This window comes from Melopsittacus undulatus, chromosome 3 (assembly GCF_012275295.1).
Source record: "Melopsittacus undulatus isolate bMelUnd1 chromosome 3, bMelUnd1.mat.Z, whole genome shotgun sequence".
Lineage (NCBI taxonomy): Eukaryota > Metazoa > Chordata > Aves > Psittaciformes > Psittaculidae > Melopsittacus > Melopsittacus undulatus.
This window is the reverse complement of record NC_047529.1, coordinates 43,439,650-43,583,828: the sequence shown is the minus strand read 5'-3', so window position 1 is coordinate 43,583,828 and position 144,179 is coordinate 43,439,650. Positions and strand designations below refer to the sequence as shown.

Sequence of the window (144,179 nt, the reverse complement as noted above, 5' to 3'; positions counted from 1 at the left end):
AGAAGTTCCTTGAGGAAAAGCAGGAGAGAGGAGAAGACCAGAGCTGGGCAGTGGACAAGCTAAAACAGCAGCAGAAGCCCTGTGAGTTTGTGGCATCAGAAGAAAAGACACTTCCAGGGAACCTAGAAGGGACTGGGTAGTTTATTGCAAAGCAGGAAGCTCACAGAAGTTTGAAGCAAGCCTTGGTAAAGCACAGGGAGGCAGGGGATAATTGCTTATGTGCTCTTCACTTTAATCCACCTTACTCTGAGTTTCTTGATTTAAGACATTCAGTGGCTTTGTTTCTAACACAATTTGCTCTGAGACATGTAAAACTCACTGGTTTCACTCTATAGGCACTGTGCAGGTAAATTTACATCCTCCTTTCAGTCAAACTACGATCCTGTCTCAAGTACTCCCTCAAAAATGTGAGAGACAAGTTCAGACTGCTCCTCGTTTTGTGAGGCTTCAGACCCAGTTTTCTGACATCCCTAGTGAGCACTGTCACCATTACACTGTCAGGCTGGGAGTGTTATTTACTTTTCTTATTCAAACTTCTCCAAGTGGCATAAGATTAATTCAATAACCATGGGCCGAATGATATAATTAATTGAGGGTCACTGAATAAGAACTTATGTTTCGATTCCTGTACTGACCTGTACTTACGCATTCAATTTATATTAACCAACAAATACAACACAGAATATTTTTTTCCTAACCACAACTGTCCCTGCACTAGCCCCTGCTTTCAGCTGCATGCTGCAATCAGTAAGGTTGCCGAGTTATGATTTATTGCTCTGGCCTAAAGCTTGAACTGTGTTTGGGAAAAAGCAGCACCTCCAAACAGTGAAGATTTTGGAGGGCACATGATAATTACTAGGGCTCAATTCAGATGTGCACTTGACTATGCATCTAATTTTAAGTATATGAGTAGTCTCGTGTAGCTGACTTTAAATGAAATGTAATTTGATGACTTGTAAATAATCTGTTTTTAATTTCTATTTGCTTATTCTGAAATTACTTTGGGAAGAAAACAAGAGGTGCCTCAACTCTGGTAAAGGTGGGAGCTATGAAGTGATCTGATATCATTTTGTCAGAGATGGATGTTTTCAGTTACTACATTTCATACAGCCCACTAGTGCACCCAGGGAACGTTCAATAAACCTAAATAGACAAATAAGGAATTCATTATATATAAAAAAGAAAAAATGCACTTAATTTTGTCCTGTGCGTACTCTACCTTACTTTAGCACAGAAACTATTTAATTGATTTTTCAATTCGCCTACACCTATTGTGAGTCCAAATGAATATTTCCCTTCATGCTGTAAAGACCAAAGAGAAGCAAATTAAAAACTGTCGACACAGACACATTTATTTTGCCTTATTTTGCCTCCTGGAGTAGGATTCTCCTTTTCTCTCTGCAGTAACTCAAGACACTTACCCAGATGAGTGGTCTTACCTCCATCCTTCTCTGGGGGTCTGCACTGAATATGGCCAAACAAACCCTTCCAGGTATTTAGACATCTTGAATACCTTTGAAATGTGAAAACTCAAGGCCTCTTTTCAGAGCACACCACTTTGTGATCCTTCTTCTTCATGTGAAGCAGCAAGCACTATGATCAGGTCACAAATCAAACAGACCCTGTGTCCTTCAGGATACGGATCATAGATTTTCACAAAGATGTGAAGAACGGGACAGTTAATTGTGACCTACAGCACTGCATACAAAATTCCCAAGGTGTATATATATATAAGGAGGTATAATACCTAGAGGGATAACACACACTAGAGAGGAGATAAATATGCATGGTTTACTGAGCATCTGGCACTGGCAATGAGTCTTGGGGCTCATTCTCACCAGTCTTCAGCCACAGTCAGCTTCCACCTACAAATTACCCAGTGGTGCAACAGTCACTGTTCCATTTTCTGCCTTGGCAGGAGATGAAGTCTTCATAGGAGCTCATGCCCCCTTTCCAGGTGGGGCTAGTGAGAACACCCACCACAATCTGAAGCAGCACCTGCTGCTCCAACTCCTCTTCCATTGTGTCTCTGAAGGAGTTAGCTTGGGATCTCTTCAAGTAAATGTCCTAGACAGCAAAAAGGCTGCACATCTATGGCTGCAAATTGATTTACTCTCAAACGCTAAGCCTTGTATCATTTTGTGAGTGCTATCTGTCTGTCTTCTTTTTCACTTATCTCCCTCAGATTAATAGTCCTTTTGTCTATCACTAGATATTTTTAGAAATGCTCTCACCTATGTCCACGTTTTTCTGTTGAACCTGAAGATGAAAGAGAGTTAATGCAGAGATGGAGAAAGTCATTTGCCCCACCAAATGACAACATGAGTCTGGAGGCAACTGAAAGAAATATCACCTCTTTTGCATATGATAGAAGATTCAAATTGTCTTCCTGTAGGATTACATAAAGCCAGTTGGATAGATTTATTTCAGAAGTCAGAAGAAGAAAACCTTTATAGATACATAGAAATGATGGATGAAGCTGCAAGCACTCTCTCATGGCATTACTCCATTGTTTGGCTAAAAAAAATGCTTTTGACGAAAGCAGAACTACAGTCTGCAAGCAACTGTCTTCATGGGTGACCAACTGTAACCAGAAATATATTGACCAGATTAAGAATCTGGATAAATAGACTGTGGTCATACTCTCATGAAATATGGGGCTGTTGCAAAACTGCCTCCATGTCTTTCAGTCAAAACCTTATTTTGATAATGAGGTCCTACTCAGATCGTTAGCAGTTCATAATCTGGCTTTGCTATGTACAAGTTGCAAAGTTCCTGTTTATATTGCACATGTTACCAAGAAAAAAAAAACCACTAATATCAAATGTACACTTCCTTTCCTGTAAGCATAACCAGATCAGACCAAATGCTTTTATGAAGTATTAAGGGAAAGAAAGCCATTTAGTTGCCTCTTCTGTTTGCCATTCTGCAGATAGCTGCTGTAAGTTGGTAGAAGGCCTGTCTGGAATGAGACAGTGACAAATCAAAGGTGCCAGTGTCTGCTCGAAGAAGCTCATGAAATTGCAATACACCCTTTACTAGACAGATGGGTCCCTCCATGCAGTTCTTCATGCGCAGGCTGCTCCCTGCATCCTTACATCTCCAGATTTCACAGAAACGCAACAGCATTTTTTATGCCATTTCAAAGAGTCATTTCTATATGCTGTAAAGACTCTTATACTTAATGTACATGAGAGTTTGATTTTGCATCAGGGACCTTGACTTCTCATTCCTTAAAACAGAACTTCTAAATATCAGAAGCACTGTTTTATTATAATAAGCATAAGCTCTTTCATTATCCATATGCTGTTGCATATGTTAGTATTTCCCCTTTCCTCTCTCAGCTTTAGTGTGTCCCAATCCAATTAGTCCATGCTCAATTTGTTTATATTTTAGAGTACCAGGAAGACCTGATTAGAAGCCAATATTCTAGTGTCATATGTTAAAATGTTATTTTTTGTTGCTTAAAAAGTCCAAATAAAAATCGATTTTACACTCCACTTTGGAGTCTCCATTTCTGTCTGTGTCACCCAAGTGATAAATTACTCACCTTTATTTTATGGAGTTTCTTGTAATGTAATTACATAAAAATCTCAAATTGTATTTATAAGTGATAGAGTGATTGAGATTTTAAATATCTCACATGCTGGTGGTAATCTTTTCATGAATATGTTATTGCTTTAGTAATTCTATCTGAAAGAGCAGTATTCACAGATTTTAAAAAGTAACTATATAGCTGCTCTCTCTCCTGACTCCTATCTCCAGATGCACAGGAACAGTTTTGATTCCAGAGCATGCTCTGCATTTAGATAATACTGGAGTGTAAGATAATAATAAAGTGCAAGCTCTGGCTGAAGCGTAATTCCAGTTCTTCTCCAGTTCTGGCAGGCACACAATTTCCATACACAAAATTAATGACCATAGGAGACATAAAGGAAATTCTGGTACACACTGTTACACTGCTATTACACACAACTCTTGATCTACAATTCATTTTTCAGAAAGTTAAATTTAGGTGCCTGCCTTGCAGTATAGTAGATGGCAGCCTGTCCACATGTTAGCCCATCCTGCAATGTTAGGGTTTCTGCATGCTGTATGTGACCATCACTATCTTAGCCATTCAGCATTGTCTTTCCCAGATTCTAGGATAAAGTCAGCTTTGCAGGAAAGGACCTGGGGTGCCTGATGGACACCAAGTTCAACAGCAGTGTGTCCTTGCTGCAAAGGCTAATGGTATCCTGGGCTGCATTAGGAGGAGTGCTGCCAGAAGGTCAAGGGAGGTGATTCTTCCCTCTGCTTAGCACATGTGAGGCCACATCTAGAGTGCTGGGTCCAGTTTTGGGCTGCCCAGTGTGAGAGAGACATGGACATAGTGGAGAGAGTCCAACAAAGGGACACTAAGAGGATTAAGGAACTGGAGCATCTCTCCTATGAGGAAGGACTGAAAGAGCTGAGACTAATCATCCTAGAGAAGACTCAGGAGGGATCTCATCAATGCATGAGTTCCTGGAAAGAGGGTCCAAAGAGATTAGGAGCAGGTTTTTTTCAGTGGTGTCCAGTGTGGCAATGGACACAAACTGAAACACAGGAAATGCCACCTGAACATAGAATCATAGAATCACAGAATATTTTGTGTTGGAAAGGATCTTAAGACCATCTAGTTCCAACCCCCCTGCCATGGGAAGGGACACCTTCCACTACACCTTCCATCCAACCTGCCTTTGAACATTGCCAAGGATGGGGCAGCCACAGCTCCCTGGGGCAGCCACAGCTTCCTTGGGCAGCCTGTGCCAGTGGAGGAGAAGGGAACACTTTTTCACTGTGAGGTGTCCAAGCACTAGAGCAGGTTGCCCAGGGAGGTTGGAGATACTCAGAAGCCATCTGGACACACTGTTGGGCAACAGTGTCTAGGTGACACCTGCTTGAGCAGGAGGCTGAACCATATGACCTCCAGAGTTGCCTTCCAACCAAACTTGCATTTCTATGAATGCAGCAGCGCTTTTAGGCATCCAAGAACCATAATATTCTGGAGGCTGTTAATGGTGTGAATCCAGCATATCTGATTGGCATTGGTTGTTCACTTTGCACTTGGTCCATACTCCCAATCTTTAGGTCTTTTACCACTTTCACAATGAGGCTGTTGACCAGACTTCAGATTGCGATTTAACTTAATCAAAGAGAAAATATTATGATAGTGTCAGATGGCTTTAATGTAATTTTGTTACCTCACAAAGACTAAGCTAGATTCTACTGCTGTGAGCTCTAAAGTCACACAAGGAATGCCCTGTCAATTAATGATCACCCCCTGATGTTTTGTCCCTTATTTTCCCAACATTTTTATATCAGAGTTTCCCTCGCTGGGCCAGTACTGCTGCCTTCTCCTTGAGTGCCTCTGTTCTTCATACAGCTTCTCTCAAAGACACAAAGACCTTCACAAAATGTACCCAGATAAACATCTTCACTATCATTTGATCTACCTTTGATTTGGATGGCACACAGACCTGTCCTTAAACCAGAGATTGCTGTTTTAGCTGCCTTCTCCCTGTTGGCATGTCAAACTTCTCTGAAGTGTGGTAGAGTGATTACACGCTTCCAACTTCATCCAGAGACGTATAAGAGATCTAACCCATCATGTAGCAAAGTCTGGCAAACTGCACATACTAGATCAGTTTGTGTTTGCAGTGCTGAATTTTTCTATTACTGTGGAAATGTAATACTGACTTAAAGTTTTTCCTCACCTCCTGTTTTCTGCCTTGATTTATGGATTAGAAGGAAAAAAATAACACAAATATGTTCTGACAGATACCTTTGCTCACAGATTTTATAATTCAGAATGCTATCATGCAAGCAATTGGGTTCCTAGAAAACTTTATGATGAAATAGAGAGACAATTCTTTTAGAGACATAGGGTGCATTTCTGCTCTAGTGACAGTGATGTCAATCAGATCTGCAAATCTCCTTTCAGCTGATAGAATAGGAATGGTTAAAACCAGTGAAAGAGTGTGTCCTGGGTTCAGCAGTAGCAGTCATTTTTCTCCTTAGTAGCTGGTGCAATGCTGTGTTTTTGACTTTCAGCCTGGGAACAGCGCTGATAACACTGATATTCTTAGTTGTTGCTCAGTAATATTTACTCTGACCAAGGACTGTGTGAGTCTCATGCTCTGTCAGGGAGGAGGGGAAGCCAGGAGGAAGCAGACAGGACACCTGACCTAAACTAACCAAAGAGGTATTCCATACCACAGCACATCATACTCACTATATAAACTGGGAGCAGTTACCTGGAAGGGTTAGATCACTGCTTGGTCTCTGGGTATCAGTGGGTGGGTGGTGTGTGGTTGTATGCTCTTCCTTTCTTATTTCCCTTATCATTATTATTATTGGTGATAGCCGTAGTGGTTTGTGTTATACCTTAGTTACTGGGCTGCTTGTATCTCAACCTGTGGGAGTTACATTCTTTAGATTCTCCTCCCCATCCCTCCGGGAGTGGAGGAAGGAAGGACGGGGGGAGTGGGAGGGAGACTGCATGGCTGACTGGGTTTAAACCACAACAGAGTGAAAGCCCAGTAATTATACCAGATTAATTTTAGGGTGACTATTTCACTCTGCTACACTGAATATTGCAATCAACACAGGAAAAAACAGCACTTTCTTATCATTAGAGGTCTCCAACAGTTGATCAGGTAAGAGATAATAGACAATAGATAAACAATAGTAAGAGTTTTTGAGGTGATACAGTTGCAACAGCCTTTTGGATGAGACCCCCAGGGCAGTTTTTATTCCCTCCCAAGCTCAGATACTGTCGTGTACCAATGGGCTGAACTGCCCCATGGCACCCTGGCTGGGCTGCACCCAGGCACGGGTTTGGCTGGCCCCATGGCTTGGTCCCCACTGAGGGTTTGGCTCTGACCTCACTGCTTTCCCAGCCCTGCTCACTGCAACACCACCCACACCCCTCAGAAACTCACCCATGGGTCCACTCAGTGTCCTGACAAGTCTTCCCATTTTTAGGCTCTTTAGCTCCACTTCTGTTAAGATCTAAATAACAAAAATAGTCAGTTTTACAACCTGCACTTCTCTTATTTATCAAGGCTCTGAAAGATTGATACATTTTATACACTGATTGATACTTTTTATACACTGAGAAATCTTTGCTGGGATGATTACAGAAAAGTCAATTACTTGTTTTGGGGTATGTGTAGCTATCAAATACATAATCAATTGCTCATCCTCTTTTCAACCATCCTTTCTTGTTGGAAAATCACATTAATTCTGCTGATGCATTTTGGGATGACCATATCTGTCTGATAAATGTTGCAGAAGATGTACAGTGCCTCCAAGATGTCATATGTCCAGGGAGGTGTAAGGTCAGCAAGAGTCTTGGCATTAATGCCAGTACTACCAGCTCTTGATTCCACACAGACTTTCCTCTTACTTCCCCATCCTCACATTTTCATCACAAGTGGAGCTGAATTCACCCCTGGAGAACTAATTTACTCTTTGTCATGCAAGAAGCTCACAAAGATTACACAGATCAACACTGGCCACAAAGTAACCTGGCTTACAGGAGAGGAAAATCCAGTATTATTGCTAATGGCCAAGGGCTGCTCATCTCATTATTTTAAATGTAATTCAAAGTAAGGAAAGTTGATAACAGAATATGGTCTTTCATTTCACCAATGTTTCTAAGCAAGCCTTTCCTAGTGCTTTCTTACTGGAGAGGTTTTTTCGTCAACAAGCTTCGTTCTTAAAATATGGTGGTTTTGTTGTTCCAGAACATTTTGCAAACAGATTTCATTCTCTCGAGTTCTTAATTTAGGATATTTGCTACTCACTTTTCATCCAGAGCCCACTATAATTTCTTCTTCATGACCAGAATAGAAATTCAGCCTGTCAGCCAACTTCCTATAAAGTAAACATATGTGCTACTTATTTCTTCATCTTCTTCTGCTTCCCTTTCATATTTTCTTATTTCATTTTCAGTGGCTTTCCCCCCTACCTCTCTTTTTAAGTGCCTGTTTCGCTGTTTTCTTTCTCCTGGCCCCTTTTCCATTCCATCCTCCCCCACTCTCTCAGCCAGCATTTTCTTGAGTCTCACACAAGTTTGCAAATTTTTTTCTACAGGTTTTAAGAGTTTTCCAAACGTTGTATGAGACTGTTTTCAGAGGAGAGAGGGTTTCCCAAGTCAAGCGCCTTTTCTCTAGAGCCTGCCAAAACAGTAGAGTCACTAAGAAAATCCAGAAAGTATCAGTTTATAGTTTCAGACCCAGTAGTGCTGCATCCAAATCTTCTTTTAAAGAATGTAATAAAAACTTTATCAGCAGCTGAAATCTGAGGATATGCATTTATTTGTTGCCTATAGCCAGCTAAATGTGTTTAGTACATGAAATTCTCCTAGTAGGAAGAGCTCACTTGAACATGTTACTAAGAAAAATACTTTGTCAGTTTTCTGAAAGCCACTGGGTTGTTGATGTGAGTTTGTCAGAGCAGAGGTCCTGCTGAGAACCTCAGAAAACCCCAGTATAGTATTAATGGTTCTGTTGAACAGTCCTTTCTATCCATCCAGCTAATGTATCTGAAGTCAATAATGAGTAACACTGCATGCGTTGCAAGCAATAATTTATTAAAGCATATATGTCATGGGAAAAGCAAGCAGTGATCAGCTTTACTTTCTGATCAATTAACAGCACTCAGACAAGCAGAACTCAGATTATTTTGAAACCCCAAATGAACTGATCTGGTTATTAGGAAGTCTGTGGTGCTATTTCATGCAAGCAGCTGTTCATTTTATCATATTTACTTTTACAAATGACTGTTATCATCCTGCAACCTTAGCTTTATGGCTCTTTGGAAGCTACCCAAGGTTTGATTTTTAAGGACTCTGTGCAGTTTAATATACTTCAAGACAGAATATTGAAAATTTTGAATTAATTGGAATTGCAGTAGGAAATGTTTTAACAGCTATTTGCAAGTAATAAAAACACGACCCAAGCTCTCACAGACGGTCCTTTCCCAGCCACGGGCTTTCAAATCAGGGAGTTTGGTCCAACATGGCAAGCAAACCTCGGTGATGAGGTAACCTCTGACAGCTGCTCCCATTTAAACAGCCTCAGATCCATATCTACAAATCGTCTGCAGAAACCAATCCCCAAGGCCAAACAACCTTTCATTGTGAATGTTTCCATTGCCTTCATGCTACATAATTTGTTTAACCCACAGTGCCTATGCTCCTCTTCTGGCTTTCCCTGAAACGTGAGTAATCCATCAGGCAACAATCATTGTGGATGACAGGACATAATACAGGATTCAATGTCCCAGAGGAATGGGAGCAGAGCTTTTGGGTGGGATGTGTTAGAAGTGGGAAGGATATAATGTATTTAAAAAGCCCCTCTGTGCTTTCTCCAGCAGTGCCTAAAAACCTGGGAAATGGGATGGTGCTGTGCAGCTGGACAGTGTCCTGCCCCAGTGAGCATCCAGCTGGAGATCGGGCAAGCCAGTGGACTACAGGGTGAGGCAAACACTACTTTCCTTCCAGGACTACTTCTCTCCCTCTTATTCTTACTTCTAGCTTTACTGTGATTGTATTTTAAGAACGCTAATTGGAAGGGAAGAAGAGAAATGAAAGGAAAGGGCAGGTGGAAAAGGATATGAAAAGCAATTCAAGTGAAGAGGGAAAGAAAAGAAGCAGGGCAGAGGGAAGAGACTGCTGAAAATCTATAGATTGCCTTCCATTTTGGTGAAATTTAACTTCCAGGCACTCCTGGATTCTTTCTTTCCTTTCCAACATGCACGTGGCTTTTCAAGATGGAGTGCTCAGCATTCACAGACTTTTTTCCCAGCTCTCTTCATTTGGCAACATATGCTGCAACTACTAATGCATGTAACCCAGAAAAAAATAATTCTGCTGCTGAAAAGTGTTTTTTAACTCTAATATACCATAGAAAGACCCAAACTTTGGGAAAAAAAACACACCACACAGTGTGTCCTCTGTCATCCCTTAGTTGCAGCATGTGGCAGGGCTTAGCCCGTGTCATTGGACATCAGCTCTGCCACAACGGATGCAATGATATCCCACTGAGAGCAGCAGCCTCTCCTCCCCTTCCCCATTACAGCTATATTCTAACGTCAGGAGCAGACTGCCGGGGACAGGCGAGGGGAGCTGTGTGCACACACAGGCCACTAACAATGTCTCCATGCCCATCCTCATCCATCTTGAGTTTAGCTAGAGGCAGTGGTAATGGCAGAAGGGATTTCACCTGGGCTCTCATCTAACAGCAAGGCACAAACCAATGCACTTGTTTTACTAGATATGCTTTTATCCTGAAAATAAAAAAAGCCATCATCTAGCTAGGCAGCTGAAGCGTGCTTGCTCACACCTACTCTGCTATAGATGAGGTTAATTCAATGTTATCTTTATTTTGTATGGGTGAAGAATTGGCTGCTGAAAAGACAAAAAACCTGCAGATCTGGTATTACCTTTTGCTGAAATGCTGGATGAAAATGCACTTTGTTGAAAGAGACAGAAAATATCTACCTGAGGGAAGAAGTTCGTCTGCCTGAGCATGGGAGAGAAATCCAGTCTTTAATATGGGTCTTTCCTAAATTATTTATTCCCATTTGGACAGTATAAGGTTTCCATAGACACTGGCTGGTTGTGATTTCTGAAACAGTGCTCTCTGCTCATTTCCAGTTTTCCTGCTTTTCCTTTGTACAAGGGGATTTAATCACAGACAGCTGTTGAACAAACCTGCTTCCACTTTTCGCATGCCCTGCTGCAAGACACTGCAGCTCTTCTGACCAACTTTGCTCCTGCATGTCACCTCCCCAGCCTCTGCCTGCACAGTACCATGCACTAACATTGCCATGTGCTCCTATGGGCAATCTTCTGATTTTCTTTCCCTTAACCTTTTTTATGCAATACAGAGTTATGCCAAGATCAAAACACACATAGCAGCCCACTCTTTTTTCTTATATACCTTATAATGATATATATCTCTAATGGAGACACAAGCTGCAGGCTACTTACAAAAAGCTGGGCAGCACATGTCTGAGATATAGATGTAAAACCTATTTTAATCCTTTTCTTTTCCAGTTAGAGAATTAGGAGCATAAAGGGTATTGGCAAGATGACCGTACTTGCCAGGATAAAAGGTTTTAAATTCTGAGTGATGTTTGTACACTGTAGCGTTACTGCTCCTTGGTCTTATTTTACTTCCTCAGCCATTTAGAGTTCTTGGTGGTTTGCAGACAGCTAGTAATTATTACTTCGGTTGTTAAATACCAGGAATATGCTTAGTGCCACCTGAGCCTCAGCCCTCCACGACAAAATCATCCTCTAAGGAGCAACACTATAAGGCTTTGCACTGCCGAGGCCACCAGGTCTGGGCTCACCCTGAGCCCAAGCCCTCACACCCAGCAGCTTCTCACTCTCCCTATATCTGGCTTGGGCTGAAGTTCAAGTCATGATTATTACAAAGTTCTACCTAAGTAAAGGATCTAGGAGAGGGGCGGGTGTCTTGGATAGCCGGCAGGACGAGGAGGGTTGGAGAAGACTCTGCACTGCTCTCCTCTGTACCCTGTGGATGTTCCATCTCCTTGTCACTTGCAGCCCATGCCAAACCTCAGTAGAAACCTGAGTTTCACACTGAGTGAATGAGATGAGAGCACAAGGGACAACCAAGCAGTGGCTCCAAAAAGGTTTGGTTTGTTTGTGTACAACCCTGAGGCAGCTTTGGCAACCCTGTTTGCTGGGTTAAGCCAGAAAAGTGCCTGGATAAAAAATATGGCTCCTAGTGTAATGGCTAGCAGACTTCCTGACCTAAGTAGCAAAATGCCAGCACAGACACAAATTACATTAACAATGAACACTGTGACAGAGGCCTCAGTTTTAAGACCTACATCTTGTTCTTACCATGCCAAAGCCACAAAATCCCATCATTCATTACAGCATAATTTAAAAGACTTTGATTTGCAACAGAGAAAACTCAAAGGGGTCTATATCATCTTGCAAAGGAAAATGGTTTGGGACAGGACAGTGTGAGAAATGAAATTCAACCTTGAAAAAACATCCTTGCAGATGTGTGTTATGTGTTGGTCATGTATGAAGAGCCAGTCTCACACAGTCCACATATTACTACCTCCTGCACCTCTAAATAGGTTAAAGGCCATTTTAAAGGTTGCACTGCCCTGAGTCTTTAATAAAAAGGAATTATCCTCCCAGGCTGCAAGGTCTCCAGACAAGCAATAATACACCTTCCTAGGAAACAAGGGCCATCACCCTACAGTGTTGCTGAAATGGCATTTTCCAGCCACACAAAAGGACCCCTGTGGGAGAGGCCTGGCCCCCAAAGCTATAATCTAGAAAATGCATTGTCCTTTCAGGGTCTGATAAAGAGATACAAGGACAGATTTGCACAGACAAATGCTGAGCAATGAGCTGAAGGGGAAAAGTTCAAGCATACATGCGCCTACTTTTTTGGGGAACTACCATCATCCCCTATTTCCACTTTCAGCTCATCCATCATTCACTCAGTATCCACTTTGCTACGTTCACATAATGCACTACTGTAATATCATGCAATTGGTAAAGTTTTGATCCTTGCTAGGAGAAAGTAATAAAAAAGAAAGTATTATTTTTCAGCAGCTTACTTGGGTTTGCTAATCATTTTTGCTAACAGGTTCTGTGGGTCTGGATCTCCTGTGCAGTCATTTATAATCATGGCTAGAAAGCAGGCTGAAAAAGGGAAAAGTCCTATAAATTAGCTGCTTCCCTGATCAGTCTCCGATTTGTATCAAAGGAGACATTTGCTGTTTCCAGTAATTCATTAATTCTCTATTGTTTTGCAGTGCATACAGCAAAATCTTTGTAAAATGTTTTACCATTAAATCCCTTGCTGCTATTGTGGCTCTGCCACTATTCAAAGGAGTTTTCAAGGTTCTAGCTCACATCTCTATGTACTGCTCCCTATAATGGCTGATACTATGGGAATCAAAGTCTCCATTATATCAGTAGATGGTACCTGTCACTTTGTAACATGCTTTTTATGGCAGGATATTTATTTTTCAAAGATGTATTCCTCCTGCTGTAATCCTACATATTTTTCCTTTACACTTGCAACATACCAGGCATTAAAGCAAAGGACAAAGCAGCTGAAAATAGGTGTCTTTCCACCCACCCATCCCATTTTTTTTCAGATAGTGAGAAATTAAAACACGGGGCTTTGTGGAGGAATTGCTGTCAGAGTCATTTGATAACTAGGATCCCAGTAGAAGCTTTTATAACAACATTAATAAAGATTCACTAGCACTAAGATCCCCACGTGCCGCATACCAATAATGCCAGTTAGAATTATTGCCTTCAGATAATAAATTGCACTTTTTTTAGGGGACAAAAATTATTCAAGCTGTCTCCCCTCCCCCACCTCCCCAGGAGTCAATAACTGTAGGGTTTGGGGTTTTTTTAAATGTTGCTTAGAATTAAAACCTTGCTGCACCTCTGCCAGCCTCGTGGCTGCACCTCCTGTGTCCCGCGGTGCAGCTAGTCACTTAGAAGAGGCAAAAAACACTCCTCCATACTTTGACATCTGCTTTCTTCTTTGCTAAATAGTGGGGCAGGCTTTGGTAGCCACCATCAGTGGCAGAGGCTGGGGCTGGAGGGGGGAGTGTCTCCCTCCATAGAGCCACAAGATGCCCCACGTATCTCTCCTGAACCTTAAAGATGGGCTGAAGAAAGGGTAAGTGGAGCACAGTGAGACCTGTTCATCACTGTGCTGCCAAGACACAAGAAGCGAAACATGAATTATGGCAATCTGAAGAATTATGGCAATCTGAATCTTTCTTGCATAGGAAAGGCCAGGCATGAGCGGCACACAGGTACACGTGTGTGATCACACTCTGATCATCACCTCCCTCCATCCTCCATAGCAGCTCCGAGCTGCTACAGTTAAATTATTGGGCCGAAGAACCTCTAGGGTTGTCAAAGGAGCTGACTGGGCTGAGGAGATCTGTCAGTGAGCAGGAGGAGTTTCCAGATCTGAATGTGACATTTAGCTCCAGGATAATTCCACAGAGCTTGTTCTGGGATGTGTGATATGCCAGGATACTTTGCACAGCACGTGCTCCACAGAAAGCACAGGTGCCACCTGCAGCATGGGGACACAGCAGAAGAAGAGGCTGATGCAGCATAGGAGGAGGAATGCTGGGTGCTTGTCTCAGAGGAAAAAAACCCCAGTAGCTGGGCTGTGAGTAAATGAGATTAAACCAATTTAGCTTCTCCAATTCCCACAGCAAGCAGAGCTCTGATAGAAGACCGCATGGCAGTTTTAAGCAATTATAACAGCCTGGACCTGGTGTTACAGACCAGCAGCCTTGACTCTTCTGGGATATAAGACTCCCTGTCTATTCCTAGCTTTAAGTGGTGCCAGTCAGAGGGATGTAAGACTGGAAAGGAACTCCCAAGCCTTTAATTACCAGTCACTTGCCACAGAAACTTCATTTTAATGGTGAACAGTTTTTACACCACCGCTATCCTATTCCACATCCCCACTACACTGATAATGAAAAACATTTTATGAAATCCTGCTAAATGTATTACCAGTTGTTTCTATGTAAATTATATTCTTTGGTTTAGATAGCTTTTCTTCTGCTTCTCCAGACTTTTTTTGTAACTGTGTGTTTTCAGGGAACAATTGCACCTCTTTTCAGCTTCACATAGACTACATGAGCCAAGCCCCTGCCTGTCTCTCCCACATCCATCCCACAGACAGTCCTCTACAGCAACTCTGCCTTTCCTGAATGGGAGCACCACCAGCGTGCACAATACTCCAGACAAGATCTCAGCACAGTCTTCTACAAAATTGCCTGAATGCTACTTTCACTCCACTGGAAACAAGTCATCAGGGATATCCTTAGCTTGGATTTGCCTTTCATGGTTGGATCACACTGATGACAATATTCATCCTGGCTGTCTCAGTGACCCAGTGCTTCTACCCATTTCCATTTCCAGCTGATAAAATCACAGTTTTTAGTGCAAAATCTCCACATTAGTCTTTAAATGATATTGTTCCCCATTCCTCTCTAATTTATTGCATTGTCTGCCTCTTTGGGATAGTAATTTTTTCTGCCTAACATCCTCATCTTCTACCACATTGATGGTGCCTCCCATCTTCATATCACCAGCAAATTTCAGAAGGACCCTCTTACTATTAGTTTTAAGGACCATTCATGAACCTCTACCCCAACTTAGTATTTCTATAGTACACATTTTTCCATGTTAGTTGATAATTTACTTAATTTGATAGTTCCTAATTTTTTTAGGAACAGTGTTAATATTTTATTCTATTCCTTTATTCTTGTCCTTAAGACTGACAATTGCTTTATATCTGAGGCTAATTTATATTTAGGTCAATACAGCAGTTCTTCAGCCTCTCATCTTTCCTCAGTACTAGCATTTCCTTCTCTGTACTGTCCATCTTCTCATTTTCTGTACTTCCATTACCTAGTGTCATATTGGGTTATATTTGATTTTCCCCTTTTTTTATATTTGATCTCCAGGCATGAAGGTTAAAGAAGTCTCTTTCATCCATCTCCCTTCAACCATCCCCCTTCTTATCATCATTTATGTCAGCTTTGAGCCAAGAGGAAGAGTGCCCCAGCAAACTGACAACTTTCTGTTTTTCCAGTGATACACAGAAACAACCGCTCAGCATATTTGTGTGAGTGAAGGACATGAATATGCACACAAGTGGTGCACTTTTGTTTTTTTCAATTCGGGGCATATATCCCAGGAAGACTCTTAAATATGTACTGTGTCCCTGTGTACCACTGTAAACATGACCACAATACAGTATTCCATTTGCCTATGGACTCTCAGTCCTGGAGAGGCTCTTATGTAACAGGGATGCAACAAGAAAGAAGCAGCATTTCAATGTACATGTATATTTATTTATAATATACATTTATAGTGTATACTTATAATGTACATTTTGGATTATAAATGCTGTACAATCCAAAAAAAGCCTTTGGATTTTGAAGGTAGAGGTAGAGACCCCTGCGAAATTCTGGGATTGCCCATCTGTCTGTTGTGGTGTTGGCCCAAGCTGCCAGCATCAGCTGAAATGGGAGTGAATGCCGGTGGCAAAGAGAAGGGAGCCAGTCTTGGGTGATGGCATCAAGTCCTCCACACCCAGATGTGCCCAGGACCAGGAGGTCCTGCCCAAACCTGGTGGGTAGAAGCAAAGTAGTCTTTTGACTTGCTGTAAGTATCATGCTGTCCAGTCACTGTGGCTATTGAGATAAGAGAAAGAATATGTGAAAAACATAAGTCCCTCATGCTGTGTTACAGACATCACTGCTGTTTGTTTGTATATACAGCCACAAGTACTCTTCAGCTGACAGATTTGATTTGTGGCCCTTAATATCTTCAAAGTAATGCTCTCACTAATTGTAGTCAAGCTATTGATTTTCATAGAAGCATTTTCCTACATATAAAACCATTGCTTTTAAGCCAATTAATCACGCATCACTGACTTAACTGCAATGGCGGTTTTAATGCAAATATTCAAGTAGTGCTTCATTTCAGGGTTTGTCAACAGCTATCATCTGAAGACAATTTCAAAGCCTTAAGAAACTGCTTCATATAGTTATTGGATGCTCACCAGTTCGTAGGACCCTGCCCCAGCTGCCTCATATATTTTATGCAAAACAAAATCTTCTAATTAAGTAGATGAAAGAAAAGAATTAACATACCACCTAGGGGACTGAACATACATGATTGTTAAGCATTATAAAAAAATGAAAAATGCATGCCCAGCTCAAAAAAGGGATTAAAAATTAGCTTACTGGGGGAGCAGCCCTTCATTACACTGCAACAGGGAAATGGAAGAGAGCTTAGGCAAACCTATTGCCACAACTGACACTGCAGAGATGTACTGGAAATAAGGTAGATTTCTGAAGCAGATGTGTACACTCCTTAAGTTCCGCAGTCCATTTTCATTTCCCTTTTGGGACACTACCATGGAGGTGCTCTCAAAGAGGCAAAGGGCCCGTGCATGGCTTGCCATGGATGCAGTGATCCTCCCCACCCAACAGGTAACAAGACCCTGCATCCCAACCCCAGTTCTGGCTGCTGCCATCCCCTTAGAAATGAAGCCCTCACTTTTTAGCCCAGGCCCAACAGAGGCACAGGACAAAGATGCATTCCCCTGACATTTCACAAAGGGTCTCAGCAGCCCTCATATCCTGCTCTGTGTCTAAGGACTTCTACTGCTTCAATGACTGCATCAATGGTACCAATTACACCATCATGCCAGCTTGCATCTTTCTCGCAGGCCATAAGCGTAGGCTATATGTCTGGGAAGCAGATGGATGATGGATAGAGACAGAGCATTGCTTGCATCCAACCACCCCAACCATAGGCGTAATTGTAAAAGTGAGAGCTGGCAACCACTTGGGGCCCCTGGGTTTAACATGACAGTTAAACCATCATTCTAGGTTTAGCATGAGAAACTTAATGACAGTAATGACAGAGATACTGTGGTTGGTCCATCCCATCTTCCCTTAACTCCATCTTTCTTTGCCTGCCTGCAGGAATATTTGTCTTCACCAGGACTTTCTTCAGCTTCTTCCAAAGCAAATGTAAGTCCACATTGAGAGAGTTGTTTATTCTTTAATGGATAATATTCACATTAGGGATATGCTCCTGCATGCAGTAACTCAGACTCAAACACAGTGAGAGAAGTAGCTCTCACTTCAGTATCAGCGGTATAGCCAGTACCAGAGAGTTAGTCCATGCTAGACTGGGCTCATAAGGTCTCAAGTCTGACAGTGGAGATCAAACAAATTTAAGCAGAAGAGGAGGACTAGAGTGTTCAATTCAGACCATGTGAGACTGACTTGATTTGTCTGTGTAGCCTTAAAGTAATTTTTGAAGAAAAACTAATTAGGCATGTGAAGATGGATGGAAGATTCATGCAAACATGCCTGTCATATGAGCCTACCTTCTTACTTGGAAGCTACAACTGATATTTTAAAATATTCTTATTATTCATTACTAAGACCGAAATCTCATTTATCTAGGCATCTGTGAAACATCTGCTACACTGCCACACAGTTAACAATTCTGTTTTGAGAAGAATAAGTACAAACCACACAGCATCAGTACGGATGCTTGAAAATAAAAAAAAAAATTAGTTATTTCATAAACAAAAATGTCGAGGAGATGGGCTGGAAAGGATGGTACAAGGTTGGAGGGAGTGATACAAGGCTGGAAGAAGATCATGAGCAATGTTTTTCATTGACTGGGTTTGGTTCAGTTTTAACAATATTAATAGTGCAAGAAGTGGATGAGTCATAACAAAATTTGCCAAGTACAGCACCCTGAGCATGGGTGAGCCTGGCTGTAACACAGGGAGAGATGGTTCTGAGGACAGGAGGAATGTCAGCAAGTACCATACATTACACACATGGCCATGTACTCCAGTAATAATAATAATAATAGTAATATGCACTTTAATCTGGGAGTTCCTCAGCTGTCAGCAAACACATAAAATAATGTGTGGATATACATGTTTGTGTGCACATGTCTACTTATGTAAATATATACACTTGTAGATACATGTAGATACACATGTGGGTATTCACAGATGTCTCCATGCCTTGCAGCCATGGCAAAGGCAAGTGAAATGCTGTGGTGACTCCAACAGAACATGGACTGTCTTGGGATCCCATACAGTTCTAGTCACTTACATACAAGAAAATTGAATTTCAACTAGACCAGACACAGGACAGAACTTTCAGGATAAGCAGAGCTGCTAGCTGCATGTAATAGAGAGTACTAGGACAGCTTGGTTTGCTTCACTGAGCAAGACCCTAAGGATTGATGAGGCTCCTCTATATCAGGGAGGTAAACTTCAAGAAGAGAAAAGCTATTTCAGATAAAATGCAGTAGTAACACAACAGAAAAATGGCACAAACCAGACAGGAAAAAAATGACACTGGAAATCAGAAGGTGGTTTCTGACCACTGGAGCCAGCAAAAGCCACAAAGTGAGTCCAAGGCTGTCTCAGATGGGATTTGTGACCCATTGTGCTGGGGATCAGAAGACGAAAAAATCCTTTGTGGACTTTTTCATGCAGGAATGTCACAGTCAGCCCAGTGCAGATAATTTCATGGTGAGACAGATATATCTTGTGATGCTTGGTTGAAGGGTGCTTCATTCTGTGATGGCACCAAGACCAGCTTCCAGTGAACCCAATTCCACTGAAAACACCTCATGCAGTTTTATAATCCATAGCACTTTAAAATACATTACAGGAAGAAATCCTTTGCTAGGGCTTTTAATAAAGCTTTTAAATGTGCTCTCTTTAGTTTTCTTGCTGCCTGTTTGAAATATATAAATAAATAATCAGTACATCAATTATTTCTATTTTACCATCAAAATGTGAAATATTTCTGGCAAGTAACTATGTTTATTAATTTCTATGTGATCTCAAAAAGAGAATTAGATGATTAATAACAGTTATACTTCTTTGTTAACAATTATATTGAAGAAAAGTCTAGAGGCCTCCACAGCAGATATTACACAAAAATTGTGGAGAGATAAAGAAAACACAAATAGCACTCTGCTGCAAGGGATGCCAGAGTCTTACTTACACGGTAAGAAATAATTAGGGTAGCTTACACAATTCTTTATCTGTGTGGATAGCAATATAACATCCTTGTTGTATTTGAGGCACACTGAGTCCATAAACTTGTGACTATGAGACATAAACACTGCGCACTTCTCTTCATTATTGTGCATAGCAGCTATCCTGAAACTGCAAGCTCATCTTTCAGATCACTCTTTTTTGACACCAAGAGGTGAGATACATTTGTGCAGGAATAACTAAGAAACCTCCATCACCACTGTGTCTAACCCTCTAAAACATTTTCCTTCTGTAGTGAATATGACTGACTTAATTCTATTAGCACTTAAGATTTATTATAATTCGTTACAAACCTAGAACTGTTTCAGCAGGATTGTTGAAGATACTCCAAGTTTACATCCAAGAATGAGAACAAAACCAGACACTATTTACAATAAAATATAATTAAATTAAGCCTATTTCCTTTATACAAGTTATCCATGAATGGATGAATGAATTTAAATGTCAGTGTTTTATCTTATTCAGATTTTTGCAGTAATTTCAGTAGACCTGTTTAGCTCAAGGAATTCTGACAAACAGTAGGTGACTGACCTCTTTCATGGGTTGACCAGACACCAAACAAAGGCACAGGAGAAAATGGAACCTTTTAAGTGCAGAAGGAGGGTTTACAAAGACTTTTTGTCAATAAAAGCCTAAACACTCCATCACACAACAATTTAACTCTTCTTATATGAACAAATGCTTTTTTATGTAAATATTCACAGAAAATCAATTATAAGTTTTTTTTACAAGAAATTAAATTCTTTTCACTTGAATGAATAATGACATATATTATTTTTTATAGATATACATTTATCTTTAGATGTGTGTGTTTGATATTCAGTATTTTCTCAGTGTAAGTAGAGATGCTTGACACAATTGAATCAGTTCTTCCTGAGAGGTAGCTTTTGGCTCCTTTACATCTAGTAAAAATGTTATGCTCTGAAGTGTTATTACAATTACAACACTGAAGACATGTCATGATAACAAAAGTTAAGATTTTTGTATATATTTATTAAATTCCGCTTATCTCTGTGAGTAGTAACATAGCCTCAGGTACAGCCAAAAATGTCTTCAATGTATTAATATTGATAGTATTATTTGTGTCTTAGAATTATGAATGCAGGGTGTTAAAAAACATCCCAAGTTTTAAGAAGTGATATGCTGCTTCAAAGATAATCCTCCAGGGATAAATCCCAAATGTTAGCTTTAAAAAGCTTCACAGAGTGCATAAACATAAAAGAAAGAGGGCTGCAGGGAGCAAGGTAAAGAACTTGCATTGCAGCTTTGCAAATACAACTTGTGTAAACTTTTGTGGATTTATTTGGACTTTGCATTTTGCAGCTTTCAAAGGGTGGAAGAAGTTGACATGAGGCTCAGTTCCGCCTGGTTCAGTCTGTGAAACTGTAAATGTGAGAGCTCCTGTAAGAAGCATCTCAAAAAGGATTGTTTTACAGTCTTACTTTGTCCTTTTTTCTTCCCCTAAAGGACAATTCGGTGCCATCTGAGTTGGAGAAAAGTAAACCCCTATGGCCATAAGGACCTTCTCATATCTGGAAATACTGCTACTGCTACTTATTTTTCCCTACATTTCTCTGTTTCACTCTTGTTCAAGCTTTGCCACAGAGCCACCAGAGAGAAGCACTGCAGCTGGCTAAATTTGGACCACTTAAAGCTTTGCAGGGTAAAAAAAGTAGAAAAAAGTGCTCCCAAGTTGCTGTCTCTTTTTCAGTGTCCTGCTCAGACACAAACAGCTGCAAACTAGGAGTCACAACATTATCACATACTACTATACACTGACAGCAGATGCTGAGTTCGGCTTCAGTGTAGCCCCAATGATGCTCCCACTGACTGCGCATGGTGCTTTGTCACCCCAGTACTGCCAAGAACACTCTCAGCTGCTTTTGGATGGTGACTGAGACCAAATGGCTGAAACCTCTATGAAATACATATAAAATAATTAAGTAATATCAAGCTGGAGAGGGACTGACACAGATGGGAAAGAGGAAGAATGTATTTCAGGAAATTGCACGGAAAAGGAAGGAGTCGTATAAAAGGAGAACATTGTCTTGAAAACACGGAGGGGAAATTAAGACACAGAAAAAAAGGGAAGAGGCACAGAAATAGGAGGTTGAGAACAAATGAGCAGATCTATAAATATAAAATAATATGATCCAGACAGGAAGAATTTCAGTACAGGGGGAAGAGAGAAACCACTGTAACAAACCCCCAGTTTTCTAGGAAGCTGCATTTAGAGAGGATCTTAAACTTCTAAAGCCTTACAGGCTCAGGGCTACAAAACCAACCACCAGTAAACTTGCACCTTTGCAGCTGTTTCACAAACTCTTCTAACAGAGCAAAGCAAAGAAATCATGTCTCTTTTGCTCTGGAGAGGTCACCTGGGATGACCCCAGTCTGGACCAGGACCAGACAGGTAGAGTTGCTCCAGCCCCCCTGCCAGCAGAGGCCTTCTTGTGCATGCAGTACACCAGGGAAATTAGGACTATCAGCTAACAAACCTTCAGCTCTCAGAAACAAAGGTAGAGCTGGCTGTGATCTTACCTAGCTAATACATAGACAGGCAGCAATGGAATAATGGGAACACATCGCCAACTGGAATACCCCACAGCCTCCTCACCTAAGTGGCTTTATGAGACACCCAAAACTGCCTCAGAGGGTGATTACCCAAAGGTGGCAGCTCTAACAAGGAAGATTACCATCCTGATTAAACAATAACCAGGGAATGGCAGAAAGACTGGGAGGAAATGCCTCAGAGCAGGAGGACGAGTGGTGACTGAACTGGGGCACTGTCAGGCATCACCCCACACCATCCCCAGCAGCTCCCTGGGGGCACAGGAGCAGCTGGCACCCAGCCAGGGACCCACAGCACTGGGGTGGCATGGGGGTACAGCTCTCCTCAGAATGCATGTTGGGCCATGTGGGGCACCTGCCCACAGTGGTGTCTTTAGTGTGATGGCAGCAGCAGCATGGGTGCAAGTACCATGAGAACACCCACATCTCCACAGGAGGGTCTCCACATGGGCATCCACCTGCGGACACACACAAAGCATTGGGTGTGTAATGCACACTGCCTGGGAGGGAGCATTTGAAATCTTGGGGATATAACAGCATGCTTAGAAATCTGTAGGCATTTATTAACATTTTGCAGATAAACCACAGCATCTAACCACAGCCTGGTACTGTGATTTAACTGTTGCTGATTTCAGTCCTGAACATGGAGCTCACTGCTTGCATGATAAATACATGCTGATAAAAAGATCAATAAATTGCTTTAATCCCAATTTGATTTCAACCGTGTGAGCTGGCCAGTTTTTCCTTACAGTAGGACTGCCCGTGACAGTGATATGAAGCCAGGACGGTGTTCTCCATTGTGACATCGAGACACTACCTTCCATGAGCAGTTTTAGCATCTAACCCACCTTCCAATGTCCTTCTGACGGTGATCACCAGAATGGAGCTATGTCCATGCTCTTCATCTCAAGGCCTCAGAGTAATTGTTTTGTAGCTCTAGTTTCAAAGAGACATTTTGTCTGTTTCCAGTTGCCTATAATGTTTGTGTGGCATTGGATTGTTTCAGATAAAAGTTTCAGTAGTGAGTAAATGCAGTTGTGGTTCTTAATGACAGCTGTGAGAGCCCCTGTCTTTGCTACTGTCATTGTGTTGCTGGACCATGACTGGAGAAACAACTGCAATTTGATCAGTTAGAGAAATGCAGTGAAATGCAGAGCAACACCAATGATGTGCATATTGAAAAGGTACCTAAAGCAGACCCGAGCCAACCTTCAATCTCTGCTGACTGCTGGACAGTTAAAACACAGATCCAAATCAGGGCATTCCAGATCATGAAATTCTAATTTTTGTACTAAAAAGTATGAAAGAACACTGGCCTGCTCCTATTAGGCAGCATTACACACTGCTGATGCTGACGTGCTTCTGGGTAAATGTCAACATAAGCTCTGCATTGTGGATATATTTCAATGACGTGCTTGAGCATATTACTCAGGGATTTCAGGACAAAGTCTACCAGAGAATTTCAGGTCTTAGAATGTTTCATTTCTGGGCAGGCTTCATAAAGAGGTAAGTCCTGCTGGACTGGATCAGCACATATCTGTCTGGGTGAACCATCACATATGATCTGTATGTACAAAAATAACCAGAAGACTGTATCTGGCTGAATGCCTTATGAATATTTCCACAGCATTAAAAAAAAAGAAGAGAAGGTTGTTTTACTGACTGAATTCAGACAGAGGGAAATTATGTATTTCTCAGGTCCACTAAGAATTGACTGGAAACCATTTCACATCCACTGAAAATGTGGTTCTATGTGGAAAAATAGTATGCCACATCTTCAATTCTGCTTCCCAATGCAACAGTGAATTTGTCCTAATTTGTTAACTACAAACAGGAAACAAACTCCCACATGTTCTGCAAATTGGGAGCTGCCCAACTGAGCAGTGACTCCAGATATCCTGAATATCCTGCTATGAATTGACTCGCTTTTCCAGGCCAGAGGTTCTCCTGGTGGCATTGCACAGTTTGGTGCTAGCTGACTTCAGCAGCTGGCTTACTATCCTATGGAAACAGCAGTCAGAAAATCAATAGTCCTTTGCTGATTTATAACTGATTTTCCACTGAGAAAAACACAGCGCTGGCCCCAGTGGGGCAGGCAGCGCAGGTCACACATGGCTGCAGCTCCGAAAAACTGAAAAATGCCCTCCCTCCCTCCCTCCCTTCCTTCCAATTCCTCCCTTCCTTCCAGTTCCTCCCTTCCATCTCCATTCAGCCAACTCCTTCCAGCTCCAGGCAGCCCAGGAAGCCTGCTCCGCGCTGCACCGGCCCGGCTCCACCGGTGGGCGCCAGGTGGCGCTGCAGCCCAGCCCTTGGCACCGCCCGCAGGGCTGCGGAGTAGCGACAGGAGCCTGTAGCTTGGGTCTGGTCAAGCTCTTGCTGATGTCTGCAGAGCAGGGAGGCAGGTGTCCCCCGGTTAGTGCCAGCTGATGTTCTGCTGAAAGAGAATCATTCTAATGCATGTGGTTCACGGCTTCACGACGGGCTCCACAGTTTGCTTGCAGTGGGGTTTTATTTAGGTTCCTATCTGTACAATCCCACTGTATGAGTGAGGAAGGGGCTCCCAGTAACTCCAGGGAAGCAGCAGGTCATCTCCCAGTCAGGCATCTGAGGAGGTTAAAGACAGAGCTCTGTGAAACCACAGTGGGTGCTCCCATGCCCAAACGTTGGACAGCTCTTCAGGTGGGTAACCCAATGGAGCTCCCACATTTCACGCATCTCTGTGAAGGGATTTCATGAGCACCACTTTTGGCAGAGCCTCCCCTGGCTAATGCAGCCGGGCACACGCACACCAAAGCCAACATGCGTGACGGCTCCTCACTTGGCCAGCCTCTGCCTTCACCCTCCTGTCCCACTACAGGGCAAAAGGCCAAGAGAACAGCCATGATGGACAGCCAGAGCAAATGGTTCACAGGGGTTAAAGCCGAGACTGTTAGACCACCTAATCCAACCTTTATTTAATACAAGCCCTTAAATTTACTCAGGATCTTCTCTCTTGAGCCTTCTGTATGTGCCTTGCTAAAGTCTGTCTGCCAGCAGGGTATCCACAGCAGATAACCAGAAATGGAGAGCTCATCACCTGCTTCTGCTGTATCAACACACTTTTTGGCTTCCCCATTTCAGACATGCTTCATTTCCCACTTGATTTTGTTCTGTTTTATCCACCTGCCTGTGGTTCTTATCATGCAGTTTCTCAGTAATTTAGAGTCTTTAGCACCCAGTTTTTTCTTCTCATGAAGGTATTTATAACTGCAACCAAGCCAGGCCAGGGTTTTTCTCATAACCCCATCATCAAGGCTTGTCCTTTGCTACAAGACAATCCCTCCAAGCCTTGCTTCAGCTGCATGAGGCTTTCTGCACTGCTTACAATTTTTCAGCAGATGACTGTGCTTGCCCTTACTTCTTACAGATGAACAGCATTTGTGTGCAACACATCAAATGGAAACATGCACCGCGATGTAAAATCAAAGGTCCTGATTCTCATTCACATTACAGACCTTTGGCTAACCGGCAAATGACATTTCATTTAGATCTAATGTACAGCTCCACTAAAATGTTGGTGTTGGAAAAGGGCCAGGCTGTAAATAAGGAGTTGACTCTCAATTATTTTTATTGAGTTAATACTAAACGACTGACCATACATTTAGGGTTACTGCACTTTTGCTTCTTTTATATTATTAGAAGCACACTCTGGCTGGCACTCATACGCTGAGTCAACTGTGCACGCATGCTACTATTTCATAGCGGAGTACGAAGATTTATTTACATCTTCTTTGATTTAGTGAGAGCAGAGGTTCAGCTCCTGAGAGGGATGCTGCTCCGTGTTAGAACAGAGATAGGAGACCTGACCGACTTCTCTCCACTCCTGCCTTGGCACTCCTTCAGTTGGATACACACGCCTGATTGATGTCATCATTAATAAAACAAGAATCAAGCCTGCTGCTTGTGCCTTAAATTTCCATTACCCCAGACCACCTCACTAAGACATCCCTGCTTCTGCATTCAGAAAGTTCCTTTGTTCCTTTTCAATACACTGTTAGTAACAGATAAATAGGGGGGCTGAAAGGCAATAAATACATCTGCATTTCTAAGCATGGCTGGTGCTTTCTTTCTTTAAAATTACTTGCATGTGGCATCTACTTGAGTCGTTAACTCCTCTTTTACAGAGACTGCCTCCATTATTTTTATGCTTTGTCCTTGATGTTTGCTTACACTGTCCCTGTTTTCCATGTCAGAGAGCACAAGGTGCTGTACCCCATTAAGGATGACTAATACATGGACAGAGAGGGGAAAAGAGAGAGATTAGACCAGAAAGAAATGCATACTAAAAACATCGCAGAGTACTTAACAGAAAAAGCCTGCTGCTCACATGAAAGCAATCTGGGAAAGGAGACTATTAGAAAGTGAATGCACATGACTGAGGTGGAAATACAATTAAACCACCAGAGTAAAATAACAGAAAATGTAGTAGTGAGGTTAATAATAAACTCCAGTCATGAAAGCACGATGTGTAGAAGGGAAATTACACTACCAGTCATCATCTCTTTATTAGAGAACTCATTAAACCCACAGCAGTACCACTTCTTCCAACGGAAAATTTGGATGGGCACGAGAAGAAACCAACTGGAAATAAGCAGCCACATCCAGGAGAGCGCCATGTGGGCAAAGAGGAGGAAAGATCCCACTGCAGATGCTAATGCAGTGTTTTCATTAATTGGTTTATGCACTTACTGTGCATGTGCATCACAAGCACAGCTTATTGCTCACTACTACTCCCCTGGCCTCCTTTTTTCTCATTCTGCCTCACCTACCTTGCAATTTAAAGCCCCATATTTCAATTTCATGACAGGACAATCTGTAGCAAAATCTTTGCTCCTCTCTGCTTCAGTCATCCTGGCTCATTATATTCTCGCTTCGCCAGAACTCAGCTCTCTTCTTCCTGCCTGTCCTTCCAGCTTCACACTGCACTCCCAAATCCCTTCCTCAAATTCCTTTTTCCCCTTCTCTCCTCCTGCCTCTAACCCTAACCCTAACCCTTTACTGAGAAGCAAACCCACTGCTCCATATGTAGCTGGGTAGTGATGTGTCAGGAGACTTGGATTTCAAAGACTGCAGAAATTATGAACCTTGTGGTGGGGAGGAAGGTGACCAGGGATGCAGATGCGTGTATGCGCGGCTGCCTGTGTAAGTCTTGTCAGTAAAAAGTACAATAACAGCAAAAGAAAGATCTTGATGAAAACAACACATTTATAAAAACATTTCGGGTTCAGTTTTTATTGAAAGTGAAAGCTCTGTCAATACAATTTGCTGAGACTCAGAGACCTTTAAATAATTAGAATAACTTCTCTGCATCTAATTTGAAAAGTGCAAGGGTTGCCAAAATAGATGGTGTTTCCTTGAATTCCTCTGTGGGTAAATTATAAGCACACACTCAAGTATGCATTCATACTGGGGCTTGTAATCCTTAGCTGTAATTCTCCAACTAGAAAATCTCAAGGTAAGGATACTGGTGCAAAATTTCACAATGAAAGAGGTTATATTTACATTGGATACGAGGAAGAAATTGCAGACAGTGGGGGTGGTGAGGCACTGGAACAGGTTGCCCAGCAAGGTTGTGGGATGCCCCATCCCTGGAGGTGTTCAAGGCCAGGTTGGATGGAGCTTTGAGCAACCTGGTCTAGTGGAAGGTGCCTCTGCCTGTGGCAGAGGGGTTGAACTACATGGTCTTTGAAGATGCCTTCCAACCCAGATCATTCCATGAATACCGGATGTGTAATACTTTCTCTCCAGTTGCTTCTCCTGTCCCAAGGAGGGAAAGAAAAGCTGAGTATAAGGATGTGGAAAACCAGCTGAAGCTGTGCCCATTCCTCATTGCTCACAGCCCCATCCCTGACCAGGCTGCCAAGAGATCATGGCCTTGCAGTTCCCACTAGTGCCCAGACCCAGCACAACAGGCTTGGAGGGGGTAAGAGGATCGGGAAGAGTCAAGGGAAAAGTCAAGGAGAAATATTTATGAGAGCAGAACTGGCTAATGTCTTGTAAAATCTTTTTTTTCTGTATGAGGAATACTTCTGATGGAGGGGTGAGGATGAGCAGCAACTTCATTTCCAAGAGCTGCCTTTTGCTCCAGCTGTTTGCTGGACTTGCCAGTGGCAGGATTTGGGCTTGCTTGCTGTTTTCTCTTTTCATTTTTGCTATGTCTCCGTGCCCTAGGGGACTCTTGAAGAGCTGATTCCTTTTCCTCTGCCTTTCTTGCTGCTGCTATTTTCCTGCAGATTGTTCTCTCTGCCCCTGCAATGTGTTTTCACTTTGAGTTTCTAAGGTTTTCAAGGCTGCGATGGCCCCCAGTACAAGGTACCTGGAAGCAAATGAGCTTGTATGAAACAAATATGGACAAAAGGAAGTGTAATTAACACCTAAAGTTATCAACACCCAGCTCATAGCAGCACAGTAGGAAAGCCAGACTTTTAATCCTCATATCATCCCTGGGCTCTGCTATGGGGCTGACCTAAGTGAGCCTCCTCATAGAGTACATGGATGATATCAAACTGTGGACCATGGAAGTTGTGGTGCCACCAATGGACCCCCCTTCTCCTCTGACTCCTGTCCAGATCAGTCCCTTGAAAGGTTGGTCAGAGAGAAATGGGCCGAGATGGGAAGGGGCATGCTGTGAGAGGATGCCTCCTTCTAGACAGGCTGTGAACATGCAGGAACTGTCCAAAGAGATGCACTAGAACTATTGGTTCATAAACCAAGGGAGAAAACTGAAATACCTGGGGAAAGCAGACCCCATATCTTATTAAGTATCCTTGCTTATTGAATGCCTCACTTTTAGAAAGAGAGAAATGCAGGGTCAGCACTTCTGCAGACTGGGAAGGGAGGTCCAAGCAATACCTGCTGCTGTCCCAGGTAACATGCAATCCCTTCTTTCTCCCTCCCTAGCCCTGTGATTCCTACCCTCGCTGGATCCATCTGCTGGCATCACTTCAGTCAGTGTACTGAAATCACATGTTCTTTCTTCCCCACATTTCTGCCATGACTAGCATTTATCCTCACAGAGAGAACATGCTTCTGGAGGTGACAAATGTGGGCATAAGCCATCCCAGATTGGTTTGGGCTGAAGGTAGTTGCTGAGCTACTCGGTCAAGGAGAGGCCAGGGCAAAAGGAGCCTGGTGAGCACAGGAGTCTGCACACACGTTTGCGTCCTCAGTTTAAGTGTCTGCAGGCTGGTGCTGCAGCTGGAAAGAAAGGCTTGGGGGTGGTGTTGCGTCAAAAAATTAGGCTTAAGAGAATCAGAACGTCAGTAAGCTCTAGTCTTCACAGTGGATATTAAAAGGCAAAGAATCCTTGGTGTGCTTTTCAACTGACTGTCTGATGCTATATATCCTCTACATTTATTTTTTTCTCCAGTTAAGCTTAAGCTTGAGGAGAAACACTTGAAAACATGTAAATAAGAAGTGACAGAATGCAGACATTAAACATCTACCCCAGTAGTCTAAAAGAAAACTTTTAATAAAAGGGAAAATAATCCTCTGTCAGAAAATAAACCTTAGGAAAAAAACCCAAACAAGCAAAAGCTGAATATATGCTGAGAACTGGGAGAGTTGGAAGAGGGTTTTCCTTTGGGCTCCGAATGGGATCCAGGAATCATACTTGAAAAATAAAAAAATCCTCCAACCTCTTATTGAAATTGTGCAAGCATTTTTCAGCCCCTGAGTGCCCCCAGCTTCCCCCCCTGCAGTGGATGAGGTTCTCACTATATGGCCTTCTTCACTATGAAATTTAAATTACTTAACTAGAAATTGCTTTCCAAACAGTGGCTGGCACCTTGTATTTTAGTCAAAGTCACTGGAGATGTGTCCAGGTTTCCTGGAAATGCATTCAGAAAGACTTGTATTGATTTAGACTTTCATGCAGCTTTATTATTCCCAGCAAAATTCTCCAGGGGGTGAAGTTTGTTTTTTCAGACCATGCTCATGTCAAACAATCCTGTAGCACCAATCAGACAGGGCACTTGACAACAGTGATTTGGGGAAAACAGAGACATTTCATTTGATGGAAAATATGTAAGAAAACTCTGTTGTCCTGGATGTTTAATTTTATTTCCTTCTTCCTGGTTTCACCTCACCTGTAGACATTGCTTTGCTGTGAGGCTGAGATGAGTAACTGAGGTTGACGACTGTGGCACACAGTGAAGCTGTGAATTTTCTCAGCCCCAGCCTTGCAATGAACCTTGTGCAGGTGTAGAAGTTTATCTGCATTGCCAGATTAATGAATCTATAGAAGGTAAAGCCATGTGCAAGCTGATGCAGGGAGCTTGATAGTTACCTCTGCAGGGCCTTGATTGTTGGAGGAAAGAGCAGAGATCTGAGGAGCAGCAGGGGACAAAAGTCCTGCAGAGAAGGATGCTCTTTGCCAGCCTCTGCTGGAGTTGGAGGAGGAGAAACTGGGCTTGCTCAGGACCCATTTGCCTTTTTTTATAAGAGTAGTAGGACTGCACCTGATAAGGTGCAGATACATTTTAGATTGGGAGTTAATAAAATTCTATTGTCCCTTTGTGCTCTGTATTAAGCAAGAGTACTGAGTACAACTCAGTTTTGAATAGGCTTGATAATGAGACCTCGAGCAAACAAGGATGAGAAATTACAAAGGTAAAAGCTTCTCCTTGGGATGGCTTGGCAGAGCTCTGTGTCTGCCTGAGTGCTCTGAACCCAGTCATCGCCTCAGGATCACCAAATGACAAAGCAAGAGGCAACACAGCTGGACCCAGTGCTACAGAGGTGCCTGAAGAGCCCATCTTTGGCCAGGGCCCACTGAAATGTGGTGGGATGCAGACAAAGCCCTGCAAAATTTTGTTTCTGTGACTGGGGAATCATTACTCATTGGGGGAATGTAGATAAAGCAATTGGGTCTCCTGGGTTTCTGTGCTGGACCTTGAGCGAGTGCTGTTTATATTATTCAGGGCCATCACTTGGGTAATTTAATTCAACACAAACATTGTCAAACAGCTATTGTCAGAAAAGTGAGATCACCCCCCCACATACTTACTTTGCATAATCTTTATTTTTTTAAATCTAGGACACTGGATCACCTTTATTTGTTGTTTGTTCTTATTTAATATTTTTCATGTTCTTCATACCACTTTCATGTCTGCTTCTTTTTCTGTTGTTGTTTTCTCCCAGTTGCAACGTTAAGAAATCAGGCAAACAAGTTTTATTTCCAGAAAGCTATAAGCAGTTGAAGAAAAGGTTTTAATAATGAAAATCCCTGGTTTATTGCATTGCTTCCTAGAGCAGCAATATCTAGAAGGCATAAAAAGTGTGTAGCTCTCTATTGAGGAAAAAAGGTCTGTTTATCATCAAAAAAAAAGCCTGTTTATCATTGAAGGAAGTATCTTAGTTTTCTGTAAGAATTTAAAATCTTCTCATGGTTCCTTTAGTGTTCTACCTCTGTGCTACAGTCGCTTATGGTATCTGTTTGAAATCAGACTATGAATTTTTTGTGACTGGAGCTTCTTTGTGTGCAACCAGTGCTGTGAGACCTTCCTCCTGGTGCATTCCGTGCGATTATCCCTGCAAACACGGCTGAATGCCTTTATTTAGCCTGTAGTCATATGAATTACACAATAGGAATATTCTACTGAGAGCTTTGGACAAACAGTGGCTGATGTTCTGGCCCTGTTAAAGTCAGTGGCAAACCTATCACCATCAACCAAACAGCAAAAATTTCACTTAGAAATTCTAACAACTGTTAACATCTGACCTGTACTGAGGGTTTGTGTGTGAGTAAAAGAAGCACACCTAGGATCCCAAGTGATGTTTTGCACCTCTAATAGAAAAGAACTTTGGCATAAGGAGGAAGAGACATGTTTAACAAAAATTTCTGCATAAAAAACACATAGAAGCATAAATCTGGCATCAGTCACAGAAAGCTGTAAGAACAAGAGGAATCTGAGAAAATAAGGATGGTCTTTGCTCTCTTGATGCACCCAAGTACAGATATTAACTAGCTTTCAAAAGCATTCTTATCTTATGTTCTGCCTGGACAAACTTCGCTCATGCACGCTATAAATACAGGTAGAGTTGAAGGCAATGACTTATGAGGGGAGAAAGGACTAGCAAACCCAGCTCTTAAAATGATATATAATTTAACACTTAATACTTTAAGGGATATTGAGAAAGAGAAACGATTCAGGCTTCACAGTAAATAGTGATCTATAAAGGGTTGGTCTTCTCATAGAATGACTTTGGTGACTGTGACCCCATCTCTACATTTTAATCTAGCCAGCAGCTCTTGTAATAGCAAAGTTAATATATTTATCATATGGGACTCAGGGTGGAATTTTAAATCACTGCACTACACTTGGTCCTTGGGGGAATCACCACTGTAGGTGAGGTTTTTTGAAAAGTCGACCCAAATATGCATAGCATTTTAAAAGCGATACACGGAATTACAGAATCACAGGATCCCAAGGGCTGGAAAGGACCTCAAAAGGCTGACCTTCCCTGAAGTTCCCTTTTTCCGTTATTAGTCACAACAAAAGTTAACTTTGACCAGATATTTCATGCAGTTAATTTCAACCAGAGCACAGGAGCAGAGGACAGACTACCTAGACAGGCTAGCTGTACTCCTGGAGCTGGCACAGAGGAAATTTCTCCAGGAGTATTTTAGGACTTATCCTGAGCAATCTCTGAACTGCTGATGGCTGTTTGTGAAAACTGCAGGTGGGCAGGGAGTCCCAGAGGACTGCAAAAAGGTGAACAAAATCTATCTTCACAGCAAGACTAGGAAGAAATCTATGGGATGTACGATGATGGATGAATTTAACTTCAGTACTTGGAAATGCTCTCACTGAAAAGTCATTTAACAAGCAACAAAACAGACAATACAAATTATTTTGAAGAGCAAATCACATGACACTATTCGAACAAAATTCCTTAACATGGTTAGGAACCCAGAAAACCATGAGAAGCCACAGACAGAATGTATGCGACCATATCACAGCTTTTGTCAATCCCACACACTGTTCTCATAAGCAAGCTCAAGGAAAATGTCCCAGATAAAATTATGAGATGGATGTACAACTAATTGCAAACTACCATTTGAGTCTATCATTCAGTGGGTTTCTTAGATGACATGAGACAAAAGGCAGGGCCCTGTAGAAATTTGTCCTCATTGGTTTGGCTTTATTCTGCTGCAGAGAAGCACCCAGAAGATGACAGTGGATTGCAATTCAAAGGTCAAAATATAGTGCTGTTGCAAGACATTCAAAGGTCCTTCTGGGATGCATTAACAGGTATAAAATATAGGCAGTGGTTCTTTTACTCAGCTTGACACCAGTGACCCCAGCTGGAAAACCATCCATTTCTGGGGTAGGTATTTTTAGAAGAATGTAGCTCTATGAATCATGCAGCCCAGAGGTGAGCAACACAAATGGTAAGAAATGTGACTTCTTGGGAATGGCTGAAAGAACTGAGCCTGTCTTTTCTGGGAAGAAGACAAAGATGATGTGAATGTTCACATGTACAAAATATGTACTCTACCTTCAAAACCAGCAGGAAAAAAGTAGTATCAGTTGTTAAGAGGAAAAGTGATTTAGATTAGATATTTTCTTTTTAATTGAAAGGGCAACTGAACATTGGCTACTGCAGAGACTACCAGCATCCTCTATACTGAACATCTTTGAGAGCAGCTGAGGATGATCTAAGTCTGCTCCATTTTATCTCAAGGAAGGAGATAGACTAAATCAGGGCTGCTTGTTCTGCCTACCATTCATAGGTTGCTTGGACAATCTGTCCAGCCTGCTGCCAGCCAGGAGCCAGCATGACCAAGCTGAGCTGTTTGGGGGGGGGGGGGGGGGGGGGGGGAGGACGACTGACTGTGGCCAGCTCAAAGTTTCATAGAAAGATCTCTCATATGGTGGATGCATGTCAGCTTTCCCGATCAGAGAAGTACCAGAGCTATGCAGGGAGGTTGGTGGCTGGGAGAAGGTCATTGCCACTGCCGTTTGTCTGCTCAGAGCTCATTTTCTGCTCAAGTCTAAGGATTACCTTGAAAATGGAAGAGCCAAGTATAGGTTGTGTGAAATACAAGGGTAGCAATACTCCTGAATATGCAAGAAAAGATGACTGAGCAGCTGTTCCTGAACTCAAGACAATGATACTGAGATCCTGGGACATCTGGTGGTCCAGGAGCCTGGAGTTCAGTGGTCCACAGTGGGCCTACAGAATCATGATGCAGTTATTTCCCATAAGAGAAGTGCCAATAGATTTGGATGGTAGCCTGGGAAATACTCGGAACTTTGGCACTGATCCACTGGTTGAAAATGTGTGGAAATGATTAGATGAAATGACTTGTTGAGGTCATTTTCAAACTTAGACTGCAGAGATTTCTGTGATGTAGTGGAATAATTACAGTCCTTTTTGGAACAACAGCAGGACTAAAAATGGAATAACAAATAATAGATAAAAAATTATCTAGTTCCAGTATCCACTACTGAGAGAGCAAGTTCATGAGGCTTTTTTCTTTATGCTGTACATAATAGAATGACAGTGCAGATTTGGAAGAGCTGGAATTCTACAATAGCTCATCTTTAGTGAAAAACTTCTGGCAAATAGCTAGAAACTATGTTAAACTGGATTACCTAAGTATTACGAATTACAAATAGTGAAATTCCAGAGAAAGGCTGTGACAGGTACAACTGCTTGCCTTGTTTTTCCACAAAGGAAACACCAGAACACTGGCACATAGGGTTCGATGTGGGCATGTTTTTACTTAGTACTTGCTACTCCGTGCTTATCAGAGAAGTCTCTTAGCATACAAATGCCTGACAAAAGCCCATTCTCAGAAGGAAGTGGCTGATCCAGCTGACCTTATGCCCCAAGCACTATCTGAAGTTACAGCCCTACATGCAAGCCCCAGCAGAACACAGCAGGGGTGGCCCATCCCTAATGCTGGGTGGCACTTTCATCCAGCCCTAATGATTAAATTGTGATATATGCTACCAAGTCTCTGCATCCATCCCCCACTCTTAACAAGATAAGAAATCAAAATGTTTGAACATGGTGAATAGGAGTGTAAGCTGTTTACATAATCACTATTTACATTCTGTTAGAGGTGACAGAATCATCATGGAAAAAATTGCCACTGCTGATAAAGAGCATATCAGTAAACAGCAGATTAAGGAGGACACAGAGAGCCTTACAGCCCAATTATACGTAATTTGCCATGGACATGGTTTGAGAAAGAAATGCACACAATGACTTAGAGAAAATTGCTTAGCTTGGCCACATCCTTATTAACAAAACAACAGTGCCTGAGGGCAAATTGTCCTTGAAAAATAACTCCTGGGAATAATAGCGTGTCTTCATCCTTTGCCTTGTGATGAAGAGACTTTTCCTCCCATTCCCTACCCCCTCTGAGGTATGACGTTAGCCTGGGTCTCTACAATGTCTACCTGACCCACATGCTTGCCCACAGCTGATTAGACATGTCCCCTCATCTTTGGAGGTCCACGGTCTACACCACTAACCTCTCATAAGCCTTCAGCAGCTCATTTTGGGGGATCTATGCAGTGATTTCCTCCTTACATCCAGGTATAGAGCAAATCTGGGAGGCTGCAATACCTCTCCCATCCCTCGTTTGTCCAGCAAACGTCCTGCCCCAAGTCTTATTCCCACCTTTTCCTGCACTCATGCATCAACTGGAAGCACAAAGGCAAATCAAATTGCCAGAGGAGTGAGTGGATGAGCCTACCAGTGACCTAACAAAAGTGCTGTATTTTACCCTAGCTTTTTCTGTGAAAATATGCTTTTTGCTCCACCACACCTTCAGTAATGATCCTGCGGGGCACTTTCTTTGGTCATGTTTCAGAGTGGCAGTCAGCTTACAAGTGATCAAAATCAGAACTTATCAAGGAGGAGAACCTGTCATTCATTGTTTTCAGGTGATGAAAAAGGGGTTTTCTAATTTCAATAAACCAACATTAATATTAAGGACAGATTGTTGAAAGGAACAGCCTAAAAAAAACTGAAAAGTTCAGTGTCTTTTCTCATTACTTAATCTTTCCTGAAAAGATGAACTATGATCTATTGCCTATCAACCTTTAAAATTAATAGTAAAAGAACAGGCAACAATGGGAAAAGAATCTTTTAAGGAATATTTGGATGAGCTTGAATTGCTCAAATAATCATTCCTGTGACAAAATCTCAGAAATCACTGACAGTTTGTGAGTTTGTGAAGAACAGGGAAAATCAGAAAGGATGAGAACAATACTGAGAACAGCCATATTATCACCTTTTAGAAAGGAGGGAGTAGGATTATGTACAGAATTCCTCCTAAGGAACAGTACCATAGAAATGGACCTACAATAGATATTAATCTAATTGTTCCAAGTAGCAAATGGAAGGCATGGGTGATATGGGTGATATACACTGTCCTTCACATGGCACTGCAAAGATTTTGATTGGAGCAGTACTGCTTGTACTGGAGTCCACATTTTAAGAAACATCTGTATGTAATGAGAAGACTTTTATTTATTATGAATTCAAAAAAGAATTTCTAGGGAAAAAAATGCTTTCTGTAGAAAAGCAGAGATGAAGGAGTAGTATTGGTACTAGCTCTGCAAAAGGTTGCTATAAATGGGAGTCAGCTGCTCTCCATTTACACTGAGTAACCTGTGAACATACAATAAAAGTAAGGCTTATGTTAAATATCAGGAGAACTTCCTTTCTGTCAGGACAGTTAGGTATTACATCAGGAGATGGCTGGATTATTATCATGGGAGGTTTAGACATATGTCTCCTGGCTTGAGATCAGAGGCTGAACTACATGACCTTTAGTGCCTGGCATTTCTACAACTTGTTTCTTCCTAGCACATACCTTGGTTTTTAAAACAATTCAATTTGTGTCACATTCAAATTCCAGCTGCAAGCTTTTTGTTTTGCTGGCCATATGCTTTCGAGCACAGAGCAGTGTGCTCTGCTTGACAAGCTGGAAGGCTCCAGGGACATCCTGCTGAAACAACACAGAGAAGATATACTGGTTTGGTGAGCAAAGAGGGAAGGAGGAATATATCAGCTTGGCAGCTCAGTGGCAGTGTTACAAATACCACCAGAGCAGAGCCAGTTCCTCAGTGTCACTGATGCCAGCTAATCACGGGCTGAGTCTGCAAGCTCAGCACAGGGGTACTGCATAACATGTATGTTTATGGTACCATGACCACTGCTAGGGTTTAATGAGAAATTTGGTGTGGGAGTAGACACTGTGAACAGATGGAAAAGCAGCAGTAATCTGCAGACATATTGATGAAGCACGCAGGCCAACTGGGTGTTGACCAAGCCCAAGTGACCAAGTCCCTCTCTCTGATCTAGTCTATTTGAGAGAAAAAAAGAGGCTGAGTTTTAAGTCATAGTCCCAGCACATGAGTTTCTGATTGGTGTTGATATACTGTGACCCTTTTTCCACTGCCTGTCTTGTCCATAACAAGCATGTCATCTTCACTGCTTTGGAAGTACCACCATTCACAGCCTGCACCAGGATGCAGCAAACTCCTTCTTTTTGGTATTGGTTCTGTACAGGCAAGTCTGTCTCAAGGAGAAAATCGTGAGCTTAGGGAGGAGATGGTTTGAAAAGGTGTCTGCTCTTCCCTAGACACGATAAATCCTCAGCTGTTTTGAGGCAGTAAGCCCACACCTTCATATGTGCCTTTTCACATTGCTGTCCAGTGTCTCCAAAAATCTCATACAGTCAGTGTATACAACACATATGATAGTATATGGGAAATCAAAAACCCCAGTCCCAGCTAGGTTCCCAAACTCCCTGAAGGTCTGGGGAGGCAGGTATTGCTGTCTAGGTCTCTGAAGTGAACTGCCAGTCTCCAGCATCTCAGACAGTACAGTGCCATAAAGTCATGATCTCAGAGTTGCCATAACCCCCTTATCACCTCAGAGATGCACTCTGAACACAGTTTTCAGAGTACATCTTTATAAAAACCAAAGCAGTATCAGTTATTTCCATATAGCAAAGGCCAACCCAGAGTTAGATGTTGTGTTGTGAAACCAAGTCCCCAGCCTAGACCAAGAACCTTTCCTATCTGCTGATTCACAATGTGAGATGTCATCCAGCTACTTTGCAAGACTGTTTGCAGGCCTTTTCATATGATACCACTTACCATAGTGACTGCCATCTGTCTCAGTGTCACTGCTGCCAGCCCAGGTGGGGTTTTGAACAGAGAAGAAAACAGATTCACATAGGGCTGATTTAGTCTTCGGGAAGGGCAAAGTGTGCTTGCCAAGTAGTTTGGTAATGCTGGTTTAAATCTGTACCTGGTTATGCTGAAACAATTTATTCCATCAGCAAGGCCTTCTGTAGGTCTGAGACACAGGCGTGTGGGAAGTTCCTTTATGATTTCAAGGGAAACTGGAGCAGACCCTCTGGCTACTCAAGGACCAAAAAAAAAAAATTCATCAACTTGAGGCTCTTACAAAAAAATTGCAACATGGAGAAAGGAAACATTTTTTTTTTTTTTTTTTTAAGAGAAATAGCCCCAGGAAGTAACCTGGAGCTGTTTCTCTTAGGAGGGCATTTCAATAAATTGGTGTTTCAGACCTGAAGGAAAGCTTGTATGCCTGAACACTTGTCTGCTTGGGGGGTTTTTATTACTGTATCAAGTAGTTTACTAGAAGATACATCTCCTTACAAGCTTCCCTGACATATGCTAGGACACTGGTGCTACAACAACATTACCTCATTAATATAACATTACATTACAAACAAAACATGGAATAAAACATTCACCCCTCCTTGTATCAGGACCAAGGGTCAAGTAGCCTTTTACAACCATACAACTTTTAACTCTCATTTTTTCATACCCAGCGCCTGCTCAAAATATAAGCAAATTGACCAGGCACCAGGACTCAGGGAGAGCTCAGGGGCTTCTCGTACAAGTTATATAAATACAGTGGAGAGGTAGCCAAGCAGCATAAGAATGATCCTCTTCATATTATATGAAAAGATAGACTTAAAAGAAGATGAAAGGTGCAAAGGCTGAACCATAAGGCAAGTGCTCAAAAAGACCACTTTCAGGTTCAACAGGCAATCTTAATTGCAGTGCTACCAATCCTTGCCTGCCTGAGTCTGCATTTCTGCTGATATTCTTGTAACACAGGAGCTTAATGCATGTGCTTTTCTAGGCTGGAAAACAAATAAACACTTTCCCTTCTGTGTAACTATATTATCCCTGAACATTGTATCTGGAGATCACGTCTTTTACTCTGCCCCACCAGAGGGATACTGGGGCACACGTTTCAGAGGTGTTTGCTGGCAGGAGATGTTTGGTGACAGCGTTGATTTCCATCCCCTGAACACGTACTTTGCACATCTGTTTCCCACCTTCACCACCAAAGCCCATGGCACAGAGGGATAATTGAATCTTTTCGGCATTCAGGATTCAGCTCTGCATTACAAACTTACTTTGCCTTACATATAGTGCATTAAGTTTCAATTAAACCAATGTTTATTTCTGTGATCATTTCCACCAAGGTATGTGGAGCCCTGTTCACTTTGCATGTCCCCTTTGCACTGGGTCACACCATGTCACGCCTGCCCATGTCCTTGCATGGCATTTCCGAGCTGCAGGAGGCAAGTACGACACCTTGTTCTTACCAACTGCCTGTGACCACAAAGGTCCAAATGGGCATTTGCAGCTCTTCTTTCCAGGAATCTGCCGCTGGTTGCTATAGTGATAAACAATTTGGCTTATTAGGAAAAGGAACAAAGCACTAGGGAAAATTATTTCAAAATGGCCTATGTGCATACATAAACATGCAATCTTCTTCTTTGTCAGCTCGGGCAGCTGGTTGCTTGTTGATGGAACAGCACAGAGCCTGTGTACACTGTTTTAGCAAGCCTAGCCTGGTCTCCACTGCCTGTCTTTTCTGACACACAGTGTCCTATCTGTGAGTGTGGGATCCAGGGCCTTCACTTCTGAGTTGGATGGTTAAATTTCTTGGGGGCTTCCACAAGTGGACAGTGTAGGAAAATGTGTTCTCCTAGAAAAAACAGTAGGTGATCTAATGAGGCTGAAATAACTCTGAGGGAGCAGAAGAAGACAGAAGAAATTATGCTTTTGCCACATCCTGTGCTGGGGCTTCCTTTTATTTTCCCTTTCTTTGCCCCCTTACTGATGACAACATACCTCTATGCAGACACTGAGGGTGGGAATCCGTGCCTATCAGATGGCAGGATATTATTCTCTCTGTAGGACACCTGGCTTAATCATTGGTCTTTTGGGCCTTCACTAATGTGTAATAAACCTGTTCTCATTTAAATCCCTAGATACACTCCTCAGAGATCAGGCTTGTGCCCTTGAGTGCAGAGTAGAAAGTGGATGCTCTTTGACCCTCCTTTGAGGTGCAGTCCCAATGCTCTTTTCTGGGGGGCTAATCACACATTTTGATTGACTAAACAATGCCAAAAGGTGTGAAAGCAAACACTAGAAACTACACTGACATATTTCATTCAGACACGCAGGCTAGTGTTTTGTCTGTTACAATTTAAGTCACCTGTTATCTTGTCTTACCCATCACAGAATTAGGTGCCTTTTCATGCCAGAACTGATTGCCCACCTTCAGTTACTACCAGCCTCTGTTGTTGAAAGAAAACCACTAAAAAGCCCAAAGAAATTAACCTTCCCTGGGTTTAATATATTCAGTTCCAGCCATATGAAATAGGAACTATTTCTCTGCAGTGTTTTATCCACTACTTAAAAAATAATTGCACATTTTTATATGTTTATCCAACTGGTTTTGCTTCTGCTTCCCACAGGACTGTTACAGTTCTATCAGCTGCAGAAACTACAAACCCATGAATTTTCATAGCTTTATTTCAAATGTTATCTATAACTCAGGCTGTCTTCCCAATATCTGAAAAAGATCAGTCTGTAATGTTGCACCTAGCTTGAGCAAACCCTGATGTTCAGAAACCGAAGGGAAATTCAAACAGAGCAAGCAAAAGGCTTGGCCAGTTTGTCTCCCACTCTCCACCATGTCATGTCCAGTTGTGAGGCTGGGTAGGTAGGCTGGGTGGCATTAGCAGGGTCTAGGTGGAGCTATCTGATGGGTGGGTGACCTGAGCAGTGAGGGGAGAAACAGCAAAAAGAACTGAGTTGTTTTCAGGAAAGTGGAACAGTACATCTATGGCACAGCTACAGCAACTCTCCCCTCCTACAGATGTTGGAAGGACTGAAACCAATGAAGAAGAAAGAAACTGAGGCACACAATTGCTGATTAACATTACAATCCCTTCTGACTTTGTCCAGACAGAAGATTTAAGAGTCTGCAGTATGCTTCAGTTTGAAAAAAGCCTCCATGGGCCTGTGGAGAATATTCCCAGGAATGAGATTTCTTTTGTGTGTACATGCACACTGGTACACACACGCTGTCAAGCATTCTGCTGCCAGAGCCAGGCATGCTTTGCTGGTAAGAAGCACAAGGAACTGAAATAGAGGTGTTTTGTTTTGCTTTTTGTAAAGCAAATGAAAAACTGGGTACCAAGTCCCCACACATCTCTAACAAAAATCTTTGGAGAACAGAGGCAGCAATCAGCAATCCCATAATGGATAAGCCAAGACATAAACTATGGCAAACAAACAATTCTGGACCAGATGCTGAAGAGTAATGCCTGCCCACATGCTCTGATACAACCCAGAATATACACTGTACTGCATACTGTGTGTGAAACCATAGGAACAGCCTGAGTCACACAATGATTGGTACCATCCATCACAAGTTAGGAACTTGTCCTCTGTTTCAGAGTTGCACCTGAGGCCTCAAATAAAATGTGACAATTTCTATAATAACCAGGGCTAAGGTGTTTGGCAGAAAAAGCTATCTCTGTAGACAGTTTGTCCCCACAAATGGAGTTGTTATTTGACTGAGTTACTCCATTTTCCAAAGAAAGAACATTTTGCTTTGCTTATCAAGAAGCAACAGTTTAATAAATAGCATTTGGTTTGCATGTAGTGCCTTCATTATCTTTCACCTTTCCATCTGAGATCATCTGTACCTAAGGCTGACAGAAAATACCTCTGCATTATTTGGTATCACACGTGATATACAAACCCCGAGCCTCCTCTGTGGCAAGTGAAAAAATGTTACAGTGGCTCTGGGATAAATATATAGTTACTGTGATTTGTCATCAAATTTGTTGTCATTGTTCAGCCTGGAGAAGAGAGGGCTCTGTTGGGAGACCTTAGAGTAGCCTTCCAGTACCTAAAGGGGGCCTACAGGAATGCTGGAGAGGCGCTTTTTGCAAGGGCATGTACTGACAGGACAAGAGGGAATGGCTTTAAACTGAAAGAGGGGAGATTTATATTAGATATTAGGAAGAAATTCTTCATTGTGAGGGTGGTGAGACACTGGCACAGGTTGTCAAGGGAAGCTATGGATGCCCCATCCCTGGATGTTGTTCAAGACCAGGCTGGATGGAGCTTTGAGCAACCTGGTCTAGTGGAAGGTGTCCCTGCCCATGGCAGGGGGGTTGGAACTACATGATCTTTAATGTGCCTTCCAACCCAAACCATTGTGATTCTGTGATCAAACTGTCGAGAGTCTCCTATGTTAGACATTACAGGTCTTGTGTACAGTTAGAAACAGTAGCTGCTATGCTAGCAAGTGTGGAGAAAGTTACCAGCTTTCAGGAACACAATTAAAGAGATGAAAGAACACCAAATAGTGCATTGAGATACCTCCCTGCTACTGAGTGTTTGCACTCCTTCCTAAACTGCTGCAACGACAGTCAGCTGTGCCTCTTGCTGCCTTCATTAAGGTCTTATAGTCATAAACTATTAAGTATTCTCCCTGAGCTAAGCTCTGAATACAACACCCAAGTCCACTAGAGATAACAATTTTAGATGAAAAATATCAAAGATTTAAAAAAGCATTTTTCAGTATTATAGTATTTCTGGGTATAAAGAATGTCCACTAAACACATCCATTTGTAACCCTTAGTTTCTAGGTTCTGCCCAAAAAGGTTTTAGGGTCCTGACATGGTATCCTAGAGTACCTGGAAGTGACTAGCTGAGAATTGACTTTTCCAAATAACTACTGGCTTGCACACAAGAGTGAGCAACAACTTTGTGGTATGTTGCTTTAATGCGTATTTTCACATTATTTGAACAAATTATCTCTGTAAATAGGATTGTACTGTAAATGAGAAAACAGTGGTAAATTCAGTCACTGGAGAAAGACGGTGGTGAGATGATTGTCCTCTAGATAAACTGCATCAGCACAAACCAGGCAACAGTAATTTCATGTGTGAGATGTTTCTGATTTGGATATATTGAACTATTTATGCCCGCTGCATTGCTCCGTATTATTTCATTAATCATGTAACAACCCTTCCACTCCTTCAAGAAACATACTAACTCTAATTAGCTTTCTGCCACACAGATGTTCCTTCATCTGGATGTTCAGTTCCTGGTCCCGTGCCACCCTCACTTTGACATGGATTTCAGCTTACATTGCATCACTTCAGTGTCCTCTCTGTGTGTGAGCCCTCTGGGTTAATATGTCCTTTTGAATAACAAATAGATTGCAGATAGATACAGATGATAAACATACATAGTGTCCACATTATCTGCATTTGCTCCATCTCTGGCAGTGTTCAAGGCTAGGTTGGACAGAGCCTTGGGTGATATGGTTTAGTGTGAGGTGTCCCTGCCCATGGCAGGGGGTTGGAACTAGATGATCTTAAGGTTCTTTCCAACCCTAACTATTCTATGATTCTACATGCAAACGTGAAGGATGCATATAAACCAGAAACAAAAGCAGTAGTTTTAAGCCAAGAAGGCTGGTGTGAAGACGTGACCGATTTCTCTACCCCACGCTATTCCTACCAATAAATCAATTCATCAGCCATGAATCACTGTTTCTTATCTCAAACAGTGCACAAGTCGATGAGACCATGATTTGATTTAAGCGTAAACGTTTTAATCAGAAGATTACGGAGAAGTTGGTAATGTGTGAAGGCTGATCCTGTGCCTCTGTGGTTTTATGCAAAGTGAAGTTTTAAAAGCGTTTTTAAGCTGTGAGTATGTGTTTAGTTATGACAGCAGGGAGTGTTGAAAAATGCATCGGAAACTTCTCTGCTAAGGAAGGATTCGTCAGAGGTTGTAGATGGTGCATTTCACGTGTGTCGTGGCACCTGATGAATGGCTTTGCCTCAAAATACAGACTGGTGGATTATTATAAAATTCTCAGAATGGTTTTTAAGAAGGTGCTCGCAAGCCCACCTGATTTACAGGGAAGTAGCAGAACAGGAAAAGAAAGGGGTTGCGATTCAGGCGACCGCGGACGCGCAGGGCACCAGCTGGGGTCTCCTGTGCCTCCGTTGGGGGGAGCGGACGGGCGCGCGGCGCCGACTGACAGACACAGCGGAAAACCGAGGGGAACCGCACTAAGCGGCCGCTTATGTGCAACTTCTGCGGAGCTCAAAACCGCTTCTCCTTTAAAAGACCCGACACAAACATGAAGGGAGCGGCTGCGACGGGTAAGTACTTGGGCTCGTGCCCCTCCATCCCCAGCCCGGCCGGGCCCTCCCTGTCCGGCGGCCGCCGCTGCCCCGCAGAAAGCGTCCGGCCGCGGGCAAAGTTGGCTCCCGCCGCGGGGGGAAGGAGCCCGCGAAGCCGCCCCCCGAGGGCACCGATGGCAAAGCCCCGCGAGCAGCCTCTTCCCTCGGCCGGCGATGCCCGGGGCGGCAGCCGGAGAGGAGCAGGGCGGGGCTGGAGCCCCCCCGGCCCCCGCCCGCGGGAACCCTCCCTCTCTCCCTCCCGCCTTCCCCTCCCCGCCTCCGCGCACCGCCAGAGCCGCCCGGGGAAGCGGCGGAGAAGCAGCCTCTCCCCAGAGCCCCGCCGAGCCGCGACGGCGCTCCCGGCCCGGCCATGCTGAGGGCGGAGGAGGCGGCGGAGCAAGGGCAGCCGCTTACGGAATAGAGGAGCAGCGGGAGAGGGGCCGGGCACCTGCCCCACCGGGCTGCCGCAGGGCACCGCGGGGCTCCCCGACCTGCAGGAGGAAGCTCTTCCCGCTCCGCGGAGGAGCGCGGTCGGGCCGAGGGCAGCCCCGCCACCCTCCGCGGCCATGCGCTGAGCGCCGCCGCTCCCGTCCATGGGGCGGCGCTGAGGGACGGCTCGGCTCGGCGCGGGGGGCAGGATGAAGTCCCTGCTCTTCAGCCGCTTCCTCCTGCTGCTGCCCTGGGTGCTCATCGTCATCATCGTGCTGGACATCGACAGCAGCCGGGCGCCGCTGCCCGCCCGAGCCCCCCGGGGCGGCGCGGCCGGTAGCGGGGAGCCCCGTTCGGCTGCGGCGCGGCCCCCGCCGCAGCGGCGCCCCGAGGCGGCGCTCCCCACCATCTATGCCATCACGCCCACCTACAGCCGCCCGGTGCAGAAGGCCGAGCTCACCCGCCTGGCCAACACCTTCCGGCAGGTGGCGCGGCTGCACTGGATCCTGGTGGAGGACGCGGCAGCGCGCAGCGAGCTGGTGACCCGGTTCGTGGCGGGCGCCGGGCTGCCCTGCACGCACCTGCACGTCCCCACGCCGCGCCGCTACAAGCGGCCGGGGCTACCCCGCGCCACCGAGCAGCGCAACGCAGGCCTGGCCTGGCTGCGGCAGCGGCACCAGCATCTGCCGCCCCCCCAGCCCGGGGTGCTCTTCTTCGCCGACGACGACAACACCTACAGTCTGGAGCTGTTCCAGGAGGTGCGTGCGGGGCCGGGATGGGGGCGCGGGCGGCGGTACAGCGCCGGCCTCCCCTCGGGCACTCGCTGTTCCTGACCCTCGTCGCCCCGCCCGGTGCCCGAAGCCCGGGCATAGGAGAGCAGAGCCCGATTGCTCCGGTCACGGCAGCGTAGCCGGTGTGTGACCGCCCCTCCCCACCGAGACTTTAAGTTTCTTGTCCCTCTCTTCCACGCTCCTCCAAACTTTTACTGCCGCCTGTTCGTTTTCCTGCAGAGCGAGGCAAGTTTAGGGTTTATACAAGGGACCCTGTGCTTTTGTTAAAGACAGGAGGAAAAGCGTTCTCTGATGTTTACTGTCTTCAGGCTGCGTTCCTCTCCCTGCAGGGAAAACCCGCACTCGCTATCCTTCGCAGCTTTCTCTTGGCGCGAATGAATCAGTCCGGAGCCGGCTCCTTCACGCGGGGTTGCCTTTTTGAAACCTGACGCTTTTCAAAGCAGCAAATCGTCTGTGTAGTGGCCAAACACCCTTTCAGGAGCCTCTTTTGTGAAGGGACCCGTTTCTGTCTTTATTGCAGCTCCTTGGTGAAGGGCTTTGTTTCCTTTTCGGTGGGAATTGGCAAGTGGTCAGGGGAGAGGGTATCCAGCTTTCTTTCTGGGCTCCTCCTGGCAGGAAGGAGTGATGTGTAGTAAATTGGCGTAAAACAGCAGAAGAAAGATTGTGTACATCTTCCGTGACAGTTAGAAGAGAAAACTTGGCAGGAAAATGAGGAAGGGAAAGGGAAAAGTAAATGGGCAGCAGATAGGGAACGTACAAGACTTCAGACAAACTGTGGTCCTGGTCGTCTTCGGCTGGCAGATGGTAGTGCATTCCCCATCTTCTGCAGTTGGGAAGCATTGCGCTTTCTCACATGCTTCACAGTCAGTAGGTTGAAATGATCTCGATACGCAGGAAAGTGAAGCACGTGAAACTCCCGAGAGCAAGTTGCTGTAGCAATGCTTACATTTCATTTGCGTTTAGGTCTGTGATGCATCCCTCTCCATTTCCAGCATGGGGGCAGGCTGAAGGTCCCCTTTCAGCAGGGATGCTCTACTTATTTTGCCCATTTGGCATTCAGCATTGAAGCTGCTAATTTGCAGACCTTTGCCTGGAGGCTAAACCTTTGTTGTAATTGATTTTCTTAAAACGTCGTGGCTGTGCTTAGGGCATTATAATGCAGAGTAATTCGTGATGGGAGTGCCCACCTCTGTTGGGGATATAACACTAACCTGGGTCAATCTTAAGGAGTCTGTAAATTGATACCGAAAACAAACTTTGCACAATGAGTAGTGTAGGATGAAAGGGATTTTGAGATGTATCTCTTACTTTTTATTTTGGAGTTCTTTTTTGTACCAAGCTTAGGGGCAAGCTAAATAAACAGTATCGAGTAGATGTATCACTTGAATGACCCACAGCTACTGAAGGGGGTCCAGCCCGATTTATTCTCTTATCCTTTTATACTATTATTCTGATTGCTGTGAATGACGAAACAAAAAGGTACAAATCACCTCTCTGATCAGACAGGCAGTGCAGAAGAGCAAGAGAATAACTGCCTTAAGGGTTAACCTTGAAAATTGCAAGCACAACAAGCAGTCTGTGTTTCCTTTTGCTAACAAGAATGGAGACCTCCCGCTCCGCAGTCCTAAGGCTTCTCTTTCACCAGGCAGGGTTCAGCTGCTGGGGAAGAGGAGGCTATTTGGAGCCCTGCGTTCACAGCCAAACACGAGTGAGTTTTCCCTGTGAAGTGCGGTTGGAAAGCTCTGTTACAGGAGTGGGAAAGGAGTTTTTGCTTCAGTGATTACTGCAAGTTCCCATGGCCGTTTTCTGGGGTCAGTAACGGGCTGTGTGCAGGGTCTCTGGGACACGCTGGTAGTAACACGGGGAATGCTGTGTCGACCTGGCAAAGTGAACGGAAGTCCCTTGGTAGCTTTGCCAGTGGAATGTGTCTTTACGGCGAGTGGGAGACTGGAGAGAGCCGGTACTGTTGTTTTCAGTAGGGTCACTGCTTGAGGGCGGGGGTTTTATGTTTTTCTTGTGAAAAAAAAAAAAACCCTTCTGCCTTTATGGATTCTGGCTCGACAGCTCTGTAGTAAATCCCAGTCTCTCCTTCAGGAATTGATTGATTTATGAGGGTAAACTATGCTTGTCTTCTCCAAGCATGCAGAGATCAGCTTCTGAATGCATTGTGTGCAGATGAAATCTGGTAGTAATTCCTGTCATGAAAGTGGTGGTGGGGATACCTGAGAGGGAATTTTATTCAGTGTGCTACCCTGCCAGCAACAATTTCCAGACCTGCAGCCACATAATCTCAAAGGAGGTCTGGTAAACTCTAGTCTGCTCACCAGGGAGGATAGTGTAAATGCAGAGGGATGAGACAGGAGCTCTGAATTCTGGTGCTACCACCATCCTATGCTGGCTGGGTGACCTTCAGGATGTCACTGATGCAGCCCTGGGTACATGTGGGTCCCAAACTGCCCGCAGCAATGTCTGCTAACATCTGCCTGCAAGCAGTTATATACATTCGCTGGCTTACGAAGCAGTACTTCTGTCTTCTTCCTAATGACTTTCTTCTGAGGCAAAGCTGGTTTCAGTAACAGCAATCAGCTTAGGGGGGTGGGAACCAAGGCTGTTTAGGACTGTGGAACCAACATGAGAGAAACACTGGTGTTAGGATTGTGCTTCACTCAGAACTGCCCTCAGTGAAGGATCATGTTTAAAGCAGCTCCTTTGCTGTGGGTTTCCCCTGTGCCATGACAGAAGATGGAGCCTTTTAAACAAAACAAAATCAACAAAGGTTTTACTGACAGTTGAGGTGTATAAACCATAAGAGCATGATCAAAACCGAGCATGCTTTGACATGAAATGCCGTAAGAAACTCCTGAGAGCTTTTGGTGAGGGAATTCTAATCTCTGTCCAAAGTACTTCTGTCTACTTGAAGTACTAGAAGCACTACTTATAGTAGTGGGTACCATATATTTGATATGGAGTGAACTGGGCCCAACAGACCTGGGCAAAATGTGTTTGATGGAAATTAGGAAAAAAACACAATCCAAACAAACAAAACCCAAACCAACAGCTTACAGTAGTGTTTTGCTGGGAAATGTCACCGTCTGTAGTAAATCTGGAGCCCTCTGGTGCTGTTTATAATTGTCTTTTTTCCTAAGAAGTACAGTGGCATATGGGTGTATAGCTTAGTTTTTGACTGGCAAAACTGCATCCTCAAAGTCAGGTGAGCAGGGGCCGAGCAGGCTTAGTTGTCGTTTCTAGAACAGGGTGGAGAGCTTGGTTTGCCTTTGTATTCAGCATTGGATCTGCTGAACATTTTGTTAGGAAAGCCTCAGCTTCCCTGAAAAGGCTTCAGAGAAAGGACTGGTTTCTTCAGTGTTGTGAAATTCTTTAGAGTACCAAGTGGAGCTGCAGCAATGATGAAGTATTTCCAGGAATGGAGGTGTGGCCTTTAAAGTTATATATATATAAAGAGTATAGTGGTGGTTGGGTGATGTTTTGGGATGCCTGTCTAGGTTGTATCTGTAACATCTGCATGTAGTTTGCTCAAACACCTAAACTGAGATGTATGTGAAATGGAAATGCTCGTACCTAAAATATGATCTCCCTCACTGTCACCCAGCCCTTTGGTCACTGGTGTCTAGAATTTCCTAGCAAGATCCGCTGAGTGCCTGGAATGGGCAGGGATAGCGCATACCACTGTCTTGTCTGAGTGTGAACTGAGGATTTGCAGACTGGGTATCCTTAGAGAAACCTACACTATAAAGTATGATCTGAATACAGCCTTGCAGCGTAGAGTTCAAAGTAAATCACAGCATTAACTGTCATTTCTAAGATGGGGGAAAAAAAGCCAAAAAAGACCCAAATCAAAACCCACAAACTTTTATTTAATAGCTTAGCAGTTGGCCTTGCTGCCCTCTGAATTTGGGACCAGAATTCAATCTGCTGTAGCTGTTGCCTGCACAAGAATGCCTTGACTGTGACTGCAGAGTTGAAGTTGGAAAGGAGGTAGGAGAGAGCTCAACCCCTTCTCCTGAATTTGAGGAGGTTTTTGCAGGTAACTCAGAATTCATGGGGCCACAGAGAAGGTGAGAATGTGATCAGGGAAGAGGATAGTCAGCTGGATTGCTTTTTCCAGGAGTATCTTAAACATCAAATTAAACAAAATTCCCTGGTATTTTGAATGTATGCTGTTGCTTATGTGGTGGCCTAAATTGCCCAGGTAGGATCAACTTCAAATCAGCCAGATGGGAACAAAGATTCATGAACAACAGAGCAAAAATAGGAAGCAATTTGTCTCAGCTAATGGACGTGACCTTCTCACTGAAGGCTAGGGCTGTCTGACTCTGGTAATTTTCATGGTGGCCCCCATAGAGCAGAGAACAGTTTCTGTGAGTGATTCAGACTGAAAACATTTTCTTATGCCCTTGCCCTTTACTCTCCCAAAAGGTGTGTGTGGAGGTAGCAGGTACTCTAAAGGCACGTAACAGTTTGTAGCCTGAAAAGATAAATCCTCGTAAACAAAAATAGAACAGAAATGCTTGCAGGCATTGCGTGTCTCCTGGGCTTTGGTTCTCCTGTGATCATCTTCATTAAACATTTTGAGACCAACTCACCAAAGACACTACAGAAGAGGTGAATACTCACTATTTATTCTAGCTTTGACTGGGGAAGGATTAGTCCTCCTTCAGTAACTTTTACTTAACTGTCCTAATCTTTATACACTGCATTAAGCTAAATTCTGTGTATTTTTAATGGGTATATTTATGCAAAGGATTTAAAAGTAGCATAAGTGAATCTGCTTCTCTTTGAAAACCTGGAGATCTTTTGTGTCTCTTGGAGCTTGTTGGAAAAGTCAGATTTTTGCTGTAGTCTTAAAATAGCATTCAGTAGTCTAGACAGAACTCAATATTAGCTGGCAGTCATTAGTTATTTTCTTCATAATAAAGGCTCTAAATATGAGTTAGCAGTGCCTCAAATACCTTTCTAGTGTATAAATGATTTAAGGAGACATGACAGGTTTTAAATGTGCACTGACATTCTCCTTGCACGTAGACATGTAATACCTATGCAGAAGAGTCTGGATTAGAAAAGACTGGTAAAAAATGAAATAGCTTAAAAATGAGAGGAAACAGTGACAGAATAAGCTATTTGAAAGGGATTTACCCAAGTGAGGGACTCTGGGTGACAGTACCAAGCACTGTCAGTTTTTGCACTTTGGCAGCAGTCTTTTTTACCTGTGAAACTGATGCTATGAAATTAACTGTGAATGGTCAGCAGCTCTTCAGAGGTACAGTGAACATAACCTAGTAGAGGAGCAGAAAGGGGGATGCAGAAAAGAATTAAGAAGGGTCAAAGGAAGCATGAATAGCAGACGTTTTGGAAGTCTTGCCCTTCCAGGGAAATTTCCGCCAAACTGCTTTAGCTACATTTAGTGTAGTTTTCTCCTGTAGGGAAACAGTGTTGACACTTGTGCCCACAGATGCTGGTGCAATTTAGAAACATGGTGCTGGTGTAATTTAGAAGCATTAATCATTGTATTTGGTATGTAAAATGTTGCTTGAGACACAGGGAAATTATCTTCCTTCTTCAGTGTAGATTGGGTTCGAATCAGCAGATTAGGTTTAAGGCAGATGTTTGGAAGAAAGCTAATAGTGGGATGGTGAAGCACTAAACCCGATGACCCGTGATGGTTGCTGAGCAGGCTGCATCAATGATTGACTTCTATTTGTTTTGAGTTGTAGACCCTTTCTGTGAGTTTTCCCATGATGACATGCCCCTTACAGTCAGGTAGACCAACAACAAACTTGCTTTTTAAAGTTACTATCCCCTGAGCATCACAGTCCCTGAACCACAAAAAAATAGTGGTGCAGATTTTCTATGACTCAGTGCTTCCTTTGAAGGGATGGTAAGTAGGGGCAGAAGCTCCATTTAATGCCTGAGTAGCATCGCTGCAGCTGAGCTGCTCTGACTTGTGCAAGTGCATGAGTTTTGTTGAAGCAGAATTTGGCTTTAAATGACCTGTGAGTGGTGCAGAATGCCTGTGTCAGAACTGATGGGGAACCTGGCTGTGCTTCTTCTTTAACCCACATCATCTTCCTCTGCAAAAGAGTTGGTGTGAAGGAGCTTGAGATCCTATCTTTGGTAATAATAAGTCAGAATTTTGTACAGAAATCTGCTTGAGTCTCTCTGGGGCAGCCTCAACGGTAAGCTGTGGCCTGACCAGTATAGATCACGGATTACACAGGGCTTGAAATGATAGAGGGGGAGGAAAAAACCTTACTGTGTGTGACAGTCAAGTTTGTGTTTGCTGAGAGCTCTGACTCCCAAATAGAAGGGCACTGACATCACGCTGCAGAAACACTAGGATGGTTATTCCAGTCTGGAAGCTGTTTCAGTGTAGGAGTATGGCCGTGTTTCCCTCTGTCATTTGCTTTCATTCCCCTTGGGCTTTTATATTTTGTAACTAGCTTGGTATCTTCCCTATCCATCAGTCTGGTGCATCTCATTAAGCAACTTTTCTTGATTGACTAATGAGATGCTATTTTTGGCAATGTTTTTATCACTGCCTTTTATTGTGCAGCTACATTTTCTGCATTTTTGTTTGCTATTCTTTAGTGGTTCCTCTGTTGCTACTGTATTTGCTGTTACATGGCCATCACCTCACTGGGATTTCTTTCGTCTGTTGTTACCGCTTTTTCCTGTCATTTCTTAGCCCACTCCTTCACATACATGGGTGTGTGATGTTTGCTCTCTTCCCCCCTTTATTCAGGTTTGTTCTGCCATTTTTTAGAGTCCTTTTCTCATCTTCCTCCTATGGCACTCTCCTCCTTTGCCTAAGACTCCTTTCAGATAACCAAAAAATAAATAGAGAACAAAAACATTTCCAGAGGGAGATTCATCCTACCCTAAGATAGCTGGCTAGGCCAGGCAGTATGTGTCATGTCAGTAGATTCCTGTCACCCACTGTTAACTCTAAAAGTCTAGCTAGGATAGACCAAGTGGGTGACTTAGAGAGTTAAGTGTAAGAGGAATACCATTCATGTAAGCTACCAGGACTTCAAAAGCTGAGTATTAAAACAGCATGTACTACCGCGCATTAAAATGACAGAAGAGTAGTTCAGGAAGCTGTTTGTAACTTATAGGATTTTGGCAGTTGTTTAACCCACAACAATAAAGCTATTTAGAATTAGCATGGGTTTGAATCACCTTTTTGTGTCCCAGTGATTAGTAGCATCAAATTCCAGGCACAAACTGGCCTTTTAATCCAAATAATGGCTTTCTCCCCATCATACATAAATACAGTGTTAACACATCAGTACATTAGCTGCAGTAGTGCTGTTTTCAGAAGATTAAAAACATTCCTGCTCTCATCTGCTTGGCATATCCTGAGGCTGTAAGGTATTTCAGAGTTAGCATAAATGTGGGTCTAGCTGTGCTCTCTGTTTTTACTGTAAGGGATTGCTGTATTTTTGACACCTGCTTATTTCATTCTCTAAAAATGTCATCTGTGACAATAAAGAAAGCAACCCGAGGACAAAATAAAGAGCTTTGTAAAGGGTTGGTTACTTCCTTCTGGTGTGTAGTGGCTTTACCGACTTAACTCATAGGCACTGAGATGGGCACAAGGCTGTAGTAATTAAAACTTGGATCATTTCATGCCGGTTTCATGAGGTCAGTGAGACACTTTTCACTGATGAGATTTTACTACACTTAGTGTGCGGTAAAGTATTAACATAGATCAGCCTGGTTCCCTTAGCATAAATGCTGTGGCTGCAGTTGACCCAATTCAGGAGTCTCGTGTGATCTGGCTCATTCTGCAGTGCAGCTGCCCAAACACTTGCTGTGAGAAAAGGCAGTGCATGAGCTTACCATGCACCAGCTGCTCTCCTGTAGTTAGAGCTGTGCCTGCCCTTGTCCTGCAGCATTTTATGTTTACCATGGGTACATGTAGTTGGCACGAGATAGCTAAATGCTGTAAACCAGTACACTAGTGATTTATTCAGGTATCCACACCCTGTGGAGGTGTTAACAACACAAAAGGTTAGTGCGTATCTGTGTTCATCTTGTGGTTAATACTAGTGTAGCACGGTTGAGTGTATTGTAGTTCGATTGGAAACCTGTTGGAAACTTGCCTGTGTAGACAAGCCCAACAGGATGATACTCTGTGTCCATGTTTGCTGTGTTCGGATGTTAATATAAATACACTGTTAGAAAAACTTGTGAAATGGATGTACTATCAAAACCAGAGCTAACAGATCTTCATGAGAAGATTTGACTGATTTCCACATCCAAATAATTAATCACTAACTCTGCATTCCCTAAATGGGAAAGACTGGAAAAATAATCTTAAGCTGGGAGATCAGCTACAGAAAAACATGTTTAATAATAACCTGTAGGGAGATTCATGACAGTCTCTCACTGGTAATTAAAAAGTGGTTTGGATAGAATCCTCATCATGAGAAATCCCTGTGTTTCTAAGTGCACACATACCCTGTTCTTGTGCAGTATGGACTGAGGCTGTGGAGTGAGAGGGTCTCACTTGGTGCAACAGTTATTAGGGTGAAAGTGAGAAAATTCTGCTGTTCTCATATACACAAGGAACTGGAGGGAGAGGAAGCACATGCCTCTCTTCTGTGTGTATATACGTATTTGTGGATTTTCACATACTTATTTTATACCTCCCCTATGTAGAACTTCTCCCTGGAATCTGCTCATGTTTCTAGCTTAGGAATGTGAACCAGAGTGATGTGGTGTCTTTGTTTATTTCTGGTGCATTTCCTGGGAGTCTAGATGGTATGCATGATAAATCTTTCACCTTGGCAGAAGTGTTTAATAGTTAACCAAGGTTGTCTTTTACTTCAGCAGCTAGGAATAGGGGACTGCAGTTCCAAATATGTAAAACTGTGTTTGTTTTTGCTAAGAGGAGTGCTTGGAAAGAGAAAGGCATAACCTTTCCAGAAGGAATAGGCCTCAGCTGCAACAGAAGACAAAAGACTTGTTTTAAAAATTGATCAAATTCAGCACAGGTTACAGTGAAATACATTAATCCTTGCTTAAATAGGATCACACTTAAGCTCAGTAGTTAAAGCAGTGGCTTTTGAATCAGTGTGGGTAAATTGTGCGATTTGCTGTGTCCATGCACTTCTCAGGTTCTCACACCAGACTGTCAGTGATTTTTCCCATGGGGAGCAGGATGTCAGGGGTGCCATCATCCTGTTTACTGGTGAAATGTCTACTAACCAGTGAAGTGAATTCACTGTCTCCCGGTCATGCATGCTTTTTGCTGGAGTAATTTTTTAGTAGCTATAGTTTCCTCTAGATTAGATGAGGATCATGTTTCCAGAATTGCATTTAGTTACATTTATACCACTGGGAATAGTTCCCATTACTGATGGCAAACAAGCAGAAGCTTCCTGCCTCACCTGCTTGCTGTCCTGCTTGGAAACTTAGCAGAGCTTTTCAAGAGAAAATGTAGAAGTTAAAGAGACTTAGCCCAAACCACATCTTTTTTTTTGTGAGCCTTTAAGAGTTCTGAGCAGCATCTGTTGTACAAATCTGGTACATTGTAGGTTGGGGAACAGCTGTGTGTGTTGCTGTTTCCCGTACTCAGTGGGTCTTTTACCAAACTAATTGTATGTGTCTTAATGAAGTGTGTATTTGTTAATCTCCAGTCTTTATGGGCTTGTACAGCACCTCAACAATCTATAGAAATATGCCTATTGCCAGAATGTTGTAGTCTTGCGGATAAAAAAGATATACTACACCTTTGAAAATCCAAACAAGCAAGAAAAAAATACTGTTGTTTTTTTTCCACAGCTTTTAAAATTGTTGATGTAAAAATAATAAGAATAAGGTAATTTCAGTAGAATTCAGGTGCCTGTGGGCTAGAGAGCTGGAGATTTCAGAGAAAATGTGTGGGCACACACCACTTTCAAGTACTTACTCTCTTGGGCTGAAATCTGTAAGCTAGATTTGCTTTTAGATACCTCATTTGGATGATTAATATATAGGCTTTCCACCCACACTGACAGAAAAGGCCTGCTAGGAAACAGTGCCCGCAGTGACTCTGTGCCTGCCTCTTGCAGATGCGGACGACCCGCAAAGTCTCGGTGTGGCCCGTGGGATTGGTAGGAGGACGAAGGTACGAGCGCCCGGTCGTGGAGAACGGCAAAGTGGTCGGCTGGTACACGGGCTGGCGAGCTGACAGGCCCTTTGCTATTGACATGGCAGGTGAGTCTTCCAGCACCTAAAGGGGGACTACGGGAAATCCGGAGAACTTTTTACAAGGACATGTAGTGATAGGACAAGGGGGAATGGCTTTAAATTGAAAGAGGGGAGATTTAGGTTAGACATGAGGAAGAAATTTTTTCCTGTCAGGGTGCTGAGGCACTGGCACAGGTTGCCCAGAGAAGCTGTGGCTGCCCCATCCCTGTCAGTGTTCAAGGCCAGGCTGGAGGGGTTGGAGCTACCTGGTCTAGTGGAAGGTGTCCCTGTCCATGGCAGGGGGGTTGAACTGGATGATCTTTAAGGTTCCTTCCAACCCAAACCATTCTATGATTCTATGTGCCAAGTGTCACGGTACAATGTATTGTATGCAATAAACATAAGAGAAACATTCATGTTTCTCTTACATTTGATTACTCAGTGTAAGCAGCTTTTAAAACTTCTAAAGTGTAGTTGCTGTATGTAGCTCTTCAGCACTACAGATCTTGGAAGTCTCAGCTTGCATACGTCATCTAATTCAGTTGCTGTTTGGTAATGTCTGAACTTTCACTTGTTTTGAATTTTATGCGGCAACTTGGCTTTCATGTTGTCTACATTTTTTTTGTCTTAAACAAGTTAATTATAAATGAATTAATCCAATTAATTTGTGCAAGGAGCTCCTGCCATTTCATTTTGTCATCAATCAACACCAGGCAGTAGGAATGCAGGCCCTTCTTGGACCTGATGTTGTAAAATGCTATTTTATAATGAAATTATTTGTTTTTTATTGGCTATTTGGAATGCCAGTGACAACTGTAGATAGAAACACTGGGCTTAGGGGAAAAACATTACTACAGCTACAGTCTAGTAGATGAAGGTGGAAAAGCTTCAAAATGGATCTAATCAGTCTTCTGTTGTGAAGTTAGTGTACCACATAGCTGTCTGGCTGTCCATGCTTGGACAATCTTTTGCATATATTCATATCTGCCACATGAATCATCACTGTGCAGAAGTCTGATTCCTGATGTAGAGCAGCTGGTTTCCCAGTAAATGATACAGTATTTGCACTTAGGTATCTTCTGCATTCAGGATGGAGAGGGAAGGGGGAAAAGGCAGGAATACAAGGGCAAGAGTGGGGTAGAAATAGCTATTTTCTTTTTTTCTGATCCTGTTATGTTTTGGGAGAGGGAAAAGGACAGTGCTTTTTCTTCTCAACAGAATATTTTTATATGGATTGAAATGTTTGATGAAAAATACATACAGTATTTACAGTACAACCGGTTAAAAAGAGTAAAGGTGAACTAATAGCTGTTAACACTTCAAAGACAGAAACATCAACAGGGGATTTTTCCTGCATTGTAGGAACATTTCAAGTTAATAGTATCACCTGGCACAAAAATAAGTATCTGAGTGTTCAGATACATTCCTCAGGGGAGTAGGTATGTCAGTCCCCAAACCTGTGCAGCCTTTTGAGGGCTGCAGCTGTGTATTTGAACAGAGTCTCTGCCTGGGGATTTATGTACATACTGATGCTATGCTGTAGAAGTGGTTACTTATGGGCATTATAAAGATGATAGCATGGTTTATAATTCATGAACAGCAGGCAAAAACCCATTACACAACATTGGCCAAGGGACTCTAACCCAGACATGGAGACATACATGGGAAGTTCTTAAGCTGCTGTTTACAGTGTGCAGTTGCTGCCTGAAACACCGGTGTGAGGGAAATGCAGGTCCATCAGAGCACTGCCTGCTCATACTTTTACCCAAGTCACAGAAAGGAAGGTTACAGAGACAAGGATACAGCCTTGAGAGTACAGGAAAGTGTTGCAGATGCAAAAACAAGGAATTACTGCTTTGTGAGGGAATCCTTACGAGTCTTCAGAAAAATAACTGAAGGAATGAAATGACATTTTTAATCTCAGCAAGGAGAGCAGGGAATGCTGTGTAGGCTGGCAAAAAACTACATTAAGTAAGTTCACACCTTCATTCCCCTCAGGAACATGGCAGAAGATAAATAGAACCTGTAAATCCAGAACTGCATCGGTGTTGGAACAGGTGCAGTGTACAGGATGGGTGTTCACACTGGGTTTTCCATCCTTGCCCCTACCTGCCTGAATCCCCAGCATACTCCCGGGGACTTGAAGGACTTGCTAACAAACATGAGTCCATGCTGTGGTACATCACTGGTGTTTCTTCATCCGTTAGCACCAAATAGGCAAGCAATTTAGGTTATGCCATATGCTGCACATAAGGAAGATTAAGGATCAGTTTTGAATGTATTACCATGAAAAAACAAAATAGGTGTGTATATGAAACTGCTGAGCTACCTAAAGCTGCTTATCATGAATGTTCTGATGGCCAAGGCACTGGTAAGAAGGCTCCCTTTGGTTTACAGAACTGTCTTTTCATAGTGATTTTACAGGGGCTGGGTGTGAAAAGAACTGCTTAGAAGGTTTGGAAGCACTGATTTAACTGTTGGCTGTTCGGAGGAAGTGTATCCTTGCTTTTAAGCACATAAAATTCTTATTCTATACTTCAAAATAGAGAGCCAATTCAACTCTACTGCAAATGGAGCCAGGTCCTGCTGATTTTACTGGGACCAGCTCAAAGAGCCTAGCTGGCCAACTTCCCTAGATGGTTCTTTGAAATACACTCTCACGGGGCAATCACACTAGATCAGTTTAGTAAACACTAGTTGACACTGCTGTTCTCCAATGCTGAACTGCATTTTGAAAGCAAAGTAGTTGTTTCCTGTGTAGCTTCTTGTCTGGCAGCCAACACACCAGCTGAATTAGCTCAGGTGGGTTTTTCATGTAAGTTATGCCTCTATTTTAACTGTAGGTGGGTTCTGAAGTTTGACACAGACTTTCTTACCTTCAGGGAAGAAAAGTGAGAGAGTTGAGTGTTGGAAGCAAACGGTAACATTGATTCTGAGGTAGGCTGTTGTTTATCATGGACCTGATTCTAAATCTTCCATATTAAATGATGCTGTTAGTGATTTACTCATGGCTTGTTCCCAGTGCCGGAGTTTTTGGCCACCCATGAGAAGTTAGATTGTGATTCTCCTAATGCCAAGATGGTTCAAGGAATACAGATGCATGCTTTGCATTAGCATTCAGGAGCTACTTCAGCCATTGAGATTAGCCCATGCCTGTGAACAGAGCAGATTTTGTGATTCTGTGAGCTGAGCAGATTTTGGACTTGTGGTCCAGAGCCCGTCTCCTGTGCCTTAAGTTCCTGTGCTAGGGTCTGAGCCTTTTTCTGAGGATTTTGCTATATTTACAAGATCTTTAGTACATCTCATCTTTCTTACAGTTCCCTGAGAAAAAGCTTGGTCTATTAATGACGCTATAAAACATGGCATATTTTGTCTGAATCTAGAAGAGCCACTGCTGGAGGTCACAAGTACAAACAACAAATTTGAGTGGCTATGGAAGACAGCACACTCAAAACCCCCTCCCAACCATCCCTCCATCAAAGGGTAACAACTATTTTAAATGCCGAGTTTAAAATCCAGAGCCTCTTCCATGGTGAATGTCAGCAAACACTTTTGCTCTGGTTGAGCCTCTTTGCCTTACTGCAACCCAAAAAGTATGTCACAGGGAGCAAGTAACTTGAAAGAAACAGACTCCAACCTGTGGCATGTTCAACACACCAAGGGTAGTAATTTGAACTGTGTGGAAACCAGTATGTAGGTTTCAGCATCAGCACTAAGCATTAACATTTATACACTCTGGAAATGATAAACACTCTGTTCCCAGCTTGCCTTCAGCTACTATCCTATCTAGAGCATTCGGGAAGCAAAGACATTTATCACAGCAACAAAATCTTTAAAAACCAGCTCAGTCTAACCGGATAAAGAAGAATGGTTCTGCCTTTAACAGAAGCCATTGATCTAACACAAGTCAAGGTGTGAATTAACAGAAACAGCCTCTGAGGAAAGAAGCACAGATGTAATCTTTGCCCTGTCTCCCAAGTATCTTGTCCTCCAACAAATTAATTCTTACCCAGGTGGCTCATCAGCCAAATAGATTTAATTTACAGCCTCGTATAAACCACAAAAACCCAAAACCACTTCCTCACATTACAGCTATGAAATTTTCCAATGGCATTTTGTGTAAACTTAAGCCCAACATGACCTTGTTAGGGATAATGATCAAGTGAAAGAACTGTATGTGTGTAGCGCTGCTCAGTTATGCTACACTGGAGGCAGTAATCCCAGATTAAGCCGTTTGGGGATAGAATTCAAAATAAGTGTCTTTTCATCTGTTACCACAGGATCATTATCTACTGAGAGAAATTAGTGCCAGACTGTCAAAACCTGAGTCATCTCCTCTTCTTTTGATGCTAAAATTATCTTTGATAAAAAGTCAACTGAAAGTTGTCGCTGGAAAATGGTTTTCCCTCAAGTCCATCTTAAGTCTGTCAACATTAATAAAAACATCATACCTGTGAAATTAAAGCAGTGATAAAGCAGAGCTGAAGAAGTAGAGACAGTGAGTTTCCTTGAGTTATTTTCTCTCTCCAAGTTGCTGCTTTACTAGATTCTTTTAAGAAACAAAGACTGCATGACTGTAGGAACCAAACCTCAGGCCACAGTCCAGGCAGTGCACAGTACTCCATGTCCTTGCCACATGCAACACTCTCTTTAATCATTTGACTTCTACTTGATGCCTGAAAACATGGGGGACTTTTGATAGCTCCCTAAAATGGTGGTTTGCAATAGCATTGCAGAAAGGACAAGTTACGTGCAGGGAGAATGGTGCAGCTGAAGATCTCTGCATAGCAGAAATCCACCCTTGGAACGGAACTCAGTTTTCTCAACAGAGGCACAAGCTTTCCAAGTACTGAGTGTAGGAGAAATTAAGGTATAGATAAGTGTGGGCTACAGGGGCCAAGGAGCCACGCTGAGACAGCAAAGAAAAGCAGCAGAAAAACTGTGTGTCTCTTTTGCTTAGACTGGAATTCCTTCACCACTCTAAAAACTAGGACTCTTCATTAATTTTGGTGCTTACTTTTCTTCTTATTGGATGATGTTCCGGGCTCAGCTTAAATCTTAAACCTTAGGCATTTTAAAAAAGAAACAGCAGCTCACACAACTGACCTGGGCGCCAACAATGTCTTCCCTTCCAAAGCAAACATTAGGTTTATTGTGCCCAAAATACCAACGACACTAAAGCCCAGTTGCAGAATTTATAACTGGTTCTAATTGAGGGAAAAAAAACAAACCCAAACCCTAACCAGAAATACTGAACCAGGCCAATTTGTTCATCAGTCATAGGCCTACACAGTCATCTCTCAAGGTGTAGACAGCTGGCTTTGCACTGCAGCTGTCTCTTGCTGAGGGAATTTAAACTCTCAAGCGCAGCTCTTCACAAGCAATTGCACTTGGCTACAAAGAGCACTGGGACAGAGTGCACCCTGTGCTCCCTCACAGCCAGGCTCCACACTGCAGGAGACAAGAAAGGCCTGCAGCCTGCTGAGGAGAAATGCTTACCTGGGAATCAAAGCCCAAAGTGCTGTTCTGCCTGGCACCGCTTACCTCAAGCCAGCAGCTGCAGCTGGGAACAGCTGGATCCCAGCACCGCTGCTGGCAGGTGGGGCAGTCTGCAGAGCTTAACCATAGGGGGCAAGGACAGGCTGCAGCCAAGCCTTGTACCTTCTGCAAGTCTTATTCACCAGAGGACTCTATGAGCTGTGGATAAGCCCTTTCCATCTAGACACCTGCTCTTCTTTATCTTATAGGTTATAGCCTTCCTAAGGTTAAACATGTTTTTTGCAACTATGTCCATCAGTGAATTGGGACCTCAGTTTACATCCAGCCTTCTACTAGTCTTCATCTGCCATCTCCAGATCTTTAAAAAATAGAAAAAAACCCCAAAACATTTTCTGGTGTCTTTCTGTGCTTTGCTACAAGCAAGCACATGACTAAAGTTGTTTCCCTATGCTTCTTTACATATGATGTAATAAGTACTCCCTTATGTTTTCCTCTTTAAAAGGTTCCCATAAAAGCCATGGAAAATACAGTAACAAGATAATTCTAGTAAAAAAGGGGGCAGATTTATATTCCATTACAGAAAGTTATGCTCTTGTTTAAATTGAGAAAATTTTAATACTAGCTTTTGAATTGAATGTTCTTGCAGTTTTCCAGAACAGATGTCAAAATTGTTACTACTTTTGTCATAAAGAGACAGCTGGAACCACACTGAACTGACTCACAAAGGATTTCTTTGGTAGGCTTGACAATTAGACATAAGGAGTTAGTTCCAAATATATTTTTTCTTTACAAGTGTATCACTCAAGTTTTGAGTCATACTTGAAGAAGCATATATGTGACTGAGCATTGCTGAATGAAAACTGGAGAGTTCTATAAATAATGGCAAACTGGAGACTGATGGGAGATGCCTCAGAGGGGGCAAGTTTGCTCAAACTAGTCATTACCCAGTTTGTAATGTCCCCTCAAAGAGCCCTAAAGTATGTTACTAGTGGAATGCATGAAAGAAAGGCATGTGTGCTGGTGAAGTCCTTCCAGTCGTGCTGTGCAGTGCATGTTATCTGTTGCAGATTGTCTTGCAGACCACCACTGATGAAATGATTCACAAGTCTACAGTAACTACACAGTATGCAAGGCACAAGATTAATATGGTTTGTCTTTCATCAGTGATAACAGAACTCTCTAAAGACTAAAATTCCCTAAAGGCTAGAGTTGTTACAAGTAACATTTTAACCTCTTTTTCCAACTCTCACCTTCAAATGCAGGAGGGCTAGTATAAATTTCATGCATTTTACTTAAAATTTAGGTTTAGTTCTTATTCAGAAGTAGAGAGGAAGGACAGTCCAAGATTTTAGCAATACCTGACTTTTCAAGCAAAAAAGCATATAATCTTCACATGACAGGACATTGATTCAATATGTTAAAAATATGGTGCAATTAAAAAAAATTGATTGCACCTTCAGGGCAAAACAAAACCATATAGGATGTACAAAACCTACCAAATACTATCTATCCATATAATCAAATCTAGTCATGTTAAAAAAGGACATGGGAGAGGTCTAGTCTGAAGCCCAACTTGCACAAAAATGCAAAGCCTAAAGGTTTTTCTTCTCCTTTTTCCTCTCCAAGGATTTGCTGTGAGTCTTCAAGTGATTCTGTCGCATCCGAAAGCCGTATTCAAGCGGCGCGGTTCTCAACCGGGAATGCAAGAATCTGATTTCCTGAAACAGATAACAACAGTGGAGGAACTGGAGCCAAAAGCAAACAACTGCACAAAGGTACTGATTTTCCCACTTACTGAAGAGCTTTCGGATCATCTCTGTAGATGCCTGTACTAACACAGATGTTATTTTATAGGTTCTTGTATGGCACACGCGAACAGAAAAAGTAAATCTAGCTAATGAGCCAAAATACCACCTGGACACAGTCACCATTGAGGTATGACGCAGAGATACAGTTACACAGAAGTACAGTACAGTGGATGTGTCAGAAGGTGTTTTAATTCAGCCAGTTAAAACAGTCTGCTTCTGTGTGAGACCTTTAAACAGGCAGCTGATGGACTCCTGTGGAAGCAAAAGGAAGCTGTCAGATACTCTAATAAGCAAATCAAGTGGGTGTGCTTCGTTCTAACTTGTTTGCATGCATTTCTGAACTCTCATCTTAATAAACTGACACCTTTGTTTTAAGGCTGTTTCCACATAGTAAAAAGAATCTAAGAGAAATTTGGCTGCACTGGAATATTTTCAAAATCACCATTTATGTATATACTTTTTGTATTTATCCAGCTTAATGGTGTAATTATAAACTGTTTTAACTCATGAACTGCTGATTTAAATATCTGCATAAATAGATCCTCCTCCAAACTGAACACATTTTCCTTCATTAAAAGTAGACTTTGTTAAGAAATAGCTGTCAAATAGGTGATACAACAATGAAATAAAAACGCACAACCATTTATGGATTTATCCTTTTAATATTGGGAAATAACATTTTATCATTACGAGGCACCATAAAATGTAAACACAAATCACTGTCATAAACCTGGATATCTCTGCAAGGAAAAATATATGTGCTCACGCCGAGGTACCTTGTGTACATACTGTGCTGTCAGTTCTCTGCATTAATACTGTGTACGTGCCTCGTGAGCCATGTCGGAGACTTTGTCACAGCTCGTTTTTAAAAGAATAAACTACTGATTTGTAGAATTACAGTAACATCCAGGTTTATCTTCCTTTCCATAACCATATTCCCTGTTATGCACACCATAGGAACATCACAGTGAAATGTATGATGAAACAAAATTTGTTTGATACACTAGAAAACATTGCTTAGTGATACATTTACATTCTATTTATATATGATTACACATTTGTTCATACAGTACCTTCTACAGGATTACTGGGTAATTTGGGGGGGGGTCAGGGTTCATATTTTTGGATATTACTAACATGATAGCTACGTCCCTTATATGCAAACATTTGATCTAGAATTTTGAGGGGAAAAAAAACAGTATGTGGTTAAGCAGCTTCTTAAATACATGGTCTATGAAATCATATGCATTGTATGAAAATGCTGCCAATGATGTATAAATGTATTCTTGATCTGCTTTTCACTACATCAAATTTAAATCAATATAGACCACAACACGGTCAGTCAGTTATATTCTTAATCTCAACAGCTGGGGAAAAAAGAAAGAGTATGTACATGGAAGGAACAGTGAAAGTAAATGCATTTGAACAAGGAATGTTAGATGGCTGTTCTGCGTGAGACTTCTGTCGCAGCTTTCATTTCCACAGTTGTGTGCTGAGAGTCTGACCAGAGGAGCTTCCAGTCCATCCTGCCGCTGTGCTGGGGGGCTGGCCAAAGCCCATCACATTGCTGGAACTACTGAGGTTCATTCCAGCCATTTGCTGATTCATCTGGGAAGCACACAGACACACACAAGTCCAGTTAGTGCCGGTACTGAAACACGACATGCTGTGAGCCACAAAGCAGTGAGTAATTCCTCCAACTAGCAACCCTGCTGAAGTATGTTTTCCTAAAATTCATAAAACATTGACTCAATGCATGTTTCTAAGCATTTTTCAATATAGCAGCTTTTTCTCAGTCACTATTACATATCAGCTGACTGGCTGCAGCACTTGATGTCTGAGATCAAGTCTGAATAAACACTCCACTAGTGAATTTACAGAGCGTGTGACACAGGAAGGAATTCAGTGTGTCCCAGCTGACAAGATCTTGCTTTCCAGTTTTCAAAGCTAACCAAGAAAACTGTGATAAAGAAACACCAAAGTAAGTAATACAGCCCTGTCTACATCTGCAACTGCAGATGTTTTTTGTTCCAGCAATATTTCTTTGGAGACCTCATAATCTCGACTGCATGAGTTTTTATAGAAATGTCCATTTAGGTGGCAACCAACAAAGACTGAGGTGGATTTATAAACTTGAGCATTACTTAAATGTAACCATTCTTGCTAAAGAATCTACTCAAGATACCGTAATTTTTCAAAACAAGTGAAATTAACATCAGATTAAAGATGACACCGAGTTAAAGGTTGGAAAGAGTTCAAAATTCAACCAGCTCACTTCAGAATGGTGCAAAAGTATTTCTACTCTCTACAACTGTTATCTAGTCACTGTAGCCTTCAGAGCTTAATGTAAAGGTATTCTTCAGGTTAATCTCCCTTGCCTTCTGAAAAATAAATGCCTACAGACAAGCCAGAACCCAGCTGTATAGACAGAAGAGATGTTCAGCAAAAAGGTGTTTGAAGCAACTAATAATCAGAGCCAATGGTTTGGATAATCAACACTAGATTCAAGTTAGAGATAGCATCAGGTAAAAATCAAAGTTCATGTAAACATAAGCAAACAGTACTGGGTTGCAAAAGGAAACTGGTGGAAAAAAATTAGTAAATATAAACTAATGTTTCAGGGTAAAGCTCAACCCTGTGTGGTTCTACATGTGTACCTGCAAAAACAACCCATTATTGAACATGGACATTTTAAAAAAACAGATGAAAGCATGATGTAGCTAGTTGTTAATCTCTTCTGGAGTAGAATTCTTAGGAAGCAGACCCTATAAAGCATACTATGCTAATTGGCAAAGCAAGCTCTCCCCCTTTCAACTGAGCTAGAGCTCAGATCACAGTTCCCCTACAGACTGGAGGATGTCAGCATGCTGGTAACACCTGATGCGCCACGAGTACAGAAACATGTAAGAACTTGTCCTCTGAGCCAACATTTACTATATACTTAATAAGAAGCATGATTTTAATTTCAAAGCTGATGCAGGTCTTTTTAAAGCTACATACCATGAAAAAGACTTAGCAGTAAATCCACAGCTTTTTTTTAGTTTGACATTTTGAAATTATCACCTTTTACAAACTATTTTTCAAAGCAGAATGACAACCTAGTTTATCCATGTAAGAAATCCTGCTCACCTTCATAAATGTTCATACCACAGGACTGAGCAGCACAGTAAAAATTAACATAAACCAGTCTGAGTAAGTCACTAAGGTTCACTCCCTGAATTACCAGAGTAAGCAGCATGGAATTATGATATTATTCTCATAATTCAAATCATACTATGACAAAAATAGTTGCTATCATTCAAACTGAACTCTGAAGGAATCATTTAGGTTTGTTCCTCTCTTTCCCAATAAACTCTCAAATACCCGATTTCAAGATGTTTCATTGGTTAATGTACAAATATAGTACACTAACACTAGCATATGAGTAAGAGTACACTAACACTTTTAGAGAACCTTTCAAACATGTTTAAGAAATTTAAGAACATAGCACAGAAATGCTACAGATAAATAATAGATTAGCCTAAGCAAATTATTTACAGGAGAAAGTTAGAGTGCCCAGCACTCCACATTCCCCTGAAATTTATCTTGAAGCCTGTAAATGAAAGCACTGATTGCTAATGGCTGTTCTCAAGCAATTAAATTCTGCTTTTATTTACAAGGCAGTGATTATATTTCAGTATTCTGTAACTACAGCTAAGCTAGTTTTATACCTGTCTAGTTCAGATGCCAGGGTGAGAGCAGCTACAGAACCTGGGCTGACTCTGCTCTACATGTTTGGCAACATTTATTCTCTGCTTAAGTATCAGTTATCTTCAATTGAATTATTCACTAATTTTTTTAACATGGTCCTCTGAGCAGTTCCTAGTCCAGCAGTCTGTAAAACTGGCCACCCCGCTCCCTTCCTCCTACAGCCTACGTTGTGTAACTGCAAAGCAGCATCTTCTCTAAAGCACTCTTGCCTGGGAATAGCAAGTCTTTACCTGAGAGAGGTTCCATTGAGCTTGCTGGCTTTGCTGCAATCCATACTTATTTTGTGGCGTGGCCATCTGTCCCACCATTCCACCTTGAGGTCCAACGACATTTTGAGGAAGTCCCATCACACCAGTTTGTGTAGTACCAGTAAATCCATTGGGCATTCCCATTCCTACCATCACACCTGTGCTCTGTCCCATGACTGGCACCGATTGTCCCATCATGTTTCCCATCATCCCAGTTGCTGCAGGCACAGGGACTCCCATGGCTGGAAAGCCTTGAAAATGAGTTGGTGGTTGCGTGGTAAATGGCATAGAAGATGACCCCATGAACATACCTGCAGCAGAGAAGGGAAGATTTCAGCAAAAGGGTCTTGTGATGTTCTCCCTCATCACCTACGTCTGAAGTGCACCACACTAATTCTAAAGGATAACTTTGTCAAGTTGTACATCAAAGCTGTTAATTTAGTTTCTGGTAAAAACAAAAAACTGCTTAAAAACTCTCAAAGGTGACTTGTTACCATAGGTTAACTACCAAAAAGAGTCTGGCAAATTCCTTTGGTGAACCAGAAGCTTTTAATGGCGGTATTGTAGATCTTTGCTTTCTCACCAACAGAGCTGAAATCAAGATATGACCTCTGTCCTGATCCTGGCAGTCTCCTCTTCACACAGTGGAGACTCACACCTCAAGTGATGAATTAGAGAGCAGAAGCTGAATCCACAAATCTTTCAGTAAACTGTGTACTTGATAATTTGAACAACTATAAATAAAATCACACACTGCTTTGTTTTCTTTAGCTTCTGTATCACATTTCAGTACCTTTCTCATTTTTATAAGTGATAAAAATCTCCATTTTAATGTAGGCAGCAGGTAGCCAACTGTAGTTTTACACTTGTAGCAGGTAACTATTCTAGGTAAAGCTTCCAATAGGACCATGTAGAAAGCTTTGCAAAATTATTTACCCGGAGCATTTTGCTGCTGCATGGTTCCTGTGCCATACAGTGACAAGATGGAGTCTTTGGAGAGCTGTTTCTTGGCTGACTCTTCAGATTTTGTTGTTTGCTCAGTGAACAGATCAAGGTCCCCGGGTGCTGCAGACAAGGTGGCAGCTGCTGGTTTAGTGGAAGTGCTCTGGGAAATAAAAGTCAAGACAGACTACTGAATGAAACCTGTAAAGGTGGGACATTAAATATTTACTACACAGCCTCACCCCTGAACCAGGTTAACCCCAGTTCATCTACAGAAGTTAACTTTAAGTAAATAAGGATTTAAAAGGATGTGGTATGACCAAAGAAGGAAATGCAATACATATGATAGAGAAGAACCACCAGACTGAACGGAGGTTACAAGGGAAACTAAATCCCCAACCAGCTCCAGTGTGTACACATACAGATTATTAATTCCTGTTGCTCTGATGTTTTTCATCAGTGAGAAGCATATATCATGAGCTGTAGTTAGATTATGAAAAATAATTAGGAAATCACAAGGAGATTGCAATTCACATCTCATTAATCCTCATGTAGGCAGAATAGATTAAAGAAGAGCTAAAACAAAAGACAAAGTGGTCTGAAATAAACTACTACAACAAGAAAAACTGTATTTTTGGAGAAAGGGCAAAAGTAAAGTTTTGGTTGATTTACTTAGAATAATAAAATTTTGAAAATACATAATTTATAATTGGCTTAAAGTTCCTTAAGCACACTGCATTTATTGAGAAAGCTTGATTATCTAGAGTCTTCAGTACAGGAAAGACATGGATTTGTTGGAGAAGTCCAGAGCAGGGCCAAAAAAATTATCAGAGAGCTGGAGCACCTCTCCTATGAGGAAAGGCTGAGAGAGTTCGAGTTGTTCAGCCTGGAGAAGCAAAGGTTCTGGGGAGATCTCAGAGCAGCCTTTCAGTTCTTAACAGGGGCCTATAAGAAAGATGGGGAGAGACTTTTTAGCAGGGCCTGCTGTGATAGGATGAGGTGTAATGGTTTTAAAAAAGGGCAGATTCAGGCTGGACATGAGAAAGAAATTCTTCACTGTGAGGGTGGTGAGACACTGGAACAGGTTGCCCAGACTGACTGCAGACATGCCATCCTAGCTAAGAATGACAGACCTTCACTCAGTTCCTATACAATATTTGGCAACAAAAACCCTGTTGTAAGAGCTATAATTTACCCATGCCCACTTTACACACTGAGCACACATCGTACATACAACATACACATCACTAAACATACAAAATGTCTTTTGTCCTTTTTTTCTGCATAGTGGATACATCTATACCATTTCTCTCCGCGAATACTGCACAGCAGATAAATCTATAGCATATGCCTTTTATCTAGTTTTATTGTAGGAGCTGGTTAAATCAACTCTTTTTAAAACCCCTTGTGTTTATTAATGGGCAAAATTCTAGGAAAAAAAGTTACTCCTTCACATGTTGCGCTTTACCAGTCCTTTATAAATTTAACGGCTTTTACTAGCATCCAGCTATAAGGAAGAGCAGGAAGAACTATTCTAAGTGGTTTTTAAACCTGTAATAAAGACACATATCTGACAGCAGAGTCAAAGTGCATATGATTCTGAATGCTCAAGTGACATTTGAAAAAGGAAAAACAAATAGGTCTGTTTTCATTTTAAAATCATGTCTTAGCTATGTCAGTAGTTATAAATCCTCAGGTTTGCAGACATCACATTGTTTCAGTCTCATAATAAAACATTCAAACAGACATTTCTGTGCTCCAGAGTGCCATAAAACCATGTGCATTTAGCACTAAATGCTACCTTTCAGGTTAAGCTGGAAAAGACAAGCAATCCTGTGAAAAATCAAGTCATACATTGCTTCTACAAATCAGTCTGAGGAACACCATTAAATTCTCTTCTTTTTCTATGTTCAGAAATCCCACTGTGGCATATCAGAAGCACCTACTCTGCAGAACATCATGGTAAATATCTCCTGAGTAAGAAAGCAAGCCACACTACGTCACATTTGGTCCCTTCTTCTGTTTTAATGCATTCTGTTAATAGATATTAAAACAAGTGCTACTTATCTCAATTTAAGAATTTGCCATAGATATCTACTCTAAGTTTTCCAATTCCAAAGACAGGAACTCACTGTTGGGGTGCTCAACTGCAGAAGTCCCCAGGTGGCTGAACCACCTGAGTGGCTTAAAGCATGGTGGGAAGCTTGCTCTATCCATAGCTTCATGATTAAAAAGAAATGGGGTTTAAGTTTCTAAAATCCTATCTAGCACACTGCACAAAAGACAGCCCTCAGCAACAAGTAGGGGAAGGGAGAGTACAGGTTAAGGAATAAAAATTACAATCAAATCTGCTGAACAACATGGATATCCTTTGATCAACATGATCAAACATGATCAACATGATCAACATGATCAAACAGAAAATTTGGAAATGAAATTACAATATGCCAATTCGATCAAAATTCTTTTCCATCATCATCCCTTCCATTTAATGTATTATGAAAACTACTGGATAAACAAGTACATATCACAGGTCCCAAACCATGAATTCAAGAATACAAACAGTTCTTTCCAGTTCAGCAGAGTGAAACACAAAGCCTTCTGCAAAATTAAGCTTCTAAATTACCTTAAAAGGGCCTCAGAGATGGGGAGATGAGCTGAGTACTCCTCCAAAGCCTCCCTCTCAGAAGCCATTCTGGGTAAGGTAGCCTGCACATGCACATTCTGACCTGTACCAGCCCTGGTACAGTTTGAGGCTGACAGGTACTTTAAGACAGCTGCAGCTTTAAGGACTTTCTTTGTGCCCCAAAGCTGCATTTCTCAGCTACTGCAGGCAATGGGGTTGCTTCCAAACTGTTACAGCTATAAGACAGGGAACAGGCCAGGCGCAGGGATTATGCTACCCTTCCTTGAGGAAAGAAAGGTATACAAGTTCCAAGATGAGACAAAAGATCAGCACAGGTAGCTGTATTAGTTGCTCTTGATATCCATTCTTGATTTTGAGAACCTTGAGACCCCAAATCTTTAGCAGCTCTAAGACAGAATAATCTGCTGTAGCCTCTCTTAAATATCAGCATCATAAAGCAGTAAGAAGTCTTGAAAAGTATGACTTAGAGCCCAACAACCTGAGAACATAAAGTATATTCAGGAATACCTATTAAAGAAGAACAAGACAAAACAATATAAATGAAAAGAAAACATGACTACCATCACCAGGGTAAGACAGAATCCAATTTAGCTGAATAACCAGGGAGAATCAGAAGGGAAGACCACACTACCTCCTAATACTATAATATAACCAAGCAGTATAGATGTCTGAAGGGTTGAAAGAAATCTAGCCGTTACTGCTTAAAGGGTTTCCAGCCATAAGTGTGAGAAGTATGAATCCTTTCTGTGTGAATGAATAATTCCCTGAAGAAAAATATGCACATGAGTGCACAGATTTATGCACACATGTAACTAAATAAATTTTACCTGAGCAGGAGGTGCAGCAGCTGCTGGTAAAGGATTAGAGATCATTGGACCAAAGATATCAAGGTCATCATTCAGCGTTGTGACAGCAGCAGTGCCTCCATTTGTAACAGATGCTTCAGCCGGACCATCTTAAACAGACAAGAGAATCACATTTAAAGTGAAAATTGTTAATATTTTAAAAGTATGAGAATAATTAAAGCTTCAGACATACACTGACAAACTAACATGGCAATATATTCCAAATTTTCAACACAACAATACAGATGGCCACCCTTTAACTTTAAAAACAATCAAGAACGTTAAAAAATAGTTGATACGTATTTCAGAAAAAGTCACTTTCTCCTTTTACCAAACCATTAAAAGTTATTTTCCCGTGTCTTACACACACAGCAGTGATCTACCTGAGTGAAAAGATCAATTTCAAGAGCAGAGGTCAATCACTGGAATACCAGCATTAACAATTTGGTGATAACACATGAAACATATGTCTTAATACACCAGAGAAACATGTAAGGCTGAAGGCAGATGTGAGACTTAGGCACTTCAATGTTTCTAGAAGTCTACTGTGGAGTCCGATTACTATAGAGCATGGTTAAGATGCAGTATTTAATTATAGGATGCTTCCAACACTTATTTAAAATAATACAATGCCATCTCTCACGTAACCAAAACATTCTTTTCCAATTGAAAAAAAAATAAAGAAAAAAAGACAGAATAGAACAAGTTTATTACTTAGAAACAGGGTTTCTCTTTGCTCTTCTCTGTTTTTTTAAAGAACACAAATAACTGGCAGCCTATAGTAAGATTTTTCTCCCTGCATGTCAAACACTGTAATTTTTCACTACTTTGTTCTGCACACTGCAGTTGGAGACCATCCTCCCCAGTAGCCCGGGATACTCACAACTTGGAACAGAGCAGGAACAGTAAGCACCACTCACTTCACTAGTCTGGAAATCACTTGACTGGGAAAATATCACAGAAGACCAACAAGATTTTTGGCTGTTAACTCATATGGATGGCACTGCATTCTGAGACAATCTGTTCAGAAGATCACACTTAGGGATGCCTTCTCATTTCTGTCTGCTTTCCAGCTCCAGTGGAAGTTGGCCACCCTTTAGCTGCCTTACATGAAAGTGTTTGTTTATTTTAAAAGTAAAGACTGTGACTGCCATATATTTGAAAACTTGACACAGAAGTCATGAACGCCAAAATCTGGCAATATCGAACATGTCAGGAGCTACCACCATCTGTGCATATCTGTATTCAGGTCTTACAGTAGACATACTGAACTTGTGCCTTAGTATGTATAGGAAATGTAGTGCAGCTACAGCAGCCATGACTTTGAACTGACTTCAGCATATGTAAAATCCCCAGCCTATTTTTTAAACACTTAATCTATCTTTCTCATACAGGGTATTATGAAACAACCAAGCATAAGGGTGCTGGTCTGCAATTCCTTCAGAGCTATATTCTTCCTTTGGTGACTGCTACAGATACACAAATTATAGTCTAATTTAGTATCAAACATGAACATTAATAGCTTGGTATTTGCCAATTCTCAAATCCACTTCATGTCAAAGGGAACTTTAAACCAAATTGTGCATGCAAGTAATGGCAAGCAGGCACAATGAGAAAGACCAAAATACACAGAAGACAGGGATATGAGAAGCACAGAGTGGCCTTCACAAGAAACTGAACCTTAGCAAGTGTATTTATTACCCAAACTTGTGCCAAGTTCATGAGGATAACTGTCTGCAAGAACTAAGAAAGACCAAACAACACAAAGGCAAAACAAGCATGGGAATAGCTTGGCAATATTTGATCTTCAATGCTGAGTAAACAGTGAGCAGCTTGAACAATGATCATAGGGTAAAGTACCTATCTAAGCCCATTTCACTATCCTGTCGTGATCTGACTTTGCTGGAAGGATTGCCTTTTCAACAGTTCTGCAAACTGAAGTTATAAACTCATCTATGATTATGACAAAGATACTTATTTATATCTTAGCACAAAGGTCTCCTCCTTCCCTAATTTTTGTTCTGACAAATGGAAGTTAGTGGACAGAAAAATGACCACACGCATAATCTGCTCAACCATTTCATCCACACCAGTGGTTTCAGATGTGTGTGAATGTACCGGCAATTTCAGTAACAAGCTTCTTTTGAAGTCATTCTGCAGACAGGCAATTCCAAAAAGATCTCCCAAAAGGCTCACTGTTTCAGATAAATTCAGAAATGAACTGTGCATAGTATTCATGCAAAAGGATTGTCTGGAATTAATAATTTAAGGCTCTTAATCTTCTCAGTAAGGCACATGTATTAAAAAAAGTCTTGCCATATTCCGAAGTGGTTCAGTTTTGCTGAACATAAAGTTTAACTGAAAATTTAAATGTAATAATTTACTAAACCAAGCATTTAATGAATTTAGAACATTCACAGGAAAACACATTTGCAAGAACAAAGTATTTTTCAAGTATTTAAAATGCTACTTATAAATTAAAACTATGAAAACCTAGGGTTTTGCTAGACTGCTTCTGTAAGAGTGTTATTTGGTAATGTACATACCTTTTATATCTTACTGAATTTTACACTACAAAATAAATACACAGTCTCTATGAGTGCAGAAAACAGACATTTTGAATTCCTGTTTACAACACAATTTTAAGCCTGAATGAGTAGTATTAACAGATGATCCCGTCTTACTGATTTCTCAAAAAATGTATTAGATAGAATATTTATACCTATTAAAAAGCAACTCTGAAAACATTCCCTCCTTCCCTGAAACAAAAAGATTTCATAAAGAACTAAATTTCAGAATATAAAAGAAACCTAAGAGTGTTTTCACTTAAGTTTATTACCTGTATCAATATTAGTATCTTTAAATACACATATGCATGCATGCATGCAGGTGTTCACAGACTTTTATGTCAACGTAACAGTTCACTTCTTATACAGAGATTACCAGTATTTGCAATTTCAGTGCACCAGGTCATGGATTAGGAAGCACTTCCTCCTTTCCCTTCTCATTTAAAGTATTTCCATAATATAAGAAAGATAGTCCAGCAGAGTTCTGAGTTCTAAATCATTCTAAGTAAATTACTTTTCATTCAACTTCTGCTGCCTACCACTAAAAACTGATTAGAAGAGGTGGCGTGTATTTGACAGAAGGAGCCTAACCCTAATGCTTTTCTGGAAAATACATCCGTAGCTAGGAATGAAATTTGAGATGTGGCAGAAGCCATTGCAATGAGAGCACAGGCAAGGCAGAGCTTCCACGCTCAGTAAGAGAAGGTAACACGGAAAGTCAAAAGATGCTGTCTTTCACTTCAAACACTTAGCTGTGGTCCCAAAACTTCTCTTCTTACAAATTATGACATCATGGCTTGACTTTGCAAACGAAGATTTGGGAAGGGTTTTACCCATGCTTACTACAAGAGCACTGATGACTAAAAAGGCCAATGTGGGATCGGCAAATCCAGTTGCTAAAAGCACAACGGAAGGTGTCCTTGGGTGGTATAGGCGGGGTGCAATTCTTCTTACATTGTCTTTTCTCCTTGAGACTAGTTCTGTGTGAGTTCTCAAAGGAGACAACGGCGTTATGTATAGTGTGTCTCCAAGTCTCCTGATCGGAGGCCAAGGTGGACCACAGATGGTAGTCAATATGGCCAAAGTTAAGGTATTGCTTCAGGGAGTCCTTATATCTCTTCTTCGGGGCACTTCTCTTACGGTTAGCTTGCCACCGGTTGCCGCAAAACACAATCTTAGGGAGGCGATGATCCTTCACCCTAGAGACGTGCCCTGCCCAGCACAGCTGCAATTTCAGCAATATGGCCTCCATACTGGTGACCCCTGCCTGTTCAAGGACAGTAATGTTTGACACATAGTCAGTCCAATGGATGTTTAGAATTGTACAGAGGCAGTGCTGATGAAAGTGTTTGAGGAGTCACAGGTGATGGCGGTAGATAACCCATGATTAAGACCCATATAAAAGAGCAGACAGTACAATGGCTCTATAGACACTAATCTTTGTACTTTTTTATGTCAATATGACAGAAAAAATCCAACTGCTGTCTGCCATACTGTGCAACAGCAGATGCTGCCTCTGAATTCAGATCAGGAAGTACTGTTTAAATTTGATAGCAGAAACAAAAGCTATTTACTGGGATATTTAGTAAGTGAAAGGTTCCAGTAAAGTCTACCTTTACAGTGTTTTCCTGTATATATTTTATTAATGCCTGACATGACAATTTCCAATTCAGTGCTGGCTTTAGTTATGAAACCTTTCATGTACACCATTAATCCTTATTACATTTATCTGTACTAACAGCGAGAATGACCAGCGGAAGAGCTTCAAAGGGACAGCAAGAGAAGGGAACACAAGAAAGGAGGTCTGCTCTTAAGCTTTACATTGTGTTTCTGAAACTCATTTTCTATGGGGCAAACTATTTACAAGGAGTTTGTTACTAAACTGCCATGTATTTTTATATATATATACAACCATTTATGAGAGCCATAGCAAGATCTGCAAAAGAGGGAGAATACGCATGTGATTATTTATTATACCAAATTACTGGAAAGACAACTGAGAGAAATAGTTCACTACTGGGGCAAAGATACAAAATGATGTTTGCCTGTTTGAAATTATTGTTGAGCTATTTATTGCATTAATAAAATTTTGTTTACTGATAAAACCTTTGCAGAAGTGAAAAAGCATTCATAGGGAGGCCATTTCTATATAATACTTCTTAAAATAGAATGTGGAAAGCCAGAAAGCTAACAATGCTGTATGCCTCAAGTGGTTGTAAAGGTTTTGAATTTGGGCAGATACATTGCTTACACAAGCATAATCTTAACATAGAAGCAATACTATAAATGTTAACGTGTTTACAAGCTCAAGAAATGATTCCATGCAAACCTTGTGAGGTTCAACAAGGAAAAGTGTAAGGTTCTGCAGATGAGCCAGGGCAGCCCCCAGTATCAGCACCAGCTGGGGGATGAAGGGACTCAAAACAACCCTACAAAGGACACAGGATACTGGTAGATGTAAAGTTGGACATGACTGGACATGCATCAAAAGAGCGTGACCAGCAGGAGGTGGTTTTTCATCTCTGCTCTGATGAGACCCCAGTTGGAGTACTGTGTCCAGCTCTGGGTCCACCAGCATAAGATGGATTTGGAGTAAGTCCAAAGGAGGGCCATGAAGATGATGAGAGGGCTGGAACACCTCTCTTACGAAGACAGGCTGAGAGAGTTTGGCTTGTTCAGCCTGGAGAAGAGAAGGCTCAGGGAGGCCTTCCAGTAACTGAAGTGGGCTTATAAGAAATATGGGGACAAACTTTTTAGCAGGACATGTAACAAAAGAACAAAGGGCAATGGTTTTAAACTAAAAGACAGTAGATTCAGACCAGGTATAAAGAAGAAATTTTTCACATTGAAGGTTATGAGGTGCTAGAACAGGTTGCCCAGAGAAGTTGCAGATGGCCCATTCCTAGAAACATTCTAGGTCTGGTCAGGTTGGACAGGACTCTAAGCAACCCGGTCTAGTTGAAGATATCCCTGCTTACTGCAGCACAGTTAGACTAGATGACCTTTCAAGGTCTCTTCCAACCCAAACTATTCTTTGTTTCTATGAGTCTATGATCTATAGATACATACACGTTATTTATGTACTTCTAAATAAATCTTTATAATTTCTTAAATGCAGCTTTCCAACTTATGACCAACCATGCTGCTTTGGCACTTACCAAATAATGCCAACAAATATATATTTCTCAGTTATGCAACATCCAGCTGCATTTCACATCACGATTAAGCTCTCAAAATCTCACAGAATTCCTTCAGTGAATATTTCCCCCACACAAGCAGATAAGCAGTTTTTAGCATATCACACTTCCCCTCCAGCTACGCAGGATGAATGCCCCATACATCACATTCAGTTAACAGTAACAGCCTAGTAAATTTCTTATCTTCTGCTCATTCACTGTAACTTACTAACAATGGTTATTCCAGAATGTAAAACTGTCTATTTTATGAAGGGCACATCTGTTCCTATTGTCTAGGGACAATATGGTAAAAGGATGTAGAATATGTAAAATGTACATTCTTTCTTTCTGATAAGTCTGTAAGCTAATCGTTTAAAAATACTAATTTTTCTTTTTTTTCTCTATGTTGAAATAATTTCTAAGTGATGCACCTTGACAAACAGAATGATCAAAAATTGCCTGTGTAATATTTCAAGGAAAGATTCCCACTATCACACATAGCTATCATACAGTTTTTTTACAAGTATTTAAGAAATCTATTTACATCTACCTGGCCTAAGTGAATAAAGCTACCTTGAAAGACAAAACCCCCAAAAGTAGCAGAGAGCACAAGGTTAACACCAGAGAGATTAAAATACAGCACTGGTAATGGCCTAAGTGCTGAAAATCCATGGTTTACGCACTGTGACTTTCAAACTGAAAAATGTTTCCTATAATTCTCCTATTAAAAATTAATGTTATAAAATCTCATACTATTGATTTAAGAATCAATTTTAGGTCCCCACATTTTCAGTAGTGCACAATTTCACTGTGGACAAGAACCAAATAATTGAAGAGGTACTAAAAAAGCAGCTTCAGTTTTAGCCTACAAAAATAGGCTGTGATTTCTCACAGTGTGAGAAGATACAGAAGGAATTTGGAGTTGCACAGCAAGAACACTGACACTAGTGCTTCTGGAGAACGTAAGAATATTTAGGTTGTACATGTCCATTTTCCCCACCTTTCTATGTCTGGAGTACTGAACTAAAAATCTATTCTGAATCAAAAGGCCAAAAGGCACGAAACCTGTTGGATCATCGGAAAGAGAACATCCAAATAGAATCTAAATAATAAACCCACTGAACAGGAACTCCAAGGAACCACATGAATCTATGTAAAAAATCTCAGATGAAACACAAACCTAACAGTAGAGTTACTGAGGATATGATGCCACTTCTGCTATTACAAGATTTAAAGACACAATTTGCCTAAGCATACTACCTTGAAAAATTTGAAAATTGTAAAGAAAAAGAAGAACAATTTACATTGTCTAACTACTGTTTTCACTGAGTAAGTCCTATCCCAACTGAGACATAATGAGCAATGATCCAGAGGTTAACCCCATACCTAAAGCCAGCACTGAGGATTACTCAAGAAAATAGTTTGCAGGAAGCTGGGCTGTTTTGAAAGCCAAAATTATTCTAGCATGAATTGTGATCCATTAAAATTACTTAATCTGCCATCACAAGCAATTCTGACCTGCCCTAGTAAAAGCTACTGCTGCTCTTCATCTGCAGAAATGAAATTGCAAGAGAATGAATCCTCATTAGAAACATGTCAACTCAGTAAGAAGAATGAGCTATGCAATCATATCCATTTTAATATTGTTTGATATGACATATCAAACATCTTAATTGGCAGCACGCTGCTGCAGCAAAAAAGGCAAAAGGGATTCTGGGCTGCCATCAGCAGGGGCATTACTAACTGAGATCAGATGTGACCATCCTACTCTCCTCAGCACTTGTCAGGCACAGGCCTGGAGTCTGTGTGCAGTTCTGGTCCCCACAATTTAAGAGATTTCTTAATAGCAATCTAGATAGATTTCTAGACTGATAGCTAGATAGACTGGAGAGGGTCCAAAGGAAGGCTGTGAAGATGGTCAAAGGGGTGAACAACCTGCCCTATGAGAAGAGACTGAAGAAATTAGGCCTTTTCTCCCTGGAGAAGAGAAGGCTAAGGGTGGATCTCACCCTGGTATGCCAGCACTACACTATGAAGGGCAGCTACAAAGCGGACAGAGGCTCTCTTCACAAGGAGCCACATGGAGAAGACAATGGCACAGGTACAAGTTGCCCCAGAAGAAATTTCATCTCGACATAAAAAAAAAATAATTTACAGCAAGATCAACTACCTGAACAACCTCCCCATGGATGTGATAGAGTCTCCATCACTGGAAGTTTCCAAGATGCAACTGGACGCTAGATATTCACATGCAGACAGACTCCAATCCCCAAAAGTCAGGCTAGATGGTTTTTCGAGGTCCCTTCCAACCTGGGTTACTCTATGGCTTCTGATACACTGGGTTGAAATGATCTTTCTTTTAATACTATCTAAACCAGTCTACTGCAAACATTAATTGACAGATAACTCTCCAAATGAAATATATAGGTCTCCTCTCATTAAACACACTTCTCATTTGCAGGAATTCAAGTGCTACTAACTTACTACACTGCTTTTCAGTTTGTTATTTAAAAGATCTTTAAGCACTCCCTCCTCTAAAATTATAGGGTTTTAACATACAAATTATAAACTTTGCCCTTGGTGTATCTCACTGAAAAAGCACAGCTGTTGAACACCAATTATAAAACTCTTTCTATTGCACATTACATCAAGTTAGCCTATGCAATCCATGTTCATTATCATATCATAAAATTGTTACCAAGATTCTTTTGAAATTGTGACTAAAAGGGTACAGAAGCCTAGCAATCTCAAACCCACATATTGATTAAATTTTAGGTCTTAATTAGTTTGCTGGTCTGCTGAAGGAAAATAAAGGAGAATGAGCTTTTAATCAAGTCTAAATTACCTTTTTTTAAAAATAGATTCATTCTACATCCATAACCTAATTTGTACTGTGTTAACTAAGATTTGCTTGCCTATGGTAGCAGATTACTTGGAATGAGATACAGACCACAACACATACATAGCTGGTACAAAAACAGTATTTTACAGCTACTCTAGGAAAACAACATGCATTTTGAATGATAGTGTGAATTCTAAACCAGAGAAAACATTTATTGTTTTGTTGCAACATTTTTCATACCTTAAAATCAAAACTTAAAAAACCCCACTTTTTTTTCTACAAAGTTTTAAAAATAATTACATTTGAAAGACTTATCAGCCTGCTCTAATATCCTGTAGAAATTATGTAGAAATTTTACAAATCTCCAACATCATATTCCTATAAATTGAATACTCTCTACATCCACTCACAACTCTCAGAAAATTTTCCTAACACTGAAATAAAAAAGACTGTAATATTTCATTCTCCCAGTTCTATTTTTAGATTCTAGCAAATGGAAAAAAACCCACACTTACAGTAACAGTAGATAAATGAAAGGTAGAGTTTATAACTATGGCCTTCAACAAGCAAAGAAAAGGCATAAACCCCCCAAAAGTATAGCTAGATAGTGCAAATTAAATGATTCAGGTCAAAACAAGTTCATTTACAAGGCAAACAGACAGTTACCTGCCAGTCAGAAAACAAAAAGTATATTGGATAAAAATGAGATGGCCACAGTAAGAACACAACACTGCAATGCCCAGTGCATTAAGTTTTACAAGGTACTAGTCAGCTGCAGCCAGTTTACTGTTCTTTTAACCAATATAAGAAATTTATGATATAAGGTATTTTAGATACACAATTCAGATGACCTCAGCATTTTCAATAAAAAGTACATTTGTACCATAAATATTGAAATACCACAACCCCTAAGCCCTTTGAAAATCACTTTGATAACTTCTCCTTCCCACAGGAGCTCATTACTCTCCTTAGCAAAAGCACAACTATTGATATACTCAGACCCCTATGGCATTTCCTTTATAGTTTCGCATTCATAGATTCAATCTTACGGTTTTCAAATTCATCTAACTATCAGTAAGCACAGAGAAAATAAAAGTATACCTGTTAAAATATAAAATGGTGTATCTGTGTTTAATTTAAGAACAGATAATTATGTATTGCTTACCAAGTCCTAAAAGGTCAACAGTGGGCTCTGATGTCTTTTTTGGACTTGCTTTAGCTTCTGATTGCTGTTCCTCTTTCTTCTGTGGCTTTAAAAGAAACAAAACAAACACAAGTAACCTTTCTGAAAAAGAGAGGGCTTAAAAAATCTCATTAAAGATGCTGCTCCTTTATCAGTATCAGAAGTAGCATCTCTTTACATATTCGTTTATTATAATGACTTTGATTTGTAATGAAGTTGCAGTTATGGTCATAAGGGACATGGCAGATGACTGTAAAAATATTAACCTTATACCTTCACTAGTACTTAATCAATTTTAAAATAAATCTGTGTTGCAGGATAGGTTAAAAATAAGCTGAAATCTTAAACTGAACCACTGCATACCATGCACTAGGCAAAAAGCTGTCTATAACTTGATTTATTGACTAATTTCAGCATCCAAATTATACAGTTCTGCAGGGCTGAAAAACCTTAAATGTAAAAATCAGAAGCAGACTAATGACATTATTTAGCCTTCCTGAAAAGAGCACCTGCAGAACATGCAGACGTTTTAGACGCTAAGCACCAATGGACACGATCTGCGTTCATGATCTCTTTTCCTTTGTAAACCTGAAGGCAAATAATAACATTCTCCTCCTTTGGAAAAGGAAACTCAGTTGTTTCTTGCCTAGAGACTTCAAAATATAAGATGGCATTGATGTGAAATCTGATTATGAAAATGACTGCATAAATCTGTTTACAGTTGTTCTTATACCGGTATCAAGCTGATCACCCACAACCATCAAAACATCAAATTGTAAAATTAATACAAACTGGTTTATAGTAGTGAAATGACAAATGCATTCTTTGCATGTATTTAATATGCATTTACTCTACACTTATCTCAAAAGCATGAGGTGGATTGATTGATCAATGAGTACAGCCTTTAACTAGAACTGATTACTGAATAACGGTGGTAGAGCACTGTCAGGCTGGGTGTTGGCCTGACACCAACCTGCTTCACCCTCACCTTTATCAACCCCATAATGTGGCTTTGACAGAGTCACAGAGGTTCCCAAGGTTGCTGAAATCATTAAATCTTAGCATTTACTAAATGAATTACTAGAAGAACTTTACAGCTCAACACATGGGTATAAAGTAGTTCTTACTTAGGTAACCTTTTACTTTCCTCTCTTGCAAACTGGTCATAACTAGTAATGAGCTTGGTGTTTGTAAAGAGCAGTCAGGAAACTCAAGAGTATTCAAAGATGGCCTAAGTGAACATAAGCCTGTTATAGTAGTAACGCTCCTGTTACATGAGCAAACCTCACCGAAAACCTCAAAGAGCTGCAATGAACTGAGTTCCATTTTTCTGGGGAACAGGGTATTTTCACACTGAAAAATGACCCTCACCAATCTCTTGGAGAAACAGTTGCTTCCTCTTCCAAAAATAGTTATGTTGACTTTACATACCTTATGCAAGACCAAAATTGTTTGGGAACTGCGTGCTGGAAAACTATACCACAGATTCCCTGATTCTGTTCTGCATTATAACTTTCATCTTAGAGTATGTGATCTGAACAATAGCACACTAATTCCAAGTGCTACCCAATACTGCAGAGAAAAAAACCCTCCTATTTGGTATGAGAAAAAATTATTTTTGAAAGTAGATTTTTGCATATCAAAAATTTTTTTAAAGTGATGATTCAAAATGAAGCTTTCTACAACTTACCATTCCTCAGTAAATATGCCATAAAACTTAAATTATTATTAACATCAGAATTAACAGTGCGTATTTCAGAACAGAATTTATTGTACGGATTTGCACATTTGGTTCTTCTCCAACTATGTAAGGAACACCCCAGGTCACGGAAGCTGTAAAAAGAAGCATTTCTGATGTGTTTCTTGATTTCATGAAACTGACATTTTTGCTTAAACAGCTTAACAGGTCTGAATATAGAACAACTTCTTTAAACTAAAAAGCAGAACCGTTGGAACTATATTAAATGTGCAAATTTTCATCCCTCCAGATTAGATTTATGATAAGTACCTAAAAGCACAAGCTTGGAATAAATTAAAGTTTGACAGGGTTGGTTTAGAATGCAAACTTTTCATAGCAACCAAAACACTTCTGCATATATTAGTAAGTAAACAGAGAGTTCAAACAGCCCTTTCTTTTATTTAGTATTTATTACTGCAGAAAATGGTGCAGCTGAAGAAGGTATAAGGAAACCAATGCCTTACTAAATAAAGCATTCTGTAGTAGAGATCATACCATCTTGCTGGGTCTGGAGCAGATGACCTACAGTGGTCCTTTCCAGGCTATATAATTTTGTCACAAATGAGGTGTTGAAACTTTCCAAAAAGAACAGAAAGGGATATCTCCCTCAAGCCACTGGAAAATTTTATTCCAAATCAGAACGAGAAATTTGATGTTTAATTTCTTTTCTGGTAGTTCTGCTCCAGCAGAACTCATACATGACTAAGCTTTCTGTAGAGTGGTCTTTTGAGATGTTAAAGCTAAATGCTGCACAGAGCACAGAAGCGTGCAACAGGAAAAAAAAACCCCAACACATAACAAGACAGTGACATTTCTTGAACTTAATGTTTAATTTAGTGTTGTGCTTTATCTAAAAATTAATGCATTTTGTAGAGGTACAATATAGCATGACAAATGCTTGGGAATTCAGCAGAACTAAGATTCATCTCAGTTTCTATTACTAGGTCTGCTTGACTCCCACAGCAATTATTTTTAAGTACTGACACCAGTACTAGATAAACTATTCTTTGTCAAGTCCTTTCGAAAAAGGCTGCATAAAAACAGGAGACTAGGCAGCATTAAATAACCTGAAAATAGCACTAAAAATCTGCTATGAAAAAACAAGTAGGAGGAAACAGGTACACAATTTTGTGCAGCTATTTTTAAGTGAAGCCTTCAAGGTTACTTGGGACTACTATTTTTTTACAACATTCAAGGTTGACTCAGCAACATATGTGGTTTTATTAAGTGAAGTATATAGTTACAGCAATTCCTACATATATTTACTTTGGGTCATATATTAAGAGCTTCTCATTCAAAATCGTCATTATGGTACTAGCACATGCCTCTGAGACACTGTTCTCACAAGCAGCAGAGCATCAAAATACCTTTGATATGCATGCCTTACATTTCAATTTTTTCACACAAATGTTCACTACACTGTTCTTCAAGGTTATTCTCATGTTGGAATATCTAGTGAAAGCAAGCAACGTCCTCTGCCTTAAATTACACCGAGATTACCGAGAAACAGTTTATTTGCAAATATCACTGAAAGAGACTGAAGCCAGAACAAGCTTCCAGGGATATGATTCTTTTGCATCCTCTACATGATCATCTTATTATGTAGCATGACTTGGAATTTTCTGCCTTAAGTAAAACTGGGTCCCTGTTTTGAGAAGAAACACAATAACCCATTTAAGTTATTTCTTATTCAGCAGGTATTAGGTACTTCCTCCAACTTAAGGAGGCCAATAAAGAATTAATCTTGCAACCTTTTACAAATATTTTCACTGACTAAGCACATGTCTTAAGTAGAGGAGCAGGGACCCACTCATTATTCAGATCCAGCATGGGCATCATAAATTTCTGCAATCACGTAGATGATTACATCTAATTCCTTCATGCTGTACATCTACGATACAGTAAAAATGTGACAGCATGGTACTAATACCTTATCCATAAGTAGTCCTTAGGTAACAAGATTAAACATCTTTAAATATCTGAAGAACAAACATTTTAAAATGGTTAGGAACTTCCCATAACTTTTGCCTCTAACAAAATGAATGGTGGAGAAATTATGTCTACAGGTAAGGAGCCGCATCTCCCTCCTATCCAAATAAAGTAAAGATACAGAAATTAATATTTGGTTCTTAACTTACACACATTTCCACCATCACAAACACAAACCAGAAGCAGACAACTGTGATCAGGCCACCTGTAACTTACTGTGAGTTTAAAGCAAGCCAGTGCATAAGCCTGCTAAAGCATATTTAAGTAATGTAAGTTTCTTAGACTCACATTGAGCTGATGTCTTCATTTGTGAGAGCTGCACTACCAGTGTGCTTCCAATTCACAGAGATACTGGCTATGATTTAATCAATCTTACTCATTGTCCTACCCTTTAATCTCTTTTAAATTTCTAGTCCATCAGGTTTTGGAAGAAAAGTTAAAAGAATTGTACTGATGTTTTGAGTTTTATTTTGCTTAAATTCTGACCAATTCCTTAAAGATCAAAAGAACATTATTGTAGAAAGCTTCCCAGTTCACATAAAATGAGAGTCTTCCATTTCGTCATGAAAGGTAACACACCAGTGTTTTGGTTATTGCTGAGTAGTGCTCACACAGCATCAAAGCTTTTTTGTTTTCCCTGCTCTGCCTTTGCAGCAGGTAGGCTGGAGGTGAGTATGAAGTTGGGAGGATACACAGCTGAGGCAGCTGACCTGAACTAACCAAAGAGATGTTCAATACCATATGATGTTGTGCCCTCTGAACTTTGCACCATCAACAGATGCCATACTGATGTAATGTATTTGATAGCTGTATCATTTTAGCTTTGTTACTTTTGCACAATCATATTGCTTTTTTGCTAATTAAAGCAAGTCAACCGCTAAGCACCTCATTTAATTCAAGGACTGTATACGCACAAACATATATCTATACACATACAGCAATACTTCCACCACTGTTGGTCTATTTTCTTCATAATCACCTTCTCTTCCCTTTCTCTAGTGTTCTATAGATTTTGCCAAGCAGATAGAAGGGGGACATTAGTCATGTGAATCAACCTATATATGGAACTTGCCCTACAAACCACAGTGAATTCCCATGTTCCGTTTCCCACTGAAGCTTAGTGTGCGCAAGTCTCAAAGCTCTGAATCTGAGCATTACAGTTTTGCAGTCAACTCATCCAAAGGTAAACTCCCACTCCCTGGAATGGGCAACTATGTTTTCTCGCAGACAGCAAGTCTGCAGCAGATGGGATAGTGAAGAACATTAAGTAACCCCTGAAGGGTAAGCCACATACTGCTGGAAGTCCAGTGTTTCAGTCAGGCATTTCATAAGATTTTATTCAGCCAGCTATTTTTGGAGATAACCATTAAATGAGTAATTCATTCTGCCTGAGAGAAAAAAAAATAATGAAGGCACTGCTAAGTCAGCCCTCCTTCCTCTGGGCAATGATTACAGTACAGCACATGCAATGTTGTCAACAAGGGATATGGTTATCTCATGACGAAGACAAAAAGGAGGGTCAGTACCACTATGACTGACAGTCACTGACTTATTAAATTCATATACATAGCAGAATGCTGTGAGGTCTATTGCTAATGCTACCAATGGCCCCTTTATGTGAAACAACAGCTTCCCCTTTCTCAACTCTCAGCACCATGCCCATCAAGTAGCATGTCTGGTTACTTCTACTGGTGTAGAAGGGTGGGTAAGGGAAGACAAGAAGGAAGTGGAAAGCTTTACACCAGCTTGCTTGGTTGACAGAATAGACAACAACATGAGGTCTCAGAAGTGTTAAGAGTTTGAAGGACGAAAAAAAAAAAAGAATATTCAGCAGCAGTGCCTAGCAGCAACCACACTGCTCTTTTTTTATTCCATTATTATGGACACTACAATCCTTTAAAAACATTTTTTAATACGACTATACACTCCAGAGCATATGATCAGTCTAAATTCTGCATTTGTGAGCTACTCTTCTGCACATGCCTATTTACCAGATGACGCTCCTCTGACAGAGGCAGCTGAAGGCATTTTGCACTGGAATTGGCAATGGTGAAACAAACCTGAGTCAAAAGTGCCAGCACACAATGAAAATACTGTGTTTAATTTTCACTGTAAATGAGTGACTTCGGGGAAAAAAGAATAACAATAGGCAATTCAAGTTCCCATTTTCTGCTTCTGTAACCTTATGGAAATTATCTTCACATGTACAAAATTTAAGGGTTTAACAGTTCTAAAAGAGGTATGACAACCAACAGAAATGTAACACACACACAGAGTACTTTAAAAACTAGTGGAACTTTTGCCGAATTCACTAGTATAAGATATTAATATAAATAATTTACAAGGCTTCATCAGCAGCATTTAGGATTAACACTGACATTATTCTCATTCACATTACTCAAGAGTACTACAAGAGGTAGCATACATGGTGCAACTTGTAAGCCACAGGACTAACAGCTCTGAAGGAGAAAAACTCTCCAGTCAGAGCAGTCATAAGTTTAAAGGAAACATCTCTCCTATTCTGAAGCAAGATATCGGCCACTCTCAAAAATCTGATTTATCAGCTGCCCAGTCCAGTTATCTGATATTTTCTTTCATACTTTAATATTACACACAAAAAATATTTCTTTGCACATTTTCCTCCATTTTCTACTTCAATGAAAAAATATGAATCTAGAATTCAGTCTGTTTCATACACAGCTGACTAGCAATGCATTCCTTATTTCTATACCCAATCTTAACTACAAGAAACTATACGAAAGCTGAAGATCCATCAAATAATTTAGTAAAAAGCACTTCTAACTTAAAGCAATTTCCAGTTTACTCACTAAAGCTCACAGATGCTTCTATGGTTACTGAACAAAAGTCTTCCTTTGTTCTTATTAGGTAGGAATTGCATGGCTTGTGCATAAAGTAATTGGATTCCTTCCCTCTTCATTACCTGCTTGCAATAAAACTTGCAAGACAGCATAAATATTTGAGAATTCCCATAAGAGAAAATAATGTTAGTAATTTACTATAAGATTGCAATAGGTTTGTAGATATGATTTTTCCTGACAGCTCATATACTTCTACTACACAAGTTAGTTTAATTTGTATCTATTTAAAGCATAGTCCATGTGGGTATCCTAGAGCTTTTAAAGAATGTTTTTACAGCTTTTGTATCTGACATGTAAATAAGTAAAAAAATAAGTAAAAACTAATCTTTTCATAATATTGAATTTAAATCACTATAAAGATGAAACGTGATATTCTGTTTACCCTCATATAAGATACCAACATTTTTTTAAAGAAACTTTGGAATCAAACTAACTGTTCAAAACTTAGGATACTTTTAGCAAGTGATGAACTTTTATTCTGCCTAGCTAGCAAAAAAGCCAGGCAACAAATATACTATATTGAATTTGAAGATACACTACAGTGGTATTATGAAGTTGTACAGACTACAGCAACTCTGCAAGTGTATTCTGATGGATCCTTAATCCAGAAAAAAATGTATGTCAGTCAAATAAAAAACCCCAAACCTGAAACTTAGTTATGAAATACTTATAATATAGAATTACCACTTATTTATAAAACTAGAATTACCTCAAACAAACATTTAACCCAAGGGAAAAAGTTTATTATTATAGTGGATGGCCATTATTCCAATGAACTGCTCTCAGACACTGAACTACTCATGCTGATGTAGGCAAGCTTATTTAAACCATTTATACCAAGCAAACCAACAAACCTGAACTGCCTTATTTTTTTATTTAGATGTTGTTGTTTTTAAAAAGGATTCTGTACAAATGAAGGTCATTTAGATGAAACACATGCCTGAAGGAAAATATTTTTAAGTGACCTTGATCTCCATTTCCACTTTAAAACCCTGAGTATACGGATTTCATTGCAGTTTTGCAGTTAGGACAGGATACTTGTGTAAGATTATGTGAAATGTGTTGCATCTCTAACCATGTGAATTAAAAACTTCACAGTAGGACTAACAGACAGCTGCACTGTAATCTTATGCCATTCACATGGTTTTATCTGGGTCTAGGCTAATATGCTAATAATTTATGTGGAAAGGGGATTAAGACTATTCCTTTATTACTAGTTATTGACCACCCTGTACTACCATTTTACTTTAACTGAATTTAAAATGTTAGCTCAAATCTCACTTACTTTATGCAATGTATTCCAAGAAGGCTTAAAACATTTCATGTCTCGTAAGTAGATGAAAGGAGCAGTTTAGCTCCTTTCTAATGCATCAATCTCAGAGGCCCTTTTACCTTGCTCAAAAGAAGGCATGTAGCTGTAGGTGCCCAGTTTCTTAAAACGAAGTTGTCTTTATACTTACTGCTGGGACTACAGCAAAATATCAAAGATTAAATCTTTCTCTTTAAAGCCTTATATTCATGTATTAAATTTATATAATAACAACCATATATGAAACACTAGTTGTATGCATTCATTTTCAAATATGTTGGGTTCTTAAAGCTGACAAGTTCAGAATAGGGTCTGAAAAAAGAAGGCAAGGTCCTTCTCCTAAGTTTGGTACTTGAAGAAAAGTACCAGAAGACTACAAGATGATTGCTAGGTAACAGTCACAATAGGAAGTAGGAACCTGAAGCTGTGCTAGAGATGGCAACATTGCAGAGAAGGACAGGCAAACAGTCTGAGTGCAAAGGAACCATTTTTTTCTAGGGATTCTGGGGGGCAAGGATGTGAGCAGAGTTTGCTGCAGCTCTAAATCTTTTAAATGATCAGCCCAGAAGCAAGGACCTGTTTACAAGGACACAAAAGCAGAGAGAAAAACTGTTTGTCATCCTTTTTCCTATTTTGTGTTGTCATGGAATTCGATTTAGATAAAACTCAAAACATGCTACTTTTAATCCAATAAAACCTGGGGTTTAAATCTTTTAGAAGAAATCATTATGAAGCAGAAAATCTAGACAGATCCATCTTAAAGCAGTAGCTGATCCAGTGTCCCATTATGACATCTACATATCAGATTAAGGTCAAAGTGTTTTAATGTGTCTCAGTTTGCAAGCTGTGAAATACAATATACACGGTTTGTACTTTCATAAGCTGTTTTAAATAAATCTTCAGTTTTAGACCCATATATTACAGTTATATGAACTCAGCTTATACATTTTTCCTCCATTTCTATTGAGCTCATTAGTCTGGGCAAGATTACAATAATGCAGCTATATTAGTTCCAGTTCCTCATTAAACTGTTTTCTTTTGTAACTTTCCTTCTAAAACCCTTCCAATACATAATACAATATCAGTGTATATATCAGAACTAAGAGGTATGTATTTATAATTCCTTCTTCATATATCTCCAGACAAAACTGACTGACCTCATAGTGAAAAAACAATCCAACCCAAGCATTGCTTTCCACTGCTATTCATGAAGGTATGCTTTGCAATCTCTTCCTTAAGTATAACAAAAGTGCTTTTTTTGCTGGAAACACACTTTTTACGTGAAACTTAAGTTCACCCAGTATCAAGACCATACACCCTTAGCAAGTCAGCTCAGACCAGGGATCTTTCCAAACGCTGACATCTTACTCACTGGCTAGTCCAGAATCAGCCTTGTTACATGTTAGACATACGTGTGTGAACACAAAATGGGTATCTCCAGTAGCTGTTTTTAGAAACTTTGCCTTTGCCACACCTGGCTTCTAGATGCATGTCTGCAGTTGCTGACCCTTAAGTTCCCCACCCCTACAGTCTCTTTTTAGATGCCAATCTTTTAAATCCTACTTGTCTGATAATCCAACACACTCACACACAACATGGTTGCAAACAGAATTTGTAAGAATATCGGATAGCCTGCACTGATCAAGTTCAGGGTTCAGACTAGCATACTTACCAGTAACCTGCAGGGATGTGACTGCTCCTTTTTATCTTCTTCCCCCTGCTTCTTCTTGCTTGTTAACCCCAAACCACCTTGATTCCTCTATTTCCCTTCTTCTGGTCTGTCACCTAAACATCCCATAATAAGCTTTATATAATATTCTCTGCCCCATCCCCAAATTCTTTTCTCTCTGCATCCCATACCAAGTGCTATAGCTAGTATGCAATTCACCTTTACTTGCCTGGGGTTCTTGGGAGAGAATCCCTCCTTGCCCCACTGCACTAGATGGACCTAGAAGCAGACCTCTGCGCTATGTCTTTACTCATTAGATTGTCCCAGTTCTCCTTATCACTGTGCCTCTGATACTTGCAGTCTTTGTGTTTTAATCACATACTCCTTACAGCACTGCACTGAACATTGTTTCACGTAAATCACCTATAAATTAGGACTTTTTCTAATAGAGTTCTGTTTCTTAGAGTGTTGGACTGACAGTCTGTACTGGCATCTGTTCTATTATTTTGGCAAGCAGTACAATACAAACACTTTATGAAGTCTAAGCATACTAAGTCTATAGAGATGCATTTAAAAAAAAAGCTTCCCAATAAGCTCCATGGAAATTCAATCCTGTCACTGCAGCTAATCACACTGAAATAACAAGAATTAACCCCAGAGGTTAGTTTTTCTTACTTCTGTATCAGCTTGTTGCTTTTCTTTTGCTGCTATACAAGTTAGGAGTGAATTGAAGAGAACTTTATCATATACAAGTACACAATTCTGTTTCACAAATGCAGAACTTACAGGGAGGATGATTAATAAACACTTATGCATCACTAGCTCATGTCAATGACCATTAGCTGTATTTTCTTCTGTACTCAGTTTTTTTTCCCTCAGTTTTCTTCTTGTTTCAAAGTTTACCACTTTGAAACAATTACTTCAGAAGCTAATTAATTTCAACCCATCACATGCAATACCAAAATGGATTTCCCCTTACTTGGGTAAACTCCATTTTCTTTGTCTTTACCCTCCACATCATCATAATCTTTAACACCAACTATCAAGAAGCATTTTAGCCAGTCTAATCCAGCAGTCTAATCTCAACTGGAAATAAGTCAAACATCTTTCTGCTTTTATTCTCCCAGTTTAAATAATACGAATCTACATGAAATTTCTGGGTATTCTGAAAATGAATATTTAAATCACCCTTACAAAATATAAGGCTTGCTAAAGCTTTTTAGATTCACAGCTTCAAAGATGCTGAAGTTTAATAACTGCCTTCAAAGTGATAGTACAAAGGCTCTGACTTGCTTGTTCAGGCACCCATTTCAACATTTATGCTGATATTTAACCAAACCAATTTCTTTTACACAACTAAAAGTGTCTGTCTTTAAACAAAGGAAAAATTTTTATTGATACCCACTTACAGTGTAAACTGAGGATTAAGTATAAAAGACAAAAATACCTGTAGGTCATCTTGAGCAGAAGTTACCCGTGTTGCTATGCAGTGTAAGATACACTATCTGCCTAGTTGACAGACCTGCAGTACCTTATTCTGAGATTGAGTACAATATCCTCAAGTTGAGAGAGAGCAAACTTGCTGAGCAGAGAGGGGGACGGATTTACTTCTCAGCAGCACACTGACATGCATGAGGACCAACCTTGGAACTGCAGGCTCCAATTTTATAAAACAAAAATTCCAAGTAAAACTGAAAGACAAGCCCATCCAGCTGCAAAGCTGTGTTCAAAGAAGACAGGAAGCAACTGATCACAGGTGGATTAGCACTGTCGACTGATACATAAGAAATTTAGTATTAAAGAGATACTACTTATTTGAACAGCTATGTAACTGGTGACTTCATTTTGTACCATACCTCTCATCTCACAGAGTTACCTAGAGCAAGAAACTTATCCATTTACTTCAAATCATGTTAAAAGAACCTTTTTATACCATATCTTGCTTTTATTTCTTCCCTGGCTACAGTGCTATTTTTCCAAATACCTCTAAGTTAATTCTGTGAAGACATTAATTATGTAACAGGATGAATGCGAGAGCCATAAAGTTTTCAGTGCAACTGTTCTAGTGCCCTGAGCAACTATCAAAACATAATAAATTCAATAGTCCAAATAAATACTCTTATTCCTTTTAGTAAAAAGCCACACAATCAATGCCTATGTCAAGTCTGAGTTTAAACTGGAAGACACTGAAAGTTTCAGGATGGCCTTTGGAAGCTTTGCTGAAGCCTCTTATGGCATTTTATTTTTTTTTTAACAATTTAAAGCTTAAGCAAATGTTGGAGCTTTTAGCATTGTCAGTGGCATCTAAAAATATTTTTTTAATGAAAAACAGAGTTACTATCTTTATTCTTAAGATTTTCATATCTGACAGTGCCTCCTACTACCTCATTGCCCTAACATGACGGTCACACACTGGAGCAAGATCTCTCCCTTGAGGAATTTAAGCATGTTCTAGCTTAAGTACAGTAAAATGAAACAGAACACAAAGACACTTGATTGCCTTTCTCATGCTCCAATTCTTGCATTATTTTAGGAAAACAAAGGAAGCCTATTATTCAAAACAAGATAAGATCATTATTTTGAGTGACATTATTTAAATTAAAGTCTTTTTCCTGTTATCAACTTCATCTCATCCAATGCTTACCCTTCTTTACATTCAGTTCTGTGTATCAGTACCACTTCTGTAAAAATGTCCTGTTTTTTGTTCTTTCACATTTGGTGGATGGTACCCAATCTCCTAACTAGTACTATAGTTTTCCAAAACTTTTAGATGAGATTGTATATTTGCATTTTCAATCATGTGTGCGCCTGTCTCAGAATGTCTCCGAATGAATAAGTCTTGGTCATATAGGTATTTTTATCTCAGCTTAGCATCCATCCATGAATAAGGCTGACTTCATTCACACTTATTTAAATGTGCCCGTTCTCTTTTGTTGTTCAATATGCATGTAAGTGTATGTGCTTTCCTAGCTGCTTCAAAGTCACCAGGAAAAAGGGTGAAGCTTATCACAAGGAAGCAGAAGAAACCTGAAAATGCCATTTGTTAATAAGTATTACCAACTGAAAACCCAGAGCAGTTCTAGGCTTTGACCCTGCATGGGGCAAACTGTAACTGAGGATTAATTAAAACTAAGCACAGTTAACAATACTTTTTTGTTAAAAATAGTTGGGCAAGTAAAACAAAGCCCATTTTAACCAAAACAGCCCAAGCCCAACCAAGCTTGTTCTCGCAGTTTTTAAGATTCAATTTCTACAGAATTTAAATAAAGAAATAACATTAAAATACTGTTCCTCTGGAGATCAGACTCATCAAGCTGATACAGAGAACACACACTGGGCTGAGGACAAAAAACCCCCGTGATACTCTTCCTGTAGGTTGACTTCTTTTCTAATACTGAAAAGACAAATACCCTTCTTCCCATGTGACAAAAAAAGGGTTTTCTTTCAATTGCTTCTACCAGCAATATCGATTTCTTAATTTCTTTGTCTACAACTCCCAATACGTAATAAGAGCCATTACAGATTAATTTCATTAACTAAGACTATTTTTCAAGGCAATCCTCAAACATAAAGAGTCCTTTGTTACCTGCAAAAGAATGAATTGCACAGTTTCGGAAAGATTCCAGTTTTATTTGCCTTTCTCCAGATTAGCATTAGAGCAACCAAAGAAACCAAATTAACCTGATCTCTTCCATAAAACTGAAAAGGTATGATTAGAAATGTAAAACCAGGCTGGGACAGGTCCAGGAAATGCAGACTGAGAGAACAAGAAGTCTTAAAACCCTTCACCCTCTGTGGGGGTAGAAGGCAGGGAAACAGATTGTCCTATGTCTTATCACATACTCATGATTAACTCTTACCTACTTAGTCTGGAATTGTGAAAATGAACACTAAGAGTATAACTAAGACTATATATTCAACCACAGGGCAAAACATATTTCTGCTTTTCTGCTCCTGTGATAAACACTTGATTGATTATGTACTATAGTTTAAGTTTATATTACATTTTATATAAAAATACAAGGAAAACCCATTTAAAAGTAGTATCACTCAGAAAAGCAAATAATGTTTAAAAGTCTAGGAAAACTTATTAGTCAAGTGATTTTGCAAATATATCACCAATACAGTGTCAAAATAAAAAAAGCATTTGGAATATTTATAATGTAAATCTGTATTTAAATTATTATTCAGGTCAATATTTGTGAGTCAACTTATTCCTACAATTTAAAAGCAAACACCTCACTGATGTTTAGGTGAACACTGAAAATGTTGCAGGCTTTCATTCTTCCATGATTTCTTACAGTGCTATTCAGTTTTAAAGAAGTGAAGAACACTAGAGCACTATTTGCTCCAACTCACTTCTCCCTGAACAAAATTATTAGAACGATCATTTGGAATACTTTGGTTATGTAAAAACATCTCCGAGAACTAATAGGGGACTAATAGTTCCTCATCTCACTTGCAACACAAAAGGTTGATTTTTGCAGAAGTTTTAGCTGTCTTTGGGGGAAAACAAATGAATGAAAACAGTGCCCTAATAAGCTACATTAAGTTCTTATTTGGTTAAATGAATATTTGACATATTGTTTTTCCTACATTAAGGGAAAAAGCTGCTAATATGATTTGTCTTCACTTTTATTTGAGGGGTTCTCTAGCACTTTTTAAGTGCTAATAAAGTTATGTCAGTGCCTCCATAATGTGGGCCATCTGGTGCTGATTGGTACCAGCTGAGAGGTAGCAGCTCACTGTTATTGCTGAGTTTTAGCTGGCAATTTAGTCTCCAGTTTGGCAAAGAAAAACAGCATTTGAATGCTACCATTGAAAAATAACCTCTATCACTTAAATCAACTCTATACACAAACAAGAGCCAATTTCAAACTCAAATGCAATATAATAAAACTAAACTCAAAGTGTCAAATAGTACTTCAGTTAATCAAGTTTAACTGCTGCAATCCTTCAGAAACATTCATCATCCCAATACGTTCAGCAGAATGAAAAAAATCTTAACTTTGAATGTCAATATTAGTTTGTAAAAGCACAAGTAGTTTTTGTTGTATTAGTTTGTAAAAGCACAAGAAAAAAACCAGTTTATTCTTTACATTGCAACCATTTAACTTTACTGTCACAATTACAATACAATCTCCTCTTTAAAGGGCTTGCTTTCCATAAATTAGATATGGTTTCATGGTAGCTATGACTTTCAATATGCAATATTTTACCATGAAACCATTACAATCTTTTCATTGAAGTTTTCAACTGATGTGAAACCTCTAAAATAGAAACAGCACAGAAAGATACTAAGTGTCCAAACACTTCCAAACCCTTCAGTACCATGGGCTCAGCTGAACTTCCTAATTTTGAGTCAGAAATACTTACTAAGTTTTCCACAGACAGCTTTCCAAATCACATCTGGCTTAATCCTGGATTGCTAGCACTGACACACATTGTTTTCTTCATTTAAAATTAGACTACATAAAAAGTTGAACCAAAAAAAAGTCTGAACATTTAGGCATATGAATTTTTGCCCTCTTTACTTTGGGAACACTCCAAAGTCTCAAGTGTCATAACTAGTTATGCCTTTTTGTCTGACTTTGTACTGCAGATAGACATAAAAAGGCATGTCTTGAAAAAGACCGGAATTGCCCTAGTTGCTCTGAAATTCAAGGAGTCATTCATACAGCTCAGTCCAAGTTCTCTGTTCTAAAAAGTGCAGTCAAGTGTAGATTAGTAAAGGGCCCTTACGAAATGAAGTGTTATTATTCCTTAGACTGATTGTTTGCAAACACTTCCTCAGTCCACTCTTTGCAGCAATTCTTTATCCTTGGGACAAACAATCTCCCCAGTTCACACACTGGCCATAATCCCTCAGCCCAAATGACCAAGCTGCATCTCACCTCCTTTTCTTCTGTGCTTCCTTTCAATGGAAAACAGGTACAAGGTGGATGGGGTGAGCGATGTGGTTGCTGAAAACATTATACTATGGTCGAGATGCCAGCATTCCCCTACTGATTCACAGATTATAATCCCAGAATGATTTGGGTTGGAAGGGACCTTAAAGGTTATCTAGCTCCACCCCCCTGGCACGGGCAGGGACAACTTCCACTAGACCAGGTTGCTCAAAGCTCCATTCAACCTGGCCTTGAGTACATCAACGTGAAATATTTAAAGTATCCCATAGACAGTCTATAACCAGATGGGAAGTGTATCTTAGTCAAGCTAAGAAGAATATTAATGTTTATCAGCTCCCTGAAGCAGAATCAGACCACAAAAGCAGCAATTCCACACATGGAAATAAAACCTTTTGGTTCTCTTATCTCACCAGTACTTTCCAATGGAGGCACAAGCATCCCATAGAGCTCTCCTTTTGGATTCTAGAACGTGACTGTGATTTTAAAATATGTCAAGTTTACAGGCTGCATCTAAAAATAGTTAATTGTGAAACATCTTTAAATGTCTCAAAAAGCTTGAGCTTAAAGAATCTTTTAAATTAAAAGGATGATCCCCAGATGAGTATCATCTGAGCAATCAGTGCTGATACAATAAGGAAATAAAGTACATTGCAGTATTTCAAACATCTTGCATCTGTTACAATAGCACTATTATCTAATGCAGATACATTTACCAAATTCCACATATTGTAGTGCAAGCATTTAAAATCAAAATATTTGTTTTTACTTGCTTAATCAGTAACTGGTAATCTAATGATAAATTAATGTAAATCTAATCAGTGGCGTTTTAATTGGTTTTTATTTCAAGTATTAGCACAGTGCCTCAGCTGTAACTATGCACTATCATGTTTTCTCTTCACCTAACCAAGTATTCCCAGGCACGGGACAAGGTTCAGGTGCCCTCACAAAGGGAAACCCTCTCTTCCCCAGACCAAAACTAGACCTTTTGGCTTTATAAAGTTAAGATTTCCAAACCAAAGCAATGTTTTCAGCCTTCATAACTAAAGTATATTTTTCTAAGGACTAGAATAAAGCATTTAATTTGGCTGGATGCCCTTGTAAAACTCCAATAATGAACAATTGTAATATTTTTGTCATCCATAAATATGCTTTAACCTCCTACAAGGTGAATGAGGATATCCTTTTCCAGTAGCTCAGTGAAGCTATACAAATTGTCCCAACAAAGTTTGCTTCTGCACTAACTTAATTCAGAAGTGCTAATCTGATTTTCTAGTTTCACAAAAAAATATATTGGTCTTGGGTAGGGACTTTTTTCTGTTCCAGGTGTGCACATATTTTTGTATCTTGTTTTATTATGCAATATAAAAAAACTTCTATTTGAAAGCTGAACTAGAAATAAGTCAGCAATCATTATGCATGAATACATAACATTTTTCATAATTGTAACCTAGCACTACTGGGAATAAACTGACAGATGGAGACTCCAATGCATTCTGTGGACTGCACTGAAGATCAAAACATACTAATGGATTCACATCATCTGAGAGAGGACATCTGTTTTAGAAGAAATTATTGTACTTAATACTTAAATTACCCATTCAATTTTTGTTTAACTTTTTACAGAGCTGTACAGGAAATTTTAATTGTACCTATATTGCTAAGGTTACTCAGTATGCCTTACTACAGCTGCACACAGAAGTACCTTAACTCGTTTACATGTCATGTTTTATGACATGATCTAGTTTTGTATTTTCAGAGTCATTAATGAAATTCTGCAAATTATGCACTCATGTTTAAAATGGATCATTTATGAAAGACAGAATTAGGTGATCATAGAGCACTAAAATTGAAAATTTTCTGTGCAAGAATTGCAACAGTACATCTTAAAAACCTTAATTAGGTTTTTAATCTGAGCTTCAATCTTAACAAAGCTTAACTTGGATCCCTCTTCCCCAAAACATATTCCTCATTGTATGGTCAACCTACATCTGGACTCAAGCAACAGCACAATTAACCATTCACGTGGATTATTCTGATTATTATTCATATACACTCATATAAACACACACATATACACAAACACACTTATTACAAAGCTTTTTACATGTCTAATACTGTGCTTATTTTTAAGTAACTGGACAAAATGAACTATTCTTACCTTTTCAACTGCTAATTGCTTTGATGGTTTTTCAGATTCTCTCTCTCTCTTTTTTTCTTCTTTCTTTTTTTCTTTTTCCTTCTGGGGAAAAAAAAAAAAAAAGATTTTGCTAGTACTCAATAACAGTGCATTCACAAATACTGAATGTCCACAGTCAGATACAATTATAAAGAGATCTTCAGTTCCTCATTCACAGTGAGTATATAAAGACTTAAACTGTTCACCAGTGTCTCTGCCTCCACACTGAACAAAGCCTACAGGAGCTCTCTTGATTCCCAGTGACTTTAATTTTCATTCACTTCAATTTCATTGTGGACTTGAAAATGCCTAAGTCCTTCATCTTCACACTTCACAATTTCAATACACAAGCTTTCTGCTTCAGCTCCATTAGATAAAAATGAATTCAAACTAATTGAAAACATTTCCCAGATGCTGTATTCATGTCAGAACTTTAACTCAAGTGTTTCTTTACTTGCACAAGGAGTCAAAAAGCACGATGAAGACAATGAAATGAAATTGGCTTTATACTGGTCTAAATTTCTAAGCAAAAATTATTCATTAGGTTTTCCCCTCCCACCCTGGATTCATTTCTAACAACATGGCATACTGGTTACACAGAGGAACTTTCAAATTTGAATTCATCAAGATAGGCGGGCAAGAAAGAAAAGGCAAGTTTTGTTCTAAGTGGCTGCTGCTATTCCTAGTACAACTTGAAAAACACATTAAATTCACAAAGGCACATGGACTAGTCCATAATGCTGTGATTTGAATTTTAACTAATGTTTAAATATAGCTGAACTAAAATAATTTATAACATCTGTCCAGAATTTATGTATTTAGAAGAAAAAACATGAGTTATCTTTAGATCATAAGTTCATATACTGTATCCAATCATCATATAGACTGAAGTATCCAAAAGAGCCTAGCATTCACATTCTAAAAAAACATATTTCGGTATTGTTGCAAATTATGACATTTACTGAAAGTTCATACAAGTGATGCCTCATCTACTAAAGTTTTTCAAAGACCCGTCTAAACAGTAAATGTAACGTCAGCACATACACATATATCCCAGCTACAAGGGATATTAAGACTACTATGAGTTAACAGGAGTGTTGCCAAATTAATTATATATTTATCTCTAAGGAGACTGAACTAAATGACTGGAAGAGTATTGCTAATTTAGATTCTGAAACAAGCAAGTAATGAAAATAAACAAAAATTATTGCTGAGGATACAGGACAATGCCACTCATGTCCATTAGCTGGGAATGAAATGGTGGTTTCAGTTTTGTGACACGAAACCAGAGCAGAACCAGAAGTTTAACATACAGAAACAAAGAGGTAACAATCATGTGTGTACTTCGTCCCACCGTATTGGCCCTTTTCATTTATCTAGTGCAGGAAGCAAGGAGAGAAGTATTTATGTGACTAAAGTATTATCAGCAGTTTATATTCTCTACTTAGCTCATTGAAATTACTCTACAGAAAACATTTGTGCAAAGCAGTAACCTGACAAGAGTTACACCTGAAACAATATACCTCTGCTTTGCTCTTCTCAGCAGCAGCTTGCAGAGAAGGAGAGGATGCCAAAGGCTGAGCAGCATCAGAAGAGGATATCTGTATGAAACAGAGGAAAGAAATGAGAGAGAAAACAAGCAAGAACAGGCAGGAAGGGAGCAGGATCAGCTGAGACAGGATTTTCTTTTTATTTTTTTCCCCCACTAATTTTGGGGTGAGGGGGAACAAAACACAGAAGAAACAAAGAGGAGACAAAGTATTTCCTTTTTTGGTCCTTTTTCTTTTTTTTTAAATTTTATCAGTACAATCTTTAAAGCAAATCTGTCAGATAGGAATGACTGACTTATAATGAAATTCACTAGAATAGAATGTAAGAAAATGAGCCTGAATAAGATCATATCACAGGCCTAAGAAAAATAATTAGGTTTCATCCATTGTTCAGTTTTATCCAGTGCGACTATTGAAATATTAATGTCCTGAAGCATGAAGGCACACTGTCCCAGAGGAGGGAGAGAGAAGACAGTATCTTTGCTATTGTTCACTGTACGAGTATTTTTATTAAGATGAATACAAAATAACTCTAAGAGTTATACATTAATCAAAGTTCTAATTAACTCTTCTCTAAGAGGATTTCAAATGAGTAAAGAGCTTAGGGTTAATACAAAGCTGCATCCTAACAAGAGGATGCCAGATCTTCCAGATAGGTGATAATTCTTTTCTGGAAATCAATATGTAAAACTGCTATTAGCATCACTAGACTTCCAGAATTATCTAAAACGTATCCCACATATGCAACAGATGCAGTTTGCTCAAGAAAATCTGATTTCTCCAAATGCATTTTCATACAACTTCATATCCTTTTTCCTTATGCATAATTGATCACTTCAATGGAAACATTGTATTTTCTATTGCCCTTACTACAAAAAAGCAACTGAATCCCATTTACCAAACATGTAGAAGATCTTCAGAGCTATAAAAGGTAACACTTCTACACTGTCTTGTATCACCTCTACTATCCACAAAGAAAACTTGAAAATAAATTAAGCTATTATGGAGCAGGTAATTATGTTGGATAAAAATAACCAATTTACATGGCCTGCTTTTACTTAAAGAAAAAAAAAACAGCTTGCATTGAAAGGAAAAACTGAAAGCAGAAAAAAAATCCTTACCTCATGTCTAAATACCCCATATTTCTTATAGAAAATCCTACTAGTACCACAGCTTAAATAGGTGGAATATTAATAGAATATATATATTCAATATTTTTTATAAACACTGAAACTATGCCTATACTGGAAGGTGGTGGAAGGCTTCAGGAAAGATATTTATAAAGCTTAAATTTTAAACTGAATTTCACCTGCAGAAATATGAAACAGAATCCTCATTTTTAAATTTACTGTTTCAAAATCCTCAGGTTATTAGCAGAGTTATGCTGCAATGAAGCAGTTTCTTGAACTGTAGCATCCTGTTGCTATAGGAACACAGAGATCCTGTTTATTCCAATTACACCACACTGTAACCAAATAAAGGTATCAGAAAAATGATCAGGTAACTACATATATTAAAACTATGAGCTCTACCACCATGTCCCTTACTAAGACTCCAATTAACTGCAAATGTGTGAAATTCTCATAATGGAACATCTTAGGTTTACTTTCAAGTTTCTAGAGTGAATTTTTTGTTTGAGGTTTATATTCTTTTGTATGTTTCAGATTTTAAGAAAATTCAAGCTTGATACCTCTCACAGGTGAACAGCAGGTGACAGCTACTCACCACACAGAACCAGGTAAGCAAAATTTCATTTGGGGGTTGGGGAGATATCAGTACTATAGATGTTTGTATCACAGTTTCATCCTCACATAATAGTTCTCAATCTGACTATCAGTTTCATAAATTAAGGGATTAGCTAACCTATGATAAATTAATCCTATAAAGGCCTAAAAATAATTATTATAATTTTGCCAATCAAGCAATGGAATCATAGAACCACAGAATCTATGGAGAAGTGTCATGCAGGCTTCAAGCAGGAGACAGAATAAAAAGCAGATGCCATGTAACCTGGGATAGAGAACAGGATGTACAAGTTGAGAAATGCCCAAGCATAATGTTTAAAGACAAACAGCAGCACTACATTCACTTCAGGCTAAAAAGCAGCACTTGAAAGCACGCTTCGCACATGCAAATATTCAACTAAGAGTGTAAAGGCCCATTACTGAAGATAATCTGTAAGAGAAGACACATTACAATGTATAAAGAACTGATTAAGTTTATACAAGGAAAGCAACAGCATGAGTTTGGGTTGCTAAACAGCTTTATCACCACTGCATCATGTTAAATTTGTTACCTTCCATGCTGCACCAGATAAGGAAACACGAATGAAAAAAATCCAATCAAATCAAAAGGTGCAGCTAGATAAAACTAAACGTAGATGTTGTTGTCTAGCTGGACTTTATTAAAGCCCTTGACACCATTTCCCACAGCATTCTCCTGGAGAAATTGGCTGCACATGGCTTGGATGGGTGTACTATTCACTGGGTAAAAAACTGGCTGGCTTGATCAACCTGAAGAGCTGTGAATGGAGTCAAATCCTGCTGGCAGCCAGTAACAAGAGGTGCTCCCCAGGGCTCAGTACTGCAGCCAGTCTTGTTCAGTATCTTTATAGGAGATCTGGATGAGGGGATCAAGTGCACCCTCAGTAAGTCTGCAGGTCACACCAAATGGGGTGGGAGTATTGATCTCCTGGTGGATAGGGAGGCTCTGCAGAAGGATTTGGACAGGCTGAATCTGAAGGGCTGTGGCCACTGGTATGAGGTTCAACAAACCAAAGTGCAGGGTCCTACATTTGGGCCACAACAGCCCCATGCAACACTACAGGCTTGGGGAAGAGTGACTGGAAAGCTGCTCAGAGGAAAAGGACCAGTGAGTGTTGGTCGATGGCCACTGAGCCTAAGTTGTCTTGTGGCCAAGAAGGCCAACAGCATCCTGACCTGTATCCGCAATTGGCCAGCAGGGCCAGGGCAGTGGTCATCCCCCTGTACTCAGCACTGATGAGACTGCACCTCCAATCCAGTGTTCAATTTTGGGCCTCCCACTACAAAACAGACACTGTGATGCTGGAGTGTGTACAGAGAAGGGCAATGAAGCTGGTGAAGGGACTGAAGCACAAGTGTCTTAGGAAGAGCAGCTGAGGGAACTGGGGTTGTTCAGGAGGTCAGGGAAGAGAGACCTTATCACTCTCTACAACTACCTGAAAGGAGGTTGTAGTGAGGTGGGTCTCAGTCTCTTCTCCCAAATAACAGGAGACAGGACAAAAGGAAATGTCCTCAAGTTGCACCAGGGGAGGTTTAGATTGGATAGCAGGAAAAATTTCTTCACCCAAAGTGTTGTCAGTCATTGGAACAGGCTGCCCAAGGAAGTGGTGGAGTCACCATCCCTGCGGGTATTTAAAATACCTATAGATGTGACCCTTACATACATGATTTAATGGTGGCAGTGTTAGGTTAACAGTCGGATTTATCTTGAAGGTCTTTTCCAACCTAGATGATTCTATGAAAACAGGATTAAAACAGAGGCTGGTGTAATGCAGTGAGTGGTTAAGTAGTCAAGAGTATCAAGAGCAGGTCAGGGTACCAGGGAAGCCTAGAAAAACACTTGCCATTAGGACAAACTGATGCTGAGCTGTTAACCTTGTTCAGGTTCCCAGCAGGCACTGAACCAGCTGCCTCCTGACTTCAGAGCAATCCAGCATGCTCCATGCTGAGTGCAGGAACCTTAGTGAGAGGCAGTGCTCTTCAGCTACAATAGAGTCCCTTCAGTGCCAGGTATTCTCATCTGTGCTCAGGTGTCATACCGTGTCATGTCAATATATCAAAACTAGCACCAAATAAAATTAAAATCTGTAAGAACATTGCAATGTAAGGGTATTCTTTATTAGCCTGAGGTTTTTTTTTTTCAATTAGAAGACTGAATTTTCACTAATATGAAAGTCATTATTATGGGTGCTAATAACTTCTTCAACCACAGAGAAACCAATACTTTATTCATCAAATGCTTGGTTTTCAGGAGATTTCAAAACATTCGTCTATAAATTTTAACACCGTATTTTAGCAAACCTGCTTGATATTCTTCTGTCAATAGCGCTTCAGAGATTTAGTTTGCCCTTGTACTGTCACCAAATTCTTACTTTGAAAGGTTGCGATATGTTCATATCTCCAAACTGCAGCACACTTTATAGATGTACTGTGTAGCAAACCCCTCACTAACATAAGTCAACCCTAAACAACCTCTAGGCTATTCTGTTGACTTCATTGCCACAACCGAGGTTAGACCACTCAAAGCCTGCATTAATGCCTTCCACATCCCGTTTGCACTGCAGACATACCATTAGCTATGGGGGATGTTTCATGTTAGATGAAACACCAAAAAGGAACAGTGGTTGACAAGAACTTGTGTGCTGCTGGCTTTTATTTCCAGTAAATCTTTATTCTTAAAACTGCTGCAGTGATAAATTGGCTCAGAGAACCTTTTCTGCCTGTAGTCAAAAGAGATTCATTAGCTTGCCAACAAATGGCAAATGAGAAAGCATCTGCTTACTGACCTCTTTCTGCATTCGTGGTCAGCAGTGGGAGTGCTGAGGTAATCCACGTACCAAACCACTCACCCATGACAGGTATATGCATCCAACTGTCCTAGAGTAAGTGCTGCACTCAGTCCTGGGGAAACTGCCTTTAATTAGTTGAAAGCCACAAATGCACTTTAAATATTTATAGCAGAGCCCTTATCATTCAGGACTGCCAAGCAAGGTTTTAATAATAATTTAAAAATTGTTTTTAAGGAGACTGAGATCACTGAAAAGCGGCACAATGTAATCCCACATCAAACTAATATACAGGCTTCTATTTAGTATTCATAAGCCTTTATTAAGGGTGATTTGTTTTTATAAACTTGATCAGAAGCATCAGTAAAGGAAGATTATTCCATCCTTGGATCCAAGACCAAGTATCTGAAAATACTGTCATTTAGAAGCAGACAACCCCTCTTTATTGTATGTGTGGAGGAATCTGGCTTGCAAAAATACACTATTTCACAGCAATAATTGCTGTTACCGCTTTTCTAATTTGTTCATTTTAATCCAATTATTATATTCCAGTGAAAACAAAGAGGAAAAAAGCTAAAGGATCAGTTTCTAGAAAAACTGGCCAAAACTGAACCAATTATGAAGTCTGAATTGCAGAAGGCAGGAAAGGTAGAAAATATCGTTGTTAATTTAGATCCAATGGCAAAAGATATTCCAGCGAGAAAGTATTAAGAGTAAGATTTGTCATCAAAGCCACTAAAGACAAGTGACCAAAACCTCCTGCACTTTTGGCCACATGTATAACACAATAAAATCTGAAAAGTAATTATCAGCCATCTTCCAGACTTCAAGTAAAGAAGCACACACTAATAGACTCTGATAATATATATTAACACTACACTCTGGAAAGCTGTTAAGATGTCCTTGATTATTGGCACTTTAAAGTACCAGACAAAACCAATGGCAACCCCTGCAACCAACCATACATGCTGCTAGAAAAAGAATAAATTTGACATGGTTGCGTGCATTAAAAACACACTGCAAACTGTCAACCAACATCTGAAGTTTAGTTTTCAACTTAAAAGTAGTTGGATCTTTTGATTAAACAAATTCAGAACTCCCTAAAGGAGGGAATGAAGGCAAGGAGCTGTTTCTTAAGTTTCCACATTTATACTCATATGTTCACAATATTTCAACTGCATTACAGAACAAAAGACTTGTAGTGATTTAATTTTTAGCAATCTCTTTTCCATTTTTTGTGCTTTAGGACTTCTTTTTAGAAAGCAAATAAAGTAAAAAATTCCCAAACATTTTGCATAATGAAAGTCAATACTGTCTTTAAAGTATCACATGCATTCAGTGCTGAGCAAGAAAATACATACAAGCACACTAGGACTGTGATTTCATTTTCACCTGTCTCTGTGAGAGACTGGTTCCTAGAAAACATGAGACAGGCAAAGAAAGAATCTGCAGGTTCCCGGTATTACAGTTACCTGCCCCTCTTGCCTGGCAGTGTGTCACCTGTCCCCATTTCCTCCATTAAAAACTTCTGTAGTATTTAAGTTATCACTTAGTAGTAGAACTAACCAAACACACACTATGGTAATAGTTCACATACAAGCATCAATACAACCAGTACTGGCCCAATGATTGATGTAGGCTGTGCATCAGACTAGACTACTGTTTCAAGTGAGAAAAAAACTAAGCTTAAAGAAAGCATTAAATGAAGCTATCAGAGAATGTAACATACAAAATCTCAATGATTTTACTTCAGTTGGTAGATATCAGTCACAGAAACACTGCTGGCTATTAAGGTCAATGTACTAAATAAAGTTCCCACCAACTTTTAGTTTTATAAAAAGTCCTGTTCTTGATGCACTGCATACTGTAATTTAGCCTTTTATTAAAAAGGATTCAAGTTAAAGCTTTAGAAAGCTATACTAAGCTTCAATTTAAATATGAAATTAGGGTCCTATCACTCAGAAGATTGAAGAGATTAAAAGATGAGTTATCAAACCACCTCAATATGTTCAGGAAATTAGCAGCTGAACCAAATACAAAGGTGCCCTCGAGTGGCCATTTTATGTGCACACAATATACAGGGAAATAACCCAAATGAAGAGGAGTACTCTGCACTAATTTGACAGGCTTTAAGTTCAGCTACTACATATGCTTTTCTTATTTCAGTAGACTTTTGACTTTATTACTGTACATTTCCAACAAATGTTAACAACACTAAAATTAATATTTTATTTTAAAGCAGCAGCAATTACAGACTATTAGCTGCATATAATATAAACACAACCAACAGATTGCCATTTTTTAAAAAGGCCTATTCTCAAAATAAATACTGAAAGAAGTATAAGAATACTAATGTACTATTAATAACACTTGTCTATGAATTTCTGTGGAAATTATTTAGGCTAACTAGCAAGGCTTTTCTTAAAGCTACTAAAAGATCTCTTCTATTCACTGCTGTAACCAATGTGCACCACAAATAAAAGGTGAGTGTCCCTCATTTCACAGAACACAGCAGTAGATGGCTTTTTAAAGAAGCCAGTACTGCTCTTGTGTCAATATTCTGCAAATGCTCACCAATCCTCCATCCCTTCAGAGTGCCCATATCTTGTGACAGGAATACAGCAACATCTGTACACAATGTAGCTGCAGTCCTGAATGTGTGCAGAATTACAGACATTCATAAAATTTACATCACACAGAGATGCAATTACTTGCTGTTCTAGGAAATACAGATCTACTGAACAGTATTAGACTCGAGTGCAACATTTTTCTAATTCTAACCAAAAGCACCCATACCTTTCCTTACCCACATTAGATTTATTATTTAGATGATTTAGCTTCTCCTTTAAATAACTACCTCTTGAAATACCATGGTTTAATTAAAGGCTGACACAGGATAAACAAAAAAGATGCTTTTAATCTCTTACTGGAAAGCCCTCCATTCCCCCTGTCCACCTTAACCAATGTTTTCTGTATCTGTTCCAAGGAAAACTGTCTTTAGTGAGAGCTTCCCAACACTTAAGCACAACACCTTTTTTTCTCCTAAATGGTTTGCCCTCCTGCAAGCAGGATCATTTACATTTTCAAGACCCATACTAAACTGGCAAATGCAGTCACTACAGATTTCAGCTTTGGCAGAAGTTCTGTTTACTTAGACATAGTAAATTGTAGCTAGGCAGTGTGAACTACTCAAATGATCGAGCTTATGGAAGTGAGGAAAGCAAGCTCCTGCACATGGGAATGCAGCCTAAATACTGAAAATCCACACCCAGGCTTCTCTAACTCATCCATTTAACTACTGCTGAACAAAGTCCCGCTCAGGGGCAGTCACTAGTGGTATACTCAGGCACTGATACTGGAGCAAACACTACTGAACTTCATTAATGACCCACAACTGAGACAAAGAACATCATCATCAAGTTTGCAGAAAACACAAAATAAGGAATGGTTGACACACTAGATCAGTGTGATGCCATTCAGAGCTCTGTTGGCAGGATGGGCCAACAGGAACCACAGGAAGTTCAAAGGGAAGTGGCAAGTCCTGCACCTGGGGAGGAATAACCCCATGCATCCATATAGGCTGGCATCAACTGGCTGGAAAGCAAATGTCCAGAAGAGGATCTGGAGGTCCTGGTGGAGCCGAGTATGAGCTAGAAATGTGGCTGGTTCTGGGCTCACAAGTACAAGAAAGACTTGGACAGACTGGAGCAAGTCTAGCAAAGGGACACTAAGATATTTAAAGGACTGGAACACCTTTCAGACAGTAAAAGACTCAGTGAGCTGAGACTGTTTAGCCTGCAGAAGAGAAAGCTAAGGATGGGGAGACAAGAAGTCTTATTGATGTGTATAAATATCTGGTGGCAGGGAGCAAAGACTGAGACACACTGCTGCCTGTGGTATCCACAAACAGGACCAAGCAGCACTGAACACAAATAGAAATACAGGAAATTCCAGTGAAATATAAGAATAACTCTATTTTTACCATGGGGGTCACTGATAACTGGAACAGGTTACCCAGGGAGGCTGTGGAGTCTCCATCCCTGGAAACACTCAAAACCCAACTGGACACAGCTCTAAGCAAACCTCTAGTTGACCCCACTTTGAGCTGGGAGAACTGGATGATCTCCAAGGCTTTCTTTCAGCACCCTGAACTCTTCTGTGATCCTATAATTCAACTCATTCTAACAGCATGATCTTGCAAAATAATTTATCCCACTTTCACTATTCCTGCCTTCAAGTCACAACTGATGCTTATTGATACCTATCACAACACTTCATTAGCATATTTAAAAAATACTTCATAGAATTTGATTCACAAACTCTTCATAGATGACTGAAAAACCCACCATGGCTCCTGCAGTATTGCGAGGGGTATCTGGTAACCTCTTTCCAAGCCAATGACTGAATGCTTCTGAACACTAACTACTACAAACTTACTGCTCATGTACCTTATCATACCCCACAATTTATCCATCTTAAGGGGCCCAAGTGTGGCAAATGTATTATGGATTTACTCTCCTTTAATTTTCTGGAAAATGTACCATCTCTAAATTTACATCACATTTTATCCAGTTGCCTAAGTTCATACTTGCATTATACACAATGTCTTAAGAAAGCATGGAAAATGTAGACCCATTATTCTTTTCCTTCAGTCAACTTAAGAGTTATATGAATCTTCTGCTCCATACATAATTCACACATTTCCTTAAATATAGAAACCTTGTTTACTATTCTCTAAACATTGTCAAAATGTGATAATATATTCCTACTTCATGTAGTAAAATAGACTGTGCCAGTTCATAATTTTGGAAACTAAGGTTTCTGGAATCTGCTTAAGTTGAGTCACTCTGAATAAAGTATTTTCCATATGCATTCTGAGAAGCAGTGCTCTTTCTTCTCCTATATATTTGTTTTTATTAAAGGCTGCAGAGATTGTGTGTGATAATACCTATATAGTTAATCTTTACCCACACTCAACACTTGTATGGTGAAAGGGTCATTGTATTAGATACAAAAACAGTTTAAGATTGTCTTTTTACAGTTATTTTAAGTCAAAGAGGAGAAGCCAAATCTTTTTTAAAAATCTGGAAAATGTGATTGCTTCAAAGTTGACTTCCTGAAACTGTGCACAACTTTAGGACATTTAAATTAGCAGTGTGTAGATACAGTCAAACAATTTGGATTGGGTACCAGAAACCCCTTAATTACAGTCCTGTGCCTCAAAAAAATCACCCTAACAGCTGCTTGCTACTCAACAGCGTATTTTAGACAGGTTCTATCAAAATACACATTACCCCTTAGCTTATTGGAAAACTGTGTGATCTTCTCTTTCAATGCTTGCTTCCTCTAAGCAGTAGTTTTGGGAGATTCTTACTAACTCCAAAACCAACAACAAGCAACATCTGCTGTTTCTCTTTGCCAATGCATCTAAGATCATGAGCCTCATTAACAACTGTGCCTCCACCTTATCAGTTGCATAGCTTTGATTACAAGTATTTGGGACTCAATACACAGATCAGTCAGGACAAACAGTCTATTTAGACATTATTTTCATAAAAATAAACATCCCAAAGTGCCTCTCCGACAAGCCTTACATTTGCTCCATTTATATTTACTGCAATAATTCTGAAAAAGTCCTTCAAGTCATTTATTAAATACACAAGTTGAAATTCTTAGGGAAAGATATCTGTCTAATCGCAAGCTGTGCTCTTCTAAGCCTGCTCCAGGAAACAGTGAACTAAAGGAAAATAAAGGGTTTAATGAGAGCCCAAAGCAAACAAAAGATTACTTAACTAAGACTGTTAGAGGACAAACTGCTTTGCATGCTTTACCCTTCAGTTCTAGGATTCTTGTGTATAAAAACCCTACGATGAATATAAAAGGATCTGCCTATGCTTGAAAGCGATAATCAGGTGCAGGTCTGAAGTGCAATGATATTCCTCAGCAGTTTCATGTCAGCACCCGCCTGAAGAGGAGTTTTAACATAGAAAATGATCTCACACCAGTTGACCTATAGTAACTGTGTACTTAACTACAGAAGTGATGCAAGGTCTCAGTTGCATTGTACAAACTTGCAGGGATAAATCAAGTCAAACAGCATAACATATTGCACAGTAAATTACTCATGTTACTGTATCATAGATATGCCATTTATAAAGATGCCCTAATTGTTACACTATTATGTGGAGTTTGTTTTATTGGATTCTGTACTGTACTTTGCATCATTCACATCTTATGTATGTCTAGAAATTGAGAAGGAGGTTTGGCAGAAAATTAATTCTAGGACAACAGTATAATGCTGAGGATATTTACAATAAGCTGACCTGCTGACACCTACTGCTGCTCTTAAATTGTTTATTCAAAGAGAACTAAAAAAAAAAACCCAAACAAAAAAAAACCCAAAACCATGTGTTATTCACAGAACAAATTCCCAAGTAACATCCTGTCAGCTTCAAGTATTTTTGCTTGTATTACTCGTTTTAAATTGAAGCATACACAAATAGCATAAACAAACCATGAAGTCCTGCATGTTTCAAAATTACATCATACCAGAGCAAAACAGGAAAGCAGCTGGACAGATCAAGAAACAGGTTTCTTAAGCAGTTGGTCTTCAGAAGTCTCAATAAGCACAGTCTCACCACAGTAGGACTATGAACTACTTCCTGAAAAAGAGGGTGCTGATTTTTTATACCAGTGTGATTTGTTAACACTGGGAGAGAATTATGATAGGCAGTGGGGCTTGAGAAATGCTACTTTTAACTCTCTCATGGGTTACACTGCTTAAACTGAATACACTTTGATGTAAATATCAGAAATACCATACAGTTATCTTCACAGTTTTAGTCGTAATATCACAACCCTACAACTCTAATAATTTACAGATAATTTCAACTCTTAAGTTTTTAAAAGAGCTGATATGTCTGAAGGTACTTTCACAGGGTACAAACACATCAGTTTGTCTCCCTGTGTCAGCTAATTTATTCAAAATTCTCTTCACATTGAGCAGAATAAAACTGCTACTTTAAAAACAGCTAAATGGAAAAAAAAATAGATGGCAATATTCCATTACTCTGCAAATGAAATGTTTCTTAAAATGTGTTGTTAGACATTTTTCTAAACCTTTTTCTTCTTGTTTTAGAAGATTATGAAGCGGTGAATATGTAACACTTAAAAAAAATCTTCCTATGATTACAAAAAGATTTCTGTTCCAAGAAAGATCTTAAAAAGTATTTTAAGAAGGCACACATAAAATCCATCCACATTAACATCTGTATTTCTTAAAATACCAGATTGATTTTAACTGTATTACTGTTAGCAAAAAATAATGACTACATAATTTCTGTTGATATTTTTTCCCAGGCTTCTCCCCCAACTTATTCTGAATTGAAGCTCCTGCTTTTTGTTTCACCTCAAGTACAAGTTGAAGTACATCTGAGATACAAAGGGACAGGCATAGCATGATCACTTTGATAAATTCCCAACCTACATCTCCCAACTTTAGGCAAACTACGAGAGCACTGTAGTTAGTCTAGCTGGGGTTACCATTTCTCCTACATTCCATAAGATTTTTTTCTCAAGGCTAAAGCCTATGATCATGATAAAAAATTAGGCCTAACTGATAGCGAATTTTTCCTAGTACCAAACAAAACAAACCCACAAAAAAAAATCTAACCACAGTAAAACAAACACGAGTGTAGAGTAACTTCCCCTCCTCCCTCTCAACAGTATTCAGGAGCAGAAAAGCAGCATAACAGGTGTGCAGAATGGAGGCCCAGCTTCTCCATTTCTTCCTCTTCCCTGTTAGTCCCAGGTGAATGATGATCATTGAATACCAGTCACAGCACTTCCCAGACATGTGAGCTGGGCTGGGGCCAGAGCCAAGGAGGGTAACCCAATACAACAGACTAAGGACTTCAGGCACTACACTAACTCAACTGATTTGGTATCATGTACCTTTAGGATTTTGCCAAAACCGATTTCAGATTGTCTACTTCAAACCATGTTTGGTAGCCTTGAAGAAATGCAGATTAATGTCAATATGTATGAATTATCTATTGCTAAATTATTTCATAATCAGATTCTATTTCTATCTTGGAGAGATTATGCCATTTACATCAGTCAGTGAATGAAAAGCCCAAGTAGGAAGAAATTAAATGGTGTTTCCTACTCAGCAGTAACATGCATCTCTTCAGCTTGTCTGGATTCTATCTTGGCTGCTATGACAGGTAAGCAATTCATGTTAGTCTACAATACAATAAAGCAAAATCCGATTACTCCCTCAAAGATATTAAGGCAGCAGCGGACTACTAGATTAGGCACCTAGGTTTTCAGTTTAGAAGGATCTTGGGACTCTTTTGAACTTTTTAAAGAAGTGTCATTTTAAGTAATTCTTCCTATTTACTACTTTAGGATAAAAGTAAAGAAGGGTAACTGACAGTGCAATTCAAACCACAACTGTATTTTATGTTGTATTTTACAAGTGAAGCAATTTTCTCTCTACTTCAACAATGTTTAATGAAATACACTTCTCTAGTTTCCAGGTGATTTTTTTTTCCTCCTAGAATGAAACTATCATTCAAAGATTCATTTTCTTGGGTGGGAAAGGCAGAATAAATCCCACTCTTTACAAATACCCAAGCACTGGTTTCCCTGACAAAGTTCACTGACTAGTAAGGTGCAGTAGTAACTTACATGTTAGGTCATAATTAAATACTGTAGGTATAGAGGAGTGCATGTTTATATATTTTTATTTATATAGTTGTATTTATTTATACTAAAACTAGACTGTATGGCCCAGAAACAGCAATGTCCAAAAAAAAAAAACCAACCAAAAAAACAACCAAACAAGGGTACAAAGAACAACTTCAGTAAATGTGGGCATTCTCAAAACTGCTTTGTCAGCAAAGCACACAAGAACTTACAGTAGTGAACAGACAACTACATGATTAAACAAACACCTGGTTTGCTGTACTGCCCATGTTTGCTATTTCAATGCATCTCACTGCATGCAACAGTTTGGAATTCAGCAGAGCACCAAGATCCTCAGAAGGAACCCAAAACACTGTAGGATTTCTCATCAAGGTATTAGAGAGAATGAGGGAAGACAAAGCCACCAGAAACAGTAATCCTGTCTTATCCCTGTCACATAGAAAAGATGCTCAGAAAGGACTCGCAATATACTGTCAAAGAACTACTCATCAGCAAAAGCGAAAAACACTATATAAAAAAAAAAACAGAAGCAAGCTATTTGTTGGATCATAACAATTTGCTGTTACAGATATAACAGATAATATGTTGACCTTACAGAAGCTAAGGATACCTTTCAAGAGACACAAAAGAAAACAGCACTGAATCAAAAAGGTTTTGACTGTGAACACATTTTAACATGTAATGTTTTCTGCATTTGTCTACTGTAGCTTTCAAAAAACAAAAGTGATGGAATTCTTGGTGAAACTGTTTACTTACATTGAAGGCATTAACTGCATTTTTATCGTAGTATTTCTTCTTTTCATACTTATCCCTGATGAAAAATTCCACCGCTCTGGAATTAGCTAGGTTAAGGAAAATATGTATCCAGATAAATAGTAACATTAACCTACAAAGCTGATGGGGTAGTCAAAGAATTGCACCAGATTCTTGCTCCTTCTCATTTTGTAGTTTTAAAATAACAGAGTAAATTGCTCTACACAATAACTGCTATTGCAGCATCAAAAAAAGCAGCTTTTCACTACAGAGAATTAATCAGTTTAATCTCTTAATGAAGCAATATGAGAAAGATACACTAGGATTAACTCAGTGTTCCACAGTTCGGATATTGTCACTTAGTATTTATAAGCTACAGGGCTGTAATACTCCAAATACTTAAACAAAGGTACTCATATACAATAATAAAAGTATAGTTTACTATCATAACTTGCAAAAAAAATACTTTCTTTGTATAAAAGGTGCAACATACATAAACCCATTCTCTGATTTGCATAAATTGTACCATGCTACAAAAGCTGGTCATAAACAGTTCTCTGAGATCACTAAATCCTCCACAAGAGTCTCCTACTACAAGAAGCATCTCTGTGGAAGGGAAAGAAAACTAAAACACTATTGTAAAAAACATATTGAAGCAAAGGTGGAAATAGCAGCAAGCATATTGATGCAGAAGACCAGATGTGACAGCTCAAACAGAAAAAGAACAAGTACTTTTTTTCCTCAGTTATTCTCTCAGCTTCATAAAGCAGCTCATCCAAAGCAATGTGGGTACCTTGGTAAAGCTGATTCTCTGGTATCTGTGAATAAATTTTAACTGACTAGTTGGGCAATGTGATTATCCATTTACAAATCAAAATTGCAACTGTGGAAGCTGATTCACTGCCTGCCATAGCAATTCTTCCTCAATGAATGGAAAGATACCTTAGCTCCATACTATCTCTCAAGATTAACACTGAGGTCACAGCAATCTATTCCTTTAGTCTGTATTGTCAACAACCATATTCAGTTTCAAACTGAACGTGTCACCTGAAGATACTTCCTAAAAGTTGCAGAAACCAAAACATTATTTTCTACTCTTTTTCAAATATATCTACATTCTAAAGGGCATCTGTAGTGCTTTGAATGCACAACTGTCTTAACACTAACATTGCACTATTCTTTACGCATAACAAAGAACTGTCACTTTGCCCCCCAAAAGTCAAAGCATATTAAATTACAGATGAACGGGAGTTGTATAAGATGTTACTTCCACAACCTTGCAAATACAGTTAAGACTAAACAGGATTCCCCCAGAAAGTGCATTTCCAACTTGTAGCACAAATTACTGCATTATATAATCTAAGTGGGGAAGGAGACAGAGAAAGGCTATTTGATTTTTTCCGTGCTTTTGTAACTGAATAGCTGTATTAATTTATAATTAATTTAGAAGTAAACAGAAAAGAGTCAAAACTTGATTGTTATAAAATACCTTAGAACAACCTATCCTTTGTATACAGTCTTAGTTATTTGCCGAAATTAACATTTTCAGATGGCACATTTATACTAAGTGTTGTAAGTTTTGGCTGCCCAGATTTTGGTGTTAGGTATTTTAGTTCTTTTGCATAAATATTTCCCTATTTTTAGCAGTTTCCCAGGATGCTCACCTAGTATTTCAGTCCTTAGAAAGTTTTAATTTGAAAATTATTTCAGAGGACCATAAGCACTTAAATTTGATACAGTTTAATTTCTTGGGATGCTATTAAACTGGGGTATTATTAATTTGGAACTTCAATATGTTTGACTTTTTGGAGCATGTCTGTATTTGTTTAGATCGCTAACCTACTGTGCTCTTGTTAACAAAAGAATTTAAAGCAACATTTACAGTTGCCAAAACTGTTTTAAGAAGTGAGTAAAATGAAGAGACAAATTGATTCACTCTACTCTTGTGAAAAAAAAAACCACTTTCAAACAGGAAGCTAAAGCTGTCATACAAAAAACTCATCAAAATGGTCCTCAAAATCAGCTTCTATACCAGAGCATCCCTGCCAAGTACAATGGAAGCATAAAAATAAACCAGTGGCCAGAAAGGTCAGTCTTGTGACTAAACGGCAGAACTGATGGGGGATCTTTAGTGGGAGATTTTGGGAGGATTCCACATATACATTTTTCCTGTGCCTCCATTCTACTACCTAAAAAATAAAAATTCTAGTGTTACAATTAAATATCATATAGGAAAACATATATGAAAGTGGTCATTACATGCAGAGTTTCCATAACATGGTCAAAAGATTGTTCAGAATATTGAGAATATTCATAACCAGAATACTGATTAGACACAATGCTGATTTTGTAGGGATACAAAGGGCACAGAGGAAAGGCAAAAAACAGTTTATCACAAATGCAAAGTAGGTAAGTAGCTGACAAAGTTATGGGGAAGCTGAGAAATCTAACAGAAAATGCTGGCATCCTCCCTCCTGGCCCTGTAATTTAACAAAGAAAATGCACACAATGAAATATATTCAGTTGACCAAGTCCACCTCTTAGAAACTGTCAGCTCTTCAAAAAGATATTTATTTCAAGGTATACAGTATCAACAAGAGAATGATCTTGAGAATCTAAAAGTGAGACTTGTGGTCTGATCTGACAAGAAAAGCTTAGAGCAAAGCATTATTGCTTCTCCTGCAATAGCACCAGTGAATTTAAGTTAGCTGCAGCAAGAACAAAACATACATCTTCAAGATCCACTTCTGAGTAAATTTTAGTCAAGTAAAAGTATTTCAATCTTATGGCTGAAATAGAGTCCTAGAATATTACAGCTGGAACACTACAGTGCTATCTGCTTCCAGTTACTTTTTTCTTATACATATGTACATCTAATTTTAAAGCTACCGGAACATGAAAATACGTATCTGTTTTGCTCAAGTGCATTTTATAATGAGGAACCTAACTCATCAAAAAATAAATCTTCTGCACACAGAATATCACACATAGTATCTAACAAACAGAAGAATCAAAATCAGTTTGGGATACTGAAAGAGGAAATTCAGATCCAGTTATGACTAAGTCCATTTACCAGCCTCCACAGATTGTATCATCATCAGGCCAAGAGAACTGGGGATAGATTCAGCTCACTTAACAGTAGCTGTTTAGAATCTCATTATAGAGTTCCATTAAGACTAGATGAAGCAAATCCTACCTGCAGAGTAATTTTCACTAAGTCAGAAGTAAATACAAATCTAAATTAATGCCATTATACGTTATTCTAACAACTCGGTACATTTGGAAAACATTTTTTGAGGAAAGATACTTCTTGGTGGTTGACAATTTTTCCTCCAACCTTCCCCTTCCAGTTATATGGTGATAACCACATACCAACACAAGTGGTGGCTCTCAGAGAGGTTTGGTTTATTTAGATATTCCCATCTGTGCTTGCAGAGTTCACAGAATTGTATATATTTCAACTCCAAAAAGTCAGATTACTTTACGTAGATGAAGAAATCCATACTTCACTTGAGTAAGATCCAATGGCTTATTTTATTTTACCATTCAGCTCATTATTTCCTGTTCAAATACTTCTAACTTCAGCTGGCAGTTACTCAAGACAAAGACAGAATATTCAAGAACTCTCCAGTATCACTCTAACTTCCTACATACAAGAAATTTATGAAGTCACCTTTTCTGAAGGCAAAAATAAATGGGGCTTGCCAAATCTCATTACAAAGTAGATTTGCTATAACTGAAGTAATTTAAACCTTTTCTGAACTGTTCCCAAATTCCACTGTCATTTTTTATACAACAATATCAATGAAATAAATAAGGTGAGTTGCCAAATGCAGCAGTCCCTTATAACATTTAAATTGCATTAAAAGTTCTCTCAATGTGAAAGCTAAATCAAAAAGGATACTGATCTGTTTGAGGTCTTCGGAAGTTCTCTGGTAGATTAGCTTCATAGAGTAGTCTTGCTTTAGTATTTCCCATTTCTTGCATGCACTAAGGAAAAGTGGAAAGAAACAGTTAGTCCAGGTCCACTAATACTTTAAATCCTGAAATAGCCAGAATGCTATTGGTGTGCTTAAATAACACTGCAAGTTTTTAACTTGGAGACCTCTCTGCTGCCTTATGTCCTGGGAGATGCTCCCACTGCACAGGAGGGTTGCCTGCCGATACTTGCTGGACAAAAGTTAACAACACAGATGCTGTTTAACAGTGTAAACTAACTTATACAGTGAAAGATAAGCTTTCATATCTCAGGGTGCTCCTCAGACCAGGAGGAAAAGGAATAAAAAAAATTGTCTTGCAACAGAAAAATGCTTCAGACTGGAACATATCTGGAAAAGTCAGTACTTGGAACACCAAAAAGAATGTAATTCAAGAAACACATAGATGTGTGAATGCTACCTTATTGTGCTCTCCTCAAAAGGCTTACAACACACTTTCTACAGATACAACGAGGAACCATCTTTCAGAGTCCCAGTGACAAGGGACTTCTGGATCTAAAATGATCCAGAATAGATAACCAGTTTCTGAAGTGAGTTTTCAGAACTTAAACTCATTACAGCAGAAATATAACACATTCAGAACTACTTTGTAAAACATTTAAGCTGAAACATCATGATAAATTCAAATCCTTTCCAAAGGAGCCCTGGCATTCCATCCAAATTGAAAATATATTTTAAGGTATTTTACCTGTATTTGCTCTGGTGTCCATTGGTCCAAGTTGACAGACTTGACCCTTGATATATGGACCCCAAGATTTCGATGTATTCCAGCACATCTGATGCAAATAAAAACACCGGTGTTCCAAGACGCCCATCTTGGACCTAAAGTGAATGGGGAAATAAATTAGTTATTTTCAAAATTGCACATCCTGTGAAGATGTTATCTGACATAATTCTATACTGACAACAGGAACAAACACGCCTGAATAAGACTCAACTGTTTCTCTGGGATTTCTATTACTTCTAACAACCTCCGCTGTCAGCAGTTTTATTTATGGCTTTCTGCTTCTAAGTGATGTCACATAATGTTTGAGTTAGGTTACAATCTGCCTCCCCCCAACAAAGAAAACCCTGAAAAAAGGCAAAATTTAAAAAGTTGTCTTACAAGTAGCAACAAGATTTTGTTAACATCTTGAATAATTCTTAGGGCTGTGCATTAGGTGCAAGCATCAGCAGAAATCAGCAGAAGCTGCCCCTATTTCTTCAATTAAAAGCTCCCCAAGACATGCATCTTTAACTTGGAATTAAATGCAGGGCAATCTTACGTTAATGCGACAAATCCTTTAAAACCTCATACAGCACAGACTTTACAACAGCAGCATGCTCTTAGGGAATGATCTACAAAACCAGCCAATGAAAATATCCAAAGAATGGTGGAAAACTGAATACATTCAGTTGATTCCTATAGTATGAGTTGCCATTCACAGCCCAATAGAGTTTCCTCAAAGAGCGTCACCACTGTTTCTCAGCTGTGTTGGCACGCTGAAACAGACCTACAGTACACTGGCCTGAACTCCCAGTGAAACTTGGGATGTTTGACTTGAATTCACTACACAGTCTCAAACTAAACACATGTATATCATTTTATTGAGCTCTGCACACCACTATTATAGGCACTGCTTTAATGTCCATCTAGTTCTGAGTTCTAAGAAGTTCAGAGATCAAATAATTAACAATTCAAAAGGAAGAAAATACTTTGAGGAGCTGGAAAATATTTCAAGCAAGTATTTTCTGCCTTTACACAACTGATGCACACATAGACTGCTCAGGCAAATGCAGCAGCTGCATTCCAATATATCATTCAAACACTGTCCTGGGGCATAGAAAAGAATTTCATGCCTAGATCTCCTGATCTTTAGCTTAGAACTGTGTTGGCAAGAAGACTTGCAGACTGAGACAGCAACAGCTTTAATAAGGGAATCACACACTGCAGACAAGGCAGGGGGAGAAGGATTTATTTATTACTTCTCATCAGCAGACAGGTGCCCAGCCACTTCCTAGAAAGATGGGCTTCCACACATGCAACACTTGCTTTGGAAGACCATAGCCAAGAATGTCCTTTCTTCTTTCTCCCTTCCTTGAGCATTTATTGCTAAGCACATCATCACACGGTACAGAATAGTCAATTAGAGTCAGCAACTGTCCCAGCTGTATCTCCTCCCAGGTTCTTGCTCAGCCACCCTTAGCATACTCATCTGTGGTGTGGCAGAACATAGTGTGCACACACTGTTCAGCAAATGCCAAACAAGGAAGTGACATAACTCCTTTCAGCTAGACTTCTTTTTTGAATTAGTTCTCAAAAATCCTAAAACACATTCACAGCCCAACAGACTTGTTGCAAGAAGCTCTCTAGTGTCTAGTGTCCCCTGCTTGACCTTCAAGACCAAATGATAAGGATGACTGTTTTTAGAGTAAGTGCTCCATTTCAGGAGTCGAGGGATCTAACAGTTGCTCACCAAAACTAACACAATTTCCCACAGAGCAGTTTTAACACAGAAGTGCCATTTGTAAGGTAAGAACAATCAAACTGTCTGCGATGTGTGTCTTATATAGTTCAACAACTAGCAGCCTGTTGACCTGTCTTTTTATTTTCCCCTGTAAAATACACACATGCAATACTCACCCTGTCCTTACAATGTGGATCTGTATTACAAGAAGATCCCACTTAAATTTAAACTACTTTATGCTTCGGTGCTCCAGGATAGAGGTTTTCATGCCATTTGCCTCTAAATCTGATTCAGATACAGTTACACACCAGCAGACAACACACCTCAACTTCTGCAATTGCTTCATGTAGCCATGACATTTTAGAAACAAAAAGGTTAGGCACTGTCTTATGTGCCCAGCAGCTTATCCAGCTTTTCTCTAAAACTATAACCCAGGGATGTGCCTTCAAAAGAAGGAAGGCAGTTTTGATCAGGTTACTTATAAGGACAAGAGGTGTTCATCTGTAGTGTCTATATGACGTCTGTATTTTTATCCTATAGGGTAAAGAGCTTTAACACAAAGCTTTTCACCACAAGAGATTGTACAACTACATATCACACGAGTTTCCTATTCTTCAGGTTCTTCCTCAACTATAATATCCTAGATTGGCAAGTTCTATAGTTATGTAAAGACAAACCGGAATGAGGGTTTGACATGACTGAAGTCTATCTTAATAAATGATCAGGGAGATCATTACCTTTCCAGTTTAACATTAACTTCAAATTTTGTTAATAAAAAGAAAGATCATAACACAACTCATGAATTAGCTAGTTTTCTCCTGGAATGGAACAATTTTGTATTTCTTAGAAGCTCAGATTTTTTAAATTTGTACTTTTTTATGAAACTTAGGGAAATCAAATATATTTAAGCAATAAAGTAGCAAATTTAACTGTGAAATAACAGACAAACCTGAGGCCAGACAAAAATATTCACATGTAATCTCCAAGTTTCAGACTAATGACAATATGCAATATTAAACACTTCAAATGAAAAATGTTTTCATTACTACAAATCAATTACATCCATAGTTTAAGTAGCAGGCAAAAGAAGTTAAGAAATAATGTTTTCTGTGTGGGCAAACCAGCTCGGCTTGACATAACCAGTCAACTAAAGCTGTAAACCTTCCTGAGTGAGAAATGTTCAACAGTAATTTAGATTGATTAGATAACTGTAATTTGTTTATCTCTATTTTGTATGAAGCCACGATCCTTATTTATTTCAGGAAGTATTTTCCACTTAAAATACTCACAGATTTCTTCTCTTCATGCCCTTAAAGACATGCATAATTTTCTTCAGCAAAATTTACAAAAGTAGCCTAGTGTATCTGTCTTTATTCTACTAGACAGTTAAGATGAGATTTGGCTTCACAAAGGAAGACTGAACACCAAGAATCCTGGTGACAACTATTTTTATACTACTTAGAACACCTTTCCACATCAGTAGTGATGCTGTCTTACCTATAAAGAACTGCATTATACAATGAAACTCCAATCAGCCAGTATTATAATGAAATACTGTTTGACATCAGTTTTAATACAATTGCAATGTTATTTTTTTGAAAGCCGTTTGAATACAAGGTTTTTCCTAAGAGAACAGATCTGCACTTCAGCAGCTTGCTGCACCAGAATCAGGGCACCCATTGGATATAAAAATACACTGAGAGTAATTTTTTCAGTCATTTAAGAAACAGACAGCCACTTGAAAACATTTTCAGTATCTTTCATCCTCAAGGCAAAAAGACGTAAGACTGAAAATGACAGTTTATACTAGACTATGTGCTAAGATACTGTGAAGTCCCTGAAACACTGCCTGTTGAACCAAGAAGAAAGCTTCAGCAATCCTAAACAGATTACTGCTTTCAAGATGAGAATCTTTTTTTTCCTTCAACCTAAACTTTATTTTCTATATGTGTCTACTCATTAGACTTAGATTTCCTTTTCAGCTCCTAATAGGCAGTTAGGTAAGGTCAGCTGTGAAGGTGTGTACACTTCTCCAGAGGAATTACCAAAACAAGATTTTGAATGCATTGGGTCATTTTGGTGAAGATTTGACAACCTTCCTTAGGATGGCCTGGCATTAACAATTTAAGTAACCCTTAAAATAACTAATACCAAATAAAGATCCTGTCCTGGGTTAAACCACGACAGATCCTCAAGGCTTACTGTAAGTTTTTACTCTGACTGGCAGCTGTAATTCAGTTAGCTTCATAAAAACTGGCGATTAAGTTTTGCTTCGAAGTTTAAACAAGAGTACAAATGCAAACTTCCTGTAAGAGCTAAACAGAAAGATGGGTTTGAGCTGTCACATGGATTCACACAAATTAATTTAGAGTCTTTAGGCTATAATTTAGGCTATTACATGTTAAATGGAGAATACCAAGCAACATTTCCTGCTGTACTGGTCCTGGCTGGAAGTAACACAGCTCCTAGGAGTCCATATGGAGCTGTGCTTTGGATTTGTGACTAAAACAGTGCCAGTAACACTAATGCTTTGGCTGCAGCTGAACCATGCTTCCACAGCAGCAAGGCTTTCTTTCTCACCCCCACTCCTTAGGTAGGGGGTGCCTAGTGACCATAGGGACACTCCAAACCATTAGACATCTGATTGCTGATGGGAAGTACTGATGGAAATTCTCCTTTTGCTTCACTTGAGTGAGCATCTTTTGCTTTGCTTAAGCTGTCATGATCTCAAGCCATAAGTCCTTCTTCTTTCCTTCTGCTTTTTCATCATTCCACAGGAGAGGGGGAGCACGTAAGAAGTGGGATGAGTCTTCAGCTGCTTTACAGGGTCCACACCAGCTACTACATTAGTCTGTGTTCCGGAATTGTGTATCGAATTTCTAACAAAAACTAGGATTCAGTTAGATGCAGAGAAGCAGCACTAATTTATGACATATTTTGAGTATTTAAGGAGTCCTTCATTAGAGACCATCTAGACTCTTAAGAGTGAAGGACATACATAGCCACCAGGCAACATTTCCTGGTATGCTTAAAGGTTTTAGAATTGCTAAATAACTTGCGAATTAAGAAGCAACCGAAGAGAATTTTTTCCAGGTGCAGTAGACTTCCATGCCAGCATTGTTATTGTACAGAACCAACACCCTCATGACTTGCAGAAATATCTATAGTTACTAAAAAACTGAGAACACTTCAAACACTGGCTTCAGCTGTTGAAAGCTTAAGCAATAAGGAGTTTGAAAGTGATTTACATAATTTTAGATACAAGTCTCCATATAAGTCTATTTCAAGACATTTTTTAAATTGCTGAAAAAGTTATCCATTTTCACAAGGCATCCTTTTATTCTAAAATGCGCTTTAAAGTGTGAATTTGGAGGAAAAGGCACTGGTTTTATGTATTCTGCATGAGGTAAAAGCTTTTCTCCCAGCATATTTCAAATTTTTTTTCATACTTTCTCATCTTCAGGATACCTATTTTTGAGATTTTTATAAGATTATTTCCCCTCTGTATTATTTAAACTGCACTAGTACCTTGCTCATGTTGAATATGTGTGCATATACTCCCATATAACCCTTTATTCACTATCCCAGTAACTCAGCCACTTAGGACCATATGTTCTACTCTATTATATTATAAAACTGACTGAGGAAGCTGCAATCAACATTCACAGCACTGCTGACACATGCTGCTAATGTAATTATAGCGGATACAACCAACTTTTTGAGGGTACATCTGATACAGATCTTTAGGCAAGAATAGTAACAGGAAAGGTCATGCGAAAGCTGGTGCATTTCCAAGGAAAAGGTAAAACAAAGCATAATATTGTACCAGGTACAAGATAAGGCTTACATGATACTGCTCATTTAAAATGTTAAGGAAAAAGTACTTTTATCTGCCTTACAAAAATATGGAACCCTCATAAACCTCTGTAACTGTATGTGAAACCAAGTGGTCAATACAGCGTGAAACATTGTTTTAGCTCTCTATTTGATTAGTTTGTATAAAAATCTTTTTAACTGCTTTAAACATGTCAGTCACCACTCTGTCCTCTACTGAGATTCTACCTGCAGTAAGCAATTAGTGAGAAAGCTTATACACTACCTAACAAAACTGGGCAGGAGTAGGACTAACCATAACACAAGTTTAAAAACAAACAGATAGCAGGGACCAGAACTAACTAAAAACACACAAAAGGAAACAAAAGTACAGGGATATGACAGACATGGCTAATGTCCACGAAGGAACAAGAGTGAGATTACTCCATGTATGACTATAAAGTATAAGAATGATGATGGTTGCCTCCCTTAACACAATATTTCAGTTTGTTCTCTCCATCAGTCCACTACCACCCATTCAGCTTACTGAAACTCCAGGTTAACACTGAAACACTTCTGCTGCAGCACAGGTGCTGCCCACTCTTACTAAGCAGAACTGGGGTAAAAAGAGCAAGCACACAGCCTTTCAATTTTATATTTGCTGTCAAAGGTAAAGGTGACTGCCTTACATCACAAACTACTCTGAACCCTTTACACTATGTGCGTAAGACCAGTTTGCCAGGAGACTTAAAAGTTAGAGACAAAGTTTTAAATGAAGAGCACTTGCCAAAGACTAAGTTTAAATAAGGTGTGTATTACAGGGGCATAAAAAACAAAGCTAGTTTTCACTCTACATTCTTGCAGTTACCAATTAGCAATTCTACAAGGAAGGCAAGCAAGTATTACATACAACACCACTAACAGCTTTGCATCTCAACAGTCTGCAACAAACTTATCTTGGGCCAACATCTTCAAAGGTTTCTTACAGACTACAATTCTTCCTTTCACTCAAATGCACCCTGCCTGTCCTTTGACCATAAAGCACAGTGAAGTTATTTCAATTCTCTTGTTTCTCCAAATTCTTCTGCTGGTTGAAAGACTTTGTCAAATAACTGGCTCCATCTTGTGGAATAGAGAATTAACTGCAAGAATATCTAGCCAGTCTCGGCCTGGATGCTAGCCAGCTCCTAAAAAACTATCCGCTTTTCGGCCAAAGACTTAAAAGAAAGCCTCAGCACTTGTATCAGTACAAGCACACCCGCGCAGTGATTGCTCTCTCTGCACTAATTCCCCAAACAATTCATACTGCACAAGTGCTGTTCTACTCAAGATTTCAGCTAGGTTAACAATGAATATTTTCCTGGAAAATCCATGATTTCTTCAAGCTGAGATACAGATGAAGATTGCAAACATAAGACAAGCACTCTTACATATCAGATATAGAGAAATGAAGGAAAACTAATAAGCAGCAACTGTATATTATGTAATCCAATACAAGAAGAGCCAAGTGACACAAACAGTTCCTCCTCCAGTGGCTACCCAGTAAAGAGCAAAGGAAAATGGCAGAATTGTAGTGATCCTTTTGAATTTCTCCCCTCAAAATATAATATAATACAGACAGGAATTAAGTCAAGGTGATACTAAAATGCTTAAAACCAATACATTTACTATAATCCATTTTCAGTTTAAACCTGCTGCTTCAAGGATGATCTCTTACTAAATTCATTGGAAGCTGCTTAGTTTTCCCGGAAAAAGGTAGAATCATATTCACCCTCTTCAAGCATTTTTGAATCACGGACTCTCAGAGGAGGAAAAAAAAAGGGGGAGAGGGGGCAGAGACAGGGAAAAAGCCAACAGCACACCCAGCTCAACCCCACAAAAAGCTTAACTGCAACGTTAATCATGTCCACTGAATCAAGATTTGTGAACTAAAGAACAAATCTTCAAAAGAATAGAATATCTTGCATAAATATGCTGAAAGCAAAGGAAACAGTGCAAGAACCATAGTACAAGAATCTCTTTTCTCAAATAAAATGTTTTTCAAGGTCCTTGAAACTTCTGTCTTTTCAGACTACCAATACCAGACTACTTACCCATCACTTGATTCACAGAATTAGTTTCTGATTAAGCAGAAAAAAATAGCATGAAGCACGTTCATGTGTCACATCTCTTCCTTACATTAAGCTTGATTTCTTCTTCTTTAAAGTAGAAGAGGCTTTGCTGCTCTACTTCCATACCAAAAGATTAGGAAAACCATGTAAGCACAGCCTTTATGTGTTTCTCAGATGTCAAAGTATGCAGCAAAATACTGTTTTATATAAACAAAAGCAATAAAAGGGTGTAGCTCAAACATAGCTCTAGTTTTTAGAGATCTCTTATAGCAGGCTTAGTAAGCCTGTGTTTTGATAGTCAACACCAGAGCTTAAAACTGCCACATTAAAAAAAAAAAAAGGGGGGGAAGAGGAAAAATCAAACAAGAGAGGCTGATTTTATTTAGAATCACTAAAACTCAACAGCCTAAAGTTGCACTGCAGGCAGACAATTCAAGCATCCAAACACACTGTTCCAGAGCCCTGCTTGGTAACAGTGCGATTCAAGGTGTATTGCAAGAACAGTGGGAAGACAAGCCTTCAAAGCATCAGTTGCCTGTTTTTAGCCAGTGTCTGGTAAGTGGCATGGATTTTCAGGGACAGAACACCTCCATGTTTTGTCCTTTCTATCCAGGTAACCACTTTTCATGAAAGTCATCAACTAATTCATGAAGTTCAGTCCTATTTATAACTCTGAAGAGGCTGTGTAGAAGTACTCTGAGTTTTAGAGGTGGGCCAGGTTGTGAAGGCGAAGTTTCCTTCAGAAACTCCTATCAACCAGTTTCACTTATTGCTTCAGCTCATGGTTCCATTTGCTTCAACAGTATCAACAGTTGTAAAAGTGTTTAAATAAATAAAGACAGTATCTCTATTTCAAAGGCTGTATAAAGCCTTAACTAGGAAAGGAGTAGAGCAAAGTGAGTATTCTTTCATTTTTACGTTTAAGCCACAAAATGAAGTGGCTGGCTTGACAAATATTTTCCAGAATCTAAGTAGCTAAGTCATGTAACATCCTAAACAAAAGGCTTTATACAAGAAACTAAGTTAGGAATATGAAATGAAAAAAAAAAACCCCAAAAAAAAACAAACAGCATAGGACTGGCTAGTTATAGATACTGGAGATACCCAGAGAACATCAGTTTATTCTTGAGATGAACAGCCTTTTTCTTTTCCAATAGTCATTTGGCACAAGCAACCCTGTAAGGTGACAAAGTGAAAGAACCGAAGATTTTTTGTCTATGAACAAACAACCAGTTATTAAAAAAATCTGAGTTTTGACTGAATAAGACTGTGAGAAGAAATTTGTTTTTCAAAAACAGAAATAAATTTACCAAACATTAGGTGATGATAATAAAATGCAAATGCTAATTTGTTAAATAAATACAGTATTTGTTCGCTGTATTTTGAGTTCATTGTGACATTATATACATACATAGTTGATCACTCTTTGTATAAAGTAAGAGAAAAAGGAGATCACAAATAGCTTTCAGGGATTTGTTCCCCAAAACATCACCAAGGCCTCTTCCATTTTATTTCTAAGATGACAGGATTTAAACAGAGTATCTTCCTCAATTAAAAAAAAAAAATTGTAATGCAAATGAGTTTTTTTTCAGTGTTTTGTACTGAAGCTTCTTTTAAAACGATTTTCCCAAGCTTGTATTCCTGATTCGGAAGTATTTCACGTGGCAGATTTCCCCAACCAGCCTAACACTGCCTAGGCAAGCACCACCATAACCAGCTACTAAACCATCAGAGAGCAGCTCCTGACCCTTGACTGGCAACCATGACTGCCACGCTCATGCTTGGTTACTGTGCATGTATATGTAGAGTACATTGGACATGGCCACAGCACTCCTACTTGGCCTTGGGATATCGGCTTGCTACAGCACACCCTTCAGAAAGTAAAGCCACTGCCCAAAGAATCAGAAATAACAGAGATGCCAACCCTGGCACATTCAACAAGCCAACAGCTTCAATTTGGCTAAGGAACAGCACTCTAATTTTATTCTGCCTCTTCATTTGTAAAGAGAAAGACTGCTTGTGTCAGAGTTCAGGCTTCAAGAAGGTGTGTGAGCTGTCGTTTCCTGTCAGCAGCATTTGGTACTTACTAAAAAAAAGACAAGATTACATAGGCATGTTAAAATATTAGTAGGAAGTTTCTGGAACTGGTCTTGACTGCAGTTTTTCCCTTGTCAGCAAGAAACTGCTAAAAGGCCTGCTGCTTTAAATGTACAATTTATAGTCCTTTTATATGCAGAAATAAAAAGAAAATTGGAGAACAATGAGCTCTTACAAAATGCTTTCATAATCTGATAGCTGAGCATCAACTAAAAGCACCAGTGCTAAGAAAAAGGTGTAAATCTACACTACTTTGTTGGGAAGTAGCAAGAGCCCCCCCTGCATAGCCAGGCAAAGGGTAAAGGCTATGTAAGCATCTGCTAAAAAAACAAAACAAACAAAAAAACAAACCAAACAAACAAAAACCAAAAACAAAAGCAAACACCCCCTATCTTCAGCCAGCAATTTAAGTTCTTCCTTTAATGATGACAAAAAAACCCTCAGAAATACGATTTGCTTACAATATAGGCTTATAATACAACCTATCTGCCATTAAGAAAAAAAAAAAAAGGTTACCTTTCTCTACCAGAGAAGCTATCTGGTAATTGAATTAATCAGCTTCCCTTTACCATTTGTACTCAAATATAACTACAGAGACTCTCCAGTAAACACTTCTCAAACTAAACACTCATCAAATTATACAACTGCTGTGTAGCCCTCCGTGACTCTGGACAAGGTCTCCCTTTTACATTCTGTGTTACAAAGCCAGTAAACACACCTGCATGATCTCTCACACATAAACTTATGTTTGAAAAAGATGCAGAAAGAAGCCAGAGATCCAAGTCTTTAGACAAGAGGTACCAAATTTCAGGCTCTGGACTGCAGAAGTACACTAAACCCATCTGTAAAGACTGTCCAGTTAGCTTCCTGTATCAATCTTCTCCTGCTGTACTAGTCTGTGTTGGGATGAAGTTTATTTCCTTCACAGCAGCCCATATGGCACTGCATTTTGGATCTGTGACCAAGATAGTGTTGGTAATACATCAACCTTCTAGCTATTGCTGGGTAGTGCTTGCACAACATCAAGGACTTTTCTGCTTCTCCAACTGCCCTGCCAGCAAGCAGGGTGTGAGGGGACACAGCTGGAAGTGACATGGACACAAACCCTTCCCACAAATCCCCAGGACTTGTATCCCAGCCCAGCTACACCCCACTACTGTACTCTCCCAAAGTTTTAGCACATGACTCCGATCTTGGACAGTTCAGTACCCATCCTCATAGCCAGGTTTGGGCCAATCCACAATATGCAAGCCCTGGGAGATGCTTAACACCTGCTCCTTAAAAGATGCAGCTACTGTATTTCCTCAGTCAGTGAATAAAAGCTGTTGGTTAAGTGTGAATGTACTTCCCAAGGTCATTTAGGCTAATGTGATGCTCCAATCAGATCTAATTAGACCAGGGTTTTATTCTGTTGTCAGGAACACCTCTAAGGTATGTCCCATCACCTCTCTGAAAAAAACTTGGTCCAGGATTTGACAACTTTATAATTTAAAAAAGTAGCTTATATTCAATCAGCAAGTATCATGCCGAATAATGCCGAAATGCACTTTGCCTTTTTCAAAACAAACAGATCTATTCTCTACTTCCTACCAGCAGGCACCGCCCCCTTCTTCAGGGCTTCAGTATGCATAGCTGTTGCTCTGGAAGACAAACACTTCAACAGTGAATGTCCTCCTTCTTCCCTCCCACCCCATCCCCACCCCTTCCCCTTCTTTTAGTTTGTATTGCTAAGCACAACATCAAATGGTATGGAATATCCCTTTGGTCAGTTGTCCTGGCTACATTCCCTCCCAGGTTCTTTTCCACCCCCCACATAGTGGCCTCTAGGGGAAGGTTGGAGAGACAGCCTTGATGCTGCCCTAGCACTGCTCAGCAACAGCCCAAACATTGGTGTGTTATCAACACCCTTCTAGTTAAAAAGCACAGCACTATGAGGGCTGCTATGGGGAAAGTTAACACCATCCCATCCAGACCCAACGCAGCAGTTTAATACATTTAAAACTGAGAATAACTCACCTACGTATCACTTGTCAATGAGAACAACGACCAAAAAGCCTACACTCCATATGTTACTGGCATGTCCCTTTGGTTTAACTACTGCTGAAAGGGGAGCTTAAATGCATATTTCTGTTGAAGATGCAAAAAGTGAACATTAAGTATGGCATTTGCCATGTTCAAAGGGATGTTTTTGCAATCATCTACAGGCAACTGAAAAAAATCATCCCACAGGTACATACCCTAACAGGAAAAAATCAGTCTCTATACTTAAAAGCATCATTACTTACCAATACACTGGTTGTTTCTAGAAATTAAAAATGACAAATTTAAACCCAAAAGACTTGAGTGTACATTACAAGGATCTTATTCAAAATAATTACTCAGTCCCAGTTGCCACTTACTACAGTGTTTTCAATCCACTAGCAAGTTCAGTTGCATTCAAGAACAGTAGGTCACACACAATGAATCACTTCTATCTTCATTTTCAGAAATTCCTGTAGGACTACTACTGCCCTTAATACTACTAATGAAGTCCTGTACTATGAAGATTTATCCATTTTCACTCAAGCATTTCAGTAAAATGGTATAAGATTCTTGTTCCCTCCCTAAAAAGGAGGTAATACACAAGAGTGTTGCAACTGATAGCCAAATATGAAGTACCACATTCCTTCTCATCCATACAAGAGGGACAGTTCCCTACTCCTCATCAATATATGCATTTTCTTACACAAAATCAGAGCCAGGCATAGCTTTGAGAAACAAAATTGCTTTTTTACTAAACCACAGCTGCAAAGTTAGAGACAGTGTTGCCAAGCAACTAAGTGTAACACTTGGCTGTCCACAGTTCCCTTCTGACAGGGGCTGAGCTAGTCTCTACCTCTTCTTCCTCCATGGTCTACTGGAAGTAAATACTTTTTCTCAAGACAGAGGGGGCAACTGACAGTCTAGGTTTATTGAGATAGGCAGCACATTGACCTGTGCAGTTTTCCCTTCCTCCATAAAACTTGTCACCATCTCTGTTAGCTACAGAATTAGTGCTCTCCCTGTCCACATCCACCACAGGCTTGCAGCACTAGGGTGCTCTCCAAACCAGAGAGTGACTCTAGAACAAAGATCTACTCATAAGTATTTTGGATAAGCTGGAAACAAAGCAAGAACTCAGATTCTGTTGACTGGGTCAAGTTTGATAGCACCAAGCAGGAGCTCCTTGACAGTATGAATTTACACATACAAGTTCATCATCTACTGGAAAGCAACACACGATCAAGACAAGGGAGTGGAAGCTAAGTAAGGGTTAGCATTATACCATATAATCAGTCTACTGTAAACTGAGATTAATATGAAATAGCTATCCATTCAAATCTAAGTTTGCCAAGTCTTCACAAAGAAAATAAAGCCAGTTTATGTAAATGGCTTTCTGTGAAACCATTCAAGAGAAAAATTTAGACAGTAATATTGCTCAAGCTTTTAGCAAACAATCAGGTAAGAGGCTAAAATGAAGAACAGGAATCTGCAGTAGTTCCTGTTCTGCCCCAATCTTCCAGGGCACATCACTTTTACATATAGTAAATATGTAAATATTTATTTATATACAGACTTCCAACCAGCAGTTTTAAGATCCAGGGAGATTTCTGACACAAGACTCTGGTTCTGAGCAACTTCCTACTAGCTCTAGAAATGGCTAAGTTGTGAAGGCACTCTCCTAGCAAGACTTAAACAGCATTTCAAATACAAAAAGTCATTATCTTTTGTGTGTAGATTCTCAATTCCCACTTACTCTAAATGGCTGGGTTTGCTCCTTTTCACCTCTGCATGTACAAACTACAGCAAGATTTCTGTATTTGCTATTTCAGGAAAAGTCAAGACTGTACTACAGTCTGTATTTACTGGTGTACAATCATTTTCCTTTCTCACAAAGAACCTTAACATCAAACAACCTATTTTCAATCTATGTAAGCAGATGCTTGCACTGTGAAGAATAATAGAAACAAAAACTTACATGGTATCTGCAGCAGGTCTCCATACAGGCTTACAAGTGATGCAGCAGCTGAACTGAGTCTGAAGTAGCTGAGATTGGAAGGGAACCCTGGAGACTACCTAGCCCACCCCTCTGCTCAGGGCAGAACAAACTACAGCAGGTTGCCTAGGGCTGTTCCCAGTTGAGTTTCGAGTATTTCCAAGGATGAAGACTCCACAGATTCTCTGGGTAACCTGCTCCCATATACAAGCTCTCATAGAATTAAAAAAAAAAAAAAAATCATTTCAGTGGAAATTCCTTTGTTTCTATTTGTATTCATTACCTCTTGGTCCTATCACCAGATACTACAGACAAGTCTATCTCTGTCGTCTTTGCTGTCACCAGACATTTACGCACATGTATAAAATCTCCTTAGTAGCCTTCTCTCCTCCAGGCTAAACAACCCCAGCTCTTTCAGCCTCTCCTTGCATGTCAGGACACCAACCTCTTCATCTTTGTACCCCTTGGCTAGACTTCCTCCAGCTTGTCCGTGTTTCTTTGTAATGTGGAGCCCAGAACTGCACACAGCACTACAGATCTAGTCTCACCAGTGTTGAGGGAAGGAGAAGTATTACCTTCTTCCAGCCAGTGAAAATACACTTCCTGAAATTCAGTCCAAGATGCTGCTGTCCTTCATTATGGCGAGGGTGCATTACTGGTTCATGAGAAACGTGTGATCCACAGGACCACCGGCATCTCTTTTGCATCTTCAGCACTCCTTTCCTAAGGGTGGGGCTTCACATTTCCCTTTGTTGAACTTCATGTGGTTCCTGCTGGCCCATTTCTTCAGTCTGCTCTTTTTAATGTTCTGAGCAGCAGCACATGCACCTAGGTCATCAACCACTTCTGCCAGTTCTGCATCACATCAAGTTTGCTAAGGGTGCACTCTGTCCTGTCACACAGATCATTAATGAAGATGTTAACAAGTGTTGGCCTCAGTATCAGCCCCTGATATACACCAATAGTAACTGGCCTCCAGCTCAGCTTTAAGCTGATCGCAACTCTAAGCCTAGCATTTCAGCCATTTTCAATGCACCTCACTGTCTTTTCAGCCAGACTGCACTTCATCACATTACCAGTGAGGAAGTTACATGACAGTTTCAAAAGCCTCACTACAAATTAGGAATATCCATTGTTCTCCTCATCCACCAAGCCAGTCATCTGGCTTGGTCATTGTAGAAGGCTATCAGTTGGTTAGGCATGACAGCACCTTCGCTAATCCACACTGACAAGTCCCCATCATTTTTTTTCTTCATGTTTTCAGGATTATTTGCTCTGTCATCTTCCCAGTGAGCAAGGCAAAGCTGGATGGCCTGTAGTTCTCTCGGTGTTCTTTTTTTTCCCTTTTCAGATATCAGAATGACATTTGCTGTCTTCCAGTCCTCAAGACCTTCCCCTACACACACTATGACCTACAGTGGCCTCAAAATTACATTGGTCAGCTCTGATCACACTCATAACTGCATCCCATTAGAGTCTTAACTCCTGTTTAGTCCTCCATCATATCAGAAAACTATTAGTTGTTGACAGTACAGTGCAAATGGATTCAATTAGTCATGGGTTCAACTGTGTTGCTCTTTGAGACCCTTAACATGAGAATAAGGTACCACTGGACAACTTCACCTGTTCCCAAGGCAAAGTCATTAAATCTTGGGGAATTTACTTGTGGCCACAAGAGAATACAAAGCATCTAAGTTCCCAACATAAAGCTGAATCATGCTCAAATTAACCTTAGTGAGCCACCCTAGGACAATGTGACACGTGAGCTAAATTAACTGCCAGCTACTCCTTGAGTAATGGCTGGTAATTGACTCTAAGTTCTGTAGGAAGCATGGATTAAAGAGGGAGTCACTCCTCTAGGAAAAGGTACCTCCCTAAAAGTGTATTATCACATGTATATCTAATTGCTTCCTCTGTACTGTTGACAAGAACTTCTTAAAGCTGCAGCACAGTTGCTCTTTCTATACAGCATTCAGACTGAAGAGAGCAGATTTGCAAGATAGCATCAGTTTCAGCTCCACAAATAGAAGATTTATGGGAAAAAAAAAAGCAGAAGTCAACAGCTTGTATCAACAGCATCCTGCAGTAGTATCTTTTCCATGCCATTATGAAGTGGCAGAATCACAGGTTAGACACCATTAGAAGATGCACCAGTAGCCCCTGACCAGATGCACTAGGGTGTTCTGCACTCCAAAAGGTAAGAAATATTCATAATCACTTTTCAGGAACTGTCCTACCTTTATGGTTCACAGAAAGGAAACAGCTTAGACTGCCAAGGCCTAAACTTCTGAATGTAGGACAGAAAACTAAGCACGTAAGGATTTCTACATCTCCATAATCGACCTGAGAACCCCAAAAACTGCAAAATAGTAAAAAAGCCCTTAAGTCCTACAAATATTTTTATTAGTAGTCGCAGAAAAATGTAGGTTGAAAGAGACCTCCAGAAGTCATCTAGCCCAGCCTCCTGTCAAAACAGTGCTAACTTCAAAGCTACATTAGGCCACTTTAGGTCTCATCCCATCAAGTTCAGTTAAGTCCTGAAAAATGGAAACTGCACCCACAAATATCAATTTAAGGGCTTTGTTAGAAAGCCTTCAGGCTGTGCACACAATTCCAAAAGCAGGAGCCTGTATTTGTAAATAACCCTATTCTATTACAAGCCAAACATTTCCTGTGACTTATTTCAGAATATTTTTCTACAGTGTAAGAGTCAGGAGATAGAAATAAATCCCTTCCTTACAGGCAGAAAACACACCACTAGAGTGACCCAATACTGCAACACCCCACCAACTTACAAGTTTTAAGCTAAAGCTGCCACCCACATTCCTCTCTTCCCAGCAAGAGAGGTGTCTTCTGAAGAGTTATTTGCTTGGGTGAGACAATTGTAGCTCTCAGAGCTGCAACAATAACTAAATCCTAATAGTTTCAGTCTCATAGAACCAATGCTAGCAGTAGGCAAAAGGGTATAGCATAAAACCAGACCATTGGGTTAGTTTTATTTAGTAGCAGGGAACTGGTGCAAAAAAAACAACCAAAACCAAACAAAAACCAAAGCAAACAAAAAAACCCACCAAACAAAACAAAACAAACAAAAAAAATCCCCAAAACCCTGGTGATGCAATGTCAGGAAAGACTGAAGAGAGTTTCTAGTCCCTTACAGTCTTTGAAAGCATTATCTTTCCCAAAGAAGCAAGAAAAACAACACTGTAAGTACTGGATGATTACTAGGATTTCTAGTTCCTTACTATTAGTTCCTTACTATTATTAAAAGCCATGATACATTATTCCAGTTGCTTAGATTAAACAAGACCCACCCTGACCCAAAGCAGTTTACCTTCATTATTCCTTGTGGAAGGATATTGCAAAGCCTAACTGGACAGCTAGAAGCCTCCAATTGTTGAATCTGTCTATTCATATTTTAGTCTGTTATGCTTGTATATCTTTACCAATCTGATCTCACGGCAGCAGTATCAACCTTGCAGCAGTATCACCACATAGAGATCTATTTCTTGATAGTAACCTAAAGTCATATCTGGCATCTGCAATTATGATGTTCACTGGCACAAGATATCCATAGAGCAGTAATCTTGTACTGTTTGGTTGTTACTGTGTCTGAACACCAGTATAGCTCTAGAAGCTGCACTTGAGCAGTGTGTGGAACTGACCTCCAATCTAATCCACAGGTGCTCCCTTTCCCCTGGTGTCCTACTTGAACAGCTTCTCTACCCTAGGATGAAGACAGGGAAGATCTTTACCTGGGGAGGTACAGTAGTCAGTGCCTGATCCTAGAGCAAGCCAATACTGCCTATGAGCTGTCCCAAAGCTTTCTTACACTGACAGCCAGAGGTAAGAGCTAAAGCCTTGCACAGGCAGTGGGCTGTTAAAAAGAGTTACCCATTTATTTTAGGTTAATTCCTGATGAAGTACACTAAAGTATACAAGCAAGATTAACACAGTGAGAACACCAGCCATAAAAACGAGTAAACAGCAAAACCAGCTTCACAGAAGTGGTGTTCATACACATTCAAGTTGGTCTTCCAGACACAGAAGAAATCATACGCAACCTACTCTGTCTGTTTCAATTTAAGTTGATTTTTTTTCCTCCCCCACTGTTAAGAGACTTTTGAGATTGGCAAGTTGTTAGGTGAGTTAAGTTAGGTTAACTTGAAGCCAAATCTGCAATAACTGGTTCTGGCCACACAAATTTCAGTACCACAATTTTCTCTGTTCAGTCTCACCGTGCGCTCCTAAGAGCCTACATCTGCCACTCTTCAGACAGAAAATACCAAGTCCTCAGTCATACACAGATATCCAATTGCACAGTACTATCAACACTGAAAATTATTTTCGTTAGTATTATAAACAAAGTAAACCAATTTTAATCTGGCTGAACAAGCAACAGTGTCAATGTGACTCTTGGTTCTAGGATTCTGGTAAGATCATTTAACCAGGCTTCAAGCACTACCAGGAATGAAGTAAATGTTAAAAAAAGCAAAAACAAAACACTTCCACGGACACAAAAATTTATTGACCTTTTCTGAAGGCTCAAGACATCTGAAATTGTTTATAGAAAGGCCTGCAAGCTTCCAACAGTTATGTTATTTTAACTTTGTTACACTTAAAATTCTAAAGCAGCTGATATCTCAGGTAACTGCCTTCTCGACAGAAGTTAATTTACAAGCAGACTTCAGTAATAAATCCGTTCCTAATGAGCCAACATCCACATGCAAGCATACAAAGAAAAGGTACTCTAGACAACACTCACACCAGTGCAAACATAACTTTTGTTCAAACATTGTTAGGAACAGTAATAGGAGCCTTATGGTCCACATTTGCAGAGACAGTCACACCAGACCAAGACAGACTGCCTTCAATTTACTGACCTACTTGCTTAGATGGATTATCCTTCGATACTTGGATATCTTGTCCCCTTCTAAGAAAAAGCATCTCCTTTTGCACTTCGTAACACACTTCAACTTCCAAGTACCTGATTCAGCATTGTTTAATATCAGTGCCCAAATAATACCAGCCTTGCTGCCAAGTAGTAACACAAGTCTAGGAGACTTCTTAGCATGTTACAACTAGGAACTAAGTATATGGAAATAGCAAATTACAGCTCCTAAAGGGTTATCAGTTGAAGTTAACAGGTTTTTCATTTGGCTCCATTTGACAGATCTGTAAGAGGTGCTCCTGCTTAAAAAAATCAAATACCAGAACTACAACAATAATAAAGATGCATTTAATCTCTACAGCAAAAGAGGAGAAAAAAAAGCCACATGCTTGATAACCGCTTTCAGATTATCAACAAGACAGATCTATAGCTATCTCCTTCTCCTAGATCCTTCCAATTCCTGCTAGCTTTACCTAGCTGTACACACAAAAGGAGTACAAGAAGAATTTCAATTGCTTATCTCTACCAAAAATTCAGGATGACTTACATTACTGACAACATGCCTTACTATTTTCTACAAGTATTAGGAACAGGAGTATAACTACTTTCCAGTAGTATGACATGGGGAAGACATCTACTGCTTTATACAGATTGCTTTCAGATAGGGATGTAAAGAAGAGTCGCTACACAGACAAACACTGTCTTGTCAAATGACATCCCAGCCTCCTCACTCATCCAAAAATTTCAGCGATTGCCCAGACTCTTCCAGAACCTTTGATATTTTTTTAGGCTCCCTCCCCACAGAGGTGTCATCCAGTCTTTCTGGCAGCTGTAAGACTTACAGTTTGAAGGTGACATATGGTGACTACAGTATGGCCCTACAGCAGGTAGCTCCAAAAATTTCAGCAGGGACAGTCATATCCATAGCAGCTATTTTAACAGTTAAAAAGGCAAATACAGAATAAAAAGCATTTCAAGAAACTACTGCCAGAGTCAGCAATCCTAATTATTACTTAATGCTTACTCTGGCAGATGTGTCCGCAGCTGTATTCTCCACCTTCTACAAGACTTGCAGAACAAAGCTGTCTAACGTATTTGCATATCTCATATTTGAAAAAAGTAGGCCAGAAAATAAAGGATGGGTTTGTTCTTGATACAAGAACATTATTAAAGACAGCAAGATTATTCTGAGAAACATTAAGAGGTAGGGGTTTTTTTTAATACTTACACAGAGCAAGCATGTAATAATACAGAAAAGATGCATGCCTGAAACTTCCTCCCAAGCAGTGCTGGTGGCACTCTCATACTAAGAGCAAGGAGAGCTAATTCACTAATTTAGGAGTGAAAGAGCAATAGCACAGAAGTAAATTCAGATTATCTTTTTGATGTTAGAAGTAAAAAGCCAATAGAGAAGCCTTAATGATACGAAGGAAGAGTTCAACAGTGGCATTACAGTAGATAAAGTGAAAGCAATAAAAGATAAACATGCAAATAGGACCACATTAAATTTTTTAGGGCCAAATGATATTTATAAGATTTTAAGCAATATCTGGCTACCTAAGTATTCCTAAAGCCTAAAAAAAATAAACCAAAAACACCCCCCCACAAAAAAAACCCCAAAAAACAAACAAAAAAAAACCCACAAAAAAACTCAATTAAAACAGATACACCAGTACAGTCTGCAAAATTTCAGCATCCCTTGGATGTGACTATCTGAACAGAAGCTTAGGGTAAACTTAATACCTAAGGTTTAACAGAGACTATAACATGTACAGCGAGAGGAAGGAATTAGTGATGACAGTCTCTTAGCTTTGGTTAAGAACTCATGTTGAACTGCTACCTATCTGAATGACCATACTGAAAACAAGCAGTTTAAGTATTGCTAGAATAATACAACCGCAACTCAGTTAACACAACCAGTTAATCACAAAGATAGTGCTACCCAAAAATCAAGTGAACCAAAAGAGCAAAAAAACCCCACAGAACTCAGGGAATCCAACTGAGCAAGAGAAGAGAATGACAAAGGAGCAAAGCTCACACAAGAGAGGAAAGTAAAAAAACCTGAAGCAGACAGCATTTCAAAGAAAAAAGAACCAACTAGATTAACAAAAGGAAAAACATATGTTCCAGCCTAGGACTGACACCAGAGAAGTCCTAGAGATTTTGTCACGAACAGTTTCATGCTCATGGCTGAAGAGAATCTCTAGTGGCACTCAGTGAACTCCAGACTAGTAACAAACACGACCAGAGATGAAAGAGATGTTGTTAGTGATGCAAGAGGTGAAGGACACTGCCACAGTCTGAGGAAAGCCATGCAAACAGCTGACACAGTCTGGTTAGCTAATAGAGCCATGTTAAAAAAATCGCTGCCTCAGACATCACTGCATACCAGGACTAGCAAAACTATAGCTTTGCCAGACACCAGTAAGTCATGGGTACTCAGCCAGCATAGATTAAGTGTGAAACATTAGGATAAAACAGCTGGCTGCAACTGAAAGAAGCATCCTTCTTGACCAAAGGACGAGGAAAAGTAAAGAAGTTCCAACAAGGAAGAGCTCAACAGTGGCATTACATGTTCATGGCATGACAAGCCTGATTTTCAGCTAAACTGAACATGTTTTTCTTCTGCACCACGTATCTTTTGGAAGTACAACAAAACCTAGACTTCAAGGTACAGAAGAGACATCTCAACATTGTTCACAAAACTCTCATTCCTATAAGGAAGTTTCCTAAACTTAAGGAAAGAAATCTACATGGATTGTCCATATAAGATCATCTCGCAGTCAAAGTCAAGTGTGCAGAACAGCTGAAGCTAAAATAGGTTTATCATTCCACACTCTCCCCTCCAACTGTAAGAAAAACATACACTTAACCACAGCAGCATAGGCAAAGGCAGATGGCCCTATGAAGCTAATATGATACAAGACTTAAAATAAGAATTGCCAGAAGGCAAGTGGAAATTAAACTTGACAGAAGATAATAAGAAAACCAATTCCCTCAATATTGTAAGCTGACATTGCATCACACAATATTTTCATGTCAGCTTTCCTGAAGGACAGGGCGAAAGCAAACCATGCCTCTGGCATACAGAGACAGCACAAGTGAAGTGGGGTTGAGCAGAAGAGAAACAAAAGCTTTCAGAAGTGCTGTCAGATTTTAGAAAGGTAGAAAGGTGGCAACTCAGTTACAGATAGTAGCAGAAGGTAGGCTGGTCATGAGATGGGTATGTCCTCCAGAATCTGACCAGACAAAAAATAAGATCAAGATACATCAAAGCTTGAACTTATGAAAGAATGCTCTTGTGACATGAGAGAGCATCAAAAAGATCTGAACAGTGGATAAAGAGACTCATTAACACAAATACAAGAAGGAGGAAGGTTGCAGTGTCAGCACTGCTGAAGTAGCAAAAGACACCAAAGATTATAGACACTTACAAACGATCCTTTGACCAGGTGATGGTTAGGAAGAGGGAAGTCAGAAGACACAACAAAAATTAGTTGGAGAATTCCAGGCTCTGGAACAGCCCAGAGCAACCCCAGCTCGGAGGCATATGGTAAGGAACAACACACATATGGAATTCCATCAGCAAGACACTCAGAGCAGCATTCAGCATAGAAATCTCAAGTGCCAATAATGCACAAAACATACAAGCATGATTATTCCAGAAAATTACTGGTGACGACAAGTCTTTTACACAGTAACTGCAAGCCTGGGGGCAAGAATAGCTGTGCCATAAAATGATTAACAAAAGTTACCTGCAAAACATAAAGACCTATCACCTTTGGTGTAATCCATATTACATACTACTTTCGGTTACATACTAGGAAAATAAAGTCTTATTTCTGATGTATCAAACAACAGCATTGTGCAAGGCGCTACATGATTTACTTCCACGGTGGAGAAAAAAAGGGAAATTACAAACATAGGGCCAGTTCTGGTTGCTGCTGTACTTAACCACCAGTTGAGGTGGAAAAGGACCAAACGAGGTAATCCTGGAGCTAACCATACAGTTCAAACACCTGGTTGTTAGTCAGGAAGTATTATACTTAAAACAGTAACTTACTGTGCAATCATCTTATTTAGGGTAGCATCTTAATAAATCAATTCCAAACGAGAGATGTGTACATTCTTCAATTTCAAAGCCACAGAACCCAAGGTAGATACAAACGTAAATAGGTATCTACTTTGCTGGAGAATAAAACTATTAGACTAACGATTTGTCAGTAGTATACATCTTTAGAATTTTAATTCATTACCAAAGCTAAACATGTGCCATATTTAGCCAGACACAGACACTCAGACTCAAAGAGCCTGGCATTTATGTGACTGAGTCCATATCCAAGGGCATGGTTTTGGAAGCTCAATATTCAGCTCAGCTGGCACCTATCCCGACCCTCGGCCAGCAACTTCCCGAAGGCGCGCTGACAGCCGCTCTTGATCGATATCTGCCAGCGCAGGAAGAGGACGCGGCACTGAAACTTCAGGAAAGGGCTGGGCCAGCCGCTGCCCACAGCCTCAGCCGGGGGTCCTCACTCACTGTAACGCAGCTGCCACCGCTCAGCTGATGGAGGGGCGGAAAACGTTTCACAACGACATCGGAGGTTATCTGCCTCCCACCGCACCGGGAGGGGGCCGGCTGCCGGCAGCGCCCTGCCGCCCCAGCGGACGTGGAACAGGGTGGGGTGGCGGCAGCGCTACTCGGGCCTCGCTGCCGGCCTCACACCCCGCCCCGGCACACACCGGTCTCGCCGCACCTGCGCCTGCCCGCCCGCCTCCCCTGCCCCCCCGCCGTACCCTTGGCTTCGCAGTCCGCGCAGTACTTGTTGTCCTCCTCCCGCAGCAGCTTGGCCAGGATGGCCTGGTGCTGCTCGTTCTGCTTCTGCGCCTTCTCCCGGCAGGAGCGGGTGGCCATGGCGGCGGTCGGCGCGGCTGTACCGGGGCCGGGCTCAGCACCGCTCGGGACGCGGCGCTCCGGCCCTACCGCAGCCACGGGAACCCGGCTGCCGCGACCGACGACTTCCTCAACCGGAACTACTTACAGCTGCAGACGCATCCGCCTCCCTCCCCGGCCGCTTCCCTTTTCTCTCGCGCGCTCACAGACACAGCAGCCCTGCGCCGGGAGTGAAGGAAGGGGGGAGGGTGTGAAAAAATAGTCCCCCAGGTCCTAGTGCCGCGGCGGCACGACGCCGTTACTCGCGGGGCTTCCCAAAGGGCGGTGGCGGCGGCGGAGATGCGGCTCCGTCTGGGCTTGGCTTCGCACGGCGGGGCACGGCAGTAAGGGTCACCTCGCCACAGCAGGTGGTGATATCCCTACGCCGTCAAGCAGCCCCGCCCAGCAAGCAGCGCCAGCCACCGCACCTGTACGGGCGGGGCGGGGCGGCCTGAGGGACGGTGTGCTCCGCCCAGCCCCGCCCCCTGCCGGGCTGGCCCTTGAGGCGGTCGGGTTGGAGCTATCTGGAGTTGAGGGTAGCGCCTGGCTCCGTGTGCTTCCCCGGTACCTCCCCAGGCAGCAGCGCTGTTCCCGACTCTGCCACGGCGGCTTGGACGTCCCGGCTCTTCTGGTACCGCCATTGCTCGCTGCGAGTGCTCTCGGGCCTTGCCCGCCTGTCTTCGCCTCTCCCAGCTGGGGAACCCCAGTCGGAAAGCCCTACCCAGGTCAGGCCTCACAGAACGTGAGGGCGGTAGCACACGGTGTAGTCTGCCTGGACTCAGGGATGTGCCTGTGGGGGAGGTGGATCTGCACCTTCTGCAGGTCAAAGCAGTTATTTTATCCTTGGATGCCCTATGCAGTATCTGGTAGTCTGTGCCTCGTCAGTTG

General features: G+C 40.2%; 2 protein-coding genes across 3 annotated transcripts; one reads left to right on the top strand and one right to left on the bottom strand.

The window, feature by feature from the left end:
* The first annotated feature begins 45,476 nt into the window (after positions 1-45,476).
* On the top strand, positions 45,477-64,111 carry B3GAT2 (beta-1,3-glucuronyltransferase 2). Its single transcript, XM_005153311.4, has 4 exons — positions 45,477-46,025; positions 56,135-56,279; positions 63,378-63,526; positions 63,606-64,111. Exons 1-4 carry the CDS (start codon positions 45,477-45,479, stop codon positions 63,690-63,692), a joined length of 930 nt encoding a protein of 309 aa, XP_005153368.2. The 3' UTR covers positions 63,693-64,111.
* A 90-nt stretch (positions 64,112-64,201) lies between these two features.
* On the bottom strand, positions 64,202-143,668 carry SMAP1 (small ArfGAP 1). 2 transcript variants are annotated; one of them, XM_005153169.3, is made up of 11 exons: positions 143,156-143,668; positions 119,676-119,809; positions 118,894-118,979; positions 114,993-115,068; positions 100,952-101,029; positions 99,411-99,491; positions 81,742-81,826; positions 71,974-72,101; positions 68,494-68,662; positions 67,540-67,868; positions 64,202-65,167 (listed from the first exon to the last, which is right to left on the bottom strand). In XM_005153169.3, exons 1-11 carry the CDS (start codon positions 143,271-143,273, stop codon positions 65,033-65,035), a joined length of 1,419 nt encoding a protein of 472 aa, XP_005153226.1. In that variant the 5' UTR covers positions 143,274-143,668; the 3' UTR covers positions 64,202-65,032. The 2 variants fall into 2 exon arrangements, with proteins under 2 accessions (XP_005153226.1, XP_005153227.1); XM_005153170.3 differs by lacking the exon at positions 100,952-101,029 and having other exon boundaries at positions 143,156-143,666.
* Between the last annotated feature and the right edge of the window lie 511 nt (positions 143,669-144,179).

Excerpts from the sequence above, each read along its gene's own strand:
- SMAP1 (XM_005153169.3), bottom strand. The coding sequence starts at position 143,273 with ATGGCCACCCGCTCCTGCCGGGAGAAGGCGCAGAAGCAGAACGAGCAG. Across the intron at positions 118,980-119,675 it reads GGACACCAGAGCAAATACAG|TGCATGCAAGAAATGGGAAA; the intron begins GTAAAATACCTT and ends ACTTTTCCTTAG. Across the intron at positions 72,102-81,741 it reads TGTTGACCTTTTAGGACTTG|ATGGTCCGGCTGAAGCATCT; the intron begins GTAAGCAATACA and ends TGTCTGTTTAAG.
- B3GAT2 (XM_005153311.4), top strand. The coding sequence starts at position 45,477 with ATGAAGTCCCTGCTCTTCAGCCGCTTCCTCCTGCTGCTGCCCTGGGTG. Across the intron at positions 46,026-56,134 it reads GTCTGGAGCTGTTCCAGGAG|ATGCGGACGACCCGCAAAGT; the intron begins GTGCGTGCGGGG and ends TGCCTCTTGCAG. Across the intron at positions 63,527-63,605 it reads AAGCAAACAACTGCACAAAG|GTTCTTGTATGGCACACGCG; the intron begins GTACTGATTTTC and ends GTTATTTTATAG.